Here is a 136,273-nt window from a genome sequence, read left to right on the forward strand (position 1 = left end):
CCAAGAGGCTCCATAGCATCCCCGAGGCAGCGGATGGGATAGAGAAGGGGACCAGCACCGACACTTTCTGCGGGGATATCCAGGGACCTACAGTGTCAGCTAAATCTGAAAAGGTGGGGGACAGACCCGAGGGAGAAGGGCTCAGAAGGTGGATGCCACCCAGGCCTCCCGGAGGTGAGCCAGTGCCGGGACAGGGGGGCGTAAATCAGACCAGGCCCGTGCCCTTCAGCGTGTCACTGTCTGGTGGGAGAGACCAAAGGGTAGATTTCCATAACCGAGGGGCTGCTGTTACCATAAGGAGGGACAGGAGGCTGAGGGGCACATGGGAGGGGTGTCGGGCAAGAAGAGGGCACAGTATATGCAAAGGCTCAGAAGGGTGTGCGTGTATGTGGCACATTTGGGGAACTGAAAGGCCTTTGAATTTAAGAGAAGAGGTGGGGCAGGAAGTGATGAGATAGGCTGCATCAGGCACAGGGACTGGGTGGCCCCTCATGGCCGCACTTAGGACGCTGGCCTTTATCCCAGGGGCAGTAGGGAGCCACAGAAGGTACTAGGTAGGGTGGTGGGTAGGGGGTATTATCTGGTTTTGGTCCCGACAGGAAAAGAGATCTGACGGTCTTGCAATAATCCATTGAAAGATAATAGTGGCTCAGAACAAGGGCCACGGGTCCTGGGGAGATAGAACTGGTTCCCTCCTGCCTCTTCCTGTGCCCAACCCTGGCTTCTGGCCTCCTGTGCCTCAGTTCCCCCCTGAGATAAGAAGCTGAGCCTGACTTCATTGCCAACTCTTTCTCGTTCTTTCTCACACTATTTCACTTTGCCCTCACAGCTACCACTACTCCCCATTTTCCGGCTGGGTAAACTGAGGCTCAAAGCAGGCGCTGATCTGATCTGAAGGGCTGGTTCCTGGAAAGCAGGGAGGTGTTTGTGGCTGAGCGGGGAGGGGCGTTGCGGTCAGAGGCCCTAAGTCTGGAGGGAGGGCAGGGCTAGCGTGGCCAGAGTGACAGATGGGGGTGTCGAGGCCCTTTGAACGGGTGAGATGCTTTCTCCTTGGTCCTCACTTGGAAAGAGTTCAAAGTTGTCAGGACCCTGGGCAGGGCCACCTAAGCGTCAGAGGAGGCCCTCGCTGTGCTGGGCGGGTGAGGGGACCTGCTGGAGCAGGGAGAGGCGCTCGTGCTCTGCTTGGTGTGGAATGGGGGTCAGACCAGTCCCCGGCTGCCGGTCTCTGTCTTGCCATCAGCTGCCCGTGGAGGGTTTGTCTCTGCAGCTCATTCGGTTTGTGTTCAGTTTCTTTGGGGGTTGAGCGGCTTCTACCTGCCTGGGAGGTGGGGAGGAGAGGTCCAAGGCCTGTGGGCTCGAATCCCAGCTCAGCAGTCGCCAACTGTCCGACCTTAGTCTGTCACTTAGCCTCAGTTTTGCCATCTGCGAGGGAGACAGATCACAACACCTGTCTTGAGGTTAAGTGAGGTCCTCAGGGACCAGGAGCGTGCAAGCTGCTGGTGGGGCGCCTCTCCAGTCTGGGAGAGAGCTGGACTGGATCACGATGTAAAATTTCTGAGCTGCGCAAGGGCCCTGTGGCCGCCCAGAGAGCTTCCGTGGCTCTGAAAGCCGTGACTGTCTCCCCAAGCAGTGCGGTGTCCCCGTGCGTGGGTCTGCACAGAGTCTGTCTCCTGTCAAAGCGTCTAGGGTTGTGTAAGTGTGGTTAGGGAGGGGCCACGTGGGACTGCAGTGTGTGCATGTGTGTGAGATAGAAGACGATGTGACTCTGGTAGGGTCCCCGTGGGTGCTGGTGTGCACCATGAAGTCGTGTGGCTTTGACAGCTGGGTTGTGTGTGTTGGGGGTGGGGCGTAGCCGAGAAAGTCATGTTGTCTTAAAGGCACGTGTGATGGTGGGAGGGGGTGTGTCTGTCACTGATGGAGGACAGGGGTGTGGACAGGTGTTTTAGCAGGGGCTTGGCTGTGAGCGACCCCCGGGGCCTGCCCTTGGCTGACTCTAGTCCTGACTCCCCTTTCTCCTTCTTAGACCTTTGTCTTCACCGACAGCCCAGATGAAGGCCTCCAGGAGAGACTGGGTAATTCTGGGTGGGGTGGGGGCCCCTCAGCTGTTACCAGGGAAAGGTGGGGTGGCTGTCCCCTGGCCCGGGGCCCTCAGGAAACAGGGCTGCCCACCCTTAGCATGTGGGGATCCCCCTTTGCCCAGGATGAGGGGCAGGCTTCTTTGTTGGAGACGGGTATGGGTTTGGGGAGGGTCACCTCTCCCAGGCCTCAGTTTCCCCGTGTGTAGAATGAGAATGCTCCAGGCTGTCTGAGGTCTTGCTCTGTATTCTCACAGGGTGCGGGGCTGTGGGAAGGACCTGGGCAGGGTCCTCTGACTCGTCCCCGCTTCTCCAGGGTCCCACCTCGTGGTCACCAACTGCTCCGCTGAGCACAGCCACCCCGCCCTGTCCTGCAAGATGGCTGCTGAGTTCGACACCTTCTTGGCCAGCGGGCTGAGGTGAGTGTGCCTGGGTCTCTGGGGACAGGTGTGGCCTGTGCCTCAGGCTGGCTCCTGAATAGGGTTTTGTGTCAAGAAAGTGAAGTTTGGCTGGGTCTTGTGAATTTCATCACGTAGGGCCTCCTGGGGTCTGTCTCTGGGCAGACTGTCTGGGTTCAAGTCGTGCCCTTCACCGGCTGTGGGATCTTGGGCAAGTGTCTTAACCTTGCTGAGTCTTGGTCCCCACGCGTTAAGCGGGCACACTTTTCTCGGGAGCTCACACGAGATGCTGTCTGGCTTAGACCGTGTGCCTTAAATGTCAGCTACTCTCCCTGATTTTGTTGACTTATTATGGGGGGGGGGCTCAAGGGGAGCCTGGTTGGCCAGCAGCCCTTGGGAACCCTCCTCCAAGCTTAGCATCCCCCCCCTTGGATCCCCACAGGTGGTTCTGCCACGTGGATGACGACAACTATGTGAACCCAAGGGCACTGCTGAAGCTGCTAAAAACCTTCCCACAGACCCGCGACGTCTACCTAGGCCGGCCCAGCCTGAACCGGCCTATCCGCGCTTCGGAGCCCAGGCCGCACAACCGCACGGTGCGTCCCTCCCTTCCTCCTTGTGCAGCGGAGGCCACGGGTGTGGGCTGCGGCCAGGCCGGGGGCGGGGGGATGGGCAAGGGCAGGCAGGGCAGGGCTCGGAGCCCCTGGTACAAGCCCCAAGTATTGTACCAGCTGTTCAAGTGCCCAGCGCCGCTGGGCCAGCTGGCCGATTGCGCTGCCCGCAGCCCCTGAGCCCCTCCCCTGCGCACCCCTCCTGTCCACAGACTAAAGAGGTGACACCTGGCCCAACGGGGTCCCCAGCTTCAGCTCCAGACCTAGATGGGCACTAACGAGGACTGTCAGATTTGGGGAAAAAACCAAGCCCCGAACCAGGATGAAAGTTACATTTGACTTTCAGATAAATAGGGACGCATTTTTTTAGTAGCCGTGCGTAGCATGGTTCTCTCCGGGTCCCCAGGCCCCGCCAGGCCCCTAGGGGGCTCCCTTGGCCCCAGGGAAAAGGCTAGTCAGGGGGTCCCCCTCCCTGGAGGCAGCGTGTGGAGCAGGAGCCCCAGGCTGTAGGGCTCTCTGCCTCCCCGGCTCACCATCTGCTTCATCAGGGAAACCAAGAGCAGGAAACACAAAACCTTAATTATCAGCGGCTAATGGGGCCTCTGAGCCCTAATTAAATTCTCCCGGGCCCTAGGTGTGTGTGTGTGTGTGTGTGTGTGTGTGTGTGTGTGTGAGAGTCGGCTCCGGGTGCCCCAGGAGGCCCCCGCACCACCACACGCTTGGATGGAGGGGTTGAGAACTCTGCTCTGGAGCCCGACTCCCTGGGTTCACGGGCCACCTGTGCCGCCTCCTGGTTTCGTGACCTTCGTTGAAGTCGTCCCGCCTTTCTGTGCCTCAGTTTCCTCACCGGTGAAACGGGCGATCAGCGTCCCCACCTGACAGGGCGGTTGTGAGCAAGATAAACAATTTATCGAGGTCACCCATCCAAGTGCTTGGGATGGGACCCGACATGTGATGACACTAGTGAGTGTTAGCGACCAGCTCGGCCTTCCTCTCTGAGCCTCGTGCTTCCCGAGCAGGGTCAGTACTGCTGGGCCCGCCCAGGCCCCGACTCCAGGATGTGCACGAATATTCTTCTCGCACAGACTCCTAGGCGGGATTCCCTAGACTCCGCCCCAAAGTGTCCCAGCCTGTTCGGATTCTGGGGTACCCTCTGGGTTGTGGGGGGGAGGGCAGCAGAATCGGGCAAGAGCTCCGGCTTGGGCTCAGTCCCAGCTCGGGGACCTCGGTTCTCTGCACCTCACTTCTCTGCACCTCGTCGGCTCATCTGCAGCACAGGACCCCATATATCCGTGCGCAGGGTTAAGGCACGTATACAGTGACCTGCTGTTGTTACTTTAATTATCTGGGAGCAGAAGCCCTGAGCCCACAGTTCACCAAACAAGCATCAATTGGACACCTACTGTGTGCCAGGTCCTTAAGAACCTGTTTACCCTGCTTTATCTAAGAGGGCGGCATTTCCAGAAGTAGCTCATTGAGGTGGTCAGGAGGAGGGCACAGGGCCAGGAGAACCCTTGGGTTTCACAACCGGGGCAGATGCACTCACAGGTGACAAATCTGCGATCCAGAGGGGAGCGGTGACTTTCTCAAGGTTACACGGCTGTGCGGTGGAGGAGGCCGAGGCCCCAGACTCAGGCTTCCCGACTTCCTGCCCAGGGTTCTCACTGCTGCATCAAGAGGGATAACCCCCACCCAATGCCGCATGCATCAATTAAGCACCAACTGTGTACTCGGGAGAGGGTAACCTCAGGGAACTTGTTAGTCATGAGCGGGTGTAGCCGAGAGGGTATGGTGCTTGCCGAAAGCCTTAGAGAAGCTCAGGAGTTCTGGCTTCACAAATCCCCACAGAGGAGGTGGGGGCAGAGAGTGGTTTACACCCCAAAGGTACACTCATGTTTCCTGAGATTGCGATGTCAAGGGGTTTGCTGGCCCCGGGGGCTCGCGGGCCCGTCTGTCCTTCTCTCTTTCCTCCACGGGAGGCCCCCTTCTCTCCTCGTGCAGAAAAGCTTTCTCCCTCCCAGGAGCTGTAAGTGGCGAGGCCAGTGCCCCTGGCCGGTGATTGTGGTGTCGCTCCCAAGCCTGGAGCCATGCTGGTTGGGGGTGAGGGGTGGTCTGGCCGTTGCCCCCACCGCCCAGGCTCACCCTGAACCTTGGCCCTCCCCTACCTCTCCCCCCAGAGGCTGGTACAGTTCTGGTTTGCCACTGGGGGCGCTGGCTTTTGCATCAACCGCAAACTGGCTTTGAAGATGGCCCCGTGGGCCAGGTAAGCAAAGCCCCAAGGTGGGGCGGGGGGAGGGGGCAGGGGGAGGAGGGGAGGGCCTGGTGCGGGCGGCCTTTGCAGCAGGAAGGGCTCGGGAGTGAGCCCCTGAGGAACTGTCTGGCATTCATGCTGTGTCATGGAGTTACACAGTTAGTGGTGAGCAAGCCACCTGCCTTCCTGCCCTCAGGGATACACTCACAGGCGAGTTGTGTCATCTCTGGGAGCCTCCGTGCCCCCCTCTGTAAAACCTAATAATTTAATAGCTAAGGGCTGTTGTGGGGGCTAAATGGGGAAATGTTTGGGTCGGCACCTGGTCTGAGCCAGGCAAGTATCAAGTCCCACGTGCAGCCCTCTTCTTCCGGGTAAACGTCACAGGGGAGGTGAAGGCCAAGTTTAGGGGCATTCAGAGGAAGGAAGATGTAGGGCGCCTTCTGCCTGGAGACGGGAGGAGGGCTTCCTGGAAGAGGTGGTGTTTGGACTGGGATAGCCCTAGAGGCCCCCAGAGTGGGTTTTTGGTGAGTACGTGGCAAAGGCCTGGCCTCTCGAGGTCTGCTTGGAGAGGCTGCTGAGAGAGGCTCTGAGCCAGGCCTGTGCTTCCCCAAGAGTAATCACAGCCCCTGGGAGGAAGGTGTGTTAGCCTCCTTTCCACAGCTGAGGAGACTGAGGCTGTGAGAGGCCGAATAAGTGACTAGTCCAAGGTCACTCAGCTGCTGGCTCTGGCTCCAAGGTCTGCACAACCCTGGCCTGCTCTGATCTGGATGGGGCGGGGTCAGAGCGGTCCTCCAAGTGCGGGGGGGTGGGGGGAACTCAGGTCCCGGTTAGAGGTGGTAATGCTGTCCTCGGGCATGCCGATGGCAGCTATGTACTCGTGACCAGGGGTCATCCCTGTGCCTGGTGCCCCCATCTGGGCTTCTGCCCACCTTTACGGGGTATTTGTATGAATTGGGAAAGGTACCCCCTCCGGGCAGGTGCAACCCTCGGGCACGGGCTGGGATGGGGAGGGAAGGCTGGACCCTGTGCAGTGGGGCAGGCTGGCCCCTGGGGGAGCTCGTGGGGTATGCAGTCAGGTGGTGCCCTTAACCTGGGACACTGCTCCTCCCCTCCTCGACATCTGGCTGACTCCAGAATACCCTGTGCGACTCCGTTTAAAGACTGCCACTGTCAGAGTGACATAAAAAGCAGAGCAAAAGACTGCCACCTCCTCTGGGAAGCCCACCTTACCCTCCCGGTGTCTCCCAGGCCTCATGCTTCCCTCTTAGTGCCAGTCTTAGTCTGGAACGACCTGTCCCCCCGTCTCCCTTCAGAAGAGGGCAGCAAGCATTTCTTTCTCATCTCTGTATCTGCAGCCCTAGCATGGCACCTGGCACCAGCCAGATCCTTAAGCTCAACAAAGAATGAATGAATGAGTGAATGAATATAAAGAAAAGAAGGGACACATTTAGAAGGGGCTTCTTCTTACCACTCTTCCTCTTAATCTACACAATGGCCCAGTGAGGGCAGGGCCGTTATCACGCCCATTTCACAGAAGAGGACACTGAGGCTCTCCAGGTTGGTGGCTTGCCCAAGGTCACCCAGTGCACAGGAGGCAGATGAGGGAGGGCCTTCTGGGAGGCAGGGAGAGCTCTAGGTGCCGAGGGCCTGGGCCGGTGGCCACAGCACGGCTCTGTCTCTCAGTGGCTCCCGCTTCGTGGAAACAGCCGCGCTCATCCGGCTGCCCGACGACTGCACCGTGGGCTACATTGTCGAGTGCAAGCTGGGGGGCCACCTGCAGCCCAGCCCCCTCTTCCACTCCCACCTGGAGACCCTGCAGCTGCTGGGGGCCGCCCAGCTCCCAGAGCAGGTGAGCCGGCCTCGGGGCAGTGGGGGAAGGGTGCGGGTGGGGCTGTCCCCTACTGATGGGGAAACCGAGGCCCACGGTGGCAAAGGACCCTCAGAAGGGCACACAGCGACTCAGCCCTGCCCACCTCCAACCCTCAAGGGTTAACGTTTGTGATGCTCAAGTTCTTTGATCTGGTCCTTGAATGCCAGCTGGAAGGACCTGCACGGAGCAGAAGAAGCTTGCCTTCAGCTTCAGACCGCTCCCCTCGCTGCCCGCTCCCCCTTGTCCCTCTGCCCCTTCTTCAAACTTCCATCCTCCCGCATCCCTCCGAAGGGGCCAGGCCTGCCCTTTGCCACGTTGCCTGTTGGTCGTCCCCCCTTCATCAGAGGTTGCCTGCCCGCAGCCCCCTGCTTTCTTTCTCACCCAGACGTGGCTGGGAAAGCCCCTGGGGTCCTCCGCCCAACAGCTCGAGTCAGAGTCCTTTGGTGGCAGAGGACAGAAACGCAACCCAGGCTGGTCAAACAAACGAGTACGCTTATGGGCTCGCGTCCCCGAGAAGCCGCGGGCTGGCTTGCCAGGCGGGGCTGAGTCTGCCTGCTCACGCTGTGCCCGCTGTCACCTGTCTTCCCGACACTGGGCTCACCCTCAGGCAGGCTCGCCCCTCATGCTGGCGGGGTGGCAGCCCCAGGGTTCCACCGCACCCGCCAGAGGAGAGCTCCCCCTTCCGCCCAGTCCCGGGGCTGGTGTTCATCAGTTGGAAGGCCTGCTTGGGTCACACCTGTCTCCTACCAGGGCCAAGACTTAGTGTTGATTCTGCCGGCAGGGTTGGTCCCAATGGGACTGCAGGGCCTGAAGCCAGGAAAAGGGGGACAGATTTGGGACAACCGAAACCAGGTACCCTAACGGTTGGGATTTCCAGAATACTCACTGTGCCAGGCACCAGGCCGGTGGCTTTATCTGCTGTAACTCTCTGGTTCCTTACAACGTTCACACGAGGCCGGTACTGACATTCCCATTCTGTAGGTAGGGAAACTGAGGCCAGAGAGCTGAGCTAACCATGGCACGGGGCATGAAGGGGATTTGAGCCCTGCCTGGATGGCCCCTAAGCCTACAGTCTTTAACCGCTGCGCTCTGCTGTCCCTCGACAAGGGGCATCATCTCATGTCCTCACTGCGAGTAGAGTGACCTGAAGCTCCTGGAGGAGAGGGAGGGCCATGGCCCCGCCATGAGTCTCAGGCAACCTCTGTCCACGCATGGAATTTGCTGGAACTCACTTCCCTTGTCGCGACTCAGTTTCCTAGTCTGTAGGCAAGGGACTCATTCCAGCCTCACAGGTAGGGTGGACTGTTGGGCACCCAAATGGAGTCCGGGCATGGCCGTGCCCCTCCAAGCTTGAAGAGCCTTGTGGAGTGGGGTGGGCTCCTCAACGAAGCTCTCAGGGCTAAGGGTGGGGTTTCAGGTACAGAGGCAGGCTCTGCGTGCCCCTCATGATGCCTTATGTGCCTTCCCTGCTTCTGCGCAAACACTGCCCCCTTGTGGGGTCCCCTGAGGGACACCCGGCCAACCTGCACTTCCGGCTCCGCTTTTCTCTGCCCAGGTCACCCTCAGCTATGGCGTCTTTGAGGGGAAGCTCAATGTCATTAAGCTAGAAGGCCCCTTCTCCCCTGAGGAGGACCCTTCCAGGTGAGTCCGGGGGCCCAAAGTGTAGGATTGGAAGACAGGGAGCTGAATCCAGGCGTCCAAAGATGGGAGAGCCCGAAGGGAAGGAGGGCCCTGGCGGCTGAGAGCAGAGAACCGGGAGCTGAGGGGATGCATTTCAGTCCCTGCTCTGCCCCAGGGTTGCTGCGTGACCTTGGGCAAATACCTTGCTTTCTCTGGGCCTCGGTCTCCCCATTTGTAACACAGGGAGGCAGCGTGTTGTGGATCTGAAGGGCTCTCCCCGTCCTGATCCTCTGGGATTCTTCAGGAGCCCCTGGAAGACTGAAATGTCTTCGCCGAGCAGAGGAGATGCTCTAATGGAAGAACTTCAGGCCCCGATGGGAAATTTTTATTTGAGCTTTTGTAGGCTCTTTGTTTCCTTGATACTCTTCCGTGGTTCTCTTCAGTGGGTAGATGGTTGGAAAGAGGGCTAAAATGCCCCCGAGGCACCTTCCGGTTCTGCTCTCAAACAGGCCACAGGAACATTAGGCCTGGCAGAGCACAGCCTGTGACTCGACGTGCTGGGAGGGCGGGCCTGCTCAAGGAAGCCGGTGTGGCTGACACGCAGAAGAAGGGGGAGAGAGTTGCCAATGTGGTTGGTTGGAGATGGGGCAGAGGATTCCCCAAGGCCTTGTAGGCTCGGTCTTGACTTTGGATTGACCTGAAATGGAACCCTTGGGGGAACCAGGCTGCCTGGCTCTGAACTTGTGCAGAGCGGTCTGCGTGGAGCAGAGGGCTCACAACCGTTCAAGGGCCCTGGGGCCAGGGCTGCATCGAACAAGTTGGCCATTACAAAGAGGCAGAGTTTGGCTCAACATAGGGAAAAAATTCAGATTTCTAAGATGAAGGGAGCTGCCTTCTAATGGGGGTGGGCTCCTCATCAGTGAGGGTGTACGTGCTGTGGCTATACTATCAAGAGGTTTAAGAATGGATGTTCAGTTCTCTCTAAGCCTGAAGATTCTAGAATCCAAAGGTTCCTGCCTAAAAGAGCTGGAGCTGACTGTGGACTCAGGTACATGTGATCGGATAGTCTAGCCTCGGCTGGGGTCTCCTCATGGCATCTCTGGCCCTTGAAGTCTCTCTAAACAGTTGGTTTTCAGTAGGGGCCGTCCCCCCAGGGACATCTGGCAATGTCTGGAGACATTACAAAAAACATTTTTTTAATGTTTATTTATTTTTGAGAGAGAGAGAGAGAGAGCAAGCATGAGCAGGGGAGGGGCAGAGAGAGAGAGGGAGACACGGAATCCGAAGCAGGCTCCAGGCTCTGAGCTGTCAGCATGGAGCCTGATGCGGGGCTTGAACTCACGAGTCTTGAGAGCATGACCTGAGCTGTAGTCGGACGCTTAACCGTCTGAGCCACCCAGGCGCCCCAAGGAGACATTAAAAAAAATTGTTTTCAATGTTTATTTATTTTTGAGAGAGACACAGAGAGAGAGAGAACGGGGGAGGGGCAGAGAGAGAGAGGGAGACACGGAATCCGAAGTAGGTTCCAGGCTCTGAGCTGTCAATGCAGAGCCTGATGTGGGGCTCAAACCCACAGACCGTGAGATCATGACCTGAGCCGAAGTCGGACGCTCAACCGACCGAGACACCCAGGCACCCCTCCAAGGAGACAGTTTTGATTGTTATGAGTCAGGGGGATTCTACTGGCTTCTAGCGGGTAGAGCCCAGGGGTGCTGCAAAACATCCTACCATGCACAGACCGCCCCACAACAAAGAATTATCTGGCCCTAAATTTTAATAGTGCCGTGGTGGAGAAGTTCCTCTCCAAACCATCTCTGAGACGTGTACCCCCACCCCCCCCAGGAGCCCGTGGACTGAGTGTGGGGGTCAGGGTGACCATCTTGCCCATTTCTGGTCTCTCCACAGGTTTCGTTCCCTCCACTGTCTCCTCTACCCAGATACTCCTTGGTGCCCACAGCTGGTGGCCAGATGAACCCTGAACTGCTGGGCAAAGATTGGGCTGAGGCCTCTGGTTATCCTTCGCCTCCCCAGGCAGCCCTGGGGACCTGTGGCAAGTGCCCTTTGGTGGACAGTCCCTGGCATGGCCTCTGAGCGGTGGGCCAGCCCAGGGTTGGATGGTGGCTGGCAGTGAAGGCATGCTAGGCCCCCGGGAAGTGGATTGGACAGCCCGGGGAACAGGTGCACCAGGTGAGGGCCAGAGAGGCCCCAGGGACTGGGCTTCTGTGGGTCTTGAGTGGCTGGATTGAATAAGCATGGGGGAGGGGGGGCCCTTGAGCTGGGCTGGGGCTCAGGGGTCCTAACCCTCTAGAGAATTACCTGGGCCCCTGGTGGGGTCTGGCCTTCCACCCCCAGCTCTGGTCTCTGTCGTTCCCCCTGGGGCCAAGCACTGGGCCGGCCTACTCCCGGCTCCCTCGGCTGGATTCCCAGCCACGGAGGGGACCCAGGTGGAATAGTGGCAGAATCCAGGGTCTGTGGCAGATACGGGTGTTGCCGACCAGTCTCCAGCTCCTTGCTCCCACCCCTTGCTAACAGATCCCATTTTGTCTGGAGAATCAGCCTGCCCAGACTCAGATCCTGGCTCATGATGGACCCCAGCCGGTCGTGATGATCTTTTTGGTCATTTTCCCAGCCTCCCTTGCTCAGTCTATTAGTGTGAACTAAACGAAGCCAATAGGGAGGCTTCTGGAAGGGCTTCTGGGGAAGACCAGGCCCATATCCCCTCTTCCTGCTGTGAATGTGGGTGCGATGTCTAGATCTGGAGTGGCTGCCTCGTTATCACGAAGGAAAGGCCATGACAATCATGCACGCTTGTCCCTTTTGGCATCTGGTTCTGTAAGAAAATTAAACCCTTATTTGTTTAAACCTCTCTTGGTCTAGTTTCCTGTTAGATCTGCAGCCACTGTGTTCCTGGCTGGGGCGGGGTCTTTGCTCTGCCTGTCACAGTGGGGATGGTGGTGTTGGTTTGGGTCCTGAGCTACATGTCTCTGCTCTGCCCTTGCCGGCTGCGTGACCTTGAGGAGCCCACTTGGTCTCTCTGGCCTGTTTGCCCATTTAATAGATAAGAAAAGGAATACCTTCTTCATGGATTGATATCTGCGTGAAATGCACAGAGCCGGGCGCGGGGAAGAAAGGGCTCAGTGAACAGTGAACGGTGACCGTTACTAGCGTGTGCTTGGGTCACGGTCAGCCGGGGCGTGTGAGGGTGTGCATGGGCGTGCGAGGGTGTGCGTGCAGCACGTCTCCTCTCTACACAGGTCTGTGCAGAAGGACACGTGTGTGCCATGAGGTGCTGGTGTGCCGGGGGCTGCTCCTTCTCTCTGCCCTCAGAGCCTGGGTTGGGGGTAGCCAGAGAATTGGGAGAGGCAGAGAGGAGACTCAGCTGAGGGAGTCAGCCTCTGGTGTCAGATAAAGGGACAGTTTGACAGCCACGGTAGGAGATAAATCAATGCGAGCACCCTTAGGATTGCAGGTCCCAAAGAGGTTGCATGAATGAACGAAAGCGATCACAGTGAAATTTCAGGAATGCCAGCGCAAAGGTTGGGGAGGCTTAAGGATGCGAGGCCTCTTCTCCCCGCCCATCATTCCGGGTGATATCGGGCCACCATGGGGCTCTGGGCTGGGGGCAGGCGGGAAGACAGAGGAGAGATCCTGAGGCATGGAGGGGCCTTGAGCCAGACAGCCAGGTCTGGGGGCTCCTTGGAGCACACCCTCCAGCCCTTGAAGAACCTTGTCCTTGATGCAACTCCGTCTGGGGTCTTTGGAACCACTGCACGCCAGTTCAGTGCCTCAGCCCTGGTTTCCACGGAGGAGCTTGAGGCCCAGAGAGGGACTGCCATGTGCTTGTGGTCACACAGCAGGTCAAGTGCAGAGTCGGGCTGCTTGGGCTCTTCCAAGGCCTCCTTTCTTTCTGGGCTAACCCAATGCTGGGTTTGTGGGACGTGAACCGAGTAGGGGTGGCCCTGGCCCTGCAGCCCTGGTGGGGGATGGAGGGATGTGCTCCACAGCTGTTGTCCTCTCCACCCTGTGTGTGGAAGGCTGCCGGTCGGCCTGCTTTTAGAAGCAGCAGCAGATTTGCGGGTTGTTCCCAGATCCTGGGGGTCGGTGGAGGGAACAGGGCTCGGGCCATCTGCTGCCTCCATTGTCCCAGAATAGCTGTGCTAGGGAGGGGGAGCAGAGTCAGCAAGGATCAGAATTGGGATGGAGGAAGGGGGTGGGTGTCTGGATTTAACCCTTTGTATGTCTGTGTGGGAGAGTATAAAGCTGCCTGCACTCTGGACTAAGGTGGCCCGCGTGGGCCCCACGGGCAGGATGGGCAGTGGGGGAGAGGGGCAAGGTTGGACCACCCTGTACTGGTCTTGGGCAAGTATCATTCCCATTTTGTAGATTAGGAAACTGAGGCCCAGAGAGGAAGAAGGCCGTGGGTCCAGGTCCCAGGGCTTAGAGGTGCCAGAAGCAAGGTTTGGAGCAAAGTGCGGGACAACTCTGGAGACTCCTCTCCTTTCCGTCTCTGGCTCTGTGCCTTGGGCAGGTGACTTCACTATTCACTGGCCCCACCGGTGGGATTGACACAGTGACTTTTACATTGAGTGCGGAGTGGTTTTGAGAGGCTGCAGAGAAAGCTCCTCGCTCAAGTAATGCCTGCTCAAGAAACAGCAGCTCCCCGCCCTGAGTTCGGTTGTTCTCGGCTGTGAAAGGGGACGGCAGGGGTGCTGGACCGGCCATCCCCTCCACTCCGCCATCCGGGTCTGGGCCACTGTCAGTCTCGCCTGTGTTACCGCAGTGGCCTCCTCGTTTCCCCTGGTGGATGCCCAGGTGGTTTCACCCAGGTGGGTGATCAGCCTGGTGACGCTCATCATTTTTAGTATCACCCCAAGGGGGAAAATCTGACCTTCAGTGCTCCTGATAATGATGCCATAGGAAAGAAACAACACCACCCAGGAAGTCGGCTGGCCCAAATAATTGACCCTACACCAGCCAACCTTCTGGATCTAAATACCAGTTTGCAGGAAATCGGGGGACAGTGGAACGTGTTAAATGACACCACGAGGGTTCAGCCCACCACAAAGGGGATTCTTCTCCAGGATGGACTTTGTTTCTTCGAGTAAAGATGGAATCAAAGGCAGAAGGAAGGACTGTTACGGATGATAAGAGATTGAAAAGGCATAGGAACCAAATGCAACGCATAGACTTTGTTAAGATCGTGGTTCAAATAAATGGACACTAGAAGGGTGTTTTTTAAAAAAAATTTTTTTTTAATGTTTATTTTTGAGAGAGAGGCAGACAGACAGTGAGCTGGGGAGGGGCAGAGAAAGAGGAGGAGATACAGAATCCGAAGCAGGCTCCGGGCTCTGAGCTGTCAGCACAGAGCCTGAGGCGGGGCTCGAACTCACGGACTGTGTGTGAGATCATGACCTGAGCCGAAGTCGGCTGTTTAACTGACTGAGCCACCCAGGTGCCCCTAAAAAGGTGTTTTTGCGAAAAGTGAGGAAACTTGGACATGGGCTTTGTAGTAGATGGTATTAAGAAATTGTTAATTTTATTAGGTATGATCATGATATTGAGGTTCTTTTTTTTTAAAGTTTATTTAAGTGATCTCTACACCCAACGTGGGGCTTGAACTCATGACCCCAAGATCAAGAGTTGCATGCTCTTCCAACGGAGCCAGCCAGGTGCCCTGAGGTTCTTTTTTATTTATTTATTTATTTGGTTATTTATTTATTTATTTATTTATTTTTAACGTTTTATTTATTTTTGAGACAGAGAGAGACAGAGCATGAATGGGGGAGGGGAAGAGAGAGAGGGAGACACAGAATCGGAAGCAGGCTCCAGGCTCTGAGCCATCAGCCCAGAGCCCGACGCGGGGCTCGAACTCACGGACCGTGAGATCGTGACCTGAGCTGAAGTTGGCCGCTTAACCGACTGAGCCACCCAGGCGCCCCTCTTTTTTATTTTTTTAAATAAGAAATGTTCTAATATGTAAGAGATACATTCTGAAATATTTATGTGTGAAATGATGTAATGTTGGGAATTTTCTTTAAATTTTTTTTTAACATTTATTTATTTTTGAGACAGAGAGAGACAGAGCATGAACGGGGGAGGGGCAGAGAGAGAGGGAGACACAGAATCGGAAGCAGGCTCCAGGCTCTGAGCCATCAGCCCAGAGCCCGACGCGGGGCTCGAACTCATGGACCATGAGGTCGTGACCTGAGCTGAAGTCGGACGCTCAACCGACTGAGCCACCCAGGCGCCCCGGGAATTTTCTTTAAAAAAGAGCTTGAGGGGAAGAATGAAATAAGAATGGCTAAATAGGGGTGCTCTTTGAAGTTGTGTGATGGGAACGTGGGGGTTCGTTATACTATTCTTTTTACTTTGGGGTGTGTTTGAAAGTTTCCATAATAGAAAGTAAAATAAAGTGGGTCTGTGGATGTTCCATTTGTTGGCTCTGGACCTCCCCCTTCTCTTTCCCCCTTCCTTTCCCCCTCCCCCATGTCCCACATTCAGGGCCAGATAACATCTGTTCTCATCAGACACAGCCGTCCTGGTTCCACTTCCTGTTCTCCCCAAACACCCAGAGAAAGGAGAGGCAGACCTTGACCGGAAGCTGGCCCTGCCTGAATGGCATTTGGCCCATTGCCTGGTTTCCCCAAGGCCGACCCTGATTTCTTTTGGTTCTGAGCACCTGTTCCAGCTGCTGTGTAACCCAGTGGCTTTCTCCCTGAGCACAGCCATTGGGCACATTCCTCCACCCACTTACCCCTCCTCCTAGCCACCCATCCAATAAGAATTTACCGCTCACCTCCTCTAGGTGAGTAGGGGGAGGCATCCCTATGTTAGAGGTTACACAGGGGAATCAGGTGCAAGCCCAACCCTTGAGAGGGAGCTCAGATCCTAGTTGGGATGTATTGAAACCATGGCACATCATGTAACGATGAGGAAACAAGACCATGGAGCACAAGGAGGAAGGACTCAGATCTGGGGAGCCTACAGGGCAACAGGGGTCAAGAAGACTTGATGTGCGAGGTGATGGTGGATCTGGGTCTCGAGCCATGAGGAGATCAGAAGGAGGAGAATGTATCACACACCGCCTTTGCAGATAGGGCTAGGGAGACCCCAAGGAAGGACACAAATGTTGGTTATGGTTATGGGGACTACTGTTTTCAGGTGACTCCTTATCACACCTTGCAGGCTAAAGGTGAGGTATGGACCTACCACAGTGTCCACATAAGACAGAGGGAGTACTTTCCATCCTTGCCTCCATCATCTCCTCCGGAATGCTTTGTAAGTTTCTCCCAGAGCAGAGACTCTGCTGGGTGCATTTCTGTGCCTCACAGTATCTAGTGCAGCGCTGGGCACATGGCAGATACTTCATCAGGACCAACGACCGTTTCAGCGAGTCAACTTTAGCCGGTATCAGAACGGCTGCATTAGAATCATGGGTACTTGGTACAATGGGATTCCAGGGCCCCATCTTAGATCCTCAGAATCCCAGTCTCCAAAGAAGGGGCTCGGGAATCTGTACGTTCACCTGGTTCCCCAGGAGGCTGTAAGTTGCCGCTGGGCTAAAGAACGAGATGGGACCCGAGGTGAGTTCAGCACCATGGACAGAAACGTCGCTCTCCCCTCCGTCTATTCTTCCTGGGACTAGCTGGGGCAGAGCATTCTACGTGTGTATGTGTGGGGGCTCATGGTCTAACCCAGATGCGGAAGAGGCGACACCTGTGGCCTTGGCCTCCTTGTCACGCAACCCTCATATGTGCTTCAGCAGTGAGTTTCAGGGCAAGCGCTGGTCCTGCTGTCAGAGACAGCTCTGACTGCGCAGAGAGGGGTCATAGAATACATATCCCCTCCATTTCTTGTATAAGATGTAAATGACCCCCATACTGTGCAAGCAGCAAAGCATGGAGCCTGAGCCCGTGTGAACAAATGAATCCCCCAAACATGGTTTGAGTGCCTACTGTGTTCAAGGGCTGTGCTGGTAGCCAAGGGGCACGTAGGGATGAGCAAGATGTAGCTGCCACCCCAAGGAACCCACAGCTTGTCAAACATGGTTCATTGATTGTTAGAAAGGAGAGTGGCCTTGAAGATAACCTTGAAGATAACGCCCTGATAACAAGTCAGCAAGTGTGTGTACTGGAGAGGCAGCCAGGGGAGTGGAAAGGACAGACATCTAGTAGCAGAGGCTTTCTGGGTCTAAGACCTGCCCCTGGCACAGGCTAGCTGCGTGGTCTTGTGCATGCTGCTTAGTTACCAGAGCCTCAGTTTCCCAATCTGAGAAATGGGAGTGATGACACCTCCCCCTCCCCCATCCCAGGGCATTTACAAGGAAAGTGCTCACTCAGTCCAAGGCCCATGACACAGCTCAAGCACCACTGATTTGCTGACAGACTCCAAATTTATGCCAGGCATGATGTCACATACCATGAGCTAGGTGGATGCGAGCTGGCATCCAAGGATCTTATACTGGGGGTGTAGGGCAGAGGGGGTACTTCTTATATTTCTGGTCCCAAGATGGACTCCATTTCCAGCCTCCTTGCAGTGAGAGCAGCCATGTGACTGACTTGGGCTGATGGATGTCCTCTACTTGTAACACCCTCCCACACAAGAGGTCTCTGTTCTCACTGCTGGCTGGCTAGGGAGGACCATGGGTTAGGGGAGGGCAGAACATGGAGATGGGAGGAACCCAGGTCCCAGGATCTCCCCGTGGAGGCCTGTCCACCAAAAGGGCTGCACTGAATTGTCAGAAGAACCAGAAATGAACTTGTGTTGAGTCGAGCTCTTGGGTTTGGGATGCTTATTACAGTGCTTAGCGGACCCTGACTAATACAGGGAGATAAAATAAACAGGTAAGCAAACAAGCAAGAGTTCCAGAACACGATGGTGTGATGAGGGACATACACAGGGATGGAAGAGTGGGGCACACACTATCCCTTTGTTTTTAACTTCTTCTAAGTTTACCTAATAAACCTTTTGCCCTTCAATGGTCCTGATCAGAAATTCTCTTGCTTTGGCCGTATAACTTCCATCTCAAGCTTCTCAAAACCCCACCTTGTGTGATACGTACATCACTCATATAACTTCTCCATCTTCTGTATTTTATTTCAAGGGCCTGCTGGCCAGGTTTGTCTTTGTTTAATGTTTTATTTTATGAGAGAGAGAGAGAGAGCAATTTGGGGAAAGGGGCAGAGGGAGAGAGAATCTTAGGCAGGCTCCACACTCAGCATGGAGCCCGACGCAGGGCTCAATCTTATGACCCTGGGATCACGACCTGAGCTGAAATCAAGAGTCGGACGCTCAACCAACGGAGCCATCCAGGTGCCCTGACCAAGTTTATTTTGAGTTTGGCCCTACCGAGTTGGAAACATATCCCTTCATACCATGTAGTTCCAGCAAACTTTGTCTTTCCCACCCATATCCTCGCCTTCTGGGGTAAAGATCCCAGCCCGAGTGTGTTCCTAGTCGGCTATGTCTCTGCAGCCCCTTGACTTCCCCGACTTCGTTCAGTATTCAGGTGAAAGTATCCTTGCACCTTTAATGGCTTTATAGATGCGGCATACAGACCATGAGAGAGAAAATACCCAATTTACCAGCTGGTTGGCATGAGGCATTTTATGCAGTCTAAATCTGTCGTATTTGTATCTGATTATTTTTAAATTAAATCGAAATAAACTCTAATACATAAGGAATATGTTTACTGTTCCATTTACTCAGCGCTGCATAACAAAGTACCCCCCAGCACTTAGTGGCTTAAAACAGCGACAGCACTTACTTCGCTCACGGATCTGCAGTTTGAACAGGATTCGCGGGACAGCTTGTCTCCCCTCCACTTGGTGCCAACCGGGGCGGCTCAGGGCTGAGGCTAGGGTCACCTGAAGGCTCTCTCACGTGGCTCACACCTGCTGGCCTTGTCCTCTATCTCTGTGAGGTCTCTCTGGCCTGACCTCACTGCGTAGCTGGGCTTCGTACAGGTTGGCTCGGGGCTCCCAGACAGGACCGCTAGGTAGATGCTGCTTTGCCTCTTACGACCTGGCCTAGGAAGTCGGGCAACATCGCTTCATTAGAAGCCAGTGACCAAGGCTGAGCCCTAATCAAAGAGGAGGAGTTAGGTCCCTGCACCCCTTTACAAAAATGCCATCATCAATGGAAAACATTGTGTTAAAACCTACGTCACATAAAATTTGGCCTTTTAACCGTTTTCGTTTCTTATTTTTTTTTACATTTTGTTTTAGAGAGAGGGTGGGGGAGAGGGGCAGAGGGAAAGAGAGAGAGCAGAGCCCACGACGGCGGGATCGTGGACCCGAGTGGAAATCGAGAGTCGGGGGCTCAGCTGACGAAGTCCCCCAGGTGCCCGTTAACCAGTTCAAATGTACGATTCAGTGACGTTCATCACGTTCACAACGTTGCGCGACCGTCACCAAAATGTTTTCATGTTTAAGTATAATGTGTTCAAGGCTCATCCGTGCCGCAGCATGTATCAGACCACCTTCCCTTTTACGGCTTCAGACTATTCTACTGTCGGTGTATGTCATTTTGTTTATTCATCCGTCCACCGACACTTGGGACTCTTTTCATCTTTTGGCTGCTGTGAATACAGGTGATGTTTGAACACAGGTGTCCAAATATCTGTTTGCATCCCTGCCTTGAATTCTTTTGGGAATATGCTCGGGGTGGAATGGCTGGATCGTATGGTAATTCTACGTTTAATCTTCTGGAGGAACTGCCATACTGTTTCCACGGTAGCTGTGGAATTTTCCATTCTCACTTGCAATTCACAAGTGTTTCATTTTCTCCACACCCTCGTCAACACTTGTTCCTTCCTTCCTTCCTTCCTTCCTTCCTTCCTTCCTTCCTTCCTTCCTTCCTTCCTTCCTCCTTCCTTCCTTCCTTCCTTCCTTCCTTCCTTCCTTCCTCCTTCCTTCCTTCCTTCCTTCCTTCCTTCCTTCCTTCCTCCTTTCTTTTCTTTCTTTCTTTCTTTCTCTCTTCTTTCTTTCTTTCTTTCTCTCTCTTTTCTTTCTTTCTTTCTTTGTCTTTCCTTTCTTTGCCTCTCTCTTCTTTCTCTCTTCTTTCTTTCTCTCTTTTCTTTCTTTCTTTGCCTTTTCTTTCTTTCTCTCCTTTCTTTCTCTTTTCTTTCTTTCTTTCTTTCTTCTTTCTCTCTTTTCTTTCTTTCTTTTTCTTTCTTTCTCTCTCTTTTCTTTCTTCCTCTCTTTCTTTCTCTTCTTTCTTTCTTTCTTTCTTTCTTTCTTTCTTTCTTTCTCTCTCTTTTCTTCCTTTCTTCCTTTCTCTCTCTGTCTTCTTTCTTTCTCTCTCTTCTTTCTTTCTTTCTTTCTTTCTTCTTTCTCTCTCTTTTCTTTCTTTCTTTCTCTCTTCCTTCTTTCTTTGTCTTTTCTTTCTTTGTCTCTCTCCTTTCTTTCTTTCTCTCTTTTCTTTCTTTCTTTCTCTTGTCTTTCTTTCTTCTTTCTCTCTTTTCTTTCTTTCTTTTTCTTTCTTTCTCTCTCTTTTCTTTCTTCCTCTCTCTTCTTCCTTTCTCTCTTTTCTTTCTTTCTCTCTCTTCTTTCTTTCTCTCTTCTTTCTTTCTTTGTCTTTTCTTTGTCTCTCTTTTCTTTCTTTCTCTCTTCTTTCTTTCTTTCTCTCTCTTCTTCTTCCTTTCTCTCTCTTCTTTCTTTCTCTCTCTCTTTCTTTCTTTCTTTCTTTTTTTTCTTTCTTTCTTCTTTCTTTCTCTCTTCTTTCTTTCTTTCTTTCTTTCTTTCTTTTTTTTTCTTTCTTTCTTCTTTCTTTCTCTCTCTTTTCTTTCTTTCTTTCTCTCTTCCTTCTTTCTTTGTCTTTTCTTTCTTTGTCTCTCTCCTTTCTTTCTTTCTCTCTTTTCTTTCTTTCTTTCTCTTGTCTTTCTTTCTTTCTTCTTTCTCTCTTTTCTTTCTTTCTTTTTCTTTCTCTCTCTTTTCTTTCTTCCTCTCTCTTCTTTCTTTCTCTCTTCTTTCTTTCTTTTTCTTCTTTCTCTCTCTTCTTTCTTTCTCTCTTCTTTCTTTCTTTGTCTTTTCTTTGTCTCTCTCTTTTCTTTCTTCTCTCTCTTCTCTTCTCTTTCTTTCTTCTCTTCTTTCTTCCTTTCTCTCTCTTCTTTCTTTCTCTCTCTTCTTTCTTTCTTTCTTTCTTTCTTTCTTTCTTTCTTTCGCTAATAGTCCTCCAAATGGGTGGGAGGTGGTAGCTCATTGTGGTTTTGATCTACATTTTCCTAATGGTTAGTGATGCTGAGCATCTTTTCATGTGTTTATTAGCCATTGTACATCTTCTTTGGAGAAATGACTTCTCAAGTCCTTTGCCCCATTTTTAATTGGGTTATTTTTTGTTGCTGATGAGTCTTCATTCTTTTTACAGCCACGTAGTGTTTCAAAGCACGGCTATCCAGGTTTTTATTAACTGGCCCTCTGTTGATGGATATTCAGGTTGTCCCCAGTCACGTGCTCTGCAAATGACTGCTACAGTGAATTATCTTGTACACATGTTATTATGTTCAGGTGTTGAGGATTTTGGAGGATAATTTCCTAGCAGCAGGACTGGTGAATTAGAGAGAAGGTGCATTTATCATTTAGATAGATACTCTCCAATTGTCCTTGAGAGAGGATGTACCGATTTATATTCCCTGTAGCCATGTAAGAGAGCAAAGGCACAGCTTTAAAACTAACACGTATGTTTTCAGCCTTGTGCCAAAGATTTCTTCTTCCTTGGGGATGCTAATCTGACATTTCCTAATACCGATTAAAACATTGGCCCAACACCGCACTCTGTTAAGGGATTTGCAACTTAATTGCATTTGTTCATAAAAGGGAATTAATATCGAATAACTTGCCATCAACAGGACTAATTTTTGACCCCGTGCTATGACAAATCTATTCACATTTTATGTTTTACAAATCCGTTCAAAGTTCAAAAAAAGGATAGGGGGTATCTGAATACCATTAAACTGATATAAAAAGTTAGACTCAAATCTCAATGTGTATGTCAATCTTTGCAAATAATACAGAATTTATTTCTCTCAATTCTTTCCCAGAGGAATAGCCATGAAAATTCACGACTGGAAATTCTTTTTTCTTATTAATAGTATCTAACAAGATAACAACTCACACATCAAATATGAACTCAACCTGCATTTTCTAGACTATGTGTAGCTTTGGAAGGCTCTTTACAAAGGCCCACCCCAAACCACTCGCTCCTTCAGCTTCTACTCAACAAAGTAACTGAAAATTGTTATGAGGAAACCAGGATCCAGTTAAAACAGATAAACAGATTATAACTACATTAACTACCTTACGTTGATAATTAACTAGTCACAGTTTTCAATAAGGGTTTTTTTTTTTTTCTGTTTAAGGGGAGAAACTTCCAATAAATGAAAATTTCAATAAGTGAAGAGCTAACGTGTCAATAAACTTAGGACACAGAAAATTCTCTGTGTTCTGAACAGCAATTAATGTAACACTGACTGATAGTAAAGACACATGCTAAATAAAATATGATATGCAGGGTGAATAAATGAGAAATAATTAGCCATTATGTTACAATCATAGTAAATGCACATCAACTTTACACATTGTGTTAATTAGAAGTACTTTACATAAAATATAAGCTCACTTCTCTTCCCTTGAGTGATAGCGTCAAGTTCCTTGGGGCCGACCGTTCACCCAGCGAGTGGATCCCAGTCGCCAAATGTGGCTTGCTTCCTCTGATGGTGGCAGTTTCACGCTCTCCAATGGCAGTGAAGTCAGGCTGCTCCTTAATACGGTGCCCCAACTGAGTGCCCAAACACACGGGCTCCCTCCTCAGCCACCTGACGGTCAGAGACACATACCTGCCCAGAGATGCTTTTTAAAGCAGGTGATTCCAACATACAGCCGAGTTTGGGACCCATATACTGCTCTATAAGACCATCCACAGTCTGCCCGGCCGTTGTCTCCATTCATTAATTTATTACACTAGCATTAATCAAACACCTCTTTGCTGGGTCCTGAGGATACCCACATGTTTAAAGTTCTTTTCTTTTTTTTTTTTTTTTGCATTGGCCCTTTTGTACCTAAAGACATCTGTTTTATATTTGTTTGTTTATGGTTTTTTAGAGAGAGAGCACGGCTGGGGAGAGGGGTAGAGGGAGAGAGACAGAGAGAGAGAGAGAGAGAGAGAAAGAGAGGGAGAGAATCTTAAAGCAGGCTCCGTGCTGCATGGAACCCAGTGCGGGGTTTGATCTCGCGACCCTAGGATCGTGACCTGAACTGAAATCAAAGGTTGGACGCTCAACCGACCGAACACCCAGGTTGCTCCGAAAATACACTTGATACAATTAATCCGATGGGCCAGATATATAATAAGTAACACACGTAAAAAGAAGTACATCGCTTTTAAAGGAGTTAATCAATATTATCGAAACATCAGCTTGCTTACTGATAGTGATATTCGCACTATCTTTTAGGAAACAACGAATTCATTTATTCACTCATCCGCTTATTCTTTTTTTTCATCCATCCCACTGATGCTGAACATCTTTCCTGCCCTCTTTCTTGACTGTGCCTGGTGTCCACCTGTCACCCAGGGGCCTTCGTGCTGCCAGCTGCTGGAACAGGGATGGAGCCATCCGCAACTTCCTCGGGCCTCGGGTCTTTGTGCTTCTTCCACAGATTCCCAGTCTTCCCTTCGCCCCGACAGGCAGGCAAGTCCGGGAGGTGTGGGTGGGGAGTGAGGCTAGCTAGACCCCTGGCTGGAAGTCCCAGTGGGCGGTACAGGCTATCACCACCAGGGGGCACTCCTGCATCACTGCTGGCTTCTTGCCCAGGCCAGGCTCAGGGCAAGGTGGGCCAGGCAGGAAGGTTAAGATGCTTGGGTGGGGGGAGCTGCCATGGGGGGGACCAGGCCAGGCTTGGGAAAGGCCTAATAAGGGGGCATGAAAATGGACCACCCGCGCTCAGATGCTGAGAAAACCCGCACTGCTCCCTGCCAGGGGGGAAAAGCACACGGCACATTGACCGGGCTCGGCAAACCATGACCAGCTGGGGACAGCAGCCATCGGTGAAATAATTCTGTCGTTTGCTGCAGGGCAAGGTCACCCCCCGTGCAGATGCCAAGCCCACCGCGAGCCCCAGACAGCATGCCCGTGTACCGCAACCCTTTGCCGATTATTTTCAGGGAGAGGAGAAGAGCAGAGAACGGGACGGAAAGCCATCGGGGACCTCTCCCGGGGACTGGGGCCACCCTGACCCCCGCCTTCAGCCGGGAAGATCCGGCCTGTGGCCTGGACGCGCTCTGCAACTGTTCTTCCCCATCCCTTGGGCCGCAGTCGCTTCTTCTATAAAATGGGACTGAAATCACCTCCGCCCCGTCTGCCTCTCTTGGGCGCACTGATGTGAAAGCTGCCGCAAACAGCAGAGAGCAGGTTGAAACGGAAACAAGAGAATCTCAAATGGAACTTGGCTCCCCCCCCTCCTGCCCCTCCCTTGCTTTGGAATTTGTGCAAATCTGTCATCTGTGTGAGTGAGTTGGTGCTTCACCCGTGTCTTGCCGGCCCTGGTAATTGGGTGTCGTGGTGGCTCCTGCCTTGCCCTCTGATGACTTTTCTCTAATTGCTCTAATCTCTGTTGTCACGCGCTCGCTGGAAAACGAGAGGAGCCGCCAGCGGCTCCCAAGGGGGGGAGATGAGGGGGTGAGCCCTAGGCAGGGGGGAGGGGAAGGTTGGGGCCCTGCACCTCCGTGCGTAGCCCTGTGGCGCAGCGGGGGGAGACGAGGGCAGACGTGGTTCTTATGCCTGGGTTCTTATAGTCCCCAGGGCTAGGAGGGGGCGTTACTGGGGAAAGTGGGAGGGGGGGGGTGAAAAGATTCCTGGGGGGCCTTGAGTGCTGGGAAAAGGGGATGAGTGGGAAGGAGGACCCTGATTGGGCTTGGTTCCCAGGGAGAGGATATGGGGCTCCTGTGGAGGAGGGGAGCTGAGAACTTCTGGGGGTGCAATGCCTGACTAGGAGCAGGGATGGGGGGGGCACCAGAGGTGGGGGGCGGGGAAAGATCTGGGTGGGAGCGGTCCTGTCTGTGCAGCTGCCTTGTTTCTGGGAGCACACAGACCAGAGCCTCCTCCCGGACAGGACGGTTTCTGTGTGGCCTGTCCCCCTTTGTCACACCTTTGGGAGGACAGTTTGGTGCGCCCGTGTCTCGCGTGTTGCCTCCGACTGTGCGTCTGGGCATGACTGCGTGTGCGTGAGAGACAGAGACAGAGAGAGGCTGTGTGTTACTGGCAGCTGACTGGCTCTGTTGAAACCCCCATCAGCCGCCAGCCCTGAAGACGTCCCTTGCTGAGCCTCTGGGAACCGAGCGCCTCGGGACAGAGGTGACTGGTGCAGCTGGGGGACGGGGGGTGCTAGCCTACATAGCCGCTTAAGCCCCTACTGCTGGGGTAAAGCGATTATCAGTGTGTGTGTGTGTGTGTGTGTGTGCGCGCGCGCGCCATGTGTAGGTGGGTGAGACTGAGCTCACAGCCTCTAGAGGCTGCAGGCTTCTCGCACTGCCCCGAGAAGATCCAAAAATTCGCCTGCGGCGTTGCCCTCCCTTTCCCTGCCGAGACTGCCTCCCCGACGTTGACCTGAGTACGTGCATTTACTCCAAGATGCTGTGCTTCTAAATGGCTTCTCCTCCTAGGGGTCCTCTGGCTCTAGTGTGGAATTTCAGTCAGTGTCGGAGGGGAGATCGTTTGGGACGGAGGGAGCTTCCTGACGCTGCCTCAGTGGCACGGACGCGTTGAAGTTTCTGCCCTGGCGCTTGGCAAGCGAATCGCCTACAATCACGCTTGGGTTTTGCTCGCGTAAACCCAAGCAAGAGGAAAAGGTCTGGGGTCCACCTCCTGGGCCAGGAGGCTCTTCCCGGGGGTTGATTCCAATAAGGGCAGTGAGTATGAAGCGGGGGGGGGGGGGGGATGAAATGTTCCAAAACTGGAGAGTAAGTTCAGTTTCGTGTTACAAGCACATGCAAAGAAAGAGAGTTCTAGGGGCGCCTGGGCAGCTCTGTCGGTTGGGCGTCCGACTTCGGCTCAGGTCACGATCTCGCGGTCTGTGGGTTCGAGCCCCGCGTCGGGCTCTGTGCTGACAGCTCGGAGCCTGGAGCCCGCTTCGGATTCTGGGTCTCCCTCTCTCTCTGCCCCTCCCCGACTTGTGTTCTGTTTCTGTCTCTCAAAAACAAATACATGTAAAAAAAAAAAAATTAAAAAAAAAAAGAAAGAAAGAAAGTTCTCAGCACGAACATGAGGAACCGTGGCTGACAGTCTCGAGACCCTCCTATGCACCAGGCACCGCTCCAAGCTCTTCCCAGGGTCGGGCTCTGTATTCCTCACCCTAGGGCGCCCATTTTACAGGCGAAGAAACCAAGGCACAAAGAGGGCCGCAGTTCGTGGAGCAGGGACCTGAACTCAGGCTGTCTGCTGCCCTTGCTGAGTTCCCAGCCCCCGGGCCCTGCATCGTAGGACGGTCATGTAGGGAGGTCACAGCGTGGCTGAACAGTGCCCCTTCTTGCGGGAGAACCGCAAGCCTCGGTTTCACCGGGGGGAGCTTCTTGCCAGCTACTCCGCTTCACGTGGCAAAGCCAGAGGAAGACCATTTTAAAGGAGGATTTTATCCCATCCTGCGAGCGTTTCGTTTGTTGGTTTGTTTGCTCTTTGTGATGTGCAAACGTTCCTGCGCTCCAGGCCAGGAATTGCAACCTTGCAGGGCTTCTGTGTATCAGTTCAGGGTTACTTCCTGTTGCGGATAACAGAGAGTGGAAGTCATGGTGGCTTGAACCAGACTGAGGCTTACTTCTGTTTCACACAGAGGACGTCGGGAGGTAGGAGAGTCCAGAGGTGGTGGGGGACCCAGCAGTGTCGTCAGGGACCCAGGTTCCTTCTTTCTCTTAGTTTCACCAACTTTGGCACGCGGCTTCCGCCCTCAAAGTCGCCTCATGCTCCAAAGTGGCTGCTGGACCTCCATCGTCACATCTGCTCTCTGGGGTGGTGGGTATAGACTGGCTGAACGTTTCCCTCGGTCCCGCCTGACAACACATGTTTCCCTCACTGGCCTCGCCTCACCGCAGGGGAGGCTGGGAAGTGGAACCTTTCGGCCGGGCACGTTGCCACGTGAGTTCATGACTAACGTAAATGGGAGACAGGACACGAGAAGGGCACTTTGCCACCTCGGCCCCAGGGCACAGTAGTGTCCTATACACCCCAAAGTGAAGCCTGTGGCTTTTTTCAGGTGCTGTGACTGTTTCAGGCAAGACAGCTGGACAGGGTGAGGGGAAGGAGCCCTGCCTGCGAATGCCGGGACCCAGGTCCTTCGGGGCCTTGCTAGTTTGGGGGTTTTATCTCCCCCTCAGTGTCCTATGGTAGTTCCAGCTTTGGGGGAGGGGTTCTGCCAGGCAATGATGGCAGGGCAAGGGGGAGAGAGGAGAAGGCCATCAAGCAGGGGCTCTGTGCCTTGCAGGTATGTTCTGGAAGGAACCACGATGACAGCAGTGACGGTACCGTTTAGCACTGGGCTGGAGGTCTGGATGGTCTACCTGGGAGGGCAGGATAGGAGTAGCCTGGAGTCTTGAGGATGTGGGTGGCCAGCAAATGGTAGCCTGTCTGGGAAGACCTCTTCACACTCCTCCAGGCCCATCCCCAGGCAGCCCAGGTCCAGGGATCAATTTCATGCACCCTACCCCACCAATTTCTGCCAGACCCTGAGAGGGGGTCACAAGGGTTGTGACAATCCAAGAGAACATTTCGCCTCTATTTTCACACGGATCCTCCCCACAGACTGGGGAGGTTATTGGAGATTCTTTCCTTTTCAGGGATGGGGAAACTGAGGCTGAGTCAAAGCCACGCTGTGGCAGAGCTGGGCTGGGTCCTGGGTCCTTTGAGTGCCAAAGGGGAGGGGGATGGTCTGAGTACATGTTTCAAATATAGTGTCTTTTCATTTCTTTTTTACTGTTGCTGAAAAAATATTGAGGTATAATTTGCATCTAGGAAAGGAAAGTGCGGGTTTTACGTGTACAGTTCAGTGAATTTTTACCTATGTTTGTGGAACATTCCCGGCACCCCAGAAGGCTTCTTACGCTCTTCCTAGTCACTAACCTTTCCTCTCTCAAAGGGCAACCACGATCCTGACCTCTATCCCCAGAGACTGGCTTTGCCTGTACTTATATTTCATCTAAACAGAGTCATGCAGATGTTCTCTTGCTTTTGACTTCTTGGACTTAGTGTGATACTTGTGAGATTCGTCCAGATTGTGGTATGCATATCTATAGTTGATTTTTTAAAATTTTTTGATGTTTATTTATTTTTGAGAGAGAGAGAGACAGAAAGAGCACGAGTGGAGGAGGTGCAGAGAGAGAGGGTGACACAGAATCCGAAGCAGGCTCCAGGTCCTGAGCTGTCAGCACAGAGCCCGAAGCGGGGCTTGAACTCATGGACCATGAGATCATGACCTGAGCTGAAGTCGGAAGCTTAACCAACTGAGCCACCTAGGAGCCCTGATTTTTTTTTTTTAAGCGCTAGGTAATATTTCACTGTGGGCTATGCCATCATTTGTCTATTCATTTATTCTGTTGATGGACAGTTGGGTGGTTTCCTGTCTGGAGCTATAACGAGTAAAGCTGCAGAAAGTATTCATGTTCAAGTCTTTGTGTAGACATATACATTCACTTCTTTTGGGCAGATACCCAGTTGTGGAATGGCTGGGTCATAAAATAGATATATGCACAACTTTGTAAGAAACCGTCAGACAGGTTGAACCATTGCTACTCCCACTAGTCGCATATGAGAGTTGATCCTCGTCTCTCCTATATTTGATATTTTCAGTTTTCAATTGTGGCTGTTCCTGTGGGTGTGAATGATAGCTTGTGGTGGTTTTAGTCTGCATATCTCTCATGGTTGATAACATTGAGTGTCTTTTCATGTGGGTATGGGTGATTCTGAGATTTTCTTTTGTGAAATCCCACTTCATATCTTTTGCCTATTAAAAAAAGTTTTTTTCTTATTAATTTGTAGGAGTTCTTTATATATGCTGTGTACTAGTCCTTTGTCAGATATATGTATTGAAATAGCTCTTCTGCATCTGTGGGTTGGCTTTTCTTTCTCTTAGTGGTGTCTTTTGATGACTATTACTCTTAATGGCAATGAACCACAACGTATCATTTCTGTTTTATGTTGTTTTGCAATGAAAGCTTGGCTTCTCCAAGTGGAGTCTTTTTAACATGTGATTCCAACCTAGCCTTACCCCATCCGTTTGCTCTCTCTGCCTCCTCATCTCCTATGCGGAGTGCGTCTCAGGAGCCAGGGGTGAGGAAGGCAGAGATGGGATAAAAGATCCGTGATGAAATGCAGGGTTAAAAGCCTGGATTACTCTCCTCGCCAGGACAGGAGATTTGTGTCCCTCCCTCCCCCTTCCTCCCCCCCCCACCCCTGCGGATTTGGGTTTATGCTGCAAGATTAAAGCCAAAGAGATTAAAAGATTACCTCTGGCAGGGAAGGCAAATTCTGCCTCTTTGCTCCTGGAGTCAGTGGGAAAGGTTGGGGAGGAGGTCGCACACACTCCCCTCCCCGGGCCTTAGTTCCCAAGCGGTAAAGGGGGTGGGGCAGCTGAGCTGGGTAGTGAGCACTGACATGGGCTTCAGTTGTTCTCACCAGACTAGCAGTCCCAGCCTTGGCTGGTGATGTGTTAGACATGCAAACTCCTGGCCCCTCCCAGACCTACCGAGGAAGAAACCAGAAACCCTAGGGAGTGGGGATGAGAGGGCAGCAGTGTGGGTTTTAAAAGCCCTCCAGGGCATTCTGATGCACTCTTGGGTCTGTGTACGAGCATCTTTAATTATGGTAACAGTTGCTAAGGTTTAGAGCATTTGACTGTGGTCCTCGGTGACTCTTCTTTTTAAGAAAAAAATTTTTTTAATTTATTTATTTTGAGAGAGAGAGAGGTGGGGAGGGGCAGAGAGGGGCGGGGGAGAGAGAGAGAGAATCCCAAGCAGGCTCTGCACTGTCGGCGCGGAGCCCGGTGTGGGGCTCGAACTCACGAACCGTGAGATCGTGACCTGAGCTGAAACCCAGAGTCTAACCGACTAAGCCACCCAGGCGCCCTCACCAGTGACTCCTCTAAAGGGTACGTGCCCACTCACCTATGATGGAGGTACTATTCTTCACTCCACTTTACCCAGAAGGAAACTGAGGCACAGAGAGGTGAAGCAGCTTGCCCAGGATCACACAGCTACTCGGAGAGGCTGGCTCCAGAGGCTGAGCGGCTAACCACTGTTTGTGTGGTTTGAATTCCCAGCGCTGTGCGCCCTGGACCTTTTCCGAAGTCCAGTGTCTTTATCAGCTGTTCCGAGGAGTGATAGCTCCAAAGGCCTGACCACCCTGGGGGGCCCCTGCTCTCAAGGTTCTTTCCCGGGCTGCCCCCAGGACCCGCTGAGTCTGCTTCGACCACGCAGGGGCACCTTCCCGCTTCCTCTTCCTGTGTCCTGGGGAGGTGGTGGCAGCTGGGAACCCCCTGGGCTGAGACCGAGGGAAGCGGGTGCTGTGAGCTGACCCCAGCTGCCCTGTCCGCCGGACCCAGAGACAGAGGGCCCACGGTGCGCTCGGTGAAACTCATTCATGTCTCGGGTCATTTCCTCATTTGGTATTTAGTGATCCCAACCAGAGAGAAGTAGAGGCCAGCGGAAAGCCAGGCGCAGAGAGAAAGGGGGAAGACGGGAGGAGGAAACCCGTCCATTAATTTTACGAGTCTTCCTGTGAGTCCCCTCCTGCACGGGGGATGGTTGAAAATAACAACGCCGGAGCTGGCGAGGGATCAAGGAACAGCCAAGGCCCAGATGGGGAGGCTGATTTATGGGGGGCAGCACTGGGGGGGGTGAGCACGCCGGGTGGAGAGAGCAATCTATCACTGCTCCCTAGGAGAGCGGAAAGGCCCCCCACCGGCCTGGCCCTTACCGGGGGTGCGGGGTGAGGGGTGCTGCAGGCCCGCCCTGCTCTCTGCTGGGTCATCAAGGCCCCTGCTCTCAGGGGGGAGGCTTGGGGGCCCTCCTGCTCCCTCTCCCACTTCCCCCCCCCCAACTTTCTTGGGTCTAGAGCCCTTCAAACCTTTGGGTGGGTGGGGGCAAGTGTGGCTGCGAGGAGGAGGAAAGACGGGCCGGATGTAACCTCGGAGAAGTCCCTTCTCTGAGACTCAGCTTGTCTGTAAAACGGGGGCCTCGGCCCAGCCTGGCCAGCCTCGCGGGGCTGCTGTGGGGGTCAAGCGGTGTGGGCCGTGAGCTGCAAAGCTCCGTCCCACCCGAGACGAGTGTGAGGTTGGAATGACCTTGCCTCCTAACCGCTGTGCTCCCGGGCGCGCGCTGGGCTCTGCGGGGGGAGATACGTGCGGGGCACGCGCACACAGGGGGCCGCGACAGCCCAGAGCCTGTGTGTGCAGGCACATCCACCTGTGTGCATCTATGAGGCTTCCAAAGCTATAGCTATATGCGTGGTGCCTGTGCGTGTGTGTGTGTGTTGTGTGTGCGTGTGTGCTACACTGATGGCCTGAGCTGCCCGTAATCCCTTTACTCCTGCCAGCTTGGGAGGACCCCTCGGGGGTAGTGGTGGGGGTGTGGCCGGGTGCTTCTGCCCAGGCCCCATCCAGCTGGTTATTTATTGATTAATTCTGCTGCCAGCTGATGGATGCCAAGCCTGTGCCAGGCGCAGGCCCTGGGCTGATTTACATAATAAAAACCATCAGTAACGGAGCCAGGCCTCACCCGCCAACTGCTTCCTCTAGCGTGACAACAGGCTGAGCCTCCCTCCTCCCACCCCCCACCCCGTCCTCATGCACCCCCAGGCTTCCTCACCTCCCTGACCGCCCCCCCCACCCCGGCTCTCCTGGCCTGCCCTGTGTCAGCCCGCCAGCCTGGGCCGCTCCGCGACAGCAGCCACTGCCCGGTCCGTGATGGAGGGATGGTGGCGTGCCGGGATTCTCGAGTCACTGACTCCGAGATTCTCTTAGTCGATGGTCGTCAGGCGCTTTGATGGAGAGTCTCAGATTATAAGATTCAGCTGTGATCCTCCAAGTATGTGATTTTTCAAGAGTCTATTACTCTATGTGACAAAGGGGAAAAAAATGTTTGCTCTCGGCAGTCCTGCCTGCCCTCGAGGAGGTGGGGCCGCTCTGGGGAGAGCCGCCAGGCTTTCCGGGGAGGCCGCCGTGGGGGGTGGGGCGTGTCAGCCACTGCTTTCCAGAAGGAGCGGTTCATCACCGCCAAAGGCTCCGGGCAGGGGTGGGTGTTGAGGAGTCTGGGCAGAAGGACGGAGGACCCAGGGACACCTGGGGAAGGGTCGGGAAGCTACCCCCGGTAGACTCCGGCCCTCTGAGAGGGGCTTCGGAAAATACCGGATTCTGTGCCGTATGTGACGTCACCCTCCTTGCCGGTGTTGCTTTCCGTGTCTTCGGGGAAGGCTCTCGGATTTAGAGAGGCCGTTTGGGGCGACCGGCGTGGGCTCCCCCAGCTCTCAGCTGTGTGACGTTGGGCAGTGACACAGCCTCTCTGAGCTACAGTTACCTTCTCACCTGTAAAACGGGGGTTGTCGTCAGGATTGGGTGTGAATCTGTCTGACGCGCTTAGTAGGCCCGTGCTGAACTCTTCATGGACGGGGGCTGTTACTGCGTGGAGGTGCGTGTTTTGGGGGAGACCTTCAGCAGGCTGGTCGCACTTGGCGAGAGCAGAGACTCGTGGCAGGGCTGGGGGACTCAACACAGGAGGGCTGGGTCTGCCTGTGTCTGCAGGCCGGCTCGCCGTGAGGCGGGTGTTCAGAGGACGTTTGTCGAATGAGTGCATGATTTTCTCTTCTCTCGGCCCGTCCCAGGCACGGTGCCAGCCGTCTGTCAGTTTAGGCAGGGGACGCGGGATGCGTGGCTTCTCACAGGCGGGTCCCCGGGCCTTGCTCTCTCCTGTTCCACCTGTCCCCACGCTGTGCCACCTATCTCCGCCTCTTCTCCATGCCCACGGCCCGGCCCCAGCCACTTCGCCTCCAGCTGCCCTTCCTCCAGAGCAGTTTGGGGGAGACACAGCAGACTGACCCCACGCCCAGCACCGTGGCCTGGACGTGCGCCCACAGACCCTCTCACACAGCGCCACACATCTTAGTCTGAGCACGACAGGACCTTAGAAGCTCAGGTTTCTTTTTCTTTCTTTTCTTTCTTAACATTTTTTAAATGTTATTTATTTTTGAGACAGAGAGAGAGAGAGACAGAGACAGAGCCAGAGAGACAGAGAGACAGGGCGTGAGCTGGGGAGGGGCAGAGAGAGAGAGAGAGAGAGAGAGAGACACAGAATCCAAAGCCGATTCCAGGCTCCGAGCTGTTAGCACAGAGCCGGATGCGGGGCTCGAACCCGTGAACTGTGAGATCACGACCTGAGCCGCAATCAAGAGTCAGATGCTGACCCGACTGAGCCTCCCAGGCGCCACCAGCAGCTGGGTTTTTCTGATCCAGACCCACAAAACTGAACACCCGCAGAGCAGTCTCGCTCCCCAGACTCCATAATGGCACAGGTGAACCACCAATCTTCGGTAATTAGGAAAAGATCTGTCGTAAATAAACAAAGCTAAATAAAATATGTTTATAGTTAACAGTAGAACGTAAGATCGGGCAGCGGCTGTGGAAAACAGTTGGGCGATGCCTCCGAAAGGCAAGTGTAGAATTACCACGGGATCTGGTGGTTCCGGTCCCGGGTGTAGACCCAAAGGAATTTGAAAGAACTCTGAAGGCCGAGACTCACATGTGTAAACGTATCAAGAGTATAAGATAAACAGGGTACCTGGTGGCTCAGTCCGTTAAGCGTCCGACTTCGGCTCAGGTCGTGATCTCGTGGTTCGTGGGTTCGAGCCCCCGCTTCGGGGGTCTGTGCCGATGGCTCGGAGCCCGGAACCTGCTTCGGATTCTGTGTCCTCCCCCTCTCTCTGTTTCTCCCCTGCTTGCTCCCTGCCTCTGTCTCTCTCTCTCTCTCTCTCTCTCTCTCAGAAATAAACATTTAAAAAAAATTTTTTTAAGTATAAGACAAACACATACAATGGAATATTATTCAGCCTTAAAAAAGGAATAAAGTTCGGATCTGTGTTATCACAGGGATGAACCCGGAAGACATGATGTTAAGTGAAAAAGAAGCCAGACCCCTAATAAATTCTGGAGGATTCCCCTTACGTGAGGCACCTAGAAAAGGGCCTTCATGTCACTGGAAGGGATAAGTATGTTTGTAATTCTCCGTCTTTTATTGTTTTTATTTTTTAATTTTTAAAGAGAGACAGGGAGGGAGAGAATCCCATACGATGCAAAGCTCGAACCCACAAAGCGTGAGATCATGACCTGAGCTGTTCCCATCCAGGCAGCTGTTGTCTCGACTTCACCATCGCTCGGCCACGGGTTGCGGGGCGGACGGGCACAAGCGCCTGGTGGCGGTCAGGTGGTCCCGGACCTGTGAGGATTGGACACAGCCCCTGAGCGGATGAAGAAGCGATTTCACAGGGCAGCCTCTTCCCGGCGCCATCAGAAGAGAAGGTGCCGCATTCAGCCCACTCGAGGGCTGGGATGTTGTCGGGCCAGCCGCCCGGGCCCCGCTTTGGTTGCATTTCACCCTGGAAACCATTCCTTCTTGTGCGGTGACAGCTCTCGGATGGGGCTTTTAATATGCTCGTTGCCGTGTCATCGATTTCTCCCCCTGAGCAGTGGAGAAAATCGCCCAGTGCTGGGACAGACTCAGGCCGTGGGGGAATCAAGAAATTTGCCCCACAGTCGGTCTTTCAAAACCCTGGTATCTTTTTATCAGATGTGAAAATGGGAATTTAGCCCCAAGGCGACAGAATCCGATTATCCCAGGCGCTGACTTGTATGGCCAACTCATGTTTCTTAAAATCAAAGGGATGGGTTACATTGGTTTTGTCGTGTCCACGGAGGAAGACTTTGAATCTTGTCCCCCATTTTAGTTTATTATCATTATTGAAAATACTAGTTATAAGATTATAAGAATATTGTACGATATAGAATTATAAAATTTTTTTCACGTTTATTTATTTTTGAGAGACAGGGACAGAGCACGAGTGGGGGAGGGGCAGAGAGAAAAGGAGACAGAATTCGAAACAGGCTCCAGGCTCTGAGCTGTCAGCACAGAGCCCGACGCAGGGCTCGAACCCACGGACCGTGAGATCACGACCTGAGCCGAAGTCGGACGCTTAATCGACCGAGCGACCCAGGCGCCCCATATTTTTATTATTTTTAATGTTTATTTATTTTTGAGAGAGAGAACATGTGCATGAGCCGGGGGGTGGGGAGCAGAGAGAGAGGATCCAAAGCAGGCTCTGCATTGACAGCACGGAGCCCGACGCGGGGCTCGAACCCACGAACTGCGAGATCATGACCTGAGCCAAAGTCGGACGCTTAACCGACTGAGCCCCCCAGTCCCCCCGTCTTGTCCCTCATTTAAAAAAAAACTTGACGTGCACCTTCATTCGACAGTGAGAGTTGCTCAGGTTGGAAAGGCAGACTTTTGTTCGGCCCATCTCTGCTGACAGCTGGCTCAAAAGACGTCCACTCGGCGGCCTTGGCTTGATCGCACTTGTAATTTTCTCCATTTCTCTCGGCACCAAACGAAGACGAGGAAGCACGTTGTCGCCTGCCAGCCGCGCGGTGTGAATACGCTGTGAGCCAGCAGGTGCCTCCATCCACGTAGCTCGCACCCTTCCTTGCAGCCTATGTGGTGGCCGAGAGTCAGTCCTGATCTCAGCGGCCCCTTCCAGTCTGCACCGTGGCTCGCGAAGTTAGCATCGGCGTAACCAAAAAACGCCCTCCTCTGCAGCACCCGTGTTGAGTAATTTATTTGGGGCCCAAAGACATTCTGGAGGACATTTCCCTCACATAGGGGCAGATCAGGCTGCGGGTGTTGGAAAGACTCGAGCCACAGATTTAATTTTGTAAATTAAAGATGCATTACTGAGGACACAGGTGTGCTATAACAAAAGCCTGAATACCCGTGACTGAGATAAGAGAGAAACGTACTTTTCTCTGAGATAACAGTCTGAGCACGATGGGACCCACGCTGATAGGTTGCAGCTTTTTATTATATTACCTGCCTTCCTTGACCTGCAGGTGGCTCGCCTACCTGGTTTAAGATGGCTGCTCCAGCTCCTGCCATTGCAACCACATTCCAGCCCCGGGGAAAAGGGCAGGAAAACAAAAGGAGAGGCACGCAGGAATAGGCAATGGCGCCGCTTGTCTCTGCTCTCATTTCCTTGGCTAGAATCCCGTCACGTGGCCACGCCCGTCGGCACGGTCAACTGGGAAATAAAATGTAGCCTTTATCTGGGCATGTATCCGGGAAAGTTTCTATCTCTGCAGAAGAAAAAGAGAGAAGGGGAATAACCACCAGCACGTATGTGCGAGAACTACCCATCTTCTCCATCGTTGGCCACTAACTGTCCCGACCACGCCCACACTCCCTAGAGTGTCACTGGATGAACGATAACGTCATTGAACGTGTTCTCTCTGACTTGTCATTCACCGTGTGGCTGGGTCTGTAAATTTCCCGACAACAGAATAGCTTCTACCTGGCTTTTCCACGAGGCGAGCGTCTTTGAATAACGCCTCTGTGCTCTCGGTCCCTTCTCTGCCTTTAGTGACGGAAGTCATCAATTTTGTGCCGGAAAGCTTTATTTTGGGCTTGCTCCGGAAACACCCCCGTGGGTTCCCAGAGCGATGCCTTGATTGCTTCGTGGGGAAAAAGATGTGCAAACTTCAGAGGCTCGCCCCTGGACACCTGGCCGGACAACGTGACATAAGAGACCCCACACTGGCCCGGGGTATGACGCAATCCCACGTGCAGGTATTTAAGGGCTGTGTTTCCTGTTTTTACTTTTCCTCTTTCCTTGTGCGAAATCCTACGCCTCCAAACCGGCACATTCCACAGGCGTAATCAAATTCCTGTTCACAACCGATGGTTACGCCTTATTCTGAAGTGGAGAATTTTTGTTAATACTTTCACCCCTACTTCAGTGTTTCAACAGACCATTTTGTACGACCGGCCCATTTTCGTTATGTGGGGCTATGATCCAACAGCAAACACGTTTAAGTTCTTCCTGGGTGCCCAGCGTTGTTCCAAGTGCTTTGTGTGTATTGTGACAGGGTTTTTTTTTTTTAAATGTTTATTTATTTTCGAGAGAGAGAGAGAGCATGCATCGGGGAGGGGCAGAGAGAGAGGGAGACACAGAATCGGAAGCGGGCTCCAGGCTCCGAGCCGTCAGCACCGAGCCTGACGTGGGGGCTCGAACTCACGCACCGCGAGATCGTGACCTGAGCCGAAGCGGGACGCTTCACCGAGCGAGCCACCCAGGTGCCCCGTATCGTGACGGTGTTGGAACCCGCTCCCAGGTTTCTGGACACTTTTATTTAAGGAGCAGCATCTGTGTCTTTTCCCCTTCAATCTGGGCCAGAGTGAAGGGACGCGCTCATCACCAACGGAAAGCCGTGGAAGTGATGGGCTGTGATTTCTAAGGCCAGGTACGAAAAGGCCGCGGAGCTGCTGGCTCCCGGGACACTCGTTCTGGAAAAAGCCCAGCTGCCGTGATGGCGGTAAGCGTATCGGTCACCGGCTCCAGCACGGCTGCCAAACTACGGCAGGCACCAGAGGCCAGCCGTGTGAGCCAGCCACCCCGGACACGCCACACAGCCCCGCTGTGACAGCGACGGCCACCCCAGATGGCATCTGACTGCACCCACATCAAAACCCCAAGCGAGAGTTGCCCGGCTGAGCCCTTCCGGGCTTCCTGCCCCACAAAACTGGGAGCAGAGTCAGACAGTGGTGGGTTTTTTTTCCCCACCGCTAGAAGTTTTAAGCCAGAGTAGTAACCAATGACACAGGGCTAATTCAGTCTCGAATGTTCGGATGAGGAAATTGAGCCCCAGAGAGATGCCGTGAGCTCCACGTGTTTTCCTGGCAGCGGTAAGAGATGCGTGCAGGCCGGCTGACGACTCTGATATCCTGCCTCTTGACCACAAAGGGGTTGGGGAAGCAAAGTTAACAAGTGAGCAGGAACGGGGGCGCCCGGGGGGCTGAGTCAGTTGGGCGTCCGACTTCGGCTCGGGTCACGATCTCGCGGTCCGTGGGTTCAAGCCCCGCGTCGGGTTCTGTCCTGAGCGCTCAGGAGCCTGGAGCCCGCTTCAGATTCTGGGTCTCCCTCTCTCTCTCTGCCCCTGCCCCGCTCATGCTGTCTCTCTCGCTCTCAAAAATAAACATTAAAAAAAAAATAATAATAATAAAATAAATAAAATGACACCAAAGGAGGAGTAAGGCGCGAAATGTAAAACTGGGCCAGCTAGGCTGACGAGCACCCGGTTGAGGGAAGGTTGGGACCCTTCGGACCCACCGTCACAGACCGACGGGCTTTGGGAGACACGTGGCACTTTTCTAGAACCCAGCGATTTCCACAAAGATCCGCAGTTAATTTTACATTTCAAATTTGCAAAACCGTAAGTGACTGAAATCCTTGCCACAGTTACTTTGTCCTCTAATGCCTGCACCCTGCCTGGGGACGGCAGGGATTTCGACACCACACGAGGGAAGCCCTGACCCCACGACTCTTGGCATCTTAGACACGGGAGCTCGGAAGCTTCCTGACAGAAGATATTAAAGCCATAAAATTAAAGGACATCAGATCGAACGGTCGGGAGCACCTTGGAGTTCACCTCACCCAGCCTTCCGCCCAGGGCGAGACAAGGACAAATCACGTGAGGGCAGAACAGCCACGACGGCCCCAGCGGTGCCAGGGATTAATGGCCAAAAGACCGTAGAGAAAATACGGCCGTCAGATCGCCGGGTCAGGGTGGTCACTGAGGGCCGGGAACCGGCTCAGCTTCCTGGGCATGTGACCTGTGCCGTCACCCCCCACCTTGAAGGACCCCGCGCGTGCTGTCGGGTCCTGCCTCACCGTCCTGAAAGTCTTGATCGTTTTTGAACACGGGAAGGGGTTCCAGATTTTCGCTTGTCGCTGGGCCCTGCGAAGAATGTGGCTGGTCCAGCACGGAGTGGTCCGACGGCAGGTGCGGCAATGAGCATTTCGGGGGAGCAGGGCAGGCAGAGCCCGGGAGACAGAAAGCCCCAAAGCAGCTTGGGAGGTGGCCACTTGCCCAAGACCCCTCTTCAGGCGGCGATATGCAAGAGACTGAACCCAGTCTTGTTGGAGGCTACCGCCCATGGTTTTATAAACACTTTGCTCTCCCGTCTCCCGCGACAGCCCTCGCACGTAAGCTGCCTTCACTGTTCTCAGCCTTCTCTTCCCGGGAGCCTTCCCGGATTGCTGTGGCCTGGTCATACTTACCATTCCCTCCCCCCTTCATTTTTCCTACCTGGCTGAGCCCCTGTCTTTGTGCCAGCCTGTCTCCTTTCTCTGCCCCTGCTGGCTAGAGTCTCTGGGGGTCTCCTAGGCCCGTCCCCACAGGGCCTCACACCTGCAAGATGAATTTTTTGTTTTTGTTTTGAGTGAGAGAGAGAGTGCAAGCGGGGGAGAGGGGCAAAGGACCAGGAGAGAGAGAGAGAGAGAGAGGGGGAGAGAGAGAATCTCAAGCAGGCTCCATGCTGAGCAGGGCTCGATCCCACGACCCTGAGATCGCAACCTGAGGCGAAATCAGGGGTCAGATGCTCAACCGACTGAGCTACCCAGGTGTCCCGCAAAGAGAATTCTTGGTCTCTGTCTTCTTGCTGCAAAGCCTCAAGAAGATTCCATGGTGAGCCCTTCTCACCTTCCCATGCCTAGAGCTGGGCTCCTGCCTCAGTTTCCCTGTCTAAAACTCCTGGGAACTGTGGGATAGTGGGAGCCAGACAGGACTGGTTCACAGTCTGTCTCACCACTCGTTCTAAAGCAAGCAAGCCGCTTAGCCCTCGCAAGCCTCAGTTTCTCCCTCCGTAAAATGGAGGTAAGGCCCCACCATACCCAAGTGATCAAGGTTGGCATCGCCAGTCATGTGGATGTCACGGACCCCCCAATAGACAGCGAGTGACAAGGGCGTCACAGCTCTGTGCTCTTCTCCCCGCCCCATGACCCACGGTGCGAGAAAACATCAGATAAGCCCCAGTTGAGGGACCTGTGACAGAACACCTGATCGGCACCCTTCAAAACTGCCAAGGTCATGAAAAGCAAGGGAAGAATGGGAACCCGCCGGAGAGCAGAGAAGTCTCCGGGGACGTGAGGACTGAATGCAGTGTGGTCTTGGGGTCGGGATGCTGGAACAGAAGAAGGACGTCCGCGGACAGACGGGCGAATCTACGTGAAGTCCGGAGTTGGGGCCGCAGCAACCTACCAGGGCTAATTTCTTAATTTTGACAAACGTGCTGTGGTTACATAAGACGTTAACGTCATGGGAAGCGGGGGTGGGGGGGGGGGTGAGGGGGGGAAGGTATACAGCAAAGCCCTCTGTGCTCCCTTTGCATTTTTCCCCCCTCTAACTCTAAAATTATTCCCCAATAAGATGTTTATTAAACACACACAAAACCGGCCCTGCTGCTCTCGCTTGTGTCTGCCCAGTGTCCCTCCCTCCTCCAATTCTTCTGCTGACGGGCCCTCCCCTGGTGACAAGGGTGCGGATGCCTGACCCAGGCTGGGCCATTAACTTGCCCTCCTCGTCCTGGCCACAGCGATTGGTCCAGGGGGTAAGCAGGTGACCCACGCTGGGCCAATCAGAGTCCTCCCCTAGGATTGCTCAGTTTGGAAGGGGAAGCGAGGCTCTCCCTGTCTCCCCGTGAATCTGGGAGGCTGTCAGCCCGGGGCTGGGGGGACTCTGTCCCGAAAGAACTAAACGAGAGAGAGAGAGAGAGAGAGAGAGAGAGAGAGAGAGAGAGGTGGAGAGAATACTGATGGCATTCCAGATGGCCTCTCCCAGTCCTCCCCAGGCCGAGCCTCCCCAGCCTGCCCTGTTATGGGAGCCCATGTATCTCTCCTTTCGAGTTTTAAGCCAGTGCAGCCTGGGCCCGGGGTTGGGTTTCTGTCACTGGCAACCAACGAGTCCTGACTAATCCCTTCGCTTCATAGTTGCTTTATAGCAGCCGTGCTATAAATGGTGGGGGGTGTTGGTACCCTCCCCAGGGATCCGGGGCCTGCCCGGAACCGCAGCCTGCTTGGCTGTGGCCTTGACATGTGCCTTGTTCCCCTCCCGGCTCCCACACGGCCCCCTGACTTCACACATACCTTCCCACCCCCAGGCCCGGCGCAGGGGGGCCTCTTTCTCTCGGTGCTGGGGGCCGAAGTGTGGTGCTGGGGGCCGAAGCGTGCCGCTGTTAGGGCTCTGCCCCCATCACCCCCAAGGCACCCGGGAGGAGGAAACGGAACGGGGGCCTCTGGCAGAAAATTCCCTCCGCTGAAATTCCCCACGCCGGCCTGGTCGGACCCAGGGAAACCCGGTGTATTTGGTGACGGGGAGGCCAAGGCTTGTCTAGTGGTTGTGCTGGGGGTAAAATGAGGGCGCTGGGGGACCTGGTTCCACGGGTCCCAAGTGAGGAAGTGGTAGAGGGTCGGGGGGAAGCAGGAGATTTGGGGGAAGCTGGAGAGAAAGCACAGACAGAGCAATCCGAAGGATTTTCGTGGGTGAGCAAGGGCAGAAGACGCTCTTTTATCTGAGGTCTGGGCTGTGGTCCAGGAAGGGAGAGACACCACCAGGGAAATCCGGGGCGCGCTCAGAGCTTATGCTGCCCGGGCGCCTGGACCTGGGCTGGGAGGGACCTTGCAGAGTCCCAGGAGGGACGAGACAGGGTCCTGGGTGGCCTTCCCGCATCCCAGTTGTCCCCTGCCGTCCTGGCCATGTCACGCCTCTGTATCTTGTCCCTTCCAGGTGCCCTGCCTGCATGCCCCTGTGCCCCTGTCAGGCTGGCAGGGAGCGGGGACAGCTCTTCCTGTGTGCCAGTTTCCCCTAGCCCAGTGCCCCACCCCTGGGCCCCAGGGCAGAAGTGAATTCACTCACCTTCCTGCCCTCCCAGACAGCCGCTTTCCTCCTCTGATGACGCTTCCTTCCCACCTTCATTTGTGCCCTCAGCCATGAACTTGATCATTTTCTTTCCCAAACGTTTTGTGACGTGCCTCCCGCACGAGAGCTTCTGGGTGAACAGAGAGGAGGGACCCTCCCCTTGCTGTGTGGCAACGGTGGGGAGGGAAGGGGCTGGGTGTAGGATACACTTGGGAGGCAGAGCTGACAGGAGTTGTTGAAGGATCCGGTTTGCGGGGAGCCCAGGCGCCATCAAGGTGGCATCTGGGTTTGGGTCTGAGTAACTTGGTACGTTCCATTTCCCACAGAGCCTTGGGGCCACACAGCTACTCTCTCGCCCACAGGGACCTCGAGACACCCAGATTTTAGGCTGAGAGAACATCAAGTATAAAGGCTAAGAATGGGACTACCAGCCTAAAATCCGCCCCCCCCCCCCCAAATCCTGTGGCTGCAACACGGTTCCATCAGCAGGAAAACCTGGGTGAATTGTGGTGTTGCTTTTCCTTCTCCGTGAAATCTTGGTCAAATTGCTTAGCATCTCTGAGCCTCATCAGTAAAATGGGCGTAATGACAGTAAGCACCTTGTAGGATTGTTGTCGCTGCTCACTGAGACTTCAAACTTAAAAAAAAAAAGTTTATGTATTTATTTTGAGACAGGGGGAGGGAGAGAGAGAGCGTGTGCACAAGTTGGGGAGAGGCAGAGAGAGAGAGAGAGAGAGAGAGAGAGAGAGAGAATCCCAAGCAGGTGCCACACTGTCGCTGCTGGCCTGATGCGGGGCTTGAACTCACGAACCGTGAGATCATGACCTGAGCCCAAGTCAGCCACTTAACTGATTGAGCCCCCCAGGTGCCCCCACGGACACTTGAATTCATGGGGAACACTTGGCATCGAGCCTGAAAAACAGTCAATTTCTCCCCCCCCCCCCCATTTTGAGCCACGATTCTGATTCTAGGTAGAATGTGGCCAGGTTGCGGAAAACTCCAGATGCTAGTGTAAGGAGTTGGCACTCTACCCCGCGGAATCAGAGCCGGGAAGTTGTCGAGCAGGGAAAGAACGCGAAGAAACCGGCCAGTCAGCGCCTCTCCTGTCCCTGCAGCCTCCCGCGCCTCGGAGCCCGGTGGCAGGTCAGTAGTGAGAAGCCTGGCCACGAGGCTGGTGACCTCCAGATCCCAGGGGCCTCCGGCTGCCCCAGTTCCGGACCCAGGCAGTGCCTGTGAGTCTACCCCCACCCCCAGCATCCCTCTGGGCAGAGCCAGATAGATGGCTTAATAATGCAGGCTGCCTGGCTGACCTGGTGGCCGCTGAGCCAGCTGAGACTCACATCCCTGCCCCACCCCCCCCCCCCCCCCCCCGCTCTGGCTGCAGGGCCCCGGCCTGAGGCTCCAGCAGAGTCCCTGGATGGCAGAATTCTGAAGCCCCATATAAGGGTGCTGGGACCCAAATAGTACACACCTTGACAGTGTGGGGCTCCGCAGCCTCTGGCTAATGGGCAGCAGAAATCAGTTAGAGGCACAGAGCCTGAACCTCCCCTCATCCCCTTCCGGCTCTTCCTGGGGGCGGGGGGGGGGGGGTGTCTCAGAAATGACTCCTGGCACAGAAGGCTGGGGGGAGGTGATCTGTCACATGCAAGCAGACCCTACCTGGGGTGGAGCAGGCTGCCTGTCTGACCCTTGCACCACTGGGTGGGCCAGCTCAGGAGGGCCCTCCCAGAGCACTCTCCCTGTGCCTGGTGAGTGGCTGGGCACCCAGGGCACAGACCAGATGGGACACGGCTGAGCCAACCTCACTAGCCAGGAATCTCAGCTCCAAGGCAGGCAGGCAGGCAGGGTGCCACCAGCACCCTTAGTGAACTTCCCTGAGAGACCTCCCATAATTGGATCGCTGGGTCAAAGGGTCTCCCCGTGAACGCTTCAAAATATCCTGTAGAGTGTGGCCTTGGCCCTCACAGGCACCCTCTCAAGGGGCCCACACATCCAGCCGGCCTCTAGTCTGGACTCATCGGGAACTGTGTGTACATTCTTCATGCCCCATTAGCTTTGAGCTGCCCTTGATTCATGGATATGAGGACTACAGACTCTCAGAACCATAGAATCCTATGGAATTCGGTCCCCCAGCTCTGATATCCACCTGCCAAATCCTGTTTTCACCTTTGCTAGTCTGGATGCAGAACTCTCTCCCTTTCCCCAAATATGGCTGATTGATCTCAACCCCACTGGCCGCCAAGATGGCTGCCGCTGGTACCTTCCTCCTGACATTCATGCCCTGTGTGGTTCTCTCCCACAACGACCAGGGCAGACCTGTGTAACCGACAGGAAATTGCAAACATTGAGAACGTGTAACTTTTGAGTTTAGGTCATACAAGACATTGTGGCTTCCTCTTTGTTCTCGCTCTGGGGGGGAAGCAGCCGCCATGCTGGGAGGATGCTTGAGCAGTCCTGGCGAGAGGTCCATGGGACACAAACTGAGGCCTCCCGCCAACCGCCAGCACCAACTTGTCAGCCACAGGGATGACCCACCTTAGCCGCAGATCCCCCAGCCCCAGTCCAGCCTTCAGATGAGTGCAGCCCCAGCAATGATTCAATCTTCCAAGATTTCTCAAGCAAGAATCGCCCGGTCCCAAGTTCCTGACCACGGCCGCCGTGTGATAATAGCCGTTTCTTTTTTTCTTTTTCTTTTTGCTGATGTAAGCCACTGAGTTTTGAGCCACTGAGTTGCACAGTAACAGATGACTAATATGATAAGCATGTAGACTTTTTTTTAAAAAGTTTTTTTTTTTTATTTATTTGAGAGAGAGAGACAGAGTGTGAGCGAGGGAGGGGGAGAGAGAGAGGGAGAGGGAATCCCGCAGAGCTGGACGAGGGGCTCAAACCCACAAACCGTGAGATCATGACCTGAGCTGAAACCAAGAGTCAGTCGCTTAACTGACTGAGCCACCCAGGTGCCCCAAGCATGTAGACTTTTCTAAAGCAAGTATGGAAGGTGGTTGGGGAGGTTGAAGCGGGGAGAGGGGGATTATATTGCACACCCCACAGCGAAATGACTTAAAAATCCCTTTGGGAAATGTGTGTGTTCTTCCAAATTCCTTCACAACCAAGGCTTCTCTGGGGGCTCCCCTGTATCTCACCTGTGACCTGCGATTCCCAACTCCCGCCCCCACCCCCAGCTCCTGACCTGTCACAGCAAAACAAAACATTCCTATGTAAAGGACTCCCCCGGGGTGCCTGGGTGGCTCCCTCGGTTAAGCATTCGTCTTCGGCTCAGGTCATGATCTCACGGTTCGTGAGTTCGAGTCCCACATCGGGCTCTGTGCTGACAGCTCAGAGCATGGAGCCTGCTTCCGATTCTGTGTCTCCCTCTCTCTCTGCCCTTCCCCTGATCTCTCTCTCTCTTTCTCAAACATAAAGAAACATTGAAAAAAATTAAAAAAAAAAAAAAGGACTCTCCTTCTTGAGAAGCTCGGTCTTCTTGTCTTCATAGCCATTGGGATGGCTCCATGGTGGGCAAGGGGCAGAGGTTTTGGGGGGGGGGGTAAGCTTCAGTTTTTCCCTCCTGGGTTCTGTCTCTCATCACTGGTTCTTGTCTCCGGTGATGGTAGCCCCCGTTCTCGCATCGGAGGCACAGCAGAAAATCTGATTTTTGGTCTGGATCCAAACCAGGAATGTGACACCCCATGCACACTCTGGTGTCCGCGTGTTTCTCTAAAAGAATTGCTTAACCTAATTTTCTTAATCAACTCAAAATGCCATGTAGACCGAGCGGAAAGCAATTCATCTAAGTCCAAAGGGGTAGATCTTGCCGTTCAACCCGAAACAGCGCAGGAAGCTTTTAGCCCGCGTGTGCTCCTAACTCTTACTGCTCTCTTCTCTAAGCCCTGCAATAAGGGAAGAGCTTCCGGAAGACACGTCCTTGCGGTGACGCGGCCCGGGCGTTGGGCTCATTTGGACGTGAGCCACATCTGGTCAACTCAGGGGGAAAAGGGGCACTCGTTGGGGTGCGGTTAGAGGGCGCTTCCGACCACCTCTGGAAGATTCCAGAACAGGGATTCAGGGATTCAGGACAGGGGTCCAGGCAGCCGGAAGTACCTGCCTCTCGTCTGGCACTGAGGCTTCCGGCATGGTTCTGCTTTGCTCGTTTTCCCCGTCCACGGATCACTCCGCCGATGACTCAACGAGCCCTTGGGAGGCTGTCCGTGGCGGGAGGGAGGGAGGAAAATTCGGTGTGGGTGGGAGGGGAGAGTGAGAAGGCTTAATAGTACGACGTGACGCGTGCTGTCATTCAGACCTACACACAGCGTTCCGGGAACCAGTGGAGGAAGAAGTAGCTTGGCCAGCTCCGCTTAGGGGTGGTCAGGGGAGGCTTCATAGAGGTGGCGGTCTTTGAGCAGCACCTGGTTAAAGACTGGAAGCAGACAGGTGGGGAGGCCATAGGAGAGGAGGAAAGGCTTCCAGGTTGAGGGAGGAACAGCATCAAAAGCACAAACGGCGTGGAAAGCATGGGGTGAGAGTTTCATGGAATGTTCTGGAAAGGGCGGGTATTGGTGTTGCCGGGACTCGGAGCGCGGGTGGGGTGATGCGGGAAGATGCTGGAGGGGGTCGGGAAAGGCCTGACTGCAGAGGGCTTTCTTTGGGCAAGTTAAGGAGTTTGGGTTTCAGTCCCTAGCAGGGAGGGCGCACGGCTCGTCCTGTGTCTGCCCCCGAGGCAGACATCACCAGTTGATCATGACACTTCCTGCAGAGGGAGGCCCCGGGCAGCTGCTGCCAATCATTTGCACTGTCCTGAGAAGGGACCTGCATGGCATCATTGCATGAGAGCTATTGGAGGGTGAGGAAGAGGGTTGTTGCAGGTGTCCAGGTGAAAGATGGCAAGGCCTAACCTAGGACAGTGACCATGGGCACAGATGGGCCTGTTGCTGCCCACATTTGTCTCAACCTTACCTGCCCACTTAGATTCTAGGCAGTCTCCTTATCATAACCCTGGCCAGGGGGCTCAGGGTGGTGTGTGTGTGTGTGTGTGTGGGGGGGGGGGGGAGAGAGAGAGAGAGAGAGAGAGAGGGAGAGAGAGAGAGGGACAGAGAGCTCTCTATGGGCTCTATTTTAGTGAGGAGGTTTTTGTCTTTCTGGACCTGCACTATCCAACATGGGTAGCCACTAACCACATACGGCTATTCAAATCTAACTTAATAAAACAAAAATTAAAAATGCGGCTCTTCAGCCACGGCAGCCACAAAACATGGTGGCCACTAGCCCCTAGAGTAATTCAAATCTAACTTAATAAAACAAAAATTAAAGATGCGGTTCTTCAGCCACAGCAGCCACAACCACAAGCACTCAATAGCCACATGTGGTTAGTGACCACTGTTTTGGACAGTGCAGATGTAACACTCCCACCATCCCAGAAAAGTCTATCAGACAGCGCTGGTCTGGAGAAGGCCCAATCGGGTGTCCAGATAGCGTAATCTGCCGCGACCCTCGCTTAGCCCAGGCCAACTCCGTCTTCTATTTAGTGGCAGTGACTCAGTTAAGAGTTTGAAAGGCTTTCCGGTTTATGTCTGCCTAGTGAGGGCAATCCCCAGGGGGGAGAGTCTTAGAACATTTTGGAGCTCAAAAGCACCAGAGCTAAACCAGGCAGACCTGGAGGTCCCCAGGGGAAAGGGGGTGCTCATGTGGTGAGCCCAGCGTCGTGCTGGGGACGGGGGGGGGGGGGGGGGGGCGTTTGTCGTTCTCATTTCATCAAAGGAAAGCTGAAGCCCAGAGGGGGCTGTGACCTGCCCCTCGGCAAATGGCTGGGAAAGTCACAAAAGCAGAGCCGGAAGAGGCCGTGTGGCCGCCCGCTGCCTGGTATTCCTTGAGATCATGGCTCAGTCCCTTGAGCCCCGGGGGGATTAGGTGGCCCTCGCCAGTGCCCACCTTTTGGGAAGCTTCTGCGCGTGAGAGCCGCTGTCACAGAAGAGGGAGCTCTCTGCAGTTTCGCGCTCTATCCGCCAGAGGGCGCAAGGGCCATTGTGTCTGCTCCCGAGGTGGGCGGGGTGGTGGGGACAGATTCTTCCCCGGAGGACTTTGGGCTGGGACCCTGCTTGGTGCCCAGCCCTGTGGCGGGAACCTACGACGCGGTCCGTACAGCCCTTGCCCTCCAGGAGGGCTCAGTTTAGAGGGCACAAACAGCATAATGACTTGTTTGGATCTGCAGTGAGGGGCCTTGAAGGGTGGATAGGAGTGTGCTAGGCGGCCTGGAGTGCAGTCGCAGAGGGCAGTGGTGGCGGAACACGGTGTTGTCTGGGAGATAACAGTGGCCTGCGTCCCAGCTCTGGTCCCCTCCTGGACCTGCTCTTGTGTTCTCAGTTGACAGGAGGGAGGAATTTCTGAACAGACGTTCTTTCTGCTCCAGTAATACCCAACTCCGTGGAGTTCCCTGCACACACACACACACACACACACACACACACCAGACTGTTTCATGCCTCTGTGCCTTTGCACATGCTGTTCCCACGCCTCTCTACCTTCTTCAGCTGACCAGCTACTACTCATCCGTCAAGATGCGGCGGAGGCAGTGGCTCCTTCCAGGGAGGTGCTGCCATTCCTGGCCTGGATGAGACGCTCCCGCTGCGCCTTCCTGCAGCCTGAACTTGACGTTCTGCTGTGCACCACCTGAGGACAGGCACTGGCGCATGCGGCCCCATAAAAGTGAGGGCGACGCAGAGCACCTGCTCCAGGCAGGGCTCCCGCGTGTGGGTTTGTGGCTCCTGGGGGTAGAGAGAAGGCGCCTGCGTTTTCGTGTACGCGGGCCACGAGCCGAGTCTCCCCACCAGATGCCTGCGTGCCCAAGTGCAGGGGTACAGGCCCCGATGCCAGAGCTTGCTTTCTGCATCCGCAACCCCCTCCCTCTAGCTTCTACCCCTTGGCGGGTGGCACAGGTGTGCGGGGACATTGGCCGGGAAGGGGCCGGGGCCTAAGAAGCGTCTGGGGGTGGGGGTTGGGGGGTGGGGTGAAGGGTAGTGAGCGGCCGCCAAAACCCTTGCACAAGGGTAGAGATCTGGAGTCTAACCTAACACCGTCTCTGGGGTCAAGCTCGCCGTGTGACCTTGGGCGAGTCGCTCCTCTCCCCGAGCCTCAGTTGGCCCGCCCATAAAATGGGAACGCGGCAGCGTCTCGGGTTGCCAGCCGTGGAGCACGGAGACGCGGCGGCCAGGACGAGGTGAGGAGGGGGGTCCGCCGGCGGAGGGGGAGTCGGGGCCGCGGGCGCCCTCGGGCTGGCGCTGGGGGGCGCTGCGCACCTCGGGCGGTCCGCCCCGCGGCAAGTTTGCCTCCAGCTGTTGCATGCGCTGGCGAAGGCGGCGGCGGGACCCGGCGCCGGCGGGGTGAGCGGGGCCCGGGGGCCCGGGCGGGGCCGGGGGCCGGGGGCGCGCCGGGCAGGGGCCGGGAGCGGGGTGGGGGGGGCCTCCGTGGTCCGCGCGGCCGCCGCCGCCTCCCGGGGCGCTGCAGCTGCGGCGTTGGAGCCGGGCGCGGCCCCCGCCCCGCGGCCGTGTGTCTGTGCGTGTGCGTGTGTCCGTGGAAGGATCCAGCCGGGAGAGGGGGCGGGCGGGGGTCTCGCTGCGGAAAGGCCTGCGGAGGGCGCCGGGCGCCGGGGCGGGCCAGGGCGGACGGACAGACTGCCGGCCGCGGCCCCTGACGCACGCTGCGCCCCGGCCCCCTCCCGGGCGGCGGGCCCCGCCGAGGCAGAGGCGCGGCGACGGGGAGGCGGGGGTGGCGGTGTCTGCGCGCACACGCCGGCTCGCAGACACACACACACACACACACACACACACACACACACACGCACACGCACACGCGGGCCACGCCACAGACACACGACACGCACCGAGCCCCGGCCGGGCGCCGCGCACACTCGCACCCGCGCGCAGGCCCCGCAGCCGCCGCCGCCGCCGCCGGAAGCGGCGCTCGGCCCGGATCCCGGCTGGGCTGGAGGTGAGTGAATCCCTCCGGATCCGAGCGCCCGCGGCCGCCGGAGGCGGTGGGAGTGAGGGCTGGGACCGGAGGGCACCCTTCCTCCGCCGGTGGGGGTGGGGCTTGCTGGGGGGGGGGGGGGACCACAGCAGGGGGAGGATGAGACCGGGAAAGCCACCCCCAGGGGCTCCCGGGTCTGGGGATCGCCGTGAGACATCCCCCCGCCCCCCCCGGGGGACCACCCTGTGCGGGCGAACTGGTGGTGGTGGACGGAGACGGGGTGGGAGGACGCGGAGGACGGTCGGTGAGGTGAGCATCTTTGGGGGGTGGTGCAGAGGCTTGATGGTGGACGGCTGTACCAGTCAGTGCCACAGGGCACCTCTCTGCCTCCATCCTCGCGAATCGGGGACCCTAGCCCCCCTCTCTTACGGAGCGCCGCCGGGGTCGAGGGCTTCGTCTTCGCAGCCGGTAAGGGGGGTTGGATTGGCGCTGCTCCAGGGGGAGGGGGACAGGGTGGGGCTTTACCCCCTTTACCCGCAGGAGGGCGGTGGATTTGGTAAGAGGACCAGGTTCGGGGAGTGGGGGTCCCCTGGGTGGGTGGGGACCCTTGCAAAAGCTTTGCCCCCTGTCTCCGCGGTGCTGGCGTGGGTCAAGCAGGGAGAGCAGGGAGCTGCCCCGGGGAAGCAGCAGAAATCGGCGTAGACTGCGCTCTGGCAGGGCTGGGGCCACTGCCGGGCTGCGTGTGTTTGTGAGTGTGTGTGTGTGTGTGTGTGTGTGTGTGTGTGTGTGTGTGGACTCCAGCAACTGGCAGAAGATGGGGGCAGGGGGGTGGGTGTGTTGGCTGGTGGGGCGGTGTGTGCACGTGGGGAGGGTGCTGCGTGCCCACAGGGCTGTGTGCAGGGATGGACCCTGCTCTGTCTGCACACGCGTGCGCACACACACACACACACACACACACACACACACACACTGTCCATAGCCCCAGCAGGATTTTCTTGGAATGTCTGGAGGGCGCAGGCTGGCGTGTGTGTGTGTGTGTGTGTGTGTGTGCGCGCGTGGTGTGTGTGCGCGCACTCGGGAAGCGTGTGTCCAGGACAGGAGCGGCCACGGTGTGTCAGGCGTGCCCAAGGAGACAGACGAAAGACGGATGGTGCATCTGGCCCTCGGCTTAGCTCAGGAGGATCGTGGTACTTGAGGGCACTTTCTGTAGCTTTGTCCTGTGCCCCTTCCATCCCCCCCCTCCCCCCCCCCCAACTCCTCCTGCCTCAGTGGCTACCTCTGGCGGGCACTGCCTCTTCCCCCTGCCGGGACACAGGTGTTGGACTGAGAGTGTGTGTGTGTGTGTGTGTGTGTGTGTGTGTGTGTGTGTGTGTCCGGGGTGCGGCTGTCGCTGTCAGCAGGCCAGGTTGTTGGAGGAGGAAAGCTGGGGGGGGTGGGGGTGAGGAGGGGGGCTGCTAGCAACACCTGGAAGAGTGTGGTGCAGCTGCCAGCCCCTGGGCTGCCTGGTTTAGTTACTGAGGGACATTTTCATGTGGGGAGCCGCATCCTGGGGGGGGGGTGCTGGGAGGATTTGCTTGTGGACGTGTGTGTGCATGGCTCACGCACCTGGTCCCGTGGCCTGTGGGCACCTGTGGGACATGTTGCGTCTAGGCCATCCGTAGGGCATGTGGGCCTGCACATGTGTGCAAATACGTGGGATTCCTACGAGGAATGTGCACGCACACAAACGCACACACACACACACACACACACACACACGCACGCACTGTCTGTAGGCGTCTGTCCGGAGTGAGCCGTGACCCTGGAGCTGGGTGCGTGGGCGAGGTCCCCTGGGCCATCTGCCCCTGGGCAGGAACAAAGAGGAGTGATCGAAGGTGGGGGGTGTCAGGTAGAAGTGTGTGTGACGTCAGCACGGGCCTGTGGGTGTGACGTCAGTTCCAGGCTGCCAGTGACGTCACTGGGACGGCAGCATGAGGGGTCACCCCCGGCAGCCGGACTGTGTCATGTCAGCGGGAGGGTGTGTGGCTGAATGTGGTTATGTCCCTTGTGTTGTAGGGGGGGTGACAAGGGGAGGGGGAAAGAGTCTCTGAGTGAGCGGTCCCTTCCCAGGTGCCCCAAGTGGGTGTGGGGCCCCCTTTCCTTAAGGCGCCCTCCCCTCACAGAGGCATCGCCTCTGCCCCCACCATTCATATGGGGCGCCTCTTCCCCTGTCCCCGCAGGCCCTGTTCTCCGTCAGCCCCGGCCAGGTCACAGAGCCAGGGTGTGTGTGCAAATGCATGTGACAACACAGCCAGGGGGACAGCGCCTGCTACTTCCAGGCCCATGGGGCTGCTCTGTGTTTTCTGATTTAGGCATTCCTGTCGCCCCTCTGGGCCTCAGTTTCTCATCTGTCACCTGGGGCGGGGGTGGCTAGAAAGGTAAGGGGTGCCACAGGACACCGGTGGGCCTCTGGGGGGCGGGGGGGCCTGGCACAGGGTGGGGGCTCGGCACACCAAGTCCCCTGGCCTCCCGCTCCGCCAGCTCGGGGCCGGTGCTCCTGTCTCCGTTCAAGTCTAACTTCGTAGAGAACTTCTTTTTCTCTCCTTGGATCCTCATGGCAGTCCTGTGGGGCTGGCAGGCCGGCTGCTCTCGTGTGGACACTTGACAGATGACAGATGAGCACACGGAGGCCTGAAGGGGAGAGTAAGCTGGCTGGTGATTGAGTCCTTGGCGAGAGTTTGCCCCCATCTCGCTACTCCAGCTCCGCAGGTGCAGGTGCAGGGAGACAGGCTGGGGCGGCAGGTCCCTTCCCGCGGGGCGCTCTCATCCTTTATGGAGGGACAGGGAGCTCTGCGCAGTGGGGGTGGCGAATGCCCCGGGGCCGAGGGGTCCCCTTGTAGAGGCTGCTTCTGGATTCCTAGTCCGGTCTTGATTGTTCTACCCGAGATAGGCGGGGTGACAGAAATGGGTGCTTCTGGCCGAGCCGTTCTGAGCCTGCTCCAGTACGCGCCATGCCCGCTCCCCGGTGTGACTTCCCTGTCCCCTGAAGTCTGCAGCCTGCCTGCTCTGGAAGCAGAACTGGTTCCAGTGACACCTCCGCTGAGCGCTGAGTGGCTGTGTGTGACACGGGGGTCAGCCGCTCTCTCCCTGCGCCTGCCAGGCGGTGGCTGCCGTCTCGCAGGCTCAGTGAGCGAGCGTGAGAGTGTGGCGTCCGCGCGCAGGGCCAGGAGGTGCCCATCGCCGTTACCCTCGCCCGTGCCGGCTACGGTGCCCCCCACCTCCCGGGCCCAGGCCCATCCTCTGCCCGCACCCCACAGTCTGCCGGGCAGAGCAGAAAGCCAGGGAGCAGGATTGCCTGAAAGCTGCAGCCTCCTTCCTTAGCGAGTCAGGCCTCTTCAGGGACAGCATTAATAGTCCAGAAGGTTAACTCAATCCTCTGCCTCCTGCTGTCCTGGTCCAATCCCCTATTAAATTAACCTTCTCGTGGCTCAATTAGCACCTGGGGCAGAGTCACTGCCATTATTTCCGGGCGGCCCTTATTAGTCCGAGGTGTCTGGGGGGGGGGGGGTTGGAATAATAGAGCCCCTCCCCCCTCTGCTCTGCAGACAGTCCCCCAGGAAGGCCCCAGAGAGGCCCTGAGGGGGCAGAAAGGGTCTGGGGTCTCAGGCCCGGTCCACAAGCCTCCCGTGCTCCTCCCCTCAGGGTGGGTGATCTGTGACATCCCGAAGCCAGCAGCGTGCCTCTTGTTCTCCCCCCATGGCCTCGGCCACGGTCCCCCTCGACCCCTGTGTCTCCCTCCGTCTCACTTGTGGAACGAGTAGGGGCCCGGGGGCCAAATTCTGCCTCTTTTTAACAGTGTGTGTCTTGGGCAAGTAGCTTCCCTTCCAGAAGGCCCTGCTTCCTCGATATAAAGTGGGGATAATGATACCGGTTTCCTAACTTTTCCAGCGTGGTTACATAAGCGAATGTCAAGTGTGGAGCATTGTGTCTGGCACATAGTAGGTGTCGATTAGATGAGTTCCCTCCCCCTTCCCATCTGTCTTCCTTATTCATTCCTGGTTCTCTGGAGTGGGTCCTGGGCTGTGTATGTGTGTGTGTGTGTGTGTGTGTGTGTATGTGTGTGTGTGTGTATGTGTATCCTTCTCTCTCCTTTCAGCTTCCACGTTCACCCCCTGAAATACATAGAAACTGTTTCTGGAGCTGGGCCGGGGATGGGGGGGAGCGGTGCCCGCAGAAGTATGAGAAGGGCCTGAGAGCTGCCTGCGCCCCACCCCCTCCCCCCAGCTGGGATGTGCAGAGGGGCTGGGAGGGGGCAGGGCGCATCTTGGTGTGTGCACATCCCTGTGCACGGATGTGCCTCTGAGTGTGACGCGGCATGTGCATGTGCACACGGGTCCCCACCTCTCCCAGGGGAAAGTGGGGAACAGCTCTGAGGGCCTCCCGACCAGGTTGCTCTGGGCGCAGCCCCAAGACTCAGGCCTGATTCATTTTCCTTCCTTGGCCTTGTCTTTGTCCTCTCCACAGTTCTCTTTGGATGGGGGAGAGACACAGGCAGTGGGGTCAGCATGGCCCATCTTCCCTGCTTCCTGCGCTTCTCATTACCTGGTGTGTGTGTGTGTGTGTGTGTGTGTGTGTGTGCGCATGCGGGGCGTTCGTGGTTCTGCGCGTTTAGCTAGTTCTTGTCTGTCTCCTACTATGTTGTCAGGTCCACACAGGGGGAGACTTGTAGGCCCTCAAAAATTACTTGTGGAACAGTTCCTCTTACCGACACGCTATTGAGGTTGGACTGTGCATTTTGCATTCAGTGCACGCGCGCGCACGCACACACACACACACACACGCACAAGCATATCTGACTCAGGGATAGCTGCTGGGTCTGGGGCTCAGGCAGGAACCTACAGAGATGAGTTTCCGTCCCGGACGAGAGAGGGGACGCGTGGGGCATCAGCCGAGTGCCCAGTGTGGGGCCTGCGCACAGTAGGGCTTGTGTGCCAGGCGTTTCTTGGGTGTCTGTGACCCTCCCCCGAGGGGGCTGGCACTACAGGCTTGAAGGTCAGGTGCTCCCGCAGCCTGGGAGGCGGGAGGGGAAGAGGCTGGAGCCTCTTCTGCTCAGGGCGGTGCAGGATCCCCGGGATAGCGCACCTGCTATGTGCCAGGCACGGGGCAAAACACGGTCTATTATCTTGTTTAATTTTGGCCGGAGGATTGTGAAAGAGGTCCAGCCGGCCTCTGGGTGGGGGCAGGCCAGGTGGAGAGACCACGTGAGCCGAGGTCTGGAGGTCGGAAAGCCTGGAGTGGAGTTTGGGAAGATGAGTCTGGAATGTAGTTTGAGAATCAAATTACATAGGACCGCAAACTTTGGGCTAAGAAAGGGAGCCTTACCCGGTTGGTCCGGGAGTGCCTTTGTTAAAATGCAGAATCTTGGGCCGCTGCCGGGGAGATTTTTATTCAGTAGGGTCCATGGGGGGGGCCCGGGGAACCTGCCTCGTGAGTGTGCTTCCAGGATATTAATTCACCCACGTTTGCCGGTTGGAAGGCGGCTGAGGGGGCTGCGTCTTCCAGACTCTTCCCACTCACCCTGGGGAGGCAACAAAGCCATCTGCATTTTTTCAAGGAGCCTGAGCTCAGAGAAGGGTGGCCGCTTCTCTGCAGCAAGGCCAGGCCAGTACTGACTAACGATTGCCATGTGCCCTGACTGCTGCTCTGAGCTTGTCCAGTGGCCCTCGTTCAATCCTCAGAACGACCCTCGGCAGCGCTCCTGTTGCACACATGAGGAAACGGAGGCAGAGTCCGCGGTCCCGGGTTCGAGGCTGCCTCGCTGGTAAAGGCGTGACAGTGCGGCTGGGGATGAAGTGAGACTGGAGAGGGCCTGCCCGGCGTCCCGGACGGGCGATGCCCTCCCTCTCCCTTCCTTTGGTTTCGGAGGCGGGGTGGGGGTGGGGGCGCGGGTGGAGCTCAGCCTTTGGTCGTGCAGAGGTCAGAGGCAGGCGGGTGGGCGTGCGGGTGGGAGCAGAGAAGCCAGAGGAGGGCGAAAGCCTGGCTGCGTAGCTGCGGGCCCAGGCCGGTCATCCGGTGGGCGCCCTGGCCGAGGCAGGTCCGGATCTGGCTGGCGGCGGGGTGTGCCCATCCCCGGGGGGCGCGTCCGGGGCGCAGCCCCCCGCGGGGCACCTGTTCCGTGGCGGGGCGGGCGGGGTGGCCGGGAGCGCGCGCACGGAGCCCCCGCCCCCCCTCCCCCCGGGGCCGCCCGCTCTCCCGCCCGCGCCGCCTCCCGCTGCCCGCAGCCCGCCCGGTTTCTGCCTTACTTCCCTGTGCTTAGAATTTGCAGCCGCATCCCTTGACGCTCGCAGCCAATTTCACGGCCTCTGGGCTCGGCACGGCGTGCGGATCGTAAACCCGCGGGCTCCGGGCAGGGGCTGGCGGCAGGTCTCGTGCGGGCATTGGGGGGGGGGGGTGGCGCGCGGGAGCCAGGACCCAGCGATGTGTGGGCCGGTGGGGGGGGGGGGGGTGTCAGGTGGGCGTGGATGGAATGGGGGCGTCGCCGAGAAGTGCCCTGGGCGTGCAGCGCGGGTGTGCAGGCGGGGCCGCGCGCTGGCATCGGGGGAGGTGTTTCTGGGCGCGCCTGGGTCCTGGTGCGTTGCGTTGGCCGGTGAGTCCGGGTAGGGGCCCCTGTGCCCGTGGGCATGTTTGTCCGGGTGTGTATGGTGAAGCCTGCTGTGTGTGTGCGGGGCTGTCCCCGGTGAAGGGGGAGGGCCGTGCATTCCCAGAGGTGTGTCGGGGGTGGGTATCGCCGCAGCGGCCCCAGGCGTGGGGGCACCCGTGTGGGTCTGCGTGTCGGGGTGGGCACCCCTATATCCGGGTCTGTGCGCACCCGCGGGTCTGAGGGAATGTGCAACTCTGGTGCCTTAGTTGCTGTCTGGCTGTCCTGTGGATGCTGGTGCGTGTGCGAGGGGACGGGGTGCCATCCCCTTTCTACTGGGCTCAGGGTCGAGTGAGAGGGAAGTATCTCCCCCCCCCCACCCCTACCCCCACCCCCGGGGACCTGGGCCTGGGAGCTCTTTCCAGAAGCCAGCTGGTGCGTCCTTGTTCTCTGCCTTTGAGTGGGGGCGACCGAGTTGAGGCAGCGCGGGGCCCGCGTGTGTTTCTGGGCTGTGGCGCCAGCTGCCAGCGCTGGGTGGGTCTGCGTATGTTTATGAATGGCAGTCTCGAGGGGGGGGGCAAGGTGTGAGCCCCTGCCTGTGCCGGAGGACTGGAAGTGCCATCTGGGCTGCTGGGGGTGGGGGGTGGGGGGCCAGACAGGGAGGGGGGCCCCGGAGGAAGAGAATGAGCGCACGCGTGTGCACGTGCGCCCACAGAGGGAGGAAGGTTGGGTCGAGGCTCGTCTGTCTGGAAGCCTGTGCGTCTGCGCAGGTGGAGGTCAGGCAGGTACGTTACTCTTGGGGCGTGTGAGTGCCTATTGGCAGGGCACAGGCTGGGGGCGCCCTGGGGGAAGGGCGTGTTCCAGTCTGGGCTGGGAGTTGTGAATGAAAACTGTGAGGCCGGGGCAGGGGGTGGGTGGGGGCGCTCGCTCCCTGCAGCGGAGGGGATGGGGCTCAGGCTGCAGAAGGAGTAGGCTGTGTTGATGTTGGGGTGACCGGCGGGAGGGTGGTGTGGTTGCACACGTGAGGAGGGAGGGTGTGTGTGTGTGTGTGTGTGTGCGCGCGTGCACCGGGCAGCAGGCAGTGGGAGGGGGTGGGGGCCAGCCCCACCTGGCTGTGCTGTGTGTGTGTCCATGACGAGTGGGGCGTCTGGCTGGGACTGTGGCTTGGGAAGAGCCTCCAGGCTCTGGGGCCCTGCAGGGAGGCGGGGACACGGGCTGGGGTTGGGTGGGGTGGTGGGAGGGGGGGGTCCCTTCGGCTCCCAGAAGAATCTTCCCATCTGTTGCTTGCCCCTCCTGTCCAGGAGCCACGGAGGGATTGAAAGATGTCCTGTGGCCCCTGGCCCCTTCCCTCCCCTTCCCTCCCAACCCGAGGGGATAGGATGGGGACCCAGCCTTCCATTTCTCTCGCTCCGTCATCTTTCTGTCCCCGTCTCCCAGCCTCCCTCTCCCTCCATCCCTCCCTTCTCTCTGCCTCCTCCCTCTCTCTCACACTGATATTCATTTGTGGTATATTCGGTTGCCATGGGAAACCTAAGAAAGAAGTGAGTGTACCCTTCAAGACTTCAGCATTTTCCCTCCTCCCTCCCTCCTGCTGCCCCCCTCCCCCTCCTTCTCTCCTCCTCTCCTCTCCCTCCCTCCCCTTTCTCCCCCTCGCTTCCTCTCGCAGAAGGAGAGGACCCGGGTGAGAAGCTGCTGTCGCCTGGACCGGGACCCGGGACCCGAGACTCCGTTGCTACTGCTGCTGTGGCCACCGCTGCCGTGGGGACTTCCCTGAGACCAGGCCAGGGATAGAGCCTCGCTGGCCGGAGGGGCCCCCTTTGCCCGCAGACATCGGTAAGGACAGGGTCCTTCTGACCGTGTGCCAGCGCGTGGCTGTGTGTGAGCAGGGCGCGGGTGACCCGGCATCGCGAACCGTGATGTGGTCCGGCCTGTCTCCTGTTTGTCCCCTCCTGCCCTGCCCGGCTCCCGCCCCCGGCCGTGGGCACCCCCACCCGCCCCTCCCCAGCTTCCCTTCCACGGGGCCTGGGAGGCAGCTGGTGGAGCCGCAGGCCTTTGGGGGGGCTGGGACAGGTCCACCGTGGAGGGTGGGAGGAAGCCCCACCCCTGCCCCTTCGCCCAACTGAGAGGCCAGGCCGGGCCCGCCTGCACCCTGGCAGGGCAGGGGAATCTGTGCAAGGGCTGGGCTGGGGGCCAGCTTCCAGGGGTAAGAGAACGTGGTCTCTTCTCCTCCCTCCGGTGGGGGGGCCTTCCCACTGTGGAGAGGGGCAGAGCGAGGGGCCTGGAGTGAGCCGGGAGCGGAGAAACGAGGGGCAGAATCAATCCCGGGCCTGATCCAGCGTCTGGGATTTTGGAGGCGGCAGGGAGAGCAGTCAGACAGTAGGAGGCCGCAGGCAGGCAGGCAGGCCAGCAGGCAGGAGCTGCTCCGTCTAGGCTGGGGCTGGTGGCCGCCCTGGAGAGGAGAGGCTGTCACTGTCACCGCGGCTGTGTTGGTGGTGGCCACGTGGAGAGAGCTGTGGTCCGGGCGGTGCTGAGTGATGGTGGTTGCCTTGGCGAGGGAGCCGCCTCTGTGGCATTGTGGTCTCCATGGAGAGAGGAGGAGACAGAGGGAGGAGGCTGGCTGTCTGGGCACGGTGTTGGTGGTTGCTAAGGAGAGGGAGATGCCGTCTCTAGGACGGGGTGGTCCCCACGTGGAGGGGCCGTGGCCGCCGAGGTGTTGCGGGCCCCGGGGACGGGCCCCGCGATGGGTGCTCTGGAGGGGCCCGGCGGGGAGAGAGCGGGGTGGTGGGGGCTCCCTGGGGGACGGTGGGGGTGCGGCGAGGGAAGGGCTGCTGCCGTGGACTTGGGCCGAAGCGGGGTTCTTCGCGGGGGAGCCAAGCGCAGTGGGGGGGGGGTCTGAAGGGTGCCCTTCCCTTCTGTGGCTCACCCTGCCTGTCCGTGTGGCCCGCCTGGAGACCCCCTCTCTCGCCTGTTCTTCCCCCCCCACTTCTGTGGCCACGTTCTCTCGCCTCTGTCTTCCTCGAGCCTTCTTCCTCCCCTGGGCCTTTGAGCATACACATCCGTCATCCGGATGCGTGTTCCCTCCTTGTCCCCCAGTGACTTTGTCCCCACCGGTCACGTTTGCTGTGCTCTGGGATACCGGGCATTGCTACCTGCCTTTCAGGTATCAGATGGGGCAAGTAACTTGCCCAAGGTCACACAGCAGGTGTGCGCTGGGGCTGGGATTTGACCCCCCCCCCCCCCGGGCACCTGTGTCCCCAGACGTCCAGCTCACTAGACCTGACTCCTCCCCTGGGAACCTGTACCTCCGTGAATACCTCGCCCACGGTTGTCTCTCTTCCCTCAGACCCCGGGGATTCCTCCGAAGCAAACTTTTCACTTAAATAGTTGGAGTCGGAAGCGGCGTGGAACAGCAGAGTCCTGGGTCTGCCTCCCGACTCTGGCACCCGCAGCCGAATGGTCCCGTGCCTCAGTTTCCCTCTCTGTAAACCGGAGGTGGTGCGCGCGCATCTTGGGATTGGTGCTGCTTGGGGGTAACGTAGGTGACGCCCCGGAGTGGTTCGCGGCACACAGTAGACCCTCAGGAAGTGTTAACCACCACCGTCGTCATAACGTCTTTTAAAAATGATCTAAAAACGATTTTCTGACGTGCCCGGCAAGGACAGAGGTGGCTTCTCACCGGAGACCTGCCTCCCTGTGCCCTTCGCCATGGCCCTCGAGTGGCGGAGGCTGGAGAGGAGAAGGGCCCCCTGACACTCACGCAGCACCTTGGTTGCTGAGCCAGCCCGGGACCAGGTGCGGCTCCCTGTCCTGTGCTACCTGCCCGTTTGCCCCAGGGGCCTGTGTGCGCGCTCGTCTGAGTCCCCTGCCTCCTGGCTTCCTTCACAGGGTGCGGGTGTCCTGAGCCTGCTCAGCCAGCCCCGGCCTGGGGCACAGCATCTCAGGCAAGCTGTGGCCGGTGTGGTCGCGTCCCGGGAAGAGCAGATTCAGGGACAGTCTTTCCCGCCACCAGGGGACAGGCCAGGCAGCGGATGGAGAAGGATGTCCAAAGAGGGACATTTGGGGGATCTGGAGGGCGATGGACGGGATGACTGTCTGAGTGGCAAAGACCCGAGTTCAGGTCCTCTGCCACTTTCGAGGTGGGTGGCCCTGGGCACCTTTCTTGCCCTGTGGGGCCTCAGCTCTCTCCTTGGGAACCCGTCAGCCCTTCTTTGCAGTTCAGGTGACCCGCGGGGAGCGGGCGTGGAGGCACCAACGACCCCGGTTCCTCCCAAGAGACTTTCTAACGGTCAGAGCGGTCTCATCCCCAGGGGGGAGAGGCAGCGAGCGCTCCGCGACCAGTGAGGCCGCAGGAGGCTGGCAGGACAGAGGGTCTGGGATCACCGGACCTTGGTGCACATCCCCACGTTGCCATTTATGGGCCGTGGGGTCTCGGGAGCCTCGATTTCCCCACCTGCACGATGGGAGGAATAAAAAGGAATTCAGATGTGTGGGAGAGACGGGCTCCCCTGGAATCTGCACAGCAGGCCGTTTTCCAGAAGAGGGAAACGAGGCCCAAGGGGCTCGCGGGGTTTATAGCGGCCACACCAACGGCTGCTCTTTCCTGAGCTTCTGCTCTGTGCTCCTTGCTTCCCCTGGGCTCCCGGTCTTACTGAGTTCCTCGGCCTTTGCGCTTGGCTGTTCTTTTTGCAGGAGTTGCCGTTCCTTCTGGGCTCACTGCTGCCCTCCGGGCCGGGTACAGGGCTGTCTCTTCCGGTTCAGTGTCGCCCCCCGCCCCTCCCTTGGGAGGCCCTCCCTGACCACTCTGTTTGTGGCTCTGGGCTTCTTCCCTCTTTTGGTTTCCTTTAGCCCCTAATACAACCAGATGCTAATTTGCTTATTTGTCTATTTATTATCTACCCTTCCTCTCCCCCGTGGTGTCAGCTCACGAGGGCAGGGGCTTTTTCTGTCTTGTTCCCTGCGTTATCCCAAGGGCCTTGAATGGGGCCTGGCACAAAGTATAGGTTCAATAAATACGTGGTGAATGCCCGGATGGGTAACCCTGCAGCCACCCTCGGATGCCTGTCTCGTCATTCCCATTTTCCCCCCAAGGAAAGTGAGGCTGGGGACGCCTGGTAAACCAGCTGTGGATACAGAGTAGGTGTAGATCTGACCCCGGATCGGGCTGACTCCAGGTCAAGTGTTTTATCTGCTACCTTGCTGGGGGCCTGACCTTTCAAGCTAGAGAGTGTGGGCTTTGCTCTGAATGCAGAGGCAAAAAAAAAAAAAAAAAAGAAAAAGAAAGAAAAAATCACAGAAAGGCTGTTATGTAGGGAAGGCTCCTGCCGTAAGGAAGAGTTTTGGTAGCAGCCTGGATTTTCCAAAGCAATCAGGTCAGGTCAGCTGCTCACCAGCTGCGTGACCTTAGGCGAATTACTTAACCGCTCTGTGTCTCAGTTTACTTGCCTGTAAAGTGGGGATGATACGTTGGCTGAGCTAGGCAGGCTTCTGGGAGGCTGGGGGCTTTGAGCTGCGATTTGCAGGCTTGACTCCAAGGGCCTCTCCCCAGGGTAGAAAAACAGCCTCTGTTCTATCACCCCAGTCCTGGGAGGCCTCACTGCTCATGCGTGAGGGATCTGAGCTTTTGACTTCTGAATAGGAGACATTTAAGGTGCTTGGAAAAGGCCATTTTTCTGCCCTGATGGCCTGGGATCCCCCCCTGCCCGTCCCCCCCCCCCCCCAGAAAAAAGAGGAAACCAAAGAAAGAAGGAAACTGGTTTTCTTCAAGCACTTACTATTCGCCAGGGATGTTCTGTCTGTATCCCTACTCACAGCCACAGCCCAGGCGGAGATGATTATGCCCATTTTACAGATGACCTAACTCAGGTTTGGGGAAGTTCTCCATAGGGTGCGGAGCAGGGGTTTGGACCTCGGCGCAGAGGCTCCTGCCTGCGCTGTATCAGCTCAGGGGAGGGATGATGGAGGTGCTTGGAGTTGATCTGCTCTAGGGTTACCCGGGGGTGTGGGCTGTTGACCCTAGCCCCACCAGGATGGAGCTTTGAGAGCCCTGGCCCCCGATTTTGGAGGCAGGACCTCAAGGGGCTGTGGCGTGAACAGCCTGCTCTCCCCAGCCAGGCTGCCCCCGCCCCCCCCAGCCCCCTGCTGGCAATGACAGTAGCCCAGGGAATAGATCTGGCCTTGTGTGCTGTCCCAGTGGCTCGCTCAAGACCCCATTTGTTTGGGGAGGAGAAAGGGGGGTCTGTGGTACCCAACAGAGGTGGGATTCATAGACAGGGCCCGGGGGAGGGGAGTGGGCTGCCTGGTACGGGCCAGGCCTGGAGGGGGGCCAGGAGGGAGAGAGAGGAGGAGGGGTCCCGCCTGTACCATTGGGGCAGAGTCTTCTACTCTGGGTGGGGGTCTGCGTGGGTGGAGGTGTGGGAAGAGGGAGGTGGGAGTCTTACCCTCATTACTTCCTCGTCTGTAGGAAGGAGAGTGTCGTGGCCCTGTCCTCAGGGAGTCCCTAGTCTTAGAGGAGAAGAGAGACTATGCCATCAGTCCCCCGTCTGGAGGGGATAGAGCCTTAACTCCCGGGAGCCCTAGTCTGAGGGTAGAGGTTCAATCTGCTTTATGAGTGTTGGAGTAAAGAACAGTCCCTCTGAGTGGAGGCCCCCTGAGATCTGGGAAGACTTCTTGGAAGAGGCAGTCCGTAGGGATGGGTAAGGGGTGAGATTTAGGGCAGGGGCGACTGGAGGGCCCTGTTCTGTGGTTGGAAACGAGGCAAAGTGCGTTGGATTCCGATTCGGAGTGGTCATGTGTACCCGAGTCTCTCTCTCTCCGTGTACTCGTCTGCAAAATGGGGACATCGCCTGTGGATTCTGCTGGGCTCCTACAGGGGATGGAACGAGACAGGGTTGCAGAGAGGAGTGTCTGCACTCACTAGGCCCGTAGGGCTGTGGGGGGCCTGCACGGTTGGTAAGGCCTGACCGGAAGCTGCTGAAAATCCCGCCCCCACCCCCCGACCCCCTGCCTCTACACGGGGTCACACACGGCTCGGCCAGCCTCGCTTCTGAGCTGTGGAGCAGAGCCAGGGGCCATAGCTCTCCTTCCTGCCTCTGACTTGCTGTGTGACCCTGGCCAATCCCACACCCTCTCTGGGCCTCAGGCTGAGACCCAGCCCCTCTTCTTGAGAATACCATCTGAAGTCTGTGGGGAGACGCAGACCTTCCCCTCCCCACTCAGGGCTGGGCTTTAAAGGGTGAAGGTGGGAGCTCTCCAAGGATCCTGAGCATCCTGGGAAGAGATGGGCCTCGGGGGGGGGGGGGTTGGCAGTGGAGAGCGGGTACCCCAGATGATGGCGACCTGGGGGCTCTCAAGCTAAGCAGAGACTTGAGCAAGGAGGCCTTTCTTGCTTCTGCCAGTCACTCTGGGGTGTTGGCTTGGGGTCAGTGGGTCAGAGCAGAGAAACTCCTGGGGCTGTAGGATGGGGTGACACAGGCTCCTGGGTGGCTCAGTCGGCTGAGCGGCCGACTTGGGCTCAGGTCGCAATCTCGCGGTCCGTGAGTTCGAGCCCCGCGTCGGGCTCTGTGCTGACAGCTCGGAGCCTGGAGCCTGCTTCGGATTCTGTGTCTCCCTCTCTCTCTGCCCCTCTCCTGCTCCCTCCCTCTCCCTCTCCCTCTCTCTCTCTCAAATATACATAAACATTAAAGAAAATTTAATAAAAAAGATGGGGTGACACAGTGGTCAAGCGTGTGGGCCGAGGCCTGGGTTCAACTCCCGATTCTACCGTAACAAGTTGCTACATTTCTGTAAAATGGGAATAAAAATAGTCCCCACCTCCGAGGATTGGTCCTCGAAAGTGCTCAGCGCTGCTCCTGAAATACAGAGGGCTCAAGAAATGCTAACTAACTCTACTTGCTGGGGGGGGCTCCTGGCGGCAGGTGCTGGTAGACAGGTCAGAGGCCATTCCAGCCACCGCCTCTCAGGCTGTTGGGGACCCGCTGTGGCCTGAGGCCTCCTGGGGTGCTGGGTTGGGAAATGGGGGGCGTGCCTGCCGGTCCGGCCCCTCCCACGCTCCCCAGTACCTGACGGACACGATGTGGAAACTGCTGAGTTCTGGAGTAGGCGGTATGGGGGTTCAGGGGGAGCTCCGGGGAAGAGGAACGGGGCTGTCCTCAGGCCTGGGGAGAGGTGGGAGCGGGGCCTCCGCAGGGGATCAGGCCCCCGGAGCGCTGGAGGGTCAGAGCCGGCAGGGTCTCCTCGGCCCGCACTCACGGGCGGGCTGATGCCCAGAGAGGCACGGGCCCAAGGTCACTGGGCGGTGAGAGGCTGGGCTGGGGCTAGAACCCGCGTCCTGCGGCTGTCAACCTGGGTACTTTCACCTTCCGTGGCCCCTGGGCCAGCCTGAAGCGGCTGCTTCTGAGCCGATCACCCCAGGGCCTGAATGGAGCTTTCTTGGCTCTGCGTCTGGCTCACTCCTTCGGTGTCTCCCCGGCTCCTGCCCGTCTCCCGTCTGTCCTCTCTGCCCATCTCCTTGGCGGCCTTCGTGTCCCTTCCTCGGGCCGCACAAGGGAGGTGGATGGCCGGCCGCAAGCTGGGCGTGCGCGTGTGTGCACTGGGTTGATTTTTGTGCGTTTGTGGCCCGTTGGAGAGCGTACGCGTAAGGGAAGGTGTGTGTGTATACTCCCTCTTTCTCACTACAGAACTGACACGTGCCGTCTGTGTATAAAACAGAACGACGACGAGCTGGGGCCCCCTCCCCGTCCCGGGTCGGGCCCTGGCCCGTGTGTCTGGGCACCCGCAAACACATGTGCCCCTTCTGTCTCACCCGTGTGGGGTTTGCCTCGCCGCCTCTGCCCCTTCGCCCTGGGCATCTCCCCTCGGGGGCACGGTGGGGGGCCTGGTCCTGATCTGCCTTGGCACGCGGTCCCCTTGCACGGCCCTTTCCCAGCTGTGGGTGGCTGGGCTGGTTGCACGTTTTCCACTCTCAACAACAGTCTGCGTGACTTCAGATATTGGCAGCCGTGACCCGGGCGGGCTGCCCTGTGATGCGGGTGGGCTCGTTAGCGGGGCTCTGCTCCTGAGGTTGTGTGTGGATGTCTGGGTTCCCCTTGCAGCTGTTGGCTGAGGGTTTGGGGGAGGACCCCCATCCTGGACGGGACTCCCAGGGGCTCCCGGGGACCTGGGGAGGGGCGGAGCTGGGGGCCCAGGAGGCGCCGGGCTGACCCTGGGGCAGAATGCCGGGGATTGCAATGCTGTAGCGGGTACGCTGTCCTTTAGTATTCCCTGCCTGCTGTGTCCCAGGACCAGCAGCCTCGGGCCCTCAGCACCTGGCTGCTCAGGGCCCCTTGGTGGCCATAGGCACGCCCGGGCCTTCTGGAGCTGGGGGGGGGGGGCAGGGAAGGTGGTACAAGGACCGGCTCCCAGCCTGTGCTCTCACCTCTGCCTCCCTCGAGCCTCTCCTTCCCTCCTGAGCCAGGGTCAGTCCCGGGACTTCTTCGTTCTCTTGGCCCAGGTGGAGATACCTCGGGGCTGTAGGGAGAAAGTACTGGGCAAGGAGTCCTCAGCTCTACCCCTTGTCCTCTGGGCGTTGGGGGGGGGGGGACCCGATTCTCAGGCTGTCCACAGAATCAAAGGGAATCATGTCTCCCTTTCATTTAACAACACCCAAGTAAAGCTTACCGAGCGCCAGATGCTGTTCTAAGAACTTTACGGAAGTGAAATCCTCACCGCAATCCAACAAAGTGTCATTATCCCCATCTTACAGATGGAGAAACTGAGGTGCAGAGAGGTCAAGGATCCCGCCCACGGTCGCGTAGCAAGTCAGTGGTGAGACTAGAATTTGAACCTGGGCCGTCTGGCTCCCGGGGCCCCACCGCCTAACCACCTTGCTGTGTTGAGCTCTCTCTGTCTCTTTTTTGTGTGTGTGTATTTTTAATTTTTTAAATTGACATCCACATTAGTTAGCATCTAGCACAACAGTGATTTCAGGAGTAGGTTCCTTAATGCCCCTTACCCAGTTAGCCCATCCCCTCGAGCCCTTGATAGCCTGCAGAGAGCAGTGCTCCGGCCAGCCTGGTCCCCTGGTCGGAGCCTTGAGGGCGGTCCAGGGAGGTGGTCTGGCAGTTTGGGGTCAGGCCAGATCGGAGTGCCTAGCTCATCGCTTACCGAGCAGGTCACTTGGCGTAGCTGATCCCGTTTCCCTGCGTGTCGGACAGGCTAACGGTACTTACCCGGCAGGGCTGTCGTGAGAATTCGGGGCAGTGAGGTACAGGGGGCGCTGGGTACACCGTGGGCACCCGGGACGTGGCGGCCAGCTGCGGGGGCTCCGTGGCAAGGCGAGAGGGAGGCAGTTTAAGGGGTGGCCTGTGCCGGGAGAGGGGAATGTGCACCCTTGGGAGCCTTGACTGGGGAGAGGATGGGCCTCGGGGCGCACGGCGGCCCCTCTCATCACTGGGTGCACACCTGTCCATCCGGTGTGTCCATCATCCTTCTGGACGCAGAGCTGGGACAGTCCGCTCTGTGTGTGTGCGTGTGTGTCGGGGTGGGGGGCATACCGCCACCCCTGATGTCACACGTGTACGCGCATATGCACACCCACGATGGGGACACAACCGAGAACCCTCACTTGCGAGGGCCGGATGAACCTTGGAGACCCCCTCACCCTGCTGCCTCATTGTTGTAGATGGGGAAACTGAAGCCCAGAGAGGGCAAGGGATTTGCACAGGGGCCCATAGGGAGTTGCGCCGATCTAAAGTTGCCTTACCGGGCAGGACCTTTCCCTAAGATACGCAGTGACAAGCCCTGCCTTCAGTAGCCCGCCCTAGCCCCACTGGCCCATCCCCCTCTGGGGTCAGCGCGTTCGGGATGCTTTTCTCCATCCCGCGCTGTGTTGATTGGACCAGTGGAAGCCCTGCGGACAGAAACCTTGTCTGTCTGCTCATAGATGAGCCTGTGTGCCCAGAACGGAGCTTGGTGCGTGCATAGTAGGTGCTGGTGTAGAAGGTGGTCAGTAAGCCTTTGTTGAATAAGTGACCTTAGCAATCAGCCCCTCCTGCTCTCTCACGGCAAAGTCTGAATTTCAGAGGGACGGGGACTTGCCCAGGGTAGAGCAGGGAATTGAACCCAGACGTCCTGGCTCCCGGTCCCGGGCCCTCTCGTTTCGTGCACTCATGTACACATGTAACGCACACACACACACACACACACACGCCACGCGCTCACTCTGTGCCATGATCCAAAAGCCTCACTCTGATCATTGCTCAATTTTCTAGCTTAAAAGTATCCATCTGTCCATCCCTCTGCCAAAGCCGTGGGCTGGACACCTAATGGGATGCCTGTTCCGAGACCTCCCCCAAATCTGTGACTGTCCCCAGGATGGGGCAGGAGTCCCGGAATGGGGCTGTGGGAGGGTAGGGCCTGCCCAAGGGACACTGCCCCAGGCGCATTCCCTGCAGCGTCCCCCTCCTTCTGGCCACGTCCACCGAGCCCCACACTGAAATCACTGCTCAGGTGTTCCGGTCCCTTCCATTTCTGGGCCATCTCAGGCTTTTGGGGGAAGGGGGTATCATTCCTAGCGACCAGCCTCCCCCGCCTCCCCCAGGAAGCCTGCCCTAATGCCCGGGAGGATGGTGATTAGCACGAGGCAGGCTGATTAGCTCAGAAATTAAGTCTTTGTTTCCCTAGCTCCCCAGTTTCCCTAATTGAGCAGATGCGGGGGGGGGGGGGGAGGGGAGGGGCTGCCAAGTTGGTCACGGGGCTGGGTGGGGGCCCCTGTGGCTGTGTGCCGGATGCAGGAGGTGGTGGGAGTGATGGGTGGGGGTGGGCACGGGGAGGGGCATGATCGGGGCACAGTTGGGGGGGGGGTGGGTCGAGGAACACCGGGGTGGGGGTTGCACGCGGGGCCAGTCCGCAGGCTGCAGCCCTCTGGGGATTCGCTTGCTTGGCTCGGGGAGGGCATCCCTTCCGGGACCCCAGCGGAGGGCTTGTGGGCAATCGTTCTTTCCTTCAGGTCCTCACATCCAATCAGTAATCATCACTGCTGTCATTTATTGAGCACCTGCTGCGGGCGGTCCCTGGGCTGAACACCTTTTGGGTATCTCCTTGTTCAGTCCTCAGACAATGGTGCCGGCGTAGGACCCCTCATGTTTTAGGGCAGGGACCTAAGGCTCAGAGAGGTGACGTGACTCGTCCAAGGTCATACAGCTCCAAGAGCCGTTTGGGCTGGGGAGGGGGGTTCCTGTCATCAGATGGCGGCCAGCCCAGGTCCTGGATGCTGGGGTGAGCGAGACCTTTGTCTTTTTCCTTTCTTGCCTGGAGGTCATTGCATGCACTTTCTCAGGTTGTTGGGAGGGACATTGACAACAACCGTGACAGTGACCTGACCGCGCCGTGATGATTTATTTAGCGCTTGCTGTGCGCCAGGCAGGTGACAGACGCCCCCAACCATCCCATGACCCAGGGGCAGATACCCTCTTTTTTTTTTTTTTTAAGTGGGTAAAATGTTTTATTTATTTTTGAGAGAAAGAGGGCGGGGGAGGGGGCGGAGAGAGAGGGAGACACAGAACGCGAAGCAGGCTCCAGGCTCCGAGCTGTCAGCTCAGAGCCCCGTGCGGGGCTCGAACCCATGGACCGTGAGATCGTGACCTGAGTGGAAGTCGGATGCTTAACCGACTGAGCCACCCAGGCGCCCCAGGGCCCTTCCTCCTTGATCGGCGCTCCGTGTGGTCTATAACACACGTAAGGGGCGCGGCTCACGCTAGGTGCTCAATCAAGCTTAGTGTCCAGCCCTCCTCCCTGAAGGAGCAGGCTCCTTGAGATCCTGCACCTCTGGGGGCCCCCGGGGGGAGGCCTTCCTCATAACAACCTGTGGGAGAGGGTTACTTTTATTTCCATTTTACAGATGGGGAAGTTGAGGCTTGCTCAGGAAACGACTCGCCCAACATCTCACAGCTGGTGAGGTATGGCCACCTGCTGAGTGGACATGGCCTTTGGTGGGTCCCTCTCGCCCCTGAAACTTCTTCCATGTTGGATTCCTGTTGCGTCCTGACCCATGTGTTCCTTCTCCGAGGCTCTCTGTTCTGGGGTGGACACTACCAGCCTTCAGCTGCGCCCCCCCCCCCCCGACCCTGGGAGTCATCCCAGAACACCAGGCTCAGCCTCTTGTCCTTGTCCTAAAGGCGACGTGTCGGTCATGGAGCACTGCCCTCACATCCTCCCATCTCCTGGTGACCCGGCCACCATTGAAGCAGCCCCTCAAAGGCTGCTGCCTCCACTCCTGCCTTTTCCGTTCATCCTGCACCCTTCCATTGGCGGGACTCCCTAGCATGTCACTGGCTCCCCACTCTCCCTGGGCCAAGATTCAGAATCCTTACCCTGGTTTCTGAGACCTGCAGGGACTTGCCTCGGGGCACCCTCTCCTCTCACGTGCCGCGATCGGGTCCTCCTGGCCTCTTTCCAATTCCTCACGCTGCCTCCCCGCCCGCCCCCCCCCCCCCCCCCCAGTACTGCGGAGATGGTTCCATCACCAGGATCTCCCTCCGAAAAGCCTCCCTTGATCCCAGGATGGCGAGGTCTCCGGGTACACGGGGAGTGGTTTTGCCCATTTTGCAGATGGGGAAGCTGAGGCTCAGAAAGCGAAGCTGGCGTCTGGCCCCAAGTCTCTCTCGTGGTGGAACCGGTGTTGTCGGTGTGCGCAGGTGTGTGCGCTCGTGCGCACGCCGCAGGGGGCTGGGATGAGCCGCCCCCTTGGGAGAAGGGGTCTGGGATGGTCTCCAGGGGCCGAGCCTGCCTCTTCGTTTGCAGGGTGGGGAATGCTACGTGGGAACGTGGGGCGGCGCTTCAGGCCCTCACCAGCCCCCGCCCCCCAGAGCCTCCCAGCTCCTCCCAGTAATCTCCCCTTCTCTTCAAAACAAACACCCGCGAGCCCAAACCTCCCATCCAGCCAAGGCACAGATGGAGTCGGAATTAATTAGTCCGGTTGCCAGGGCAACTGGACCCAGGTCCCAGCCTTCTTCTCTCGGCCCGCCCCCCACCCCCGCCGAGCCCCGCCCCCGCCTTTCCTGGCCCCGCCCCTCACGCCCAAGGCCCCACCTTCGCCCCCTGCTACAGCTGGGGGTGCCTTGGGGACTTTTCCAAAATCGGGAGGCGGTGGCTGGGGATGTCCCAGAGCTGGGTTCGAGTCTTCCCTCGGCCGCCCTCGGCTTGGTGGCATCTTAGGCAAGACCTGCCAAGCCGGGAGCCACGCTTTGTTCGGTAGGAATGGACGATGGCTGCACCTGTCTGGGGAGGGGCATCGAGGGGGCCGTTTGAGACTGGTGAGAGAGGACCTGAACTTGAGATCCCGTCGAGACTAGGTGTGCGTCGGCAGGTATGCATGCCGCGATGGGGACTCTTAGGGGCAGCCAACCTCTGTGGTCCCCAACAGTTATGGGGCTGCCTCCCAGGTCACAGGCTCCGGACTCCTTTGTCCTTGTCCGTCCTGACCTTGTTCCTCTCATCCTCTGAGCCTCATCCGGGCACCTGTATCCAGGTTTGGGTTCTCCATCCTTGCTCATTGGTCTGCCCGTCAGTGCACCTGCTGTTTCTTCCTGGGCAGCCTTGGGCAAATTATTTAGCTTCTCTGTGCTTCTGCTTCCTTGTCTGAAAAAAAAAAAAAAGGGCATAATAGCACCCATCTAGCAGATTCTGCACCCACCTGGCCCCCGGCATGGTGTCTAGTCTTTGGTAGCTACTCGATTGTTCCTTGTGCCGCTATTGGATGCAGGCCAGGGGGTGCCCGGTGAGAAGGACTCAGGGGAAGACAGAGGGGACGGAAACCCCCACCGCCCTCTCGGGGAAGTTGAGGCGCAGGCCGAGATGGCCGCATTGATGCGTGTTGAGGGCTCCCACCCCACCGTCTTCTCTCAGAATGGCTCACTGTGTCAGAGTCAGCCATGCTGCCGGTGGGGAAATCAAGGCCCGGAGAGGGTAGCTGGTGCAAGAGGGGTCTGGCCTCTCTGGTCTGGGCACTGTGTTTTGGGTCTCCCTGGCTGGTGCCGGCTGGAGGGCGGCCCGAGACAGGTCTTGGAAGGCCAGTCTCCCTTTGGGTTCGCCGTAGGAAATCCATTCCTCCTCGTGCTGGGGCCTCAGTTTCCATTTCTGTGAGACGGGGGATCGTGGGGATGTAGCTGGTGGCAACTCTGGCTGAAGCGGGTTGGGGCCACGGCTTGTTATGCCTTGTGCCCACAGAAGAGGGGCTAGTGTGGACAGACGAGCTGCGGTTTCTGGCCCAGACCGTTCCTGGAGGTCTCCACTCAAGGTGGAGGATAGAGGGACCCTGAGGGGAACAGGCCATTTCTAGCCCCAATCCCTGTCCTTGGAGCCTCTGATGCTGGGCTCTGCCGGGGTGTGGCACGTAGGAGTGCCACCCTGGCTTGGCATACCCGCGGCCGGGTTGGGATGAGGCTCGGGGGCCGGCCTTGGCTCCTGTTCCGTCACCCACCTGGTGCCGAACATTCCGAGCTCACCGAGGCCAGGCCCGTCTCTCCTGCCACCTGGCTAATGGGCCCATTTGCTGCATCGTGTGCCAGGGAGGCGCCTCTCAAGCTGGCACAGTGGGGCAGGGGGTCAGGAGAGAAAACAGGCTCGGACTGACGACTGGGCTTCTCCTTGGCGCCACAGCGCCTCCCTCGGGGACTGTGGGCACCTGGCGGGCCCTCCGTGAGCCGTTTCTTCTGTCATCCGGGCCTGATGATGAGCTCAGAGCACCAGTTGGAAAAAGCTTTTGCGAGGCATGGGGGGGGGGGGTGGGGTGGGGGCTGGTGGCAAACTCAGGTGCCCACAGGGGCCAGATCACTTAAAGTTTTCGAATCCGGTCTGAGTGAGGCAATAGGGTGGGGTGGGGCCTGCGGGGAAACGCGCCAGCCCTCAGGCTCTGCCTGATGGTATCCGACTCCGATTTTTAATCAACCAACGGGGGGCGGGGGGGGGGGGGCAACAAAACTGATCTGTCGGCTGCCTTTGGAGCTGCCAGCTTGCCCCAGAAGGCAGACTCTACAAATGGATTAACTGGGGGGTATTTAACTCTTCTTTACATAATAACAAGGGCTAACATTTAGCGAGGGCTTGTTCTGTGCCGGGAGCGAACTAAGCACTTTACCGGGATTATCTGGTTTGATCCTTACACCAACCCCAAGGCGGTCAGGGTGCTATTGCATTGCGTACTTGATAGATGAGGCAATTACACCAGAGAGGTGAAACCAGAGCCCAAGGTCACACAGCTGCGGGGGAGCTGGGGGGCGGGGGAGAGGGGTGCGGGATCCCCTGGGCCTTCGGATTCCTTCCGTGGAGGTTTTCTCCTTCTAGCCGGGAGGGTGGAGGGAAGAAAGGGTGAGACCCGCTTGGCTGCAAAACACCCGGATCCGCAGCTTTGGTTTCTCTCGCAGGGAGAGGCTGGGGGAGGGAGGAGACGCAAAATTAAACAAACGGAGGGTGTCGTGGAGCTGAGGAAGAATAACTTGTTTTTTATGAGCTTGTTAACATTTGTGAAGTTAAGTAAGCAGAAACGTATGCCCTTCATTTGCATGCATCAGAGGGAGGGCTGCTGGGGGCCCAGCGTAGTTACCCGGAAACCTCACGCTTCCCAGGGCAGCTGCCCGCCCCTCCCCGCCCGCCCCCCCTGCCCCCTGGCTCATATTGACGGAGGGTTTGTTTTGGCTGTTGGTGGGGATTTCTCCGGATCCAGCGGTGGCCATAGGCTGATGGCCCACTGTGTGCTTTGTACCAGGCCCCTGAGACCCGTGGCTGTCCTTGCTGTGCCTGAGAGCCGCTGACCTGGCTGCTGTCACAGCAGCTTGGCCCTTAGTTCAGAGGCTGGATGTTCTAGACGCTATTCCCAGCCTCCGCTGGGGCCTCGGGAGGTTCCGAAGGCCCAGAGACCACGAGTTTTGCTGCCCGATGTCAGTGATGACATCGGCTTGCGGGGTGGCTTGCCCTATTTGCTGGCTGCCCTGGCTCTTTGGGGACCCTTGATTGCCCACAGACCTGAGGGCTAGATCCTTCCTCTGGGAGCCCTGACTGGACACCCCGACCTGGCCTTGGCCACCTTGTCCTGCAGCCCCCTGGCTCCCCCACGCCCCCCCCCCCCACCTTGCAATGACTGGTCCCCTGTAACTACTACTCTCTTCCAGCTGTGAGATTCCTTAGGGCAGCGATTCGGGTGTTCTGATCACCGTGGGTGCCTCGGGTGTTCTGATCACCGTGGGTGCCTCGTGCCTGCCCCAGGGCTTGAGAAATGGTAATGAAAGGAATGAGTGGATGAAATCTAGGACCTCAGCCTCGGTCTTCACTCTTTCTGAATTAGAAGTCCCTTCTAGGTGTGTGGTGATTTTACGGTCTTAAAAGCACTTTGGGGGATGCCTGGGTGACTCCGTCGGTCAAGCGACCGACTCTTGGTTTCGGCTCAGGTCAGGATCTCAGGGTCATGGGATCGAGCCCCGCGTTGGGCTTCGTGCTGGGTGCGGAGCCTGCTTAAGATTCTCTGCCTCTCTCTCCGTCCCTCTCCCCTGCTTGTGCTCAAGCGCTCTCTCTCACTCTCTCTGTAAAATAAATAAACTAACAAACACTTTCAGGCCAGTGCCCTCATTTGATCTCTGCCTTTTGATCTCCCTGCAAAGAAGACAAGTTACAGACGGGGGAACCAAGGCCCAGGTGGAGGTGTGCGGACTGGAATCCAGCCCTCACTCATTCATTTGTTCATTCAAGGAAACTTCTGAACTCCTGCTCTGGGCTGGGCCCTGGGGGTCTTGGGAAGAACAAGGTGGGATTCTGCCCTCCAGGGACTCAGGGGCAGGTAGAGCAGGTGTGGGAGGGAGCTGAGGAATGGAGGGGGGCAGGAGGGGGCGTGTCACTGCACCTCTGTAGGCCCCAGACTCTCTCTCGTCTAACGGGTGACAGCTAAGAGGCTTGCAGCCTCTTCCGGTTCTGATGGGCTGAGATTCGCGGCAGTTCACTGGGGTTGTCGCCAGGCACCTGCTAAGAGCCCTTAAGACCTCAGGACTGCCTGTCTCCCAGCCCCGTCCATGCAGCCCGTGCCTGTCCAGGAGGCTGAGGGGCCCTGTGGGCACGTGTGTCTGGGCCTCCGGGGCTGGAGGAAGTATATCCGCACTGTTGTCCCCGGGCCTGTGACAATGGGGTGGCTGCCTGCACACTGTGGGGGTCTGCCTTTGGACAGAAGGTGATGTCCGACTGGACCTAAAGGCAGGGGTGCGGGAAGGGAGCTAAGGGGCCGGAGGGCAGGTGGGGTGGGCGTAGATTTGTGAGGGGGGGGGGGGTCAGCTGCGGTGAATGAGGTTATTCCATTTCAGGGGGGGGGTCTCCCTGGGGTGGGGGGGCTGCCGCTGCAGAGGATGGGGATCGACTGCCCTGCCTTCCTTTCTCACCTTCTCCCTGCGGCCCCTGCCCCCCCCTCCCTTTCCCAGAGACCTGCTGGGTGGGCTGGGGACACAGAGGACTTGGCCTTCGGAGGCAGCGGGGAGCCTGGCTTCGGACATGCGTCTCCTCCCCTCTGTGTGCCTCAGTTTCTCTGTCTGCGCCTTGGCAATGGCGCTGGGTCACGCCCGTCTCCCGGGGATTTAGTGAGGGTTCAATCAGCTGAGTGCCACAGGCGAGGGATTCGTCAAGTGCCTCCAGGTGCCCTCACCCTCCCGTGCACCGAGCAGGAGCCAGGCACCTTGGAAGGTGGGACCGGAGCCTGGCCAGCGAGGACAGAGGTGAAGAAATGAGGTCGGGAAGGCTGTGGATTTTATTCTGACCTGCCGGGAGTCAGCAGACAGGTGAGGGTGGCAGTTGGGAGGGAGGCGACAGACGGCCCCTGGAGTGAGTAGTTCAGGTGTGCGACTGGAGGCTGTTGGAGGTGGGGAGACGGGGGCAGGTTGTTGGCCCGTGAACTTGTTCCCTCTGCTTCCTGGAGCTCAGGGAAGGTACAGGAGGGGAGTGCGTTGATTCAGCAGACGGCTCGCAAGCATCTGCTATGAGCCAGGCATGGTGCAAGGCGCTGAGGGTCTGGGGGTGGATGACCTCAAAGTCAAGGGGGGGAAGGCGGACTAGGGTGAGTGATGCCCCGGTGGGCTGGAGGGCTTCCTGTAGGAGGTGGCCTTGAGTGCTGCCCGAGTGTAGCATTCATAAGGTAGGGGTGAGGCAGAAGGGGTCGTGGGAGTTTCAAGGGGAAAGGCCGAGAGGTGTGAGAAAGACTCCGTGAGTTCAGAGGAGGGAGAGGAGCTCATGTACTAGGACCTGGGGTTTGGGAAGGGGGAGCCGGGAGTCTGGGGAGGAGGCAGGGCTCGTGAGCTCCTTCCGGGCCAGGAGAAGGAGCCTGGGCCGCGTCTTCCAGCAGCAAGGAGCATGCTGGGCACTTGGAAACAGGGCTGTGTGGGTGATGTGTTGCAGGGCAGAACACAGGGCGGGAAGAGCTAAGGAACGGGGGAGGGGACTTCTCGGCAGTGCCGTTCTGGGTGGTGGGATCAAGGCTGGAGGGGGGACCCGGGTAGGAGCCAAGGGGGCCGGGTGCACGGGCACGTGTGTGCGTGCGCGGGGCCTGTGCGTGTACGCGCGCACATGCAGCGGGCAGTGGTTTGCTCCGACAGCGTCCCCGCTGCAGGATGGCGTCCCGGGGCAGATTTGCCGAGACAGGGCCAAGCCAGATCGCGAGGGGTCTTTGAATGCTGGAATGAGGAAGGACTCGGGGAGGCCTCAGAGGCTCCTGGGCAGGGCGGTGACCTCCCGGCCTGCTTATGCTTCAGGATGTTTCCTCTGGCAGCTGGGCAGAGGATGGGCCGGGGCAGGGGAGTCTGGGCGGACCCATCGGGAGATTGCACCCGTCTGGGGAACTTTCCCGGGCGGTGTGGCAAGCCATGGCGAGGGCAGGGGGGCGCCTGGCATAGGGAGGGCTCAGTGGAACTGGCGGCATTTGATCAGGGCTGTAGAGGGCGAAAGAGGGGGGACGTGAGGAGCACCAACCCTCCCCCCGTGAGGCTTTCTCTCCCCCCAGCGCCCGTTCCCCTCCCCCCCCCCCAAGCTCCACACGTAAATAGCTGCTTGGCTTGGGGCGGCTCCTTTGAACCCAGTACCTCTACTTCCTTGTCTGTAAAATGGGGAAACGGTTAGCACCTGCCTCTGTGGAGTCCTTGCGAGGATTAGGTGAGCTAATCCGCCGACAGACAGCCCGGGCCTTGGCGACGTTCCGTGGTTAAGTAGTTAATTGGCTGTGGTCATTCCAGCCTCATTGAACACAGCACGCCTGCCGGGCAGCCTGGCGGCACTGGGACGGCTGAGGAATCAGCTCTGAGGCACGGTGCAGCCTGTCCGAGGCCACACAGCTGGCAGGGGTGTGGAGCAAGGGCCTGCGTCCGAGGTGTGTGGGACCCCAGGCGCGGTGCCCTGTCCTCGGTGCCGGCGGCCTCCCAGACGTGGGCTGGCCAGTCCGCTGCCTGCTTCTGATCCCTGCGTGGGTTGGCCCCCACCAGGCGTGAGACCTCACTCAGGTCAGCCGCTTGTTCTCCGAGCCTCAGTTTTCTCATCCGTTGATGGGGCCCCATGAGGTCAGTTCGCTCAGGCCCCTGTAGGGCTCTTTTCCCGGCTTCTGTGCCCCTGCCTGACCACACTGCCTCGAGTGGGAGCCGTAGTGTTGGCGGAGGCCCTAATGGTCGTAGCAATAATGGTAAGGAGCTGGGAGGCCCTCTCGTCCCCAGTAGTAATAACGGGCACACCTCAGCCTGTGGGGAGGTGGGTGGGTGGAGACAGAGACCAGCTGGTAATGACACCCGGCGGGGACTGGGGGTAGTGCTGTGCGGTCCTTTTGCTTTCTCAAGCCCCACACCCCAGGCGCCTCCTCTGTGCCAGGCCTCCTGCTGGCAGTGGGGACACAGAGGGGACACGGTGCTGTCTTGGCCCTCTGGAAGGGAGGTGGCGACTAGGGGGACGCCCCTCGGAGCTGGTGAGCATGGGGTTGCCGTGGAATGGTGAAGCCAGACCGAGGGTTCAGGGCGGGCTTCCTGGAGGAGGCGATGCCCGAGCAGGAAGACGGTAGGGGTTCACAGTGTTGGTGGCCGGTGCGGGGAGAGGGGGTGTCTGGGCCAGTGTGGGGTGGGGAGGGCGGGCAGGTGTGGGCTCGTTCCCGAAGGTGAGCTGGCCCGGCAAGTCTGGGGCATCCGAGGGGACTGGGAAGAGAAAGCAGCTAGGTGTAGGTAGGTCGAGGACAGAGCCTGGACGAGCAGGAGCGTTTCAGAGGCTGGGGTAGGAAGGGGCGCCCCGGAAGGAGGTGGGGTGTCACTTGGGACCTCGGTCTCCTCACGTGGGACACAACCGGGGCCTGGCCGTGCTAAGTGGAACTGTCAGCTCTGACCGTGTGTGACGCACCCCGGAGGGTCAGAAAGTGGGAGGAGCGAAGTTCACGGGTGGGGGTGGGGGGGCACTCACAGTAGCTTTGATCCTGGACACGAGCGCACTGATGGAGTTCGCTTGGCCGGAATTTACTGAGTGCCTTCTGTGTGTCAGCTCCCGGGTTGGGGGCTGGGACAGAGCGGGGACTCGGCCAGGGCCCCACCCTCTGCACTCGCGCTGGCTGTGTGACGGGGAGGCCCCCAGAAGGCCAGGGTGGTACCCCACTTGAAGCAGCCCCCCCCCACCTGTGTGTGAAAATTCAGATTGTTTTATATGCGAAATTAGAGGTCGGTTATTTATTTTACAAAACAACGTGTGGGAGGGCTTCTTTAAACAGCAAAAATCTCCAGTGTGTGCGTGTGTGCTTGTGTGCGTGTGTGCGTGTGCGTGTGCGTGTGTGTGTGTGTGTGTGTGTTGGGTTTTCCGTTTGCCTGAGTCCCCGCTCTGGTCCTCGAGTTCGTCACTTTTTTCTTACTCCATGTGCCGGGCAAACAGTAGGTGCTTATTAGGTGCTCTGCCCGGCTGGCAGAGTGCAGCCCCCCGCGGGGATCCCAGCCCCCTTGGGTGGCAACACATCCTCAAAGGCGCCAAGCCCTCCCAGTTAATATCAGCCTTGGCGCCTGGGGATCAGCCAGCCACACTGTCACCCCTCTCCAGCTGCCCGTCGGATTTGTGACACGCTTGGTGAGAGCAGGCAGGGCCTCGCACCCTGCTTGTCCACCACTCAGTTTGCCTCAGGCTCTTCCGCTTCTTGGCTGTGCGCCCTTGGGCACGTGTGGCTTCACCACGCTGGGCCTCGGTTTTCCCATCTCTCAAATGGGTATAATTAACAGCGCCCCACCCCCCCCCCCCGTCCCGGGGCTGGGGAGCGGGTTGGATGTGTTGATTTGCGTGAAGGGGTTATCAGGATCTGACGTGTAGGTGGGTGCTCGGGCCCGGGCAGGAAGGCGGGAGCCCCGCTTGCGAGGGTGACCTGGGAGGCCGCGTTGTCTTTCTGAGCCTCGGTTTCCTCATTTGGGAAAGGGGGCTGATGAGCTTTGCCCTCTCCTCCTGTTGGGTGGGGGGGCTGTGAGCGCAGCCCCAGTAAGGGTGGTGAGGCCTTTCTGGTCCACCAGCCTCCCTGTTGGCGTTGACCGCAGCCCTGTGGGTTTGCTGTCTTGACTTGACAGAGGGGTTCGTTCAGGCCACAGGATCACCGCGCTGACCGCCGAGGCTGGAGCTGCAGCGGAGAACACGCTGTGCTTGCCAGGTGGCCCCAGCGGTGCGGGAGGGACAGACACCTGTCACGGACAAGAATGGGGAGTCGCTGTGGGAGTGGGGAGAGCTGCCTCAGAGGAAAGCCAGAGGGAGGGTCTGGAGCGGACGGCCAGGCCAGGCCTCATGGCCGCCTTCATCTTCAGGAGGACTTACGGCTTCAGCCTGGGAGTCGTGGAAGCTTCTGGAAGTGTCAGAAGAGAGGGTCTCTCAGTGGGGCCACGACAGACGGCATTTCGAGAGGCTCTCTGGCCGCTGAGCAGAGGGGAGGGGAGGATGCTGGCAGGCGGTTGTCGCCACCTAAATAAGAGCCATGGGGGGGGGTTCGGGGGTACGGGTTGTGTGGCCTGGACGGGTGTCTGGATGGATTGGAGGTGAGGGATGGACCAGACGGAGGGTGGAGTCAGGCGCGATTCAGATGATGGGACTGAGCACAGAGAAGTTTGGTTCACGGGCCGCCAGCCACCCCCAGCCAGCAGGTCGGGGCGCGAAGCCTCAGGCCAGGGCTCGTAGGAGGCGGCCCTACGCGGAGGGTGGGAGCGGGAGGCAGGTCAGAACCCGCAAGGGAGGTGCGAGCGGCGGGGGCATCCTTCACGCTTTATTCTCGGGCTCCGCTCAGCTCCAGGCGTGATGGAGACAGATCAGGGCGTCCGCCAGGGAACGGCGGGGAGGGGGTCCGGTCTGCGTGGCCCCCAGCTCCATTAGCCGGAGCTCAGCATGTAGAGGAGCCAGTCAGGGAAGGTTGGAGGCAAGTGGTGGCCGAGCATCCCCGCTCCAGGTGGCGAGTGTCATGGTGAGGCGCTCAGGACTCGGAGCGCGAGAGAGACATGTCTGCAGCCGGCATCAGCGTTTCCCGGAGAGATGGCCTTGGCCGCGCTGGCCTCAGTTTTCCCATCTGGAAAGTGGAGGTGGTTCTCAGACGGCTGGCGCCACGCGGGGCTTGGCGCGAGGCCTGGGGGGCGTGGCCCCTCCGACCCGGGACACATCATGGTCTGCTGAGCCAGCTTGGCTCAGGGACAGACCTTATCCCTGAGAAGATGGGTGGTGCCTGGCCCCGAGGCCCCCTGGCTGCAGAGTGCGAGCCCGGGCCCGGGTGGGAGGGAAGGACCCGGAAAACCGCGGAGAGGACAGGCTTCTGTTTGGTGGAGAACAGAGGGTTATGTGAGCCCAAGAGAGCCACGAAAGTGCGGGGAGGCGACAGAGGAGTCTGCGGAGGGGTGGGGTGGGCCCCACTTTGATGAGCCTGGGCGGTGCTCAGAGACTGACCTCTGCCTGGTTTTACCAGGTGAGCGTGCGAGAGAGCCAGAGAGGGTGAGGGCCTGGCTCAAGGTCGCACAGCAGCTGGCACTGGGAGCAGACCGGCTGGCTTGGGGGCCTGGACACCGCCCCCCGCGCTGTGAAGGAGGGACGTGATCATTTATCAGGGGAGTTTAATAATGAATAAAGCCGAAGTGTCTTTAATGCAGGCAGCAGGCCCAAAGTAATAAGGGGCCCTGTATTAATTTGGAAGTTAATGAATATGCAGGTGTGTCTGAATGATTAATGGGGCTCCCAAGGCTTTGGAGAGGGGTGCGTGAATATTGCACACGTCTGGGAAGTTGGATAAACCGGGGAGCGGGTGGGCATTCATGCACCAGGGAGGACTCTCGTAGCCATGAAGGCTGAATTTACAGCCACGCGGGGGCAGGTATACAGTATCATGGCTAAGTGTGTGCGTTTTTTTTTTTACTGCGTGATCTTGAACAAGTCACTTAACCTCTCTGAGCCTCGGTTTCCTCATCTGCAGAAGGGGCATGAAAAGGGTACCTGGTTCCTAGGTCCTTAGCCCAGGGGCAGACACTGTGCCACAAACATCTGATAAAAAGCGTCGTAGCCTTTTTAGAAAGGAGGGCAGAGGCGGCTGAGAAAGGCCAAGGAAAGTGTAACAGTAACAGTTAAATTCCCTGGAACGCGGACAGCACCTTACAGTTTGTAAGGGGAGGGGGGGGCATCTCTCGTTGGTCAACCCCGCTTTGCTCCTGGCAGCAGCCGCCTGGGGCACAGGAGCTGGGTCTTGGGGAAGCTGAGGGTTCAGAGGGGGCTGGTCACTGCCCAAGTCACCAGCCGGCAGGTGCAGTCGAGCCTCGGCCCGGGTCTACAGCCCTTGACCGTGAATCTCAGAGCAGGTGGAGGTGGAGCCATGAGTGAGCAGAAGGGTCCCACGGTTGCCCTGACCGGGAAGGCCTGCGGAGTACTCGTCGGGCCAGGGGTTGGGGTCCCGCATCACCCCTCGGAGGCCTCGTTTCTCTACCTGGCATGGGAGGGTGTGTCTGTCCCCTGGTGCTGTTTTGAGGCTTTGACGAGAAAATGGGACATTGGCCCCTCGCCTGTCTGTGCCTGGCCTTTGAGGAGCCCCAGGCTCTGCAAACGTCATCTCTTGTTGCTGGGGACAGCTGTACTGGGAGTGTGCCGGCACTGGCCCTGTCTCGTATCGGGGGTGGGGCGGGGGTGCTGTGGCTGCTGGGCCACTTTGTAGCTTTGGGTCACTGGGCACGCTCCTCAGTCTCTCTCAGCCTCCGTTTCCTCATCTTCTGAGTGGGCGCGACGACATGGCTGTGGGGTATTAAGTGTGCAAGGCCGGCACACGGTTGGTGCCGGGCGCAGTGAGCTCCCCTCTGCCTTCCCACCTGCCCCAGGCCCGTGTCACGGCCCTGTGCACAGGTACCCTTCTTATGCTCCCCTGGCACCTTATTCAGCCTTTGAGCCTGCGAACGTTTTTTTTTTTTTTTCTAATGTTTATTTTTGAGAGCAAGAAAGAACCCGTGAGAGTGGGGGCAGGCAGAGAGAGGGGGGGGCACCGAGGATCCAAAGCAGGCTCTGTGCCGACAGCGGCGAGCCCGATGCGGGGCTCGAACTCACACACTGGGAGGTCATGGCCTGAAAAGTCGGATGCTTCCCCGGCTGAACCACCCAGGCACCCCAGAGCCTGTGAACTTTTGTGGAGGGTCCCCTGGGCACCCTGCCGGACCCTGGGTTTACAGGGTGAGTGAGACCCCCCCCCCCCCCGTCCTTGACAAGGTCACGGTCTAGGCAGAAGGCAGGCGTGAAGCTAGTTTCCCCCGTGATGCAAGCTGGGATGGGGCATAGGAACCAGAGGATGGGGGCAGGGTCCGGGCCATCTCTCGGGCTTCTCCCGAGGCCTCCCACCCGAGGCTGTCTCTTGGCTGTGGGTCCTGGGCTCCCAGCAGGAGGAACCCGCAGGAAGGCTGGCGGAGTGAATGGCAGAGTGAGTGAATGGCTGGTTGCTGTCTAGGCCCCTGCCCCGCCGCTCCCGGGCTCTAGGCCAGGGAACAGAGGCACAGCCAAACGGTCCCACGTGCGCTCAGGGGGAGGCTGTCTTGTGTCTTTTCCTTCCCGGGTCTCCGGTCTGGGCCCTGAAAGGCACACCCCCCTGCCAGCCTGGCTGGGCCGGAGGACTGTAGATTGTTGGGTAAAGAACCCGAGGCATCATGGTTATGGTATAGCCTGGGTTGACAGACGAGGAAACTGAGGCTCAACGGGGAGGAGGGGGGAGGGCTGTGGGGCAGGGTTGGGGTTAGAGCCCCCGCTGGGCCCCTCCCCGTGTGGCCCTGCAGTGCCTGGCCTGGCTGTGTATTTATAGTTCCTGCCGATCTATATTAACACCAAAAGAGGCCTTTGCCAGCCTCTGGATCTGAGGATGGCTTTGAACCCCCCGGGGGCTGTGGAATCAGAGCTCACCCCCATGGGAAGGGGGAGAACGTGGCTTCTCATCTTGCCCTTCACAGCCCTGGGGCTCGTGCTGGGCCTTTTGCCTGGAGAATCTTTGCCAGCCCGGGCCTGCGCTCCGGCCACCCCCTTTGGCGGGTTCGAGATCTTTGTCTGGGCGTTGTTATGCCTCGCTTCCCTCCAGCTCTGCAGGGACACCCGGTACGCGGCCTGGGCTCGAGTGCATGGGCCCTGTGGCCTCGGGCAGGCCGCCCCCCTCCTCTTGAACCTCAGTCTCCTCATCTGTGGAATTGGGCGTAATTCTCACCCGGCTTTGCGGGTCAGGCACTGAGCATTCCATGCTTGTGAGCTGGGAGTCCGTGTTTACGCTCCTCGCGTCTCTTCCGGTCCTCGCCACAAGCGGTCCTCAGAGCCCGTAGGGACTGGAGCGTCATCTCCCCCGGACACACGAGGTCGTCGAGGCCCTAGGGGTGGGATGACTTTGCCAGGGCCGCGCTGCCTGTTGGGGCAGAATGCAGACTCCTCTAAGTCTGGATGCTCAGCTTCCCAGACCCCATCTCCTTGTCAGGGCCCGCGGGGTCCTTGGGGCAGGCCGGACCCCTTACCCTACCGGCTTGGTTCCCACCCCCGTTGCCACGGGGACCGTTCCACTAACTCTATGCTTCTCTTACAGAGCAGAGACGACTGGCCGCCCTGAGCGCAATTCAATTCAACAGACATTTACTGAGTGCCTACTATGTGCCAGGCCTTAGGCTAGGCACTGGGGTGGGGGAGCAGAGAGGAAGATGGGGTCCCGTCCTCAGGTAGCTCTGGGCTGGGGGGGCTTGGAGAAGACCGGCCAGGGCTGAAGAATGGCGTGCGGGGCTGGAAGCAGCAAAGATACCTGGGTTCCAGTGCCTCCCTGGAGAGCTGCTGTCCCTCGCCTGTGCCTCAGTTTCCCTATCTATAAACTGGGGGGGGGGAGGCGAGGTGGGGTGAGATGATCTCTAGGATCCTTCCAGGATTCCATGGGGGACGGAATCAGGGGGTGGCGGCCAGAGCAGGGAGACTACTACTCTCCCCGCACAGAGGCAACCCGAAGGCTTTCCGGAGGAAGAGGCGTGAGGTCTGGGCCACAGGAGGTGGGGAAGGGTGGGAATGGCACCCCAGGCTCAGGAACAGCACGAGCCAAGGCCCAGAGGACACGTAGTTGGGCAGCCCATGCAACCGCATAGGTTACGAAGGGAGGACGTGGGGGGGGTCTCAGCTGGGGGGGGAGGGGAGGGGCCCAAGGGCTACACATCGGGGTGTGAGCTCTATTCTGTGGGCTGTGGAGGGTGGAGTCAGGGACAGACGGTCCTGCTTTGTCCTGCCCCCCACCCCCTTCTCTTCTCCTTCCCCCTGGGGTATGCTTCAGGGTCACGTTTCCGTAGAACCTTATGGCCACGGCTGCGTCTGCACCGTGCGGGGCACTTTGCAGCGTCAGGCCCCGTTGCACCCCTATAACGTGGGCGCTAGTGGACCCCGTTCACGCACCAGGACACGGAGGCTGAGAGAGGGAAGCTCCGCCCCCCAGGGTCATACCCTGAACCCCTGTGCTTCTCTCACCGGCTCTCACTGAAGAGGGTCTCTTTTCCGTATGATGCCCGCCATCGTAGGAGCCCCCCTAAGCTCTGAGGAGTGCCTGCCATGGGCAGCACGTTCGGGGCTTGGAGGTGAGGGTGGGAAGACGCCCAGATGTCGTTAGGAGGGGCTTCCTCCAAGACCCGAGTGTCTGCCCCCCCTCTTGAGAAGGGGGGTGAGCCGGGCTTCCCTTCCCACTTTACAGATGAGCAGGCTGAGGCCCCGGGCGTCACGTGGCTAGTCCAAGGTCAGACTCACGGAGGTGACAGTCTGAGCCGGGAGCTCTTGTCTTGTTGCCTCCGGCTGAGGCCGGAGGGAGAGTCAGTTTCCCCGAGATGCATGCGGAAGGCTGCCCCCTACAGCCCTCTCCAGGAAGCGCACTGGAGTCGCAGCCCCGGGTGCGGATCCTGGTTTTGTCCTGCACGAATGGTCAGGATCTTGAGCAAGTCGTTAATTACTCTGAGCCTGGGTTTCCTTGTCCGTAAAGGGAGAGAGCAGGCCTCCTTCATTCGGGCATTAATAGGTATTTAGTGAGCACCCAGTGGGTGCCTGGCGCTGGGCTTTAATGGAGAATCTGGCCCTTCCTCAGAGAACTCAGTCCGGGGAGCGAAAGCAGCAGTTGTGTTTCTGGTGGTGATGGAAGAAACCTGGGGGCTGTGGGAATCCCGCAGGAGGGACCCCCAACCAGACTGGTTTGCTGGGCTGAAGAGGCAGGAGGGCAGGAGAGGGGAGCTGGACCCAGCTCTGCAGGTCCCCGGGGCGGTGGGGGGGGGGGGGCTGGCTTTAGAGGCCTGCTATTGCAGTCTTCCCAGATCGGTAGGGAGCCAGCGAAGGCTTTTGAGGAGGGGAGTGCCACGCTCCGATTTATGCTTCAGGAGGCCCACCCTCCGCCGGGTGGAGGAAGGGTTGAAGGAGGCCCGTAAGATTGGAGACAGAGAGACCAGTGAGGATGCTGATCGAGATTTTGGGCGAGGAAGGAGGCCGCAGCGCAGAGCAGTGGGAGGATGTACACAATAGCTTTCCAGGTGTGGAGGGGCCGGGCAGCTGCGGGCTTCTGGCTGGCTCGGGGCAGAAGAAGCAGAGGCCAGGAGCGGGTGTGGCAGTGGAGGGGTCCAGGAGGCAGCGGGGGTGGGGGGTGGGTGGTTGGGCAAGGTCAGCAACCTAGCAGGTAGCAGGAGCCTTGGGAGGGACCGGGATGCCGGGTGGGGGCGGGGAGCAGGTTTGGGGGGTGCAGGGGGCCAGGACCCGGACCTCAGGGGAGGCCCCTGCAGAAGAGCCTGTTGGGGAGGGGGGCGGTGAGGGGAAGTGAGGTGTAGGGACTTGGGGCTGCCCTGCCCGGCAGGGGGGGATCGCAGAAGTCACATGCCGCAGGCTCTTTGCCACTGCCAGGCCATGGGAGGGTGGGTTCCCTCCACTCTTTCACCGGAAAGCAGAATCTAGGCTGTCCCCTTGCCCTCCGGAGGAGGAAGGTGTTTGGGAAGGAGGAAAAGGGAAAAGCATTTGCATGCATAACAAGGCTGAAGTGAGGGAGAGGGAAAGAGAGAGCAGGGGGATGAAAAGAAATTACCATACGCCAGGATCTTGTTATTCAACCCAATTTTCAAAGGACCACAGCTGTCGCACTGAGATAATCCGTTAATTATAACAGCCATTGTGCTTGGCAATGGGAGAGAAAACGAGGCTGGGGAAGAGGCTGAGGGCGGGAGGGTGGGTGGGTGCAGGCCTTTGGGGGGCCCGGACCTGTGAGGGGGACAGGGCAGGGACAGAGGGGGTGTGTTGCCCTCTGGGCTGAAAGGAAGACACTGTTGGGGCGGGGCGGGGGGCAGGCCTCACCCGTTCCTGGTGACGAGGACCCGCTGTGTGCCGGGCACCGTGCCTCGCCCCGTGAGCCGGGCCGCCGGAACCAGACTAGCGGCAGCTGACTTTATTGAGCACTTACTACGTGCCGGCCTCTGCTCTGTAGCTGTCCGCTCACCACCCTTCGGAGGCCTTGCCCTTCTAGTCCCGTTTTTGCAGAAAAGGACACTGAGACTCAGAGGAAAGAAGTCGCTTGCCAGGGGCACGCTGTTGGGTTCAGTGGCAGAGTCAGGATTGGAGCTGAATGTGGCTCATTCTTCCAGAACGTTAGAGGGTACAGGTCTCTGTGGCTCCTCGCCCTGAGTTTTAGGACCAAGGAATTATAGAGAGGTATTGGACTCTTGAGCCCCAGACCACACAATCTTGGGGACCCCCAAGATGACAGGCCCATGTTCCTGGGCCACGGGTTTCTGTGCAGCCGGCGGTCGTGGGGTCCCCCCCCCCGCATTTCCGGGGCTTTTTCCAGCATGGACAGAGCCTCCTTGTTCTCCGATGCCACAGCTGCAGGCCCCTGGGGGCTCCCCCACCTGCTCCAGAGAAGCTAGTCTCAGGGCAGGAGAGGGACCCCTTGCCACCGCCTGCGTCGGGGTCACGGTGGCCTGCACCCTGGGTGTGCTGGGGGGGCCTGTGACAGGCAGTGGGAGGCAGGCAGGAGTTGCAGGTGGGCAGAGTGAGGGGAACCCGAAGTCTGGGAGAGGCGTGGGTGCAAGGGGCCATTCCAGAAACTCCAGAGCCCTTTGCTGCAGGCCCTACGACGGGGTGACGTGACAGCTGTCCCTGGGGGTGTGGCTTCGGGCAGCTGAGGCCTCAAGTCCTCCTGGTGTCCGCGGCAGCCTTGGCCGGTGGTGTTTTATAGGGGTAGGAATTGTGTTTGGGGCTAGTAAACGTCAAGCCTTCAGGAGGAGCCCCAAACCTGACCCAGCAACCCAGGCACCGCCATTGGAGAGCCGGGGCTCCCATGGGGTGACAAGCGGATCTGGGAGACCGTCTGGGTGCCCCTCCGGTTTGGGTGCCCACCCCCAGTGGGCCTGCTGGTGGGTCAGGGCCGCTTAGTAGAATTGGTGACCCACAGAGACCAGGACTCAGACCTTTAGGACCAAGGAGTTGTAGGTATGTAGAGAATTCTGGAGCCCCAGACTCATTATCAGAGACACACCACGATGACAGACTCATGCTGTGAGAGTGTCCCAGAGCTTGAGGACGCAGAGCCACAGAACAGGGAGGACAGGGGTCAGAGGGAGGCAGGGACTGTGGCACTCTGGGATCCCCTCACCCCAAGGCTGGGATTCTAACTGTTCCCATGCTGCTGGTCTCACAACCTCCAGGGCTCAGGGGTCAGCGGACAGTAGCCCTGTCCTTGCAGGGGAGGCGGCCAGGCTGTCCAGGTTTTTCTGGGTCCACCGACTCCAGAGATGGGGGTTTTAAAAATAAAGCCACCCGAGTTTTTCCCCTATGGGAAACTAATTTTAAAAAAATGGGTCTTTAAAGCACCGTCCAGATGAAGCAAGATCCCACAGCATCTCCTGACCCGGAGCCTGGTGCCGTGGAGGGTCCAAGCCACTGTGTAACAGTTTGTGAGACCTCGGTTTCCTCCTCTGTAAAGTGGGAATGATAATGACACTGGCTGCTAAGGTTGTGCCAAGGATTCAGTGAGTTACCGTGAGGAAGTGCACAGGCCCAGCCCACATAGGAGCCAGGACTCTGTTTTCACCTTGCCCCAGGCCACCCGTCCCTCCCCCCGCCAGGCTGCCTCCCAGGGGGCCCGCACTCTACGCCACCAGAGCCTCCACGTGTCCCCCCGCGGGCTCCCGATGTGCCGCCCCGCCTTGGGACAGCCCTGAGGATGTTGGAAGGCAGGAAAATGTTCACCCCTTGGGGCCCTGGAGGAGGAGCAGGCGGAGGAGGCAGAGCTGGGAGGGCAGGCCTAGCCAGTGCCTGGTACATAGTAGGTGCTCCATAAATGTTTATTGAATGAATGAATGGAGGCCATGCAGGCAGAGGCAGCCGCGCGTGCGCAGGCACTGGTGAAAAGCGGGGGTCCAGTGGAGACTGGTGAGTAGTGCCCGGGGTTGCAGCTGAGCGGGGCTGGGGTGTGCTGGAGCCAAGGCCAAGAGGCCAGCAGGGACCCAGGTGGGGGGTCAGGGGGTCAGATGCGGGAGGCGGGGACCAGGTGGAGAGGTCAGGCGGGGACGCAGGGACCGAGTGAGGGAGTCAGGCTGGGGATGGGTCAGGTGGGGGGGGGCGGGGGTCAGGTGGGGGGGTCAGGGCCAGGTGGGGGGTCAGGGGGTCAGGTGCGGGAGGTGGGGACCAGGTGGAGAGGTCAGGCGGGGACGCAGGGACCGAGTAAGGGAGTCAGGTTGGGGGATGGGGTCAGGTGGGGGGGCGGGGGTCAAAGGGGGATGGCAGGGGTCAGCTGGGGAAGGCAGTCCTCTGAAAAGCCTGGAGGATTCTGGGAAAGCCAGAGGTAACCCCTGGGGTGGGACGAGGAGGTGAACTTTTAATACAGGTCGCCCTTGGCTTTTGGGCAGGAGGGTCACACGCTCCCCCAAGTGCCCGGCGGTGGGTGGGGTGGGTGCTGGGCGGCTTGGGGCTGGGGAGCGGGTGGCGGGGAGTGTGGGCCGCGTGAGCTGGCCGTCTGTGAAGAGCCGTCCACAGAATCGATGTTGGGGCCTGTCAGGTCAGCTGCTGGGTAGTTTTTCAAGACCAAAGCGTTTTGATAAAAACCTTTCCGTCTCCCCGCTCACCTTCCTCCACCGAGGCCGGGACACTAGCAGGTGCTAATGAGGATGCAACACCCCCGGGGGGAGCAGTTGGGTTCGTGGGGGAGAGGGCGTGGTGGGCAGTTGACAGAGGGCCCTGGGGGTGGGCCCCAGGCACACAGCTGTCCTCCCCCTGCACAGACAAGGAAACTGAGGCCCAGAGGGGTAAGGCGCTGACCGCCCAAGGTCACACAGCGAGTTGTGACGGCCTAGAACACCGCAGATGAGCCCGAGACCCTTCCCTGGCCAAGGTCACCGGGCTGGGAGATGAGTGCTTACACACTGGGGCCGTGCGGTCCCAATTAACAACCCCCCGCCTGCCCCCGCCGCCCCGATAACCGTCAGCCTTTGCTGCTGTCGGTGTCGTGGTGTTGTTAGTCGGCCCTTCCGGGCAAGCTGGCGGGTTTCCGTGAAGGCGTGGGTCTGCGACCGTGCCGGGCACCTAGTAGGTGCCCAGTAAATTCGTGCCACCGTGTCAGGAGCGTGGGCGAGCGTGCAGCTGGTTAGACAGCATGCCCTGCCTGCCCCGGGGGAGGGGGAGCGCCTCCCCCGCCGTTTTGCCGTGACACAGATATGAACGCAGCCATGGTCTGCTGGCCCGGCACGGGATGGCACAGAGCCGGGAGCGGGGTGCCGAGGTACCGAGGGGCAGGAGCCAGTTCCCCCGGGAGGTGGGGCAGCTGCGCGGAGGGCTGAGCCTAACAAGACATGATTGAATGGGGGTGGACCGAGCGCAGCACTCAGGGCGAAGCCCAAACGGATACTGCCCAGAGCTCCCTGGGGACGTTCGGGGCACTGGGGTTCCCTGGCAGGATGTGTGAAGGGGCCCGGTGGGGGGGGGGGTTGGTTGACATCTAGGACAAGGTGAGGACACGCGGCTGTGCACACTCGTACTGCTCTAACGGAAGGGTGGTTCCAGACCAAGGGAGGCAGAGGGCCCTGGTGCCCGTCACCGCGCAGACCACGTTTGGCATGATGCTGGGCTCCAGGGGACACATTCTAGGGAGGGACCCTGACAGCAGGCATGACCTGGGGCAGCTGCCCCAAGAGTGGGGGGCTTGAAACCACGGCGCAGGAAGGGCAGTGGAGGATGTGGGGCTGTTTAGCCTGGATGAGCAGGTTGCAGGGGCAGGGAGACAGCAGATTAGCAGATATTGGAAGGGCCTTTAAGGGGGGGGGGGGCTGTCGGCCTTGTCCTCCGTGGCTCCAGACGGCACTCGGCCCCATGAACAGAGGCACAAGGAGTCAGGTTGGTTTCGTAATACAGGAAGAAGTTTATAACCACCGGAGCTGTGCAAGAAGGGTAGAAGCAGCTTCATACGGGTGCTGAGATCCCCGTCACCAAGGGTATGCAAGTTGGGGCAAGTTACCTCTGCGGGAATTCTGGAACGTCTTGTAGTGCTGAGAGCCCAGGCAGGCCGGGTTCCCAGCTATGGGGTCTTGGGCAGATCACTGCACCTCCCTGAGCCTCAGTTTCCTCGTCGTTAAGTGAGAAGCGTGAGGGGAGTCCACGAGGCTAAAAGGAAGGCTCAGAATGTGTCCTGCGCCCATGGGCACCCCAGCAGGGGTGATATTTAATATCCGAATTCAGTGGAGTCAGGGAGTCTAGGGTCTCCCCCTGTCCTCTGCTGCCATTCCTAGCCCTGGGCTTTTATTCTGCACATCATGTTCTCAGCACCTGCTACAGGTCTGACCTTGTTCCAGGCATGGAGGTTAATTACAGTCGTGAATTAAACAAAGTCTGTTTTGATTTCACGATGGGGGTGGGGTGGGGGGGGGCAGCGCAGGTGGTAATAAAGAACTAAATGACACGTTTGTATTGTTAGGTGCTCTGAAGGGACCAGAGGCAGGATCGAGCGAACAGTGAGTTAATCTCCGATTTGGTGTCAGGGAAGGTGGGGTTGCGGGGAGCAGTTGAGTAGAGAGTGGGGTAATGGCCTGGGCAGACACTGGGGTGGAGCATTCCAAGCAGGGAGGGTGGCATGTGCAAAGGACCTGAGGTAGGAGCCTGACGGGGAGGGTTTGCGGAGCATGGCCGGCGTGGACCACGCGCTTCCTAACGATGGAGACATGGAAGTCTCTCTGGGCTTGCGGGCCCTTTCCTGACAGGGAGGGAGGTGCCTACACAAGGGGTGGGAAGCCCACCAGGCAGCCGTGCATGGTCCAGTCCCGGCCGTGAGCCCAGCTCCGGAGCGGAAGCTGGGGAGGGAGTTTTCTCATCTGTAAAATGAAGTTAATAGCACCTGCCGTGCAGGATTGATGGAAGATTCAAGGACTATGAAACGTCAGCCAAAGGGATAGTTACGACTCTCTTAACGGTGCGAGGAGACTGAAGCCCAGAGAGGTTAAGTAATGTGCCCTAGGTCACACAGCTCAGCACTCAACCCAGGGACCCCTTTGCCTTCAGCATCGTGCTTCTTACTCTCTGCACTGCAGCTGGGGCTCATGGCACCCGAAACCCACCGACCGAACGGCAGTTCAGTCGTGAAGGTATAATCGTCCCATTTTACAGATGAGATACCGAGGCCCAGAGCGGCCTGCCGGAGGAACCCCGGTGAGGCGGAGGGCAGTGACAGGATTCAGTGTCCCGCCCCCGGAGGTGGCAGGCTTGGTCTCAGAGGGCAGAGTGGGTAGCAGCCCGTCTCTGGGATGCCCGGCCTGGTGCTGTCTTCCGGCAGAGAGAGGTGAGGCGACCGCTTGCCCCGTGAGTTCCGGCTGGGTCCCAGGAGTCCTCGGTCCTCCTCATCCTGGGTCATGGCATTGACACGGACAGTGCCAGTGGCACTTCGGGGAGCCTTGGCCAGCCTGGCCCAGGGAAGAGCCATGCCAGGTCTCAGCAGCAGCAACAGGTGACATTTCCCCAGCTAAGCCTTACGTCCCTGCTCCGGGAGCTGGAACGTGGACGGCACCTCCCCTACCTGTTCCCCAGATTGCACCACCGTCCCCGCCACCGGCCTCCCCACGGGAGCCTCCTGCCCTGTACGGTGGATTTGTCCCCACGTCCTGGCGTTTCGTGGGAGCCCTGGGAGATAGACAGGGGACACTCACCTTGCATGCAGGTGGAGGAAGGAGGTTCAGGGTTGGCCAGCCCTGCTGACCCGGCTCCCCCATCCCTCAGCCGGGGGAACACTCCCGGCGGACCTCGTCCCGGCCACCCGCTCACCCGGGCCAGGCGAGTGCCGGACAATGTGCTGTGCGTCCCCAGCAGGCTCTGCCCGGTGTCCCGGGTGAGCTGAGCCGGGAGCCCATGCGGGGCGGTGAGCTCCCGGATCAAGATCTGCCCTGGGTCCTCCGCCGCTCGGCACATGAAGACCCATCCCCGGGCCTGGCGTCCCTTTCCCCTCTGGGAAGGGCTGGGGTTGGGCAGAGCAAGGGCTCTTCCTTCTTCCAGCTCCGAGGCTCTAGGATCCTGAGTCCGTGGAGGCGCCCCGAGCCTCGTGGCACCCGGAGGGACGGGGCCCAGCAGCCAGCTGGGTCAACCAGTGGCTTCTGGGCAGGGGCGGGGTGGGGGGAGGAATTTGCTGAGAGCGACTCCCCTTCTGCGGCCGTGTGGCTCTGAACTGGCCCCTCAGATGCATGGGGTCTTGCCGCCTCTTCTCTCCCCTTCTAAGCGTGTCACCGTGACAGGGGACGTCTGCGGCCACAGCTAGACTGGGGGCCCGCCCCCAGGTCCCGCTATAGTGCCCTGCTCCCCAACTTTGCCGCGTTTCTTCTCCGTGCTGGTGGGACAGAGGGGCCCTTGAGGCGGTGCCGTGGGACACTCTGGGCCTGCCCCTGCTCGGGCCAGAAGTGGCTAGTTCCTGCCACACCTGCGTGCCCTGGGGCAGACCTAGTGCTGGGTGGGGGTGGGGGGCTGGGTGTATGGGGAGGGTCCCTTCAGGCTGGGTCAGCCCGGAGCGCCGCGCGCCTTCAGCCCAAACAGGCTGTTTCCCCGAGGGCCAGGCCTTCCCAGGTTTAACACCCCTGGTGCGGGCCGTGCAGGCCTCTGCTTCCAACAGCTACTTCCGGCCGCTTGCCCCTCCCTCTGCACTGGTCACTGGCTGCATTTCAGCGCCTGGGGTGTGGGCAGCAGGTTCGGTGCCCCTCATCGTCTCCCTGAGCTTCTCTGCCGATTGGTTCCTGTCTCAGATGCTCTCTTTCCATCCATCTCCGTCCTCGGCCTCTCAGTATTGTGCTTCCCCGTTCTTCTTAGCCCTGGCCTCCTGTCCGCAGCTCCCTCACTCCTTCCTCTCCCTCCACCACCCCCCAGGAGTGCGGGGGAGGGCCCTGGTCCTCCTGCTAATGCGCGTACGGGGGGACCTCCGTGACCACTGGGACCCCCCCCACTCCAGGTGCGAGCCGGCAGCCTCCCCCACACCTTGAGTGGGTGTGCAGCTGGGCGGGGGGCCAAGTGCCGTCAGCACCTCCTTCCCCTTGCTGTCCCCCTTCCCTGGCTGCGACAGGCCTCGAGCGGTGGTGGGCAGGCGGCCCAGGGACGGACACCGAGTGGCTGACGCACACGGGGCAGTGTGATGGGGCGTCTCCTCCCCTTTGGTCTGAGTCATGGGAAGGGTGGGAGGGTGAGGGGAGCTGGGCCCTCGCCCAGGCCATCCTGGGGACGGGAAAGAGCAGGAGAGAGGGCCATGGGCAAGGTCACCTTGAGGGCTTGGCTGCACAGAGCTCAGAGGGGCTGGGGTGGGGGCTTCTGTCTACCCTGGACTGTTTGGGATGGGAAGAGGGGAGATGATAAGACTAACCCCTGTCCCCAAGCCTGGGTGCCTTCTCCTGGTCCCCTTCCCCTCCCTCTCGACCTCTTCACATCCCCTCAGCATGGCCTTGGATCTCCAGAGGCTCGGCTCTGCCCTGACGCCCTGGGCTTGGCTGGAGGGTGCTGGCGTGTGCAACTCAGATATGGGGACAGGTTATGGGGAAGGGGTGGGGGGGGGTGCTCTGTGTGGCTAAAGTTGCACCTGTGCTCACATACATATACATGTGGAACGCACACGTGTGCTTGAACAGGTTGACACGTAAGCAGGTGCATCCCTAAGACACGCCTCCACGCACCCCTTCCCGCCCCCTGCGCACACGAGCGTGCTCACCTTCACCTACGGGGACTCCCGTGGCTGGCACGGGCACGCGTGCGCACACACGGCTGCCTGCACACCCGTCTCCTCGTACACGCCTACCCGCACGCCCCTGCACTGGCGTTCTGAGCCCGCGCGCACCTGCCTGCATGCAAATGCGGTCCCCAGACATCCCCAGGCGGAGGTGGTGCAGACAGAGGGTTCTCTGACAGGGCGGATGGACGCCTCAGCCTCCTCCAGCACAACCTTGTTGCCCGTGCGACGGAACCGGGAGGGAGGGGGGAAACTGAGGCCCTACGGAGCCAGGAGCCATGTTAGACGGGAGCTTAGGCCTCCTGACTCCAGCCCCGAGACTGCGCGGCACAGCCGAGGTCAGAAGTGCTCTGTGCCGCCTGGGCACCCCTTTCTGCCTGACCTCCTTGTCCCCCTCCCCCGCTCTCCCGGCTGTCCAGCCCAAACTGGCCCTGCAGGGGACCGGGAGGTCCTGACCGTCACAGGCTCGGTCGCCATGTCCGCCTTTAATCCAAGAGGTCATTGAACACCCCGTTCACCTGCCAGCTCCTCAACAAATACTGTCTGTCTGGACTTGTTTGGGGACTGTTTCCCTCCCTGCTTCCCCTTCCCTCTGTTCCAGCCCTCTGGGGCTCAGAGCTGTAAATTGGTTTTGCTTTAACAGCCAAGGTTTGTTTCTATATATATATATATATATATATATATATAAACACACACACACACACACACACACACACATACACATCCGGAGCCACATCTGGCTGAGCGGCCGGCCTTGCCTGGCTTTGCTGGGTGACTGAGGCCAGTCTCCCCTGGTCTGGGGCTCAGTTTCCCCACCTGTAAAGTGAGGATCTGCGGGCCGGGAACCCTGTGCCACTTGGGGCATGGGCAGCTTGGCTCACCTTACTTGTTCCGCATCGGATGGCCGGGCCTGGTCCTCGCTTTACAAGGTGGCACCAGCTTCAGAGATGGTCGCCTCCATCTGGCTAATAGGGCTGGGTAGAGGGGGCTCCAGGCCTCCTGTGTCTTCCTGCCTAGGGACCCTCCCTCCTGTGCTGCCCCTGTCTGGGCCCCTGACTCCAGCCGCAGAGGGGACCCAGGGCTTCAGCCACACCCTTCCAGATGTCTTCTGGTTCATCATCCGCCCCAGGCCTTCTCACGCCAGGATCAGGGAACCTCTAATGGAAGGCACTTTGGGGGAAGTGATATTGGGGGTGTGTCTGGCTGCCCGGGCTCTTGCCCTCTCTCCCTCTGCTCTGCTCCTGCCTGTAGGATGAATTCTCCCCATGCCCTCCCCCTGCAGGAGACCCTGGCCTCTGCGTCCCCCTGCTTGGGGGGGGGGGGCGCCCAAAGCCATGCCACTCTGCTCCCCCTCCCCCATGGAAGCTGAGACAAGGGAATTATTTTTGGAACAGGAGCGGTTACACAACAAATGAATTATTTATCTTTGGGCATGGAGGGGAGGAGGCATTTTGCCGGGCTTCTTAATTCCTTATCTGGATTGGAAGGTGCCCGCTTGGGTATATGGTCATGTGTATACGCGCTCATTTGTCAAACATGAGACTGTGGGCATGCTGTGGTGTTCTGGCTCAGGTGTGGGCATATGGGTCTTTGTGCGGGCAGGTGGACGAGTGTGGACAGGAGTGCTGGTGTGTGTGTGTGTGTGTGTGTGTGTGTGCACCCAACCTGTTACCGTCCAGTCTCCCTTCTCTGTCCGCCGTCCGCAGATTCTGTCCCCCTCTCCCTACTCCTGGTTTCTTCTGTCTCCTTCCTTCCAGACCTCTGGGTCCCCCCTCCCTCTCGTTGCCCACCCCCACCCCCGTTCTTCTATGTAACAGGGACCCTAGAGTGCTGCAAGCACCCGGGAGGCCCAGCAGGACGGGGTGGAGAAGGGACAGGGGCCTGTGCTGGAGCTTAGTGGGGCTGTTCTGAGCTTTCACTGATCTGTCCCCCTCGTCTCGGTGCTGCCTTTCAGGAGCCAGGTGACAGATGGGTCCTTTCCTTCCTGCCCCGTCTCTCGAGCTCCCTCCTCAGAGGCTCACTCTCCAGCCTCCCATGGGAATCGTGGGAATCGTCTGAAGTTCTGAGCCCGGAACCCGAGGAGGAGGAGGAGGAGGAAGAGGAAGAGGAGGAGGAGGAGGGAGAGGAAGTCGAGTCCCGAGAACCTGTGCACCTTCCCGGAAACAGGCGGAGGGGCGCGTCCCGGCCCGGTCACGGCGCCCGGCGCCTGCTGGTAGTGCCCCCGGTGGACCCCCCCCTCCCCGCGGTTGGCACGGGCCGCGTCTGCTTCGCCCGGGGCCCCCCCGTGCTGGGGGTCGCCCCCAAGATGGTGGCGACCCCGGGGAGGACTGTGCCGCCAGCCCCAGCCTCCCGCTGCTAGGTCCCCCGCGCCCCGGCCCCTCCCCCCCGAGCCCGGCCTTCCAGGGGGGCCGCGGCCGGCGCCATGCTGCGCCTGGGGCTGTGCGCCGCCGCGCTGCTGTGCGTGTGCCGGCCGGGCGCCGTGCGCGCCGACTGCTGGCTCATCGAGGGCGACAAGGGGTACGTGTGGCTGGCCATCTGCAGCCAGAACCAGCCGCCCTACGAGACCATCCCGCAGCACATCAACAGCACCGTGCACGACCTGCGGCTCAACGAGAACAAGCTCAAGGCCGTGCTCTACTCGTCGCTGAACCGCTTCGGGAACCTCACCGACCTCAACCTCACCAAGAACGAGATCTCCTACATCGAGGACGGCGCCTTCCTGGGCCAGTCGAGCCTGCAGGTGCTGCAGCTCGGCTACAACAAGCTCAGCAACCTGACCGAGGGCATGCTGCGCGGCATGGGCCGCCTGCAGTTCCTGTTCGTGCAGCACAACCTCATCGAGGTGGTGACGCCCGCCGCCTTCTCCGAGTGCCCGAGCCTCATCAGCATCGACCTGTCCTCCAACCGCCTCAGCCGCCTGGACGGCGCCACCTTCGCCAGCCTGGCCAGCCTCATGGTGTGCGAGCTGGCCGGCAACCCCTTCAACTGCGAGTGCGACCTCTTCGGCTTCCTCGCCTGGCTGGTGGTCTTCAACAACGTCACCAAGAACTACGACCGCCTGCAGTGCGAGTCGCCGCGCGAGTTCGCCGGCTACCCGCTGCTGGTGCCCCGGCCCTACCACAGCCTCAACGCCATCACCGTGCTCCAGGCCAAGTGCCGCAACGGCTCGCTGCCCGCCCGGCCCGCGAGCCACCCCACGCCCTACTCCACCGACGCCCAGCGGGAGCCGGACGAGAACTCGGGCTTCAACCCCGACGAGATCCTGTCGGTGGAGCCGCCGGCCTCGTCCACCACGGACGCGTCTGCGGGGCCGGCCATCAAGCTGCACCACGTGGCCTTCACCTCGGCCACGCTGGTGGTCACCATCCCGCACCCCTACAGCAAGATGTACGTCCTGGTCCAGTACAACAACAGCTACTTCTCAGACGTCATGACGCTCAAGAACAAGAAGGAGATCGTGACGCTGGACAAGCTGCGGGCGCACACCGAGTACACGTTCTGCGTGACCTCGCTGCGCAACAGCCGCCGCTTCAACCACACCTGCCTGACCTTCGCCACGCGGGACCCCGTCCCCGGCGACCTGGCGCCCAGCACCTCCACCACCACCCACTACATCATGACCATCCTGGGCTGCCTCTTCGGCATGGTCATCGTGCTGGGCGCCGTCTACTACTGCCTGCGCAAACGGCGCATGCAGGAGGAGAAGCAGAAGTCCGTCAAGGTCAAGAAGACCATCCTGGAGATGCGCTACGGGGCCGACGTGGATGCCGGCTCCGTGGTCCACGCCGCCCAGAAGCTGGGCGAGCCCCCCGTGCTGCCCGTGCCCTGCATGCCTTCCATCCCCTCCGTGATCGGGGAGAAGCTTCCCGCCCCCAAGGGGCTGGAGGCCGGGCTGGACACGCCCAAGGTGGCCACCAAGGGCAACTACATCGAGGTGCGCACCGGCGCGGGCGGGGACGGCCTGGCGCGGCCCGAGGATGACCTCCCGGACCTGGAGAACGGCCAGGGCTCGGCCGCCGAGATCTCCACCATCGCCAAGGAGGTGGACAAGGTCAACCAGATCATTAACAACTGCATCGACGCCCTCAAGCTGGACGCGGCCTCGTTCCTCGGGGGAGGCGGCGGCGGCGGCGGGGACCCCGAGCTGGCCTTCGAGTGCCAGTCCCTCCCTGCGGCCGCCGCCGCCGCCGCCGCCGCCTCCTCGGCCGCCGCCCCCGGGGCGCTGGAGCGGCCCAGCTTCCTCTCGCCCCCCTACAAGGAGAGCGTGCACCACCCGCTACAGCGCCAGCTGAGCGCCGATGCCGCCGTGGCGCGCAAGACCTGCAGCGTCTCGTCCAGCGGCTCCATCAAGAGCGCCAAGGTCTTCAGCCTGGACGTGCCCGACCACCCGGCCGCCGCGGGGCTGGCCAAGGGCGACTCCAAGTACATCGAGAAGGGCAGCCCCCTCAACAGCCCGCTGGACCGGCTCCCGCTGGTGCCCGCGGGCGGCGGCGGGGGGCGGCGGCGGGGGCGGCGGCGGCGGCGGGGGCGGCGGGGTCCATCACCTGGAGGTGAAGCCCGCCTACCACTGCAGCGAGCACCGGCACAGCTTCCCGGCCCTGTACTACGAGGAGGGCGCCGACAGCCTGAGCCAGCGCGTGTCCTTCCTCAAGCCGCTGACCCGCTCCAAGCGGGACTCCGCCTACTCCCAGCTCTCCCCCAGACACTACTACTCAGGTTACTCCTCCAGCCCTGAGTACTCCTCCGAGAGCACGCACAAGATCTGGGAGCGCTTCCGGCCCTACAAGAAGCACCACCGGGAGGAGGTGTACGTGGCCGCCGGCCACGCCCTGCGCAAGAAGGTCCAGTTCGCCAAGGACGAGGACCTGCACGACATCCTCGATTACTGGAAAGGGGTCTCGGCCCAGCAGAAGCTGTGACCCTCTCCTTCCCGGTGAGGCCGGAGGGGGAGGGCCCCGGGGGGCACGAGGGGAAGGGCCCCGGGCGGCCGGGCAGGGGGGAGACCGGGGCTGGGGGGGGGGGCGCGGGGGAGGGGGGGGCCGGGGCCGAGGAGCGGACGCACACGCACACCCGCACGCACGCACCCACGCACACACCTGACCACCACCTGACTGTGAACAACCCCCACCCGACAATAACGGACAGGAAAACAAAGACACGTTCTCCTTAAAAGTTTACACACTGATACCGAAACCAGTCATCTTTACTGTGCTGCCCAGGGACTCTGCTGGGGTGTGCGGGGCTGGGAGGGGGCGCAGGCCAGGAAGCCAGAAGGGGGTGTGGGGGGGTCTGGGGGCTCTGGGACTCCGGACGGGTCTGGGGGCAGGAAGAGGGTCTCCCCATCTGGGGACAGGTCGCTTGGAGATCTGGCGCCAGGCAGATTCGTGGCACCATTGCCTTTCCTTGTGGTGGGGGAAACCGAGGCCCAGAGAAAAGGAAGGGATAGCCCCAGGGCCACGTGTCAGGTTAGGCAGTTTCCCAACTTTCAAGCCCAGTGCTGTCCCCCCCCACCCCCCACCACCCTTCGCCAGCCCGCCACCCCCTTCCAGAGCTGCGGTTTCCTGGGGCGGAGGGACTTGAGAATCAGGCTGGTGCTTTTCCTTTCTAGAAAGCCCCATGGCCGTGCCCCCTGGGTGTGGAGCCGTGATTCATCGTGCTGGGGGTCCTTTGCCCCCCCCCCCCCCCACGCCATGCCAGCACCCAGGAGAGGCGGGAGGTCTCGCTTACGAGAAAGGAGCAGAGGCACGGGGCCATTTCACCAGCCCCCTTCAAGTGTCTTCCAAGTGGCCTGGGAGCTGCTTATGGGGGTCTGAGGAGAAAGCAGGGGGGCCAGCCGCCGCCACCTCTCAGGTGCAGGGCCCCTTGCTCCAGCCCCCCAGCCTCTCTGGGCCTCCAGGACCCCTACTCATCCCAGAAGGGTGGCCCTGAACTGTGATGCCTGGGAGCAGGGGGGGAGGCAGAGTGTAATGGGGGCCTTCCTGCCTGTGCCCCCACATCCTGGCCTCCCACCTGCCCGACTCCTCTTACGGGATCTCAGGGCAGCAGCTGGGCCTGCCCAGAGGAAGGAGGGCTTTCCTGGGCTTACCCACCCGCTCTTGGCTGTGCCCATGCATCCCTGCCCCACCCCTCCCAACCCCCTGGCTGGAGGGGGTTCCCATGTTTCCATGGAAATGGCGGCTCCCCACCCCCCCCCTTGCTGACCCCCACCCAACATCGAACAAAGCACAAACAGTAAGCACTCCCCCCCTCACCCCCGGGGGCGGGGGGAGCAGGCAGGTTGGTGGGGCCCCTCCCTCTCCCTGCCAGCTTCTGTCGCCATGGCAACCGAGGACCTGGCAGTTGGGACTGTTGGGCTCCTGGGGGTTCTCTCTCAGTGGGGGCGGCAGAGGGTGGTAAGGGAAGGCAGGGCCAGGGGGGCTGCGGCCTTTTCTCAACAACTAGGGGCTTCCAGGGTTGAGTCTGGGCGGGGGCAGATCTGGGGTCCTGAGACTAGGGGGGCTTAAACACACTGTCCGGGTGCTTGAGGGGCCCTTCACCTTTGATTAGGATGTGGGCCACTGGGGTGGGGACAACTATAGCTCTGCCCACCTGCCAATGTGCTCCTTGGCTCCCCGCCCGCCTCAAGATGAAGAGGGGCCCACTCAGCTCTCCCCACACCCCTGCTGGGGCCCCCCCTCCCCGGCCTCTGGCCTGTCACCCAGTTGGGTTTCTTGAGATTTGCAGAGTGTGGCTGTGGGGTGAGGGTGGGCACTGGGATGGGACCAAGACCTGTACTGTTGGGGGTGGGGGTTCGGATCAGGAAAGTTAGTGCTATCTCCTGTGGTGGGGTGGGGGGAGCTCTAGCGATCTTCCTGCCGGGGGTAGAGTCTGGGGGAGGACTGTGGGGAGGACTAGGGCTCACCTGAGCACCTCTCTTACACCCACGTGGGGGACAGACCAAGCCCAGGGCTCACTTCGGGGGTGACGTTTGCAAAGAGAGGACCGTTCTTCTGGGGAGTGGAGGGGAGGGGCCGGCATGGATGTGCGGAGCAGACCTCCCTCAAGCCCCCAAACCTGCCCCCCACCCCCACCCCTCCTCGCACCAGATTGGCAAAACTGAGAAGAGCGAGCCGGCGGAGCCAGTGGTGTGAGAAAGCAGATTCCCGTTACATTTGCATGACGATTTTACTGTATTTTTCTGAGCAAACATCTGTCGTGTATGTGCCAGTTCGTCCGGACTCCCAGGCCCCCCTCCCTGCCGCCCCCCTCTTGCCCCCACTCCCTCTGTTGTGATCTGACAAGCAGCTCTTGAAGCCTGGGGTGGGGCCACTTCTGCAAAAGACCCAAAGCAGGTGCCACCAAAACGCAGCCCCTGTCCCACACCCGTCTCCTGTCTTTCTGCGCGTGGGGCCCCACAGGTGCCGCCTCGCCCCTTGGGTCCCCAGTTTCATGCCCTCGCCCCTGCCCCGCCTCCCTGCCGGGGAAGGGTAGCCCCAGGGAAGGGAGCGTGGGAGGACCTCTGTGTCCCACTTGCTGACATTTTTGGGGGGGGTGAAAGGGTTGGGGGCCCCCGGAGAGGGAGGGGCTGGGTGATTTGGCCACCAGGTTGGGGGAGGGGGTCAGTCACACGGCTGAATGCAGGGGCCTAAGAGCTCGGGGGGGCTTCATGGGTGGCTTCAGAGGAGGCTTGGGGCCCTGAGGGAGGGACCCAGGGGAGCAGCTGGGGCCCAGGGTTGGCCTGGCCTCCCTGGAGAGGGAGCGTCCCACGGTGGGGGGGGGGGGGCGGGGCGGGGCGGTGGTTCCCAGCAGGACCCCCACCCTCGCCATTCCCCCATCGTTCCTGGTTGAAGAGACCTGTAAAAACCTCAGACCATCTCACTTCAGGGACCTTAAGGATAGGTCCGCATCTTAACAGCAAGGGTCTTGCCCCTCCCTCCAGGAGGTAAACCAGCCTTCACGGTCTAGACGATACCCATCTGGAGGCAGAATAGGACTGGACTCAGGCCTCTGGCCTCCCAGCCAGGCTTAGGGCTTCAGCTGCTTTCCCTTGATCTGGGAAAGGGGCCAGTGCACTGTAGCCCCCCCTGGAGGCTCTCCTGCATCTGTGTCCTGTGTCCGGTTCAGGATAATTCTTCCCCAGCGGGGAGCAAAATAGCCACGGAAGACAAATGATCATTTATGTCAAAGAGTCCGGCCCGCTGATGCCCTGTGTTTGTAATGGCCATGAGCACAGTGCACCTGGGCCACAGCCCAGGGCCAGCGGCTAGCAGGGCGGGCAGCCAGGAGAGAAGGGAACGGGGCGGGCTACTGGGGAGACTGGCGGAGATGTGGGTGCTTAGCCCTGGACCTCCTGGGGGAGGCCCCCTTGCCTTGGGTCGTGCCTGGGCTTGCTGTCCCTGTCAGAGAATCTCCAGAGGAAATTCCTGGGTGCCTGTCCCCGGGGAGTGGTGTCAGTGGGTCTGTTTTCACCTGCAGGGCTGGCACCTTCTAGAGGCGAAAAGTGGAGGTCTGGTGGGGCAAAGAAACCCTTAGTCTGGCGTGACCCCTCCTCAGGGGGCCCGGGGCCTGCCCCTGCCTGCTGGAGGCCCCTCACCTCCACACCCCTCCTAGGGGCCAGCGCTGGAGGACTGTGGAGGCTGCCCGTGTGCAGGCCTGGGGGAGGTGATGGGGCTATCTGCAGGGTGGTGGGAGTGGAAAGACCCACTTCCGAAGAAGAGGAGGCCTGCGTTAGCCCCAGAGAGGCAGGGGAGAGCCTGGGCCTGGCCGCAGGTCTCTAAGGTTCCCAACTGGGAGTAAGTCACCCGTCCTCACTCCTGGAAATTTTCACAGAGTGGAAACAGAAGCTCAGGAAAGGGAAAGGAGGAAATCTTCTAGGGTCTCGAAACCAATTAGGGACAGGCTGAGTCCAAGAAGGGGCCCAGGCATGGGGGGACGAGTCACAGGTCCCATCTTGTAAGGGGCTTACACGCAGAGAAGGGACAGCCACAAAACGTTCCCCGGGCAAGGGATACTGTGAAGAGAATGAAAACAGGGTGATGGAATGGAGAGGGGGGTCCGGGGCACCCCCGAGAGGCAAGCTCAGAGGACTAGTCCACCGGCTGTGAAGACGAGGCCAGAGGGAGAGGGGGAGGAGGGGCTGGATGTCCCCAAGCACCTCCTCGGGGGCCTCCACTATGGGTCCCACCCCCTCCGAGGGAGGCTACCCTTCAGCATCCCGCCCCGTTCCTGGCCAAGCGGGAGGGGGGGCTGGGAGGGGGTCTTTCTGGGTGGAAGCAGTGGGGGGTGTGACCCCCGAGGGGCAGGGCTGACTGACGCTGGCCCAGTATGAAGGGTGGGGCTTGTCTGACCCCCAGTGCTCCTCCCCTCCCGCCCCCAGATTTCCTCTCCCCAGCGCCCCCACCCCCCAGGAGCTGCCGTGCTCCTTGTCTATTCTGACCCTGTGTCCTTCCCCCTTGAAGACAGAACCAGTATTTACAATTTTTGCCTCTCATGCCTGCCCCAAAGGCCTCACTAAAGGTCCCTCACTGCTGCTGAGCAGTAGGGAGGGGAAGAGGGGGTCAAAGAGGGTGGGTGGGAAGCCTTGGGCCTCCCTTTCCTTTCCTTGCCCCTCGCCAAACAAGCACAGGGCTGGATGGGGGCAGGGGGATCCCTCCTCGCCGCCTGCCTCCCTCCTTCCCTCCCTCCCTCCGCAAGGAGCCGCCAGCCCCGTGGGCCCTGCGGCTTGGCACCTGGTTTGGGTACGGCAGGGGCTACCCTGGGCTACGAACCTGTGAACCCTAGCTGTGTGTGGACCTTTCCTTCCTCGGGGGGGGGCCCGAAACCTCTCCTTTTCTTCTTTTAGGGGGGTACCTTCATTTACTTTCTCTTCCCTCTACCTGCCTCTCCCCCCTCCCCGATCTCCTGTTTTAAACTGAATGGCACGAAATTGTTTTCCTCAACTCGGAGATTCCTGTATGGAGAGAATCAATTTCTATATTTGCAATAAATTTCTTATTTAAAACAATGGGGCCAAGGTCTGTGTTGAATGTCGCCCCCCGCCCCCGCGCCCCCACTGCCCACTCCCCGCCCCCACCCCCCGCCAGGTTGGGAGTCCCAGAACGCCCACTTTCTGGTGCCCCCGTGCCCCACTCTGGCTCTCACCAGAGCCTCACACACGGGGGTGAGGAAATGGGGCCCACTGGATGGGCAGTCACCACCCATGGCCAAGGACAAAAGTGTGTCTGCCGGAGGGCAGGGGCCAGCAAGAGACTAGAGGGTCACTGTCCCCCCCCCACACCCTGCAAGCCTGGCGGGCTGGGGGCCTTGATGGCTTCTCTTCCTGAAAACCGGGGGGGGGGGCCCTCTGCCAGCTGCTGTCGTTCCCCTGGCTGGTGGCCCGGCCTCCATCGTCGGCTGCATTCAGTCAGACCTGAGAGATGGACAGGGCGTGGGCATTACTAAGTCTTGGCTGATGCCCGGGGATTATGGCCCTTAGCCAGTGGCCCAGGACCTCGATTTCCCATAGGCCTGCTTCTAATTCCTCTGTGCCCTCAGGGTGGGGAGCTCTGCCAGCTCAGGCCTGCAGCTGGGGTGGCCCCAGGGTCCCCTGCCCAGCTCAGGCTCAGGGCCACCCTTCTAGTGTCTCTATCATCATGGGCCTTTCCTCTTGGAGGGTTCCTATTATTCCCAAGGATATGAAGCCATGACCGAAGGTGGGCTTGAGCCTGGGGGTCCCAGGACAGTCCAGGTCCTTCCATTTCTGCTATCCCGGGCTCCCCAGACCCCCGAGGGCCTTCCCTGGAGAATAAAGAGGGTAATCTGCCGTTGCTGGGAATTTGGAAGGTGTTCTCAAGGACAGCCCCTTACCTTTTCGCTTCAGCCCAGAAGTTGTGCTATTTATAAATCTAGTAGATTTTGACATTCACATTTAAGGGGATTTGGGTTAATTTAGGTCCTGTTGACAAAGGCAATTAACCAAATGTCCTGAACGACCCCCAGATTTTATCCCGAAGTTCAGTATATCTGATTTCCTTTTTAAATACTTCATTTATTTGAAGAACAAACAAAACCTTACATCCTGACAAATTTCTGGTTGCTCCTGGGGTGACTTTGGCTTCTTGTCATGTACCGATCTTCTTATCACATGAGTGGTGTTTCAAGGAAAATCACAATTCTGAGTTAATTCCTTGTACACAATCAATTTGAATTTCAAGGACACCGGTGCCTTGAAGAGCAAATATCACAAATAGCTGCAACACTAAATATGCCCAGATATCTTTTTTTTTTAATATTTTATTTATTCTTGAGAGACAGAGAGAGACAGAGCATGAGTGGGGAGGGGCACAGAGAGAGGGAGACACAGCATCGGAAGCAGGCTCCAGACTCCGAGCTGTCAGCCCAGAGCCCGACGTGGGGCTCGAACTCATGAACCATGAGATCATGACCCGAGCCGAAGTCGGACGCCCAACCGACTGAGCCACCCAGGCGCCCCTAATATGCCCAGATATCTTAACACAAACGTTAGTTGTACAGATGTGACACGTTTTGTTTTATAGTGACATCGAATTCTCCCCGGGGTGAGGAAGTTGTCCTCCAGGAAGGAAACAAACATCACCCAGTGGGTCCGCCTTGTGGGCACCTCACTGGCTGAGCTGCGATGTAGTGGGGATTTTGGCCGGGGCCGGGGTCTGGGTGCTTCAGGCAGAGGAGACCCCACTTTTACGCTTTCTGGGCTGTCCCCTCTATAAGCGGGGGCTCTCTCAAGCCGGTGCCTGCAGGTGACCTGGCTCTTCTGTCTTCTCCAGGAAATCTGCAGCCCCATCCGGTGCTCCCAGCCCTGAGCTGTCAGCTCAGGACTGCTGCCGCCTCAAGACTCGTGAATGCTCCTCCCACATACGCGGGCTCCCACTTTGCCAGGTGCTCCTAGGACGTCTCCCTGGGCTCCGTCCGGGCCTCGTTTGAAGGTGTTCACAGTCCCAAGGTTATTCTGTGACCCTGTCATCGCTGCTGGCCAGCGTTCAGTTGGCTTGGCTCAATTCCTCTCCCCCAGGCTCCCGCCTTGCCTTCGCAACAGCAGAACCTCTCCCTTTGGGGATGCCTGCACAATGAGCCCTTGTGCCCCAAGGGCACCGGGGACATCGCTGGGTCTCACCTGGTTCTCAGAGGCAAGTCTCTGAAGTCATGGCCCTGGCCACCCCAGCCCCTGGTGTGTGATCCCCCCACGGGCTCACTTCTCCCAGGCCTGCCTGCCTGCCTCTTGACCTCTTGGGTGGTCAAGGCATCGGTGGGACCCAGAGGTCTCCTCCTGTAGGACACAGCCAGGGCAGGAGCGGGCCTGGCAGACCCCTGACCTGGGCTCTGGCCCTGGGTCGGCAGTCCCTGGGGTCCTCGTGGCTCTTGGCCCATGGGTCTTTTGTGATCCCTTTCACCTCCCTGAGAGTGACCTGGTGTGGTCCCTGGTGCGGACCGCAGGATCCTTCTGGAAAAGGCCCTATCTGAGCCCCAACCGGTCTCCTGTCTCCTCCCAGTTGCCCTCAAGCACCCTCAGTGCTGCTGTTTCAAGATCTCTGGAGACCTCTGTTTACTGGCTCTTCAAGCAGCCAATGTCTTGCTCCCTGGGGGGAGGTTCACTATGAACTTGCACCGTGGGATGGAAGGAGAGAGGGGCATGTCTGTGGGAGGGGCTCCGGGAGGGGCCAGAACTGAAGTCTGGGGAGCTCTGCCAGCTCAGGCCTGCAGCTGGGGTGGCCCCAGGGTCCCCTGCCCAGCTCAGGCTCAGGGCCAACTACCCCTCTCACCCCCACAGCTGCCTTCCCCCTCGCCCTGCCTGAGCCCTCCTTCTGCGTCATTTATAAGAATGGAACATAGCTATCTTTTCCTCCAGAAAAGCCCGGGAAGTCTGCTTCTTGGCAGTAGGGTACTGAAGGCAATTTCACAGCAGCTGAGGCGTTCTCAAAGTTTTAGATAATAAGGTTGGAGAATCCAGTGCTGGGTCTGGACTTTCTCTTGGCCCCAACTCACTTATGTCCTGGATTGCAGGTCCTAATCTGTAGCTTGGCAACTCCTGCATTTTCTGTCTTCCACATGGGTGAATGCTCAGCCCCCAGGAGCCACCTCCACAGGGCCTTTAACCTGCAAGAAAGGACACCCGGTGCCAGACGGGAGGCGGACGGGAAGCTTCTGGGCTTCCGCATTGTGTCCTCCTCCTCCTCCTCCTCCTGTGGGTCTACCCCTGGACCCTGTTCCTGGCCCTGCTCCAGCCTTGCCTGCTGGAACTCAGCCGTGGGGTCTTTCCCCAGGCCCTGAGCTCTAGAAGTGTCTCTCCTTCATGTTTGTCTTGGGTCCCAGGACATCCTGACATGGGTCCCAGACAGCAGGGTCTCTGGCACTCGAGCCCCTGGCGGTGGTCCACTCAGGACCATCTGCCCCCCCTTCACTCCTGCCTGGAGAGTTTTGTGGCTTGATCAGCAGGGTACAATCTCTAGGTGACGCCCAGGGCTGGAGGCTGCCCCTCCTCCTTCCCTCGGCTCGGGGCCCCAGCCTGCTCTCTCTTCTCCCCTCTCCGCGGTGCCAAGTTCGCCGCACCCAGTCCTGCCCAGCTCCCCTCTCAATAGGAAGCCCTGTCGCCAATCCATCCTGGGCTAAAACAGCCCTTCCCCGCATCTCTTGACAGCTCGTCTCCGGTCCTTGTGGTTCTTGCCAAGCTGATAACTAAGCAAGATCACGTGTGAAGGGGCTTACGCAATGACAGCGGTGGGGACGTGGGAAGTTGTAGCCTCGAAAAGTCCTTGACCTCAACACTCTTGCCTCCCGGGCCTTCCGGCAACCTCCCGAGACCCACCAGAATCTGTAACGGCCCAGGGCATAAAACTCACCCTCTGCCCCTTCCCCCCTCTTGCTCTGGCAAACAATACCCCCATCTCCTAGGCACGAGCGCCGTGGATGCGTCCACTTTGGTAACAGAATTGTCTAGAGCTAATTTCAACAGAAGGATTTACCAGCAGAGACCCAGCAGGTGTACAGAGGGCCCAGGCTCGAGCCTGTGCTTTCCAGATGGACTTCCCCCCCCAGGGCACCTGTGAGGCTACCGGGCAGGTGCCCAAAGGAGCTGCTAACGGGCTGAGGGTTCCTCTGCTGAAGCGGCAAGGGTGGGGGGTGGGGGGGGAGGGGTGGGGGGCGGGGCGCAGAAGCAGAACCACGCCCTCTGCCTCATTACCTGCTCCCACAGCTCTCTGAAGGGTATGTGACCTGCAGAGCGAAACCACCTGTGACCGTCCGCTTCAAGATGGTCTTGACGCAGGTGCTTTGTCGCTTCTGGCTCCACAGTGCCAGCAGGTGTCCTGCAGGGGGGCGGGCCCGTCCCTCCCGTCTGGCGTCTAGCGCGCACCCGGACCCAGTTGCCTTTAATTCCCATGGCAACTGTGCGAAGTATGTGCTTTAGCTCTGTTTTACGTTTGGGGGAACAGGATCTGAAATAGGAATTTCCCTGAGCTGGCACAGCTCACCCAGAGCGGGCTGGGATGGAACCCCCTGCCCCCCCCGCCGCCCACCCCCCCACCCCCCCACCCCCCAGCCCAGTTTGCTCCCAAGCTTTGCTTGTTCCTCTAGACAGCATCTTCCAGACGGCCCCTCAGGTCAAGGTTCACCTGCCCAAGGCCAAAGTAGGGCACTGCAGGACCTCCCAACCTGTAGGCCAACGGAGGGTGGAGGGAGGACAGTTTTGAAAGAGGTCTAGGGCCTTGACGGTCCTGAGTCTTGAACTTAATGTGAAGACGTCCCAAGCCCCATCAGACCCTGTATTCTGATTCTTGCTGGCAAAATCCTGGTTACTGCCGAGCTCTCTGTTACGGATCCTTCATTTAAAGATGGGAAGGGTGTAGTCCAGTAAGCAGGGGATGGGGAGAGCCTTCTCAGGCCACAGGGAGCACGGCATGTGTGACCTGGGAGGATGGAGGTCAGGTCTTAACGATATTTTGGGCCCCAGGGATGGGAAGGGAGGAGGCAGATGGGTCCAAGGTCAGGAGGGGCCCTGCCTTGGGCTGCGAACATCAGAGGGCCTGCTCTGGCCCTCTAGCCCCCAGCTCCTCCCCGTGGGCGACAAGTCTGCAGGGCCGATATGTACACGCCCACCCTCCCCACTTCTAGACCCTGCTCGAAATACCTGCGATCCCAGATTATCTTCCCAGTTGGCCCTAGACCCGCTTCCAGGCTCTGTCCTCCCAAGGGCGGACTGTGCCACCCGTGTGGGCACCCCAAGCAGGGAAGCTGTCGCATTGGGGCGTGTGGATTGAGCTTGGGCATGTGGGTTGGGGGGGCATCATACGAGATCCCTTAAGTTGTGGGGTAGTCCTGAGGGTGAGAAGGGAAGGGGGTGGGTGTGCTATGGACCAGGGAAAGGGGGTTCCCTCTCCCGGAGCTACCACGTACAAAAGCCCCAGGAATTTGAAATTCAACTCTATCGTAGGTCATCAGGAGGGTATATTTGCGTCAAGGCGAGAGCATGTCCTCACAGTTTGTTAGCTTGATTTATAACGGTTACATATTTAGATTACGGTCTCTGAGTTTCCCTCTGAGCTCTTGCCCAGGCCTCGCGAGCACCAGAGGCAGGCCTGGGCTCAGGGCTTCCGGAGCCCACCCAGGGCAGCATGTGGTGTGGGACGGGCCCGCCGTTTGGAGGAAAAGCCTCTATAAATGGTGTCGGATGCAGAAGCGGTTTTGCTTTTTTGTGTCTGGGCAGGAGCCGGGTGGGCTTGTGGAAGTTCAGTCACAGAGGAGGGAACAGCAGGTGCCAAGAAGGGCAGGCGTGGAAGCAAAGATGGCCCAGCCTGGGTCCGGGGTTGGGGGGGGGGGGCTGGATTTTGTCCCCTGGGGGGAAGGGGGGATGATGGAGCTGGCTTCTGAGCAAGGGAGGGGTGGGGTTAGGGTTAGGGAGATCAGAAAGGCAGTTTGCATTTGGGGTGTGGTCCCTCTCCTGCTGCTCAGCAGAATCCCACAGCCCACGGTTTACCTAGTTTCTTACTCCAGGGGTCAACCCGTGAGCCTTGCTCTGTGCACCTCGTGGAGCACGGGTCCTGGCTGGCATCTGCAAACGCAGAAGCATAAAGGAGACACAGCTTTGTCCCTTGGGAGCCAAGAGCTGCCTGGACAAGGACAGTGGCCCTGAGGGCGGCACCCTGGTGAGGGCCGGGTGTGGGGAACCGAAGCGCCTGGATGGGGCCATCCCTTAACCGTCTCAAAAGCTGCCTTCACGTTTTTTTGGTGAGGAGCAAAGGCGAAACATAACCCTAGTATCTAGTGGGGCCTCATGGGGCTCAGTCTCTGCTGAGTGAATGCCATTCTAGAAAGCACAGGCCAGCCATCAAATAGCAACGAAAGGGGAACGCTACTCTTCTCCCGCTCTCTCGGAGAACATCTAGATTGCATTTAGGATTCATGGCGATCTTTTCCTTAAGCCCCTTCTTTAATCTGCTCATTGGGCTCATGCCCAGAAGTTCCCGGCAGCCCCCAGTTTTGGTCCATGCGTACCCCCCTTGTCCGACCCCTTCTGGCCTAAGAACCGTTCCAGCTTTGGACCGGAAGTCTCCCCATCAGTGCCCCGTTCAGTTGCCAACCAACTCCCACAGTTAGACCCTGAGCTGTCACTGGGCCAGGCTGCTCTGGTGGGGGAGCAGGTGAGCGGTCCACGGCTCCGGTCCTGGAGGACCTCACTTAGGGACAGAGCGCCTACTATGTGTTGGCACTGTGTTTGCACACAACGCTAACTATTTAAGCCTCACAACAGCATCACGAGGGGGGCATCAGGTCATTAGATCTTTGCGGCATACCCGCGAGATAACCCATAGTTTTGTTTTTTTCAATTACAAAATGAAAAAAAAATTTTTTTTAGTGTTACTGTTTATTTTTGAGACAGAGAGAGACAGAGCAGCAGCGGGGGAGGGGCAGAGAGAGAGAGGGAGACACAGAATCTGAAGAACTACAGACTATCTTCGACGTTCCTGGAGACGGTCCTCTCCAGGGGGGGCCTTCATCCGGGCCTCGGGCTCCTCCCTTGGATCCCTGCAAAGAGCTGGAGAAACGCAGGCAGGCACCAAAAGGGTCCGCTCATCATCGATTCTCCACTGAATGCACCCTCGGGGTCCCCAGGGCTTCAAATACCATCCATATGTTGATGACTCTCAGCTACCCGTCAGGCCCAGGCACCCCCGGCGGCCCCCACCCCCAAACCCCCCGTTTCCGTGTAAGTGGCACCACTCAGTTGCCCTCGTCGACGCCCTGGGCCGTCTTTCCTGAGCTATCCCCTCGCTCCTCCATCCGGTGCTGCAGCGCGTCCCACAGACGTCACCTGGAAAGACGATCCCCTCCAGTACCCCATTCCCCCCGCTGGGCCAAGCCCCGTCGCAGGACTGCAGCGGCCCCCAAACCAGCCTCCCTGCCTCTGCGAGCCCCAGTCACTACCCCTTGCAGCCGCCGGAGGGACCTTGGTGCGCATGCACCTGCTTGTGCCCCTCATGTGTCTAAAGGATCCCAGGAGCCAGGCTGAGAAGGCTCGTCACCCCGGCACTGCCGTTCCCTCCGCCGGGCTGCGAGACCTCGCTCTGTTCCGCGAAGAACCCTCCCCACCGCCTCCACCCCCAGGGCTGCGTGCGGCCCCGCCCCCGGCCCGGATTGGGCTGCGGCAGTCACGTGGTCCCACCTCCCTTGCCAGTGATTGGCTTAGGGATGGCCATGTGCACCGCCCCCCACCGGGGAGGGGAAACCTGTTGGTGGGCCTTCGGGAAGGGTCTCGGTCCTCCTCTGGGCCCCCTGTTGGAGCCACCTGGACCGCGATACCTGGAACCACTGCAGCCTCGTGGCCGCGAGGACCCTGTCTGTGAGCTAAGCTGACACCCTGGGAAGGGCCAATGGGAAGAGAAGAAAGCTTGCGTTTGGAGAGACGGCGGAGCCGAGGATCACCCTGGGCCTGCCTTGCCCCCCGCCTTCCCGTGAGATGGTTGTTTCTTTTGCCGGGCTTGAGGAGGGGCTTCGTGTTGTTTGGAGCCGCCTGCGGCTGTACCGCATCAAGGGGTAACTCCTAGCCCTGGAGTGGTCAATGCGGGCTCCGTGTCAGGTCGCAGAGTGGCAGGGCTGCTTCTGGGGCCGACCCGGGGCCACATGAGTAGAAGGAAGCACAGGGCCCAGGCTGGGAGAGGTTGATGACTCTCAGCTACCCCTCCGGCCCAGGCTCTAGGCTCTTCTGTCCTGCCCGGACCCCGCCTGGGGAGACTGCTGCTAACCTACGGTCACCCCTCCAGGAGAGAGGTGGACCCACTGTGGTCAGCGAGGCCGGGCCTCCGAGCTCGGAGCATTCCAGGAGATTGTGACGTGTTCCAGCAGCGGGTGACCCCTGACTTAGAGCAAGGGAAGCCCACATTTGTGGGGCGCCTGAGACGCGTCTGGTGCACCCGCCTGACTCTGACACACATCCTCAGGGCCAACCACTGCTGTTACAGGTTGCGTTGGTGAGTAGTGAGCCCCCCGTAAGAAGCATAGCCACAGCTAAGACAGGGAGAGCAAATGCACTGGCCGAATCGCAAAAAGAGGAGGACTGAGAAGAATTCTTAGGTATGAACTGAAAGTGGCCGAGAAACCTGCGAAAGACGCTCCCCCAGTGTGGCAGAGATCACTAGCTGTTCTGCAACACCCACCTTGCCTTCTTCCATAGGAGCAGGACACGTGAATCTGGGCTGGCCACGCAGTCATCTAGAATGAAGACGCGCCCTAGCCTCCCATCTGGGTAAAGCCATGTGCCCAACCTCTGGCCAGTGAGAAGGAACCTTCCTAAAAAGACAGCTGCTAGGTGGCCTTCGTCCCCTTTTACTTTATCTCTTGTTTCTTCTGGTGGCTGGAAGACGGGACGTGATGGCTGGGGCTCCAGCAGCGATGCTGGACTTGCGAGGCCTTGGGAACAGGGGTCACACTCAGCAGAGTAACAAAAGGAGGAGGCTGCGTGACTGACATCGTGGAGTAGAGACGTCATGCCGGCTCTGGACTGCCAGCCTCGAGGTCTGACTTGAGCAATATGTTTCTGGCTTACGTCTCTGTTATTTGTACCCACGCCTAATTCTAACTGAGAAAATGGCCAGAGAAATGCACACTATGACGATGAACTGTCATTTTTCATTCGTGAGATTGGTGAGAATTAAAAGGCGGCTGCACCATTAGAGACAGTGCAGCACTGTGGTCAATATCCTGCCTGGACTAGACTCCTGCCCTGAATTGACCAGCTATGGAAACTTGAATCAAATATGTAACTTCTGCACCGTGTGCCTTTTTCCCGCGTTTCCTCCCCTGGAAAAAAAAAAAAAAAAAAAAAAAAAGAAGATGGTTTGGAAAAAAGCAAACTAGTCTGTAGAGTCTTTGTGAGAAATAAATTTTGAGAACTTATTTCAATAATTCAAGTTATTCAAGTTCAATAATTCAAGTTCAAGCGCCTGGTACAGGGCATGCATGAGAACGTCTGCCATGACCATTAACAGTGAGCTACTGTACTGTGTTGTGCGCAGGTGTAGATGCACCGTGTTCACACTTGGTCAGAGGGAGTGTAAAGTGTAAAGCCATTTCAGAGGGCTCTGGGCCATGTCAAAACTTCAGAGGTGCCGGGGCACCTGGGCGGCTCAGCCGGTTAAGCATCGGACTTCGGCTCAGGTCATGATCTGACACTTTGTGAGTTCGAGCCCCGCGTGGGGCTCTGGGCTGACAGCTCAGAGCCCGGAGCCTGCTTCGGATTCTGGGTCTCCCTCTCTCTCTGCCCCTCCCCCACTTGTGCTCTGTCTCTCTCTCTCTCTCTCTCTCCCTCTTAAGAATAAATAAACTAAAAATAAATTAAAATTTATTTTAAAATTAAAATTTTTAAATAAAAAAAAAAAACTTCAGAAGCACATACGAGACTCTTTTTCACGTGTCCTTTTGAACCCAGCAACCTGAAGCCTTTGGGGCCAGGTGTTTTGCGGATTTCTAGAAGGTCATTTGGTGCCTGTGGCACATTCGGTGTCATTCTCTCATGGGGTCTGGGGGTGCTTCATGCTGAAGGCTCCTTGCGGTCTTCGGCCTCCTCTGATTTCAGAGGAGACAACAGTCCCCTTCCAGTGCGGCCGGGAGGTTCCGGGGAGTGAATGCCCCTCGGGCACCCGCAGCTGATAGGGCCCAGGAGCAGGTAGGTAAGTGCTCAGCTGCCTTCAGTTCTTAGGAGGCCCCAGAGGGGTCGATCTCTCCCCTCATCGCCCCATTGCCCGCTGCAGTCACGCCAACAATGACCCTTAGTTTCGCTTTTCCCCATCCCCCTCACTCTCCCCACTCCCGGCCTCCTGCTTCCTGGCCTCGCCTTCCAAGTAAACCACCTGCGCCCAAGTCCTATCTCTGCTTTTGGGGAAAGCCCAAGACAGCCCCCCCAGAAACACAGCATTTCATCAGCGAGCTGCATTCATATTCACAGTAAGATAAACCAAGACTTGAAATAGTCTCCTCTATCAATTCGGGTCACGTTTGCAGCCAAACAGGTAAAGAAAAGGGGCTTGGTTTTCTGAGTGTTTGCATTTCATAGCTGCGGGTAAGGGACTAGCCTGTACTCACCTGGTACACAGAGGTGCGTCCCCTCCTGCTTCAGTCAGGTGAGTGGAGAACTCCCTGTTGCCACGGACTGCTCCCAGAAGGCCCCAAGGACACAACAGTTACCAAGACCTGGAGGCTCCTGCCCTCAAGGAGCTGACATCCAAGCAGAAAGAGACAGTCGATAAACTTAGGTACAGAAGTTATTTGCTTGGCCTCTGGCTACACTGGGGAAGGAGATCCCAGGATGGGGAGATGGGGTGTTCAGGGGAGGCCTGTCACCAGGGTGATGTCCGAGCAGAGACCTGACTTGGGAGAGGGAGCCCAGGACACTGATCCAGGGACAGGGAACAGCAGGTGCAAAGGCCCTGAGGCAGAGGAGGGGTCTGACTTATGTTGGGGGGGCAAGGAAGCCTCAGAGGCAGGAGAGCTGGTAGGTATAGGGGAGCAGCCCCGGGTTAAAGCGTCTCTAGTTTCTAAGAGCCACGGGGTGCGCTGAAGGATTTAGGGGGAGGGGGACCCCACGATCTGACTTGGAAGAGCCGTCTGCTTGATGCTCGAGGAGCGGATGGGAGCGTGAGCTGCAACAGGGCGAATTCGGAACAAGCCCGGTGGTGTTCGTCGTCCACCCGGTCCTTTTCCAACCGTAGCCACGACTCCTCCACGCCCGCCACCACCATGGGTCTTCCTGATTGGTCTGGGGGGGGGGGGGAACCACAGCCCCTGCCAGTGATAGGTCAGGGGTCGGCACGTGACCAGTCCCCGCCAATGAAACGTCAGGAAAGATCAGCGGAGGTTCTGGGGAGGCCTCGGACACGACTGGCCTGGGGGTGACGCGCGCAGGGAGATGGGGAGGTGGCGGCCCGAGAGAAGAGGCTGCTCCTGCACCCGGGAACCCCAGTCGCTCCCTGCTCTTTGCCACGCAGAACTGGGGGTGTGTTGGTGGCCCGCGAGGGACCGAACAGGTTTCAGCTCCTTGCGGCAGAAACCCCCAGACGGACAGCAAGCAACGTGTGTCCGTCGGCGGGGAGTGCTGCGCGACACGTGTGTGCGGCGGGATACAGCAGAGCCATGGCAAAGAATGGCCACGAGGTGACCTCGTGTCCTGAGAGACACCCAGCCGCGGGAGATGCTGTCGGTTCTCAATGATTCTGCCCCCGAGGTAAGTTGCCAGGTTCAGCAAAGAAAAATGCAGGGCGCCCAGTTAACTTTGAATTTCAGGTAAACAGTGAATCCTTTTTTTTTTTTTTTTTAAAGTAAAAAAGTCTCTTGGGGCGCCTGGGTGGCTCAGTCGGTTAAGCTTCTGACTTCGTCTGACTTTGGCTCAGGTCATGGTCTCGCGGTCCGTGGGTTCGAGCCCCGCGCCGACAGCTCGGAGCCTGGAGCCTGCTTCGGATTCCGTGTCTCCCTCTCCCTCTGCCTCTCCCCCCTCGTGCTCTGTCTCTCAAAAATAAATAAACGTTGAAACAATTTTTTTTTTTTTAAAGTCTCCGCCGATGCATATTAACTGGATGCCTTGTATTTTATCTGGCAGCTGTCCCCCTCCCCGGGGACTCTTAGCAATGCCTGGAGACACTTCTGGAGGAACGCCACCAGCAGATAGAGGCCAGCGGCACTACCCAACATCCTGCAGTGCAGAAGACAGCCCCACAACAAAGAATTCTCCTGCCCAAAATGTCAGTGGTGCCAAAGTTGAGAACCTCTGTGTTATATGAGAAACAACAACCCGATAGGATATGGTAGAATTCCATTTGTGTGTGTGTGTGTGTGTGTGTGTGTAAATGCAACTAAGCTCTATAATTGCATAGGAAAAGATATGGAAGGTCACACAACCAGTCATGTGGGGGTAGGGAGTGGATACGACTTCTCCCTCTAAATACTTCTGCAGTGTTTTATTATCTTTTAAGTTAACATTTAAAAAAAATTTTTTTTTATGTTTTTATTTCATTTTTGAGAGAGAGAGGCAGAGTGCAAGTAGGGGAGAGGTAGAGAGAGAGGGAAACACGGAATCGGAAGCAGGCTCCGGGCTCCGAGCTGTCAGTGCAGAGCCCGACGCGGGGCTCGAACCCACGCACTGCGAGATCATGACCTGAGCCGATCAAGACGCTCAGCCGACGCCCCATACGCGTCCCCCGACTTTGTATGAAAGTTCTGGTTGGGCCGCCTCCTTGCCAACCCATGATACGGTCCCGCTATTTCATTTTAGTCCCTGTGGTGGGTGTGTAAATTAGCAACCACTATGATTTTAATTTGCGTTTCCCTGACAGTGAAGTTAAGCACCTGTTCTTATCTGTTGACCCCGTGGCGCTCCTCTCTCGAGAAATGCTTGTTCAAGTGGCTTGTTCAAGTGGCTTGTCCGGTTTTCTATTAGGTCATCTCCTTTTCTCTCACTGATTTGTAACTGGGTCCCCTCTGCAAACATCTCTCCCCATTGTGTGGCTTGCCTTTTCCCTCGCTTCCAGCCTTTTCTGGACCCTGACATCACTCCAGGGGGCTCAGGTAGTAGAAGGCAGCTCCTGTGAAGTGACTCAAGGGAGGGGAGGTGACAGACGCTCTCTGCATAAGAAGGTACCGGAGAAGGAACAGCCGGAGGTTAACCTTCCAGCGTGAAAGTTCTGGTTGTCTTGTAGGTGTGCGGCTATTGGACTAGATGCCTGGTTGGGGGGCGGTGGGGGGGAAGGCTTGGGGCTCTGCTCCTCCCCCCCCCAGCTCCTGCGTTCCCCCCCCCTGCCTCCCCCCGATTCCCCATCAGGGCAGTTGCAGAACTGGGCGAAGCTAAGGCTGAAGGCTGGCTATAAGAGGCAGGCCTTTGGTGGGAAGAAGGAGTGGGGGCAGAGGGTCCTGGGAAGGTGCTTGCCGCGCCCTCGTGGATGGGACAAGTTCAGGAGACCACGTGCCCCGCATACAGTGGGCACTAGATTCTTCCCCGAAGGCTGCTGGAGTCTGGATTGATCCACGGAGGTCCTCTGGGATCCCGTGTAGGCCCTACCGGCTGAAGGCTTGTGCGTTCTGGGGAGGATGCTAAGAGGCTACTTCGTTGGGGTTACTTATTACCTGGGTAATTCAACAGTCCTTACGAAAAGTAATATTAATTCCTAAAGAAAACCCCTGAGCTGTGTGAAGCATCAATGTCCTGCGCTCTTGCCAAAGTCCGACATGCCTGAGGTCTGAGGAACACACATGGGGCTGGGCCCGTGACATGGGGGTTGGCTTTAGTGGGAGTAGGTGGATGGAAGAAAGTCTCTTTCAGTTCCCGTCGGAGGAACCCTTCTGGGCTGCCTGAGGGGGAGGCTGGGGGTGGGGCTGGGGTTACCTGAGTGCCCCTCCCCTGCCCTGGATGACTGCCAGCTCAGCGTCAGGGAACCCAGGGGCCCCAGGAGGGCCAGGAACACTGTCTGCTCAGGGGCCAGGCAGGACCAAAGATCAATGACGGGGTCCCGGGGACGGAGGGGCGGAGGGGAGGTCTGTGAGGAGCCCAAACCCTGTGCCTGGCCCCAAACCATTCGTAGTAAAAACAAAAACCAAAAAAAAAATAAAAAATAAAAAAATAAAAAAGGAGGCCAGCCACCAGGCATGGAGCGAACCGATGGCAGCCTGTGGCTTCGGATGAAAAACTGAAAGCCACGCAGCCGGGCTCCACGGGGGAATCTCATTTTACAGATGGGCAAACCGAGGCCCAGAGGGGGACAGGCAGGAAGGCCACTCTCTGGACTGCCAGCCCAGTGCTCTTTCCTCCAAGCTCTGAATTCTGCTGATAGGCAGAACTATAGCAGAGGGGGGGACCGGGGGGGGGCGTGTGACAGAGCATGGTGGGAAGTGGGGGGTGGGGGTCCCGTGTGGGGAAGTGAAAGGTACCTGTGGGCCTCAGAAGCGGCGGGGATGGGGGGAGCAGCCAGGGAGTGGGATCATCCCCAGCAACCAGCCCTGAGAGGTGAGGGAGGAGGAGGAGGAGGAGGAGGAGGAGGAGGAGGAGGAGGAGGAGGAGGAGGGCAGGGCCGGGGGCATTAGGATTCCAGGCAGCTGCCGCCACCCAATTTTCCAGCTGGGTGCCCTAGCCTGTTCTCTGAGCATCCTGCCAGAGCCGGTCTAATTGACAGGGAGACGGGAGGCTGCAGGGGTGGGAAAGGAAAGGGGGTGGGAGGCAGGGTGGGTTAGTAGAGGAGAGAGGGGAGGAGGGGAGGAAGCCATGGGACAATGGGACCCGTGGGGCCGCGGGTGGACGCAGACCCTGTGGGAAGAGGGTTTGCAGGCCGGTGCATCTGGAAAGCAGTCAATGCCACCCCCTGGTTTAAGGGGGGAAGAGACACCCATAGAAAAGAAGCAGCTTACCTGGGGTCACACGGCCAACAGGAGGCAGAGGCAGGTTTCTTCAGGCAGGGGGGTGGCGGGGAGAGTCCTGGGAGGAGAGGAAGGGGCTTTCGGGGCCGTTGGAAGGGGTGAAAGGAAGACTCGGGGGTGGCCCTGGCCTCCGCCCCGGGGTCCCCGGGAAGTGCTTGGGCACCGGCTGCCTGCCTCCCGCCTCCCGCCTCCCACAGGCCTCCTGCCCGGGAGGGATAATTGGCATTCTGACACGTGGGTAGATGGCAGGGGTGGGTGCCAGAGCTGGCCCCTCCGGCTCCCCCCCCCCCACCTCGTGCTGACTAGAGTAATTAGTGCTAATGACAGGATTAGGGACTTGGGTATCACACACTCAGCCCCCGGGGCCTGCAATCACAGGAAGGCTGGCAGGTGGATGGAGGGGCCTGAGGTTGCGGTGGGGGGGGGGGAGAGGAAAGCAGGGAGGGGAGGGGAGGCCCAGGGGCCCTGGGTCCGCCTCAGGATTCTCTCCAGCAGCCTGGGGTCGGTGGGCATTCCCTCGGCTGCTGGGCCCCGAGTGTCCACACTCCCCGCACCCCCAGCTGAGGTCACCGTGTCCCCCCCCACTCCACCCCCCCCTCCCCGGCACCGTCTGCTCACTGAGCTGCACACAGTGTCGTGGGGGCAGACTTCTCCAGGGGGCAAGTCCACCGTGGAGTTTGTAGGAACTAAATGTAACGTTTTTGCCTCGCCTCGCCCCACCCCGCCCCTGCTTTTTCTTCACTTCTGTCGCCTGGCCCTTTCTAGACAAGCGGGGCCCACGCAGGGACTTTCCTGGTGCATCGAGGTCTCCTTTGATCTGCCCTCCTGGCGGTGTGTCTGGGCCTGTGAGCTCCCGGAAGGAGAAGGGGACAGTGGCCCCGCGGCAGGGGTGTCGCCGGTGGACGCCGTGTCCTTCCCGAGGCTGCCCTCCCTGTCCCATGGCCCAGGTGGCGCCCCACCAAGAGTGCCCTTGGCCGCTGGCCGCTGTCCCCAGGGGCAGAGCTGGGGGCTCTTCCCCTCCCTCTCGGATCCCAGAGCCCACAGGGGCGTCTCTCGGGGAAGAGCCCCCACTTGACTCTCAGCGGCCCCGTCCTCACCAGCCCCATCTGGTGTCTCAGGACGCGCTGGCCTCCTCTGTGCCCACCGACTGGGCGGGAATCTCCTTCCTCTCCGTGCTGCGCACAGACACAAGCTTCAGACTTTTATTTAGAAACTCAAAAGCTGAGCCTTAACTCCTGTGGGCATAATCACACCCTGAAGGTGGTGAGTCTGGAATGTTCCGGGCTGGAGAGAGCCGGCAGCATAAGTCGGTGGTGTGGAGAGGGGGATGTAGGCACGGCACGGGTTGACATGTTTTTCCACGCAGAGCCTCCCATACCTTGGTGCCCCCCCACCCCCGGCCAATGAGGGAGGGGGGAGGGGGAGGGGAGTGAGGGATCCCAAGTTCCTGGGAGGGAGGAGGGCCCGTGGAGGGGGTCTCCCCTGCCCGGGCTTACCCTGAGCCAAGCTGGGAGTCCGGTGTGTGGGTCCAGGATGGGGTTGAGGCTGGAGGCGGAGGTGGGCAGGGCCCCTGGGGAGCTTCTCTGGAACCTCCAGGCATCCTTGAGCAGAAGTAGGCCGGTCTGTGAAACTGGGGCAGGAGCAGGGAATCTGGGCCGAGGGCCGGGTTTGTCCCCAGGGCTCTGCCTCGTGCGCTGGCACCTTTCTGCTGCCCGCCGCTGCCGGGGCAGCCCAGGGCAGGGCCGTCTGTCCACTCACTGGTCCGTCCCTGGCCCTCACAAGTGCGGAGGCTTCTGCTGACCCCGGCTCCATCATAAGTAACCAAGGCCCCAGGAGGCGAAGTAGCCCGTTTCCAACCCCAGGACAGCTACGTGGCAGGGCTGGGGTCTGTACCCCGGCTTCCCGGATGGTAGGGCTTAGCCTTTTCTAGGCCATCACACTGCTGTGATGTTCACAGGGGAGGGGAGAGAGCAGGTGGGAGTGAGCTCTCTCATCCGGGAGGTGTGCAAATATAGGCCCGGTAACCCTAGGCAAGGATGTCATAAGGGAGGTTTGAAAATGCGACAGCTTGGATTGAGGGATTGTTCTGGCCCCGGACTAAAGGAGTTTAGGGGTTCTCTGCCTTACGGTATCGAACCTGCCTCGTCAGAGGGAAATCTTAAAGATGCAAAAGAACGGATTGATAATGGTAGGCCGGAGGCCCAGCGACTAGCCTCTGTGTGTGTGTGTGTGTGTGTGTGTGTGTGTGTGCTGATGTCTGCCAGCTGGGCGACACTGGGTGAGTTCCTCAACCTCTCTGAGCTCCGTGTGCTCATTGATGTCATGGAGGCCGCCGCAGGCCCAGGCCCCGTTCCCGGGGACGGCCCGCCCAGTCGTCCGTCAGGGGCTGCGGGGGCAGATGTGATCTTGAGTACGGACGTGCCTCAGTGGCAGGAAGTAAGGGTTACTATTATGTCCGTGGTTTTGCTTGCGATCTCTGTCCGGCCAGGCAACAGGACGCCCATGAAAGCTAATGAATGAAGCAGAGATGTCTGATTGTGAACATCACCTTTGCGTCAAAGGGATAGACCTTTGGAAAAAGCGTGGAAGTCAACCCCTTCCAGAAATCATGAAGGTGAGCCTGGTCCCAGAGCAGGATGCATGGGGGTTTGGGAGTAGAGACAGAGAACACTGGGGGCAAGGCTGTTCGCAGCACCCCCTCCTGCACAGCTGAGGGGGCTGCAGAGAGGTGGCTGAGGACCCCGGAGGGGTGGGTAGGGGCTGTTCTCCAAGTGGGGGCCGGGTGTCTGTATGCAGCGTGCACACACGTATGCGGGTCAAGTGCGTGTGTCTATTGTGTGTGCATGCGGGGCGCACACGCGTGTTGGGGACGCGTGCCTCCCCCGCGCACACCCGTTTTCTCCTGGCTCGGGGAGAGCTGCACGCAGACCCCGCGGTCTCTGGCCAAGGGCAGAGGAATTCTTTATTTCCGTGGCCTTCCACGGTGATTAAGTCTCCAAACTTTTCCTTAACCATCATTTCTTCAAAATGAAAAATCAAATTACATCTCCAAGCAGCTTGGAAATCGATTGCTTTCAAAATGAACTTTTGGAGAAGCGATTCCAAAGAGAAATAGGAGGAAGAAGGTGGGAGGGGAGAGGGGCGGGGACGCAGCCCCTGCCAGGGCCTCCCAGGACCCGAGGGGGGGGGGTGCCCTGGCTGGGCCGGTGGCGGCCCTCTCCCCCCCACCCCGCACCCCCGCCCCCGCCCGGACAGTCTCACCGCCCCTGCCTCCGGCCCCCGCCGGCCCTGAGTCCACCGGCCCTCAGCTCTGACCCTTCACCGGGGACCTGGTGGCCTGGAAGGGGACAGTCCGAGAAGTGCCCACCTCCTGCACAGGCCTGAGCCCTTCCGGGACAGAGATGGGTCTCAACAATAAACCCGGGAAGGCTGGGCTGTCGTGTCTGTGCAGGACTCCGGTGAGGGTAGATGTGAAACGCTCAGCACTGCACCTGGGGTCAGTATGGTGTCGATGGGAGGGACACCCACGTGCCACAGAAGAGTCACAGGCAGGTCCAGGATTGAAGAAAGGACCGGGTGGCCCTTCGTGGGGGAAGAAGTCAGTGTGCCTCAGGGTTCGTTGAGTGCCAGGGACTCTGGTATTTATTAATATGTTCTATACATAAGGAACTAAGGCTCAGAGAGGTGGGGCACCTTGCCTGAGGTCACACAGACGGGGAGAGAACTCAGATCATCCTGGGTCTGAAGCCCGTACACCAGCTAGGGTCACCACAAAGAGCCTCTGGGGAGGGCTTCCTGGAGGACGAGGCTAGTGAAGAAGATGGAGCGGGAACAGAGCAGAGAGGGTATTTCTGGCAGAGGAGACCGCACAGAGACAGGCAAAGAGGGCGGGAAGAGTGGGGATGGCTGGGAAGCGGCTCACTGACTGGTGGGGCAGAGAGGGGGGTGGGGACGGATAACGGGTCAACTCAACCCCTGTGAGGGGGCAGGGGGAGGGGCTGCCAGTGCTCCACAGGCTGAGAAGGTGAATGGGGAGGGCTGCCTGGCCGAGGGTACAGAGGTGGGGGTGGGGACGGTGATGATGGCTCACACTGAGCGCGTACCAGGCGCTAGGCACTCTTCTAAGGGCCTCATATGAACGGATCCAACAGTCCAGTGAGGCAGGTACCATGACCGTCCCACCTGACAGATGTGACAACTGAGATTCACAGAGGTTAAGCCAGAGCTTAGAAGCGGTCACGCTGGAGGGCGCCTGGGTGGCTCGGCGGGTTAAGCGTCCAACCTCGGCTCAGGTCCTGATCTCATGGTTCACGAGTTCGAGCCCCGCGTCGGGCTCTGTGCTGACGGCTCGGAGCCCCGGAGCCTGCTTTGGATTCTGTGTCTCCCTCTCTCTCTGCTCCTCCCCTGCTTACGCTCTGTCTCAAAAAGAAACAAACACTAAACAATTTTTTAAAATTAAAAAAGGAGAAGAAGAAGAGAAGTGAAGCTGGGACTCCCAGGCTGACCCTGGTCCCAGAGCAGGTGCCCCTGACCCCTGTTGCTCTGCTGGAGAGAGCAAGGGGAGGAGCGGGGAGGTGGGTGGGCGCCGCTGAGCCGCTGGGTGGTGGCCCCAAGGCGAAGGAGGGTAGCGGAGGCCTGCTCTTGAGCAGCCTTGAAGGCCGTGCTAAGAAGCTGGGGCTTCCCCTGAAAGCTGAGGGCCTGTGGAATCTTCCAGGAGCCGGGTAGAGGGTGATGAGGAGAGGGTGATGGGACCTGGTGGCCGAGCTGCCAGGCCACTGCAGTGTGGGAGCTCTCAGAGACCCTGGCCCGTCCCCACGTCCCCCTTCCCCACGTTGCTCCGCCCACCCTGTCGCTGACAGGCCTGAGAGGGAGGCCGAGGCTGGAAAGAGCTGGGGGACACTGGGGGTGCCTGGAGGAGGAGGGTTGGGGAGAGCTGGAGGGGCCTGGGGTCAGCAGAAGGTGGGGCCTGGAGGTCAGTGGGGGGCGGGGCAAGTTGCCCCGCCCCTCCCCCAAGAGAAGCACCAGCGAGCCTCCCCCCCACCCCCCGCCCCAGGGTCTCCGGCGCCCCCTCCCTCCCTGGCTGGCGGCCTGGGTTTGGTCACCTTTTTCCAGGCCTGAGTGGCGGGAGCACTGCCGAGCGAGCAACATGGCATAGCAGCGGCGAGGGAAGCTGGCCAGCGCGGAGGTGGAGGAGGCAGGAAACACAGGCAGCGAGCTGCGGGGGCTGAGAGACAGACAGAAACCTCAGACTGGAGGCAGCCTGGTGGGGCGGGGGGAGGTGGTGCCTCCTCCGTGCTGGGCCCTGGAGGGGTGGGGGGAGGGGCTCGTCTTCAGGGCAGACCCAAACATGGGCTGGTGTGATGCCCAGTCTCCCTGGGGAAACTGAGGCTCAGCTTGTCATGTATGCCATGGATTACAGAGCCCACGGCTCTGTGGGGGGCGGGAGTCGGAGGGGGAGGGGGGAGGGGGGATGTGTGGTCCAGACCTTGGGGGCCGGGGCTTCCTCCTGCCTGGGGATTTCTGGATGGAGGAGGAGGCTGGCCCGTGGGCAGGAGCGCTTAGATCTAGTCTCCACCTTGTGAGACCTCATTGTGCGGTTCTTGGCCAGTCACTGCCTCACTGGGGGCCTCAGTCTCTGTGTCTGTGAAATGCAGGAGGCCTTGGACCAGATCATCTGCAGTGTTTCAGCTTTTGGACTCGAACCCCGCGAGACCCACCTTGCTGGCACTGACGGGGAGCCGGTGGGCACAGCTAAGCTCCCGACCCAGGACTGTTCCTTAGCTGCTGGGGACCTTGGGCCACTGTCTCAAGCTCTCTGTGCCTCAGTCTCCCCCTGCTCTGATAGGGTATTGGGGCTCGAAACGCATCTGTCTGCCCGGGCCTGGCACAGACTAGCTGGAGGGATGCCTCCTGGTTCCCCTCCCCCTCCCCACACCTAGCTCTGGCTCGGCTCGCTCTCGAAGCCTCCGCAGGCTGGCTCTGATGAAAGGTTCATTTTCCTTTCATTGTGCAGGTGACAAATTCTGCCGCCAATAATCATTTGTGAAAAATCAACAGTGAAGCCCAGCGGCTCCCAGGCCCCCCAGAGAAATTTGAGTGGATTTCCGGAGGAGCAGGGTGGAAAAAACCCAGGGGCAGCTGTGGGATCGGGGAGGGGAGGGGGTGCAGAACGGGGAGGGACAGCCACACTCAACAGTGTGCGGCCAGGGCCACACTGACACCGCGAAGGGAGGGGCTGCCCTCCTCATCACATCGGGGAGCCTCTGCCCAGGCAGACCTTCCCTGTCCCCAGCTCCCGGAAGGACACAGGACAGACTTTGGGGGCAGCAGAGGAAGATGGGAAGGGAATACAGAGGAAGCTAGAGGATCCTGCTCTGATAGAGCCTGACAGCCCAGGAGAAGTTGGGCTCATTTGGAGGACACTAGGAGCCATGGAAGGTTTGGGAGCAGGAGAACCCCAGTTGGCACCAGAGGTCCTTCTCTGAGCTGGTGCCACCGTCAGAGAGCATGAAAGCCCCAGAAACAGAACCATCTGGGAACCGTTCAACCATCTCGGAAACACAGCCCAGAGAGGGAAAGCGATTTGTCCGAGGCCACACGGTGGCAGAGCAAGGATCGGAGCCCAGGCGCTCAGACTCGGCCCCCAACGCTGAGGCCAGGCTGGTGGGCACTGTGGACGTAGCCCCGAGCTGGGCAGGAAGTGTGGGCACTTCCAAAGCTGAGCCCAGGATGGACGGGAAGAGAGGGCAAGGGTCATGGCCACCAGGCACGGTGATGGGGTAGCAGGCTGCAGAGCGGATGGCAGGGCAGTGAGAGGGATCGAGCCTCCTTCGGCTCCCGGGTGGCCCCCTTGAGCGGCAGCAGAGCTCTCAGTGGCAGTCAGGTCTCCTCGAGCCCTCAGCCCTCTGTCTCGGCCTCTTTGCAGCCCCTTTGACCTACTCAGCCCCTAATCTGCATTTATGTCATTGCCACGGCCAGCGGCTAGTGAGAACAATGGATCTCCTTCGTCTTGACCCTTCTCTCTCTCTCTCTCTCTCTCTCTCTCTCTCTCGCCATCTGTCCTGATGTCTCTCAGACTTCAGCTTGAGACAGACGTAGTTTCAGGGGCAGGTATTTCTTGGCTGTTGTGACCTTTGTGGAGCCATATCCATTTATCCATTGCCTTCCCCGGGCCTCACTTTTCTCATCTGTACAATGGGCTTAGTATCACGGCGCCAGCTTCTCGAGGTTTAGGCGTCGGCCGAGGCCCCCGAGCCTCCAGCAGGTGCTCCCTCTGCGGTAGCCGCCAGACAGTGATGGGGATTTGTGGTAGAAATCATTGGACTCTGAGCGCCTCACCACCCACTCGCCACCTGACAGCCGCCTTCCGGCTCTCCGTCGTCGCTGCGGGGGAGGCCGGGAAAGCTCCCCACTCCCTGCTTTCTCCTCTGAAGCCTCCCGGGAGGTTAATAGCAGCTTCTCACCGGGATAGTTGGCTTCTTCCCCAGTCTCCTCTGCCTCTTTCTTCTCTATGAGGACATTCTCAGAGTGAGAAGGGAAGGAGGGGAGGCATGTGGCAGTTAAGGGGGGTGCTTAGGGATGGGAGGGGGGCCTGGTCCGGGCAGGACCTTGGGCCTGTTGGGGCTCGAAGTGGACCTGGTGATCCACGGAAGAGAAAGAGGTCTGCGGAGCTACAGACGGACGGGAAGACCAGACGACATGCTGCGGGATGGGGGTGGCGGGCAGAACGCCCCGGGGTCTCCCTGGCTCATCACTGGAGCCTTGGGTTCCTCCCGCTCCCACACCCTTCCCAGTATGAGTCCCAGCCAGCCCTGTGGGGTAGGGGTTGACCGCTGTGTGTGTGTGTGTGTGTGTGTGTGTGCGCTTTAAAAACCGTAGTAACATAACATTTACTATCTTAACCTGTTTTAAGCGAACAATTCTGTGGCACTAAACACATTCACAGTGTTGCACAGCCCTCACTACGGTCCACCAAAGTCCAGAGCTTTCTCGGCTCCCAGACAGAAACTCTGCCCATTAGACGGTAACTCCCGTCCCCTTCTCCCTCCCTCTGGCCCCTAGGAACTCCTTCTACGCTCTGTCTCTATGAATTTGCCCACTCTGGGCACCTCACAAAAGTGGCATAAAATAATACCTGTCCTTTTGGATCTGGCTCATTTCAGTTAGCAAAATTGGATGGCCTCTTTCGACATATGAGGCAACTGAGGCACAGAGAGACCACGGGGCTTGCCCAAGCTGTGTGCCCCACCCCACATCCTTTCTATCTTGTCTCTTCTGTTTTCCATATACCCGTGAGCGTCCCAGTTCACCTGTCACACCTGTAGGCCCCCATTTCAGGGAGGAAGAGAGAGGGAGCTAAGGGCCCCTGGGTTGAAAGAATAGAGGAGCCCCTGTATTCCCCTTCAGGGGAATCTCCCGGCTCTGCCCGGAAGAGGTCCTGGCAGTTCCAAGGCTTGATGGGGAACATGCCGGAGACTGCTGTGCCCTTGGGGTCCCGGTGGCTCTCTTCTGATGCTGACCTGGTGACCAGACAGATCTTGCAGATTGCCTCTGGCTGTGCTGACATCACCCCTCCCCAGGGCTCTCTGGGTAAGGGAGGGGACAGGCTAGCAGCTAGCAACATGGCCTGAGGGGCCGCCAGAGGCAAAGAGCCTGATCCAGGGCTCTGGCCTCTGGGTGACCCACGAGGCCTAACAGCCTCCATGGCTTCCTCCTAGGCCTTCTAGGCTCAGTGTGTGTGTGTCTGAAGAGGGCCAGAGTGGCTGGGAAGCTCAGAGTTATTGGGGAACACTTTATTATGCTCTCAGTGTGGGTGTATGTGGGGGCGGGGGGCGGGACATAAAGCAAGTCAGGTGTCTGATGAGGGAAAAGAAGCTAGAAAGATTTCCCACATGCCCCACTCACCTTCTTAGTCTAACACGTAAGGCCTTTTGTGATCTGGCCCAGCCCATGTGTCCGTCTGCAAATTCCATAGATTCATTCATTCATTCAGCGAGTATCGACTGAGGCCGGCTAGGCCCCGGGCACACGGCGTCAGACGCCGTGGCCGTGGCCGTGGCTAGGCAGAAGACAAACACACCCTGCTGGCCTCGAGTTCCTGAGCCTGTGGTCCAATAGCGACGCCCAACATTAAGCAAACCATCGGATGAAGTATAAGCACAGACAGAGCCCAGGGCTTTGAGCGGGACCCGGGGCCTTGTGAGCAAGTTGGATTCAGACTGGGAGCTCGAGGAAGGGATGGGCCAGCCAGGCAAAGAGCTTCGGGAGGAGCATCCCGGGCAGAGGGAATGGCCCAGGGGTGCAAAAGAGCTTGGCGAGATTGAGTAACTTCAAGGGAGCGCGAGAACAGCGGCCTCGGAGAGTGAGAGTAGAGTGGGGGTAATGGGGCTTGAACCGGGACATCGAGGACTCACCACGGGGTGATTAGCGAGGGACAACGAGGAGAGGTCCCCTAGGCCAGGGGGACAGAGTGGGGGGTGGTGCTTGCCAGAGTCCAAGGACCGTGGAACCAGGCTGGGAGCTGGAGCCTTGGAGGAGCGGGAGCTGTGGGTACCACCCTCAGAGAGGGAGAATCGCCTGGCTTCTCCCTCCTGTCGCCCTGCAGACTCCCAGTAGGGCCTCCCCTCGGCTGACTCGAGCCAAAAGACAGGTGATACGGAAGCTCAGGAAAGGTGGTCGGTGTGGCCTTGAGCCTCAGTTTCTTCATCTGTTAAAGGGACCAATCCCACTGACCTTGCGGGTCTTCGGTAAAGGCTGGAGGTAAAGGCAAGGGGACTGTTTCTCTGCCGGGCTCCAGTGGCACGAGGATGGCCACGACCCTGCTTGGCCCCGCTGTCTGTCGTTCCTCTGATCCTTCAGGGGTCACTCTGTCCCAGGGGTCCCGGAGACTCAGAGATGGGTCACGCCGCAGCCTGCACGCCCTCAGCTCAGGGCTGGGTGATGGTGGCAGAGAGCAGACTGGTCTCATGGGCACAAGTGAGCACTTGCCCCTTCGGAAAGACCTCCTCGGGGTAGAGGCTGTGCCTTGAAGGCCAGGGAGCATATGTCAAGCAGATGAAGCATAGGGCACATTCCAGGAACCGGGAAGAAGCTTGTTTGTGTGGTAACAGGGACCTTCCAGGTAGGACTAGGGATGGTGAAAGGGAGCCCAGTGGGGCCGGGTCTGAAGGGCTTTGAACCCCCAGTGGAGTTGTTTGACTTGCTCCTCGAGGCTGTGGGAGTCACCGACAATGACAGAGAGACAGAGAGACACAGACACAGACAGACTAGGCAGATATGCACCGGGAAAGACCTGTAAAGCTCCAGCCCAGAATCAGGTCCCTTAACACCTGCATTTGTGGGTGGTGGCCTGGAGGGAGTGAGGCCGGAGACAGGGAGACTAGCGAGGAGGGTCTTTCTAGAGGGTCCCAAGACAGTCCCCTGGGTTCCCAGCCAGCCCCACCCCTTGGACTGGCTTTCTGGGGCTGCCAGGGTGATGCCTCACCCCTGCCCTGGACATCAGATGTCACTGCCTGGATTCTGAAAAGGTCCCCAGTTCCTGGGCCCGCCCCACCGTGTGCCCAGCATTGGGGCCATGCTGCCACACGGAGACTGGATCACCTGTTGCCTAGATCAGGAAGAGGAGAGCTGGAGGAGGCTGGGGAGGGAAGGGGAGGAGAGGGAGGAGGAGCCTACGGAGGAGAAGAGGGAGGGCAGCATGCTTTGTGGTGGGGTCTTCCTGACGCTGGGACAGGCTGTGTGTGCGCACTGGGGACTTCTGTCTTGGAAAGGAGTCCACAGGGAATTCTATCCGTCCAGCTGGGCCTGCTGTTCCCCCCCCCCCCTTTCTTGACCCATCAAAGGTTAAATAGGGACCCCCCCTCCCCCCACACCAGCCTCCAAGCTCCAAGAGACGATTAGCCCTGAAGTCAGGCTGAGAATCCCAAGCCAAGGGAAACCCTGTGGGCTGGTGGGAGGCACAGCCACCCCTCTTCCTTCCCCTTGGCGACACTGTAGCCCTGCTCCTTTGTCACACACCCTCACCAGCCTGCCTGGAGATAGGCTAGGGATGGGTGGCAAGGTGCTTCAGCACGGGGAGGGGCTGCAGGGAGAGGAAGAGGAGGAGGAGGAGGGCGACTGAAGAGGCAGGGAGCTCAGAAGAGGCTGGGAGAAGGGGGAGGGGGGCGGGAGGGGGGGAAGGGGACCGAAATTGAGAGCCGGCAAGAGACAGCTAGCAAGCCAGGGGTGACAATCAAAACAGGGGCGGTTTACTGAACCTTGCGTGTGGGTCTGGCTGCTTCACACACATTATCTCATTTAATCTTCTCAACACCCCCAGGTACTGGTTATTATTTCTAAAGTTTCCTTCTGTAAATGTGTGCGTTTTATTTAATCTATTCATCGGAATTGCTAATGCACTTACATATTTCAATATTTACAAAGACAAGGGTGCAACACCATGTCTCCGCGTCTCCTGGTCCCTTCCTCCAGGGACCAGGCACCCCTCCCGGGAGACGCGCAGCTTCGCCAGCGGCTTCCTTTCTCGGCCAGGGTTATCTGCGCAGAAACATGGAAACACATGCGTAGGAAAACAAATATGTACACAGACGTTCCCCCCGCCCTTTTTTTAACCCATTGAAGGGTGGCATTCCATCCCTAGGCTCTTCTGATTTTCCCCCCCACTTCAATCTATTTTATGCCGAAGGCCGGTACTGAAGCTGGGCAGGAGGGGGAGGGGGAGTGCTTGAGACGTTGGTCTAGGGTCGCGCAGCAGGAGGTTGAGACAGTCGTCTAGGGTCGCGCAGCAGGGTTGGAGAGGCGGACAGCGACCAGTGGGAGAGGGGAGAGGATCAGTTTGGGGTGGGGGGAGGAGGGGAGGAGCTCTCCAGGAGGGGGCAGCCGGAGGAGGCGCCACGGGAGAAGCGGTGGGGGGACAGCGGAGCGCGGAGGCGCCAGCCGGGGCGGGCGCGGGGGAGACGGCGGAGGCGCTGGGGCGGGCGAGGCTCCGTCTCCTGCCGCCTCCGCTCGGGCGGGAGCGGGTGGTGGCGGCGGCTGGTGCGGGTGGGGGCGCCGTCCTGGATGTCCTCCTCTGCCCCCTTCCCAATTCCGCGGTCGGGTCGCCGCCCTCCCCGGCGAGAGCAACTTGGTTCTAGTCCCGCCCCGGCCGGCCGCCGTCTGACCTAGGACAAGCCACCTGCGAAGTGTGTGTGTGTGTGTGTGTGTGTGTGTGGCCAGGGTCGCGGTGAACAGGGTCGCGGTGAATGGAAGACGGGAAGGGGACGGACGAGGTTTTCCGCCCTGGGAGGTTCTGGGGCTCTACTCTCCTCGTTGGCACCGTCCCTCTCCTATTTAGTGTCCCCCCCCCCCCCACTCCCCAGACTCGGAGGAGAGGCGGTCCCCCGGGCGTAGGGGGCCCTGCAGCCCGCCCCCCTGCCCAGCGTTTCTCCGCCAGACGCAGGGGGTCGGTGCCGGGAGCGCCCAGGCGGGGTCGCCACCGCCGGCAGCGTCCGCGTCGCTGAGCTTTGGGGAAGGCCCCCCGCGGCGCCGGCTGATGAGCGCTGAGCACCCCCCCCCACCCCCCCCACCACCCCCCCCCCCCCCCGCCTCCCCCGGCGCGCGCCGCCCCATCGGGTCTCCGGTGCACCGCCCGGTCCTGGAGCGTGGCCTCCGCTGACCCACCACGGGGTTCGAATCCCGAGAGCCGCGTCTCTCTGCTTGATCTCGGAGAGCTACCTCCCTGAGCCTCGCTTGGCTCCTCTGGAAGGGCTGGGGGTGCGGTGCGGGGGGGAGAGTAAGATCTCAGGGTGTTTGAGAGGGTGGAAAAGAGCCGTCCGTGGCGATTGCTTCGTTCAGCGCCTGACTCAGTGGATGCCCGGTAAGCGTCTGCCAGGTTGACGATGGTAATGAGAGTGATTCCAGAGGGCCTGGCTGGAGGGTTCTGGAGCCGGAGTGGACCTTAGAGAGGCCCCCATGCAAATCCCCAGCCACCTCTACATTCGAGAATAAAGGAGTAACTTTTTCCTCTCTACAACCGACACTCGGGGAGGGAGTGTGGTTCCCAAGTGGCAATTTGAGGACTCTTGGCCCTCCCCTGCCCTGCGACACTTACTCTCCCCCACAGTGTCCTGCCGCACCCGAGCCCCCCTTCGCTCTCTGTCCTTACTCCCTTCTTTGAAATAGCTAAACTGCAAGGGCTATTACATCATCCGGCCTAACCCTCTGGCTCCCTGTGTGTCCCTGAACTAGACACCTTCTCTGGGCCCATATTCACACCTGTCAACTGACGGGTTTAGGCTAGCCTGGCAGTTCCCAAACCCCAGCCACGTGTGAGAGTCATTTACAGAGCTTTAAAAAAAAAAAAAAACAACCGGCTAGACACCTTTGCAGACCTGGTGAGCCAGCTCCTCTGGGATCTGAACTGGGGAATCCGCACCCAGCTGAGTCCTGGTCCCAGACCTGTCCCTGGGAGGCCCAGGCCAAACGGCCTTTTAGCTCTTGACCCCGAACCCCTCTGCAGCCCCCTTTGGGACAGGTAAGGACCCTGAGACCCAGAGAGGGGAGGTCATCTGCCCCTCTCCCTGTCTGCTCTCACTGGGCTCCTGCCCAACCTCCACTGATTCTCTTGGGCTGAGACGAAGTGTCAGGGACCAGACTGACTTGGGAGAGTCCGGGAGGGGGGGCGGGGGAGGGTAGCTGCCACCCTGCCTATGGCTGACCATCTTTGTGCCCTTGTCATCTGATTCTGACCCCAGCGCCAGGGGCCCTGCCTCCCTTTTCTGAGTCCGAAGTTGTAAGAATCTCTTGGGTGCTCCCTGAATACCTCAGGTGCCAACAGGCCCCCTCCTGCAGGAGCATCTGGGAAGGACAGAAGAGGAGGTGGGGGAGGGAGGAGGGGGGAGGGGGAGCAGCCACGCAGGAAGTAGGCTCATCCGTCTTCCATCTTGAAGAGCCTGTGTTCTGGTCCCTCTTAGGAGGGATGGTTTGGGAGAGGAACTGATTGAAATGTACTTTACGTTTCGGGAAATTAAAGTCCTCAGTTTGAGAGCATGGCGGCAATTAGTGTTTAATCATGGGAGGGGAGAGCGTGGGGAAACGTTCCCAGTGCCTGGATGGGGGGGCTGATTATCAGCCTTGCTTCCTCCTGGGTGGGGGTGGGGGGGCTGAGGTTCATCCCTCCCCTTCCCCAGGACAGATTAAAGGTATAATTTGATGAATCAATTTGTTTTCTGGAGGGGGGAAGAGGGAAAAGGGAAGCAGAAATATGATAATAGCTGCAATCAAGTTGTTCTGTCCTGTGCTAGGGAGTCACGGAGGGGGGGGGCGGGGTGGCAAAAGAGGCAGGTCCAGTAAAGGAGGCTCCGATGTCTTCCTTCAGGTATAGTGGCCTTGGAAGACTCGAAAACCTGAGTTCAAATCCTGGTTGTGGCGTCGATCAGGTGTGTGTGACCTCGAGAAACCTGCTTAGCCTCTCTGTGCCTCTCTGTCCTCACCTCTAAGAGAGGCACAGCCCAGCAGGGTGGCTGGGCCATTGGTAAATGTGTCTCATGTGGCGTCTGGCATATAGTAGGTGCTCAGTAAAGGTGACAGGAGAGAGAAGACTGGGTCTGGAGTCCGGTCGGCAGGGAGGAGAATGTAGTGGAGACCGTTGCCCTGCTGAGCTGGGCTTGGTGGGGTGCTGGGCCAGATGGTTCTCTGCGGAGCATCCCGTGGGTCCCAGCAGACAGGGCGCGGTAATGGAGTGACTGCGTGGCGCCCGGGGCCAAGCCTGAGGAGTGAAGATAACCTCTTCCTTCCTTCCAGAAGTCTCCCCATCACCCTGCCAGGTGGGGTGCCCCAGCGCCCCGCCAGCACCCCTGAGGCTGCATGTGGGGGTGGGTGCCTCGGACGCCAGGTAGGTCAGTCAGTGTTGAGCACTGCGGGGAGCTGGCCCGCGGTGGCACAGGGTGACAAGCTCTGGCTGCAGCTGCACTGGCCAGGAGAGGCTGTGCTGCAGCAGAGAGGGCTCGGGTCTGAATCAGACAGACCTGGGTTCAAATCCTGCCTCTCCTCGCTGTGTCTGGGGACAAGCTGCTGCCTCCTCGAAATCTCACCTATAACTTAACATTTTCCTGGGCTGGTTGTTAATGATAGGAACATTTGCCTCCTCTCTCCCTCCCTCCCTCCCAGCAAGGGTGCCCTAGAGAAGCCTTAGCTCAGCTCCAAGGGACGGTTTGGGGGCACTGAGAGGGGACAACAGGGATGGAGAGAGGGGCCTCTGTCTGTTTACTGGCCAGGCTCTGTGCTAAGGTTTTTATGTCCTTTGATTCTGTCACTCCCCTCCAAGAGAGGGATAATTGTCCCCACTTCCCAAACAGAAACTGAGGCTCAGAGAGGTTCCCTGGCTTGCCCAGGCACACCCGTGAGGAGCCGGTTGTTGAACTTGGGGCTCTCTGACTCAGAGTCTGGGCTCTGTCCAATCTGGCCGGCCCTGCAGGAAGACGGGGACTGGGGCTCGAGGCTGCAGCCGGCGTGGGTGGGGAGGCCCGTAGATCTTGCCTAACGGTTCCAAGTGGGTTCCGACACTGTGAGTGTCGGACGTAGACCAAGTGGGAAAGTGGGTGCTGGGGGGGAATGGGGCCAAGAGCTCCGCCCACCCCTTTCCTGCTCCCACTCCTCTAGCCAGGGAGGAAGGGGTGGGGGCTCGGGGACGGGGGTCTGTGCCCAGCCTCCCTTCTCAGCTTCCCTCAGTTTTCCCTTCTGCCCAGTGGGCTAACGATCCCCACCTCTCAGGTCTGTTCTGAGCACTGAGGGCAGTAATGTACAGGGATGAAACTTGTAAAAATCAGGAGGCCAGCTGGTCGCTCTCTCCAGCCCCAAGAAAATGTTCTTTCCTTGGGACCCCAGAAATCTTGGGCATGCAGGCAGGTGCCCCCAGATTCTGCCAGGTCTCCCCCTTTCCCACCCCCCTCACCGCCCCCCCCCGCCCCCGCAGCAGTCCTAGGTGAGAGACCCACACAGCCTGGCCTGCATGGGTGGGTGGGTGGGTGGGTGACGCTGGCATTGCCGAGAAGTGCCTGCCTCTGATTGGAGAGCTGGTTTCCATGGCGACCGATTGATTGCCCGAGTTGCCGAGACTCAAGGGGAATGAGCAATGGGCCTCTCTCCCAAGCTGGACAGCTCAGGTTCAGGCTGTGAGGCCCAGGCAGGGGAGACACGTCTGACTCCTCTCAGGGCTTGAGGGGGTCGGCGGGGAACCGGAGGGCACCTCGGCTCAGCCCGGGAGCCATGGTTTGGAATCTCTGTGTCCTGAGCTACGATGCGATGGGGGAGGGGGCGCGGGGGGGGGGCGGCTGGCAGTTAGGAAGCACCTGCTGTATGAACATGAAGCTACTGGCCCAACAGAGTGCCAAGCTCATGGGCTTCCTGACTAGGCTGGATGTTTGCGAGGACCAAGCTCATTGGTGGGGGGGGGGAGTGCACCCCAGCACGCACCCTTGGACCACCGGGATGGAACCAGCAGCCTCAAGCCCTGAGGGTGAGGGTGAGAGCGGCCACTGCTGAGGAGGAGGTCAGGGCTGGAGGCCAATGCAAGAGTCAGGGAATGGATGGGCGATGAGTTGGGACGAAGGACGGTGTTCGGAGCAGGGGGGAATAAAGGCGTCCGGGGGGGGGGGGGGGTTGCTGAATAACCTCAGAGGGATGGCAGGGGGCTCTCTGCTTCGTTAGCCCCACCCCTCTCTTCCTCCTTCCCGCTCCCCTCCCTCCTGCCTCCTCTCTAGGTCTGGAGATAGGCTGCTTGAACTCTGAACCCCCTTTGCTGGGGTCTGGGTGAGCCCTTGTTCCTCTGGGGCCGCACTGGTGCCACCTTCCGGAGGAGGGGGCTGGCGCAGGTGGGGTTGCCCCCAGGACTCAGGGGTAGGTGGCTCCTGCCTCTGTGCTCCCTGCTCACGCTTCCCTCTTGTACTCCTTCCTCTCCCCCTCCTCCTCAAGCTGCTTCCTTCTGTTCCCTGGCCCGGGAGGCCCCCTTACTCTGTCACAGTCTTCTCCTGTCCCTTGGGATGATTTTGTCCTGATCCCCGCCACAGTCCTACCTGCATCCTAAACCCAGCCCTCTGATTCCTGCCCCACCCTGGCTCTCCCCCACAAGTGCTGGCCCCCATCCTGGGCTTCTGCCTGCCCCTGCCCCTGCCCCTGTCCAGCCCTGTCTTAATTCCCAGCCCTGTCCCAGCCTCAGCTTCCCAGATGGGCTTGCTGAGGTACTAGCCTCATTGTCATTCTATCCACAGCAGCATCAGTCGCTGGCTGCAGGCGCTGTCGGGGTGAGGGAGAGAACGAGAAAGAGAGAGGTCGGGGCTGCTGGTTGCGG

General features: G+C 58.9%; 3 protein-coding genes across 6 annotated transcripts in view; all 3 read left to right on the forward strand.

Annotated features, from left to right (window-relative positions):
• The window catches only part of MFNG (MFNG O-fucosylpeptide 3-beta-N-acetylglucosaminyltransferase), a 27,945-nt gene extending 3,612 nt beyond the window's left edge, over positions 1-24,333 (forward strand). Inside the window, exons 2-8 of one of the 4 annotated variants that reach the window (XR_002079250.2) lie at positions 2,024-2,072; positions 2,392-2,494; positions 2,916-3,069; positions 5,262-5,347; positions 7,019-7,184; positions 10,731-11,012; positions 11,358-11,691. Coding sequence is in view for 3 of the 4 variants with exons in the window: in XM_053896011.1 (XP_053751986.1) it covers positions 2,024-2,072; positions 2,392-2,494; positions 2,916-3,069; positions 5,262-5,347; positions 7,019-7,184; positions 8,761-8,846; positions 23,895-24,150 (900 nt within the window). In the remaining variant the exon portion in view is untranslated. Of the gene's footprint in view, positions 1-2,023; positions 2,073-2,391; positions 2,495-2,915; positions 3,070-5,261; positions 5,348-7,018; positions 7,185-8,760; positions 8,847-10,730; positions 11,692-23,894 lie in introns of those variants that run through there. The other 3 variants (XM_053896011.1, XM_019446827.2, XM_019446826.2) reach the window with 3 other exon arrangements.
• Positions 24,334-37,426: 13,093 nt separating this feature from the next.
• LOC109265532 (splicing factor, arginine/serine-rich 19-like) lies at positions 37,427-96,430 on the forward strand. The gene is made up of 3 exons (XM_053894863.1): positions 37,427-37,432; positions 49,241-49,792; positions 96,026-96,430. Exons 1-3 carry the CDS (start codon positions 37,427-37,429, stop codon positions 96,428-96,430), a joined length of 963 nt encoding a protein of 320 aa, XP_053750838.1.
• Positions 96,387-104,051, forward strand: ELFN2 (extracellular leucine rich repeat and fibronectin type III domain containing 2). The gene is given in 3 exon segments (XM_053894810.1): positions 96,387-98,554; positions 98,556-99,004; positions 101,157-104,051. Coding segments are annotated over 2 exon segments (2,496 nt in total). The 5' UTR covers positions 96,387-96,493; the 3' UTR covers positions 98,991-99,004; positions 101,157-104,051.
• The last annotated feature ends 32,222 nt before the right edge of the window (positions 104,052-136,273 follow it).

This window comes from Panthera pardus, unplaced genomic scaffold (assembly GCF_024362965.1).
Source record: "Panthera pardus isolate Hobbes unplaced genomic scaffold, ASM2436296v1 HiC_scaffold_6, whole genome shotgun sequence".
In the NCBI taxonomy this organism is placed as follows: Eukaryota; Metazoa; Chordata; class Mammalia; order Carnivora; family Felidae; genus Panthera; species Panthera pardus.

What these genes read in the sequence shown, in the direction of transcription:
- LOC109265532 (XM_053894863.1), top strand. An exon ending in GGATCCCGGCTGGGCTGGAG is followed by an intron (nt 49,793 to 96,025) that starts GTGAGTGAATCC and finishes GCTGCCTTTCAG; the next exon opens with GAGCCAGGTGACAGATGGGT.